The 144,179-nt window shown below is 37.4% G+C and overlaps 11 protein-coding genes, 2 long non-coding RNA genes, 1 other non-coding gene and 2 pseudogenes across 20 annotated transcripts; 9 read left to right on the forward strand and 7 right to left on the reverse strand.

Moving 5' to 3' along the window:
* The first annotated feature begins 4,866 nt into the window (after positions 1-4,866).
* On the forward strand, positions 4,867-12,453 carry LOC126628057 (mechanosensitive ion channel protein 10-like). The gene is made up of 5 exons (XM_050297644.1): positions 4,867-6,224; positions 8,976-9,099; positions 9,345-9,638; positions 11,141-11,343; positions 12,020-12,453. Exons 1-5 carry the CDS (start codon positions 5,023-5,025, stop codon positions 12,288-12,290), a joined length of 2,094 nt encoding a protein of 697 aa, XP_050153601.1. The 5' UTR covers positions 4,867-5,022; the 3' UTR covers positions 12,291-12,453.
* A 12,215-nt stretch (positions 12,454-24,668) lies between these two features.
* LOC126628062 (uncharacterized) lies at positions 24,669-27,269 on the forward strand. The gene is made up of 4 exons (XM_050297649.1): positions 24,669-24,846; positions 25,325-25,451; positions 25,555-25,627; positions 26,849-27,269. The coding sequence occupies exons 1-4, from the start codon at positions 24,819-24,821 to the stop codon at positions 27,116-27,118; spliced, it is 498 nt and encodes a 165-aa protein (XP_050153606.1). The 5' UTR covers positions 24,669-24,818; the 3' UTR covers positions 27,119-27,269.
* A 420-nt stretch (positions 27,270-27,689) lies between these two features.
* On the reverse strand, positions 27,690-30,331 carry LOC126628064 (uncharacterized). Its single transcript, XM_050297650.1, has 4 exons — positions 30,151-30,331; positions 29,568-29,637; positions 29,381-29,473; positions 27,690-27,982 (listed from the first exon to the last, which is right to left on the reverse strand). Exons 1-3 carry the CDS (start codon positions 30,286-30,288, stop codon positions 29,424-29,426), a joined length of 258 nt encoding a protein of 85 aa, XP_050153607.1. The 5' UTR covers positions 30,289-30,331; the 3' UTR covers positions 27,690-27,982; positions 29,381-29,423.
* A 9,621-nt stretch (positions 30,332-39,952) lies between these two features.
* Positions 39,953-40,780, reverse strand: LOC126628066 (uncharacterized). Its single transcript, XR_007625243.1, has 2 exons — positions 40,523-40,780; positions 39,953-40,278 (listed from the first exon to the last, which is right to left on the reverse strand). It is a non-coding gene; the product is annotated as an uncharacterized LOC126628066 (long non-coding RNA).
* On the forward strand, positions 40,104-41,231 carry LOC126628061 (probable glutathione S-transferase; annotated as a pseudogene).
* Positions 41,232-41,842: 611 nt separating this feature from the next.
* On the reverse strand, positions 41,843-41,945 carry LOC126630858 (U6 spliceosomal RNA). The gene has a single exon (XR_007626139.1). It is a non-coding gene; the product is annotated as a U6 spliceosomal RNA (small nuclear RNA).
* A 460-nt stretch (positions 41,946-42,405) lies between these two features.
* Positions 42,406-44,245, forward strand: LOC126628059 (UDP-glycosyltransferase 89A2-like). The gene has a single exon (XM_050297647.1). It carries the CDS (start codon positions 42,465-42,467, stop codon positions 43,881-43,883), a length of 1,419 nt encoding a protein of 472 aa, XP_050153604.1. The 5' UTR covers positions 42,406-42,464; the 3' UTR covers positions 43,884-44,245.
* Positions 44,246-53,720: 9,475 nt separating this feature from the next.
* Positions 53,721-58,482, forward strand: LOC126628058 (disease resistance protein RPV1-like). The gene is made up of 5 exons (XM_050297645.1): positions 53,721-54,394; positions 54,645-55,746; positions 55,835-56,272; positions 56,402-57,274; positions 57,574-58,482. Exons 1-5 carry the CDS (start codon positions 53,886-53,888, stop codon positions 58,297-58,299), a joined length of 3,648 nt encoding a protein of 1,215 aa, XP_050153602.1. The 5' UTR covers positions 53,721-53,885; the 3' UTR covers positions 58,300-58,482.
* Positions 58,483-58,806: 324 nt separating this feature from the next.
* Positions 58,807-64,735, forward strand: LOC126628063 (disease resistance protein RPV1-like; annotated as a pseudogene).
* A 9,174-nt stretch (positions 64,736-73,909) lies between these two features.
* LOC126628060 (F-box/kelch-repeat protein SKIP25-like) lies at positions 73,910-75,265 on the forward strand. The gene has a single exon (XM_050297648.1). It carries the CDS (start codon positions 73,984-73,986, stop codon positions 75,127-75,129), a length of 1,146 nt encoding a protein of 381 aa, XP_050153605.1. The 5' UTR covers positions 73,910-73,983; the 3' UTR covers positions 75,130-75,265.
* Positions 75,266-82,651: 7,386 nt separating this feature from the next.
* LOC126628065 (uncharacterized) lies at positions 82,652-84,966 on the reverse strand. The gene is made up of 3 exons (XR_007625242.1): positions 84,402-84,966; positions 83,507-83,566; positions 82,652-82,788 (listed from the first exon to the last, which is right to left on the reverse strand). It is a non-coding gene; the product is annotated as an uncharacterized LOC126628065 (long non-coding RNA).
* Positions 84,967-90,885: 5,919 nt separating this feature from the next.
* LOC126630057 (aspartic proteinase CDR1-like) lies at positions 90,886-130,439 on the reverse strand. The gene is made up of 3 exons (XM_050300225.1): positions 129,932-130,439; positions 129,197-129,868; positions 90,886-90,997 (listed from the first exon to the last, which is right to left on the reverse strand). Exons 1-3 carry the CDS (start codon positions 130,437-130,439, stop codon positions 90,942-90,944), a joined length of 1,236 nt encoding a protein of 411 aa, XP_050156182.1. The 3' UTR covers positions 90,886-90,941.
* On the forward strand, positions 109,402-118,252 carry LOC126628961 (protein TIC 40, chloroplastic-like). The gene is made up of 14 exons (XM_050298851.1): positions 109,402-109,724; positions 110,127-110,235; positions 110,390-110,447; positions 110,549-110,566; positions 110,856-111,186; positions 112,812-112,921; positions 113,004-113,067; positions 113,706-113,784; positions 114,456-114,496; positions 114,898-114,943; positions 115,640-115,734; positions 116,352-116,455; positions 116,895-116,942; positions 117,746-118,252. The coding sequence occupies exons 1-14, from the start codon at positions 109,538-109,540 to the stop codon at positions 117,803-117,805; spliced, it is 1,350 nt and encodes a 449-aa protein (XP_050154808.1). The 5' UTR covers positions 109,402-109,537; the 3' UTR covers positions 117,806-118,252.
* LOC126628960 (pentatricopeptide repeat-containing protein At5g01110) lies at positions 119,246-137,240 on the forward strand. 7 transcript variants are annotated; one of them, XM_050298847.1, is made up of 5 exons: positions 119,246-119,549; positions 119,957-122,494; positions 123,271-123,360; positions 123,527-124,799; positions 137,101-137,240. In XM_050298847.1, the coding sequence occupies exon 2, from the start codon at positions 120,208-120,210 to the stop codon at positions 122,473-122,475; it is 2,268 nt and encodes a 755-aa protein (XP_050154804.1). In that variant the 5' UTR covers positions 119,246-119,549; positions 119,957-120,207; the 3' UTR covers positions 122,476-122,494; positions 123,271-123,360; positions 123,527-124,799; positions 137,101-137,240. The 7 variants fall into 7 exon arrangements, with proteins under 7 accessions (XP_050154804.1, XP_050154802.1, XP_050154807.1 ...); XM_050298845.1 differs by having other exon boundaries at positions 124,748-124,799; positions 137,101-137,239; XM_050298850.1 differs by having other exon boundaries at positions 123,271-123,311; positions 124,748-124,799; positions 137,101-137,239.
* A 302-nt stretch (positions 137,241-137,542) lies between these two features.
* On the reverse strand, positions 137,543-138,916 carry LOC126630058 (aspartic proteinase CDR1-like). The gene has a single exon (XM_050300226.1). The coding sequence runs from the start codon at positions 138,914-138,916 to the stop codon at positions 137,543-137,545; it is 1,374 nt and encodes a 457-aa protein (XP_050156183.1).
* A 1,552-nt stretch (positions 138,917-140,468) lies between these two features.
* On the reverse strand, positions 140,469-141,830 carry LOC126630059 (aspartic proteinase CDR1-like). The gene has a single exon (XM_050300227.1). The coding sequence runs from the start codon at positions 141,828-141,830 to the stop codon at positions 140,469-140,471; it is 1,362 nt and encodes a 453-aa protein (XP_050156184.1).
* Positions 141,831-144,179: the final 2,349 nt, after the last annotated feature.

Here is a 144,179-nt window from a genome sequence, read left to right on the forward strand (position 1 = left end):
ATACAAAATATTCAAAATAAATACTCACAATATAAACAAACCATAAACATAATCAAAATAAATATGAATTGGATTTCAATTAAATTAAATATCTCATCTTGCATTCTACATATACAAAATAATGAAAATAAAAACTCACAATATAAACAAACCATCAATATAATCAAAATAAATATGAATTGAATTTCAATTAAATTAAATATATTCTACATATACAAAATATTCAAAATAAATACTCACAATATAAACAAACCATAAACATAATCAAAATAAATATGAATTGGATTTCAATTAAATTAAATATCTCATCTTGCATTCTACATATACAAAATAATGAAAATAAAAAATCACAATATAAACAAACCATCAATATAAACAAACCATCAATAAAAACAAACCAATAAAAACTCACAATATAAACAAACCATCAATAAAAACTCACAAAATAAATATGAATTGAATTTCAATTAATTAAATATATTCTACATATACAAAATATTCAAAATAAATACTCACAATATAAACAAAGGGAGGAGATGGAGTTGGAGCCGCCAGCAGGGGAGCAGCAAGGGAGGAGATAGAGTTGAGGGTTTGGGGGCAGCATCAACAAGGGAGGAGAGGAGTTGAGGGTTTGGGGGGATTGAGTTAGGGTTGGAGGATGAGAAAACAAAAGAAATTGGGGCTTTTGATTGTATAGAAGTCGGGTAGGAAGGCTGGGACTGGGGGGGGACACGGTGGGAATTTCTTTTTTCTTTTTTTTGTTAGGCCTGGCCCAAAACGACGCCGTTTTGGCCAGGTCATTTAAAAAAATTTCCTGGGCCAAAACGACGCCGTTTTACCCGTCTGTTTTGAAAAAAAAGAACCGCGCGCGAGCGCTGCTTCTTCTTCCTCTACTTGCCGAGTCTTCGTTCAGGCTTTTTGTCGAACAGTTGGCGTGCGAGTCCGACTCCGAAAACCCCAGCTCCAAGAGGTCGCATATGGGAGCTTCAAGGTTGTTTCCATGGTTTCCAAGGGGTCGTGCGACCCCGACGACCCCACTGTGGATCCGCCACTGCCAATGAAGGAATTGTTGATTTGGGTGAATTTTTCCATTTGGGTGAGTACATTGACAGTTGAAATTAATTTTGCAAACTGTGAAAACCATCGAAGGAATCGAATATGCGAAAATGTCCCTCACCTTTGCCCGACGAAATCTTCACTTTGCCCGATGAACTATAAACCCTAAACCCTAAATCCTAAAATATACCTTCACTCGACGAATACTTTCACTTTAATAGACAAACTTTTCCGTTGAGCAAAATTACCTCCACCGACGAACTTGCTTTCCATCGGGCAAAAGATGGTGTAATACTCGGCAATTTTGTCCCTTGGCGCGAAATCTTTTCCCGACAAAATGTGCTTTGCCCGTCAAATTTTTTCATTGCCTAAAGTCTTAAAAAAAACTCAAAACGGTGTGACGGTATTTTTTTATTTTGTCGAGTAAAGTTATTTTGCCAACAAAAAATTGTCCGTAAAGCAAACTTTCGTCGGACAAATAATAATTTCTAGTATGTAAGGCATGATCACAGACCCACAGTAAGGCACGGTCATAGCAAGACATGGTCACAGCAAGATAGCGGTATGGCAAGCAAGCACATGGCAAGGTAAACACGAAAATCCCCAAAAAAATTTAGGTCAAAAGCAGAGGCAAGGCAAAGGTAAAATAAGGCAAAGACAAGAAAAAAGCAAAACAAAAGTAAAGTTAAGGGCAAGGTAAGACAAATTAAGGCCAAAGCGATGAAAAATTCTAAATTTTCATTTTCGTGGCGAATAAATGTAACCTCATTGAACAAATTTTTTTAAATACAGGTAGTTTTGTTTTAATACAATGATATATTAACATTAAAATAGTAATAAAATAAATTAATATCATTAAATCGTTGTAATAAATGTATAATAAAAGTAACCTTACTACATATGAGTAATTATAACTCACAGGCCTCATCAATCATCATCACAAAGACGTCCTCACACGACATGCAATCGGTAGATTTGGTACGTCATAATCAAGCGCATCTGGCTCCATTCACACTCTTGAGACTTTGAGTTGGAAAACATAAATTTTGGCCTTATATAATAACTGAGATATGAAACCTCAAAGATGTTGTTGGAACTAATTACATGATATAATCGAATAAGTTATAGTAAAGAAATATTTGAAGTGTTGGTTTTTCATTCGATTTTCAAAAAGTTGTGGATAATAATGCTTATTTTTCTTCATCATCGAGAACATAATGGAGAAGTGACAAAAAGCACTGCCAACCTTCGACAGGACGACATAAATGTTTTTCGTCTTTTGAGGTGACGAGTGGCAACAAATCATTTTGTTGACTAATATTACACATTAGGAATCATCTAATCTAATAGTTCGTTAGTAAATCGAATGGGATTTGGTTCCATCTGGATCCAAATGGTAAGAATATTAAAGATTCTAATATTTTAGTCATTTATCGTACATAATACAGTTAGAAATTATTTAAATTTTATTATTTAAAATTAAACATAAATAGTAACTAACAAAAACTAATCGCACGATGTACGATTAACGATTAGAATGTGAAGACTCCTAGGATTTCCACAAAGAGGATCCTCATCCCTCCTAGGATTTCCACAAAGAGGATCCTCATCCCTCAACCATGAAAGGAAAAAGGGAGCTGCTTTAGAGTGAATTTCAATTCAGTAAATATTTTTTAATTTTGGTAACTAATTTTTAATAAAGTTTAAGTGTACCAAACAAAAAAACAACGATGCTAAATGTACTACATGTGTATACTAAATATCTGAACTTCACATTTGTATGTCGATTTGCAGTGGTCGATGGGGGCGGAGACTGGAGATGAGGTGGAACCGCCAAATTCTGCAGGCTACTACGTGCATTTGTTAACTTCAAACCACTTACAGCGTGAAAAGAGTTTTTAGTGTGAAAATGTGAGGACAAAGTCCCACATTGGTGAGGAACCAAACTATGTAAAAGTTTATAAGAGGCTAAGTTACTTCCCATATTTTTAATTGATTTTATGGTAGAACCCCAACTTTCTTCATGGTATCAGAGCAAGTTGGCTCACGTGTGAAACCCAACTGACACACGTGCTCCACGATCACTCCCTTTGTATTGTCCACGTGTTTGACTTGAAACTTCGCCACACGTAAGAGATGTGTGAGAATGTGAGGATATAGTCATACATTGATAAGAGATCAAACCATGCAAGAGGTTATAATTAGCGGTTGAGCGACTATTTGTCCTTAAATAAAAACAAAAAATAATATCATGAGGTTTTTAGGATTACGTACCTAAAACCCCCAACTTTTTTGTGTTATTCCAAATTGGTCTCAATTTTTTTAAACATTATAAACAAGTACCCAACTTATTAAATAGATCACATTCGTTAAGCCCCATTTAATTTTTCAAATATGGATTATATTCAAAACCCACTAACTGGGTATATCATGAACAATATTAATATTAGTTGCTTCAAAATCTAAATTTCAACGTAGATGATATAATATGGAATCTAATGATCAACCAGGTAATGAATTGAATTGAATTGAAAATGGACCCCAATTGAAATTACATAACGAGGACAATCTCTTAACAAAGAAAAGGATTAAGAATTTAGATAGGGTTTCAAGGAGTTTGTTTGTGCTCATGTGATTTTCTCATTTGTCGATTCTCGACTCGTAAAACTTACAGTTCTTTGGGGGAGGGGGGTGAAAATGGTGGTAGCTGCATCATGGCAATCCATACCATTTTAGCAACCTCCATGACCTTCTTCTCGATGTTGGCTGCTTGAGTTGTAGGGTTGAGTTAGTGGTTGTCCGTTGGATTTGGAGTTGATGGCATGGTGGAGTGGTGGGAACCGTTAGTTGGTGGAGGCTATGTTTATATGATTTTCTATTGATTTTGAAGACAAAATAAGCAAGTTAATTTAACATATTTTTTGAATAAAAAATCAACAGATTTTTAACTAGGGTTTAACGAATGTGACATTTTTAATAAGTTGAGTACTTGTTTGGAATGTTTAAAATTGATGAGATCAATTTGGAATGACACTAAAAAGAATGAGGTTTTACGTACTTAATCTTTATTTTATTTTATTATTATTTATCTTGAGGGTTGTTTCAAAAATTACCGTAAGGGATGCATGAGGAGTTTATTTTCAGGAGAAATATTTCAACTGTGTATGGACTACAGAGTGATACACCACATGTCATTATACAAGTGAAGGGGCACTTGAAAAATAAAATTTCCCTCTACTTATATGTATCCTGTATTCCGAGCACACTAAAATCTTTTTCTATTTTCAGCTTCCCTTCAAGTAATCCATGCAATATTTCATTCTATTAGCATCGTAAGAGGGCGAAATAGGACCGCCTATTTTTTAAACACCTCTAACAGCGATCAAATATAGTCGCCTTGAAGTTCCTCTAACGACTAGCTCGTCGTCGACTAATGTCCACCGCGCGCATCAGGTTATTAACCCATATACAATCAGGCGACAGGATCTAAACTTCGTCGTATTGGGTATTTTCCCAACAAAATTGTCTTCGTTGGCTAAAATTTTGTCGCAACCATAATTTTTTTGGGTAGTAATTTGATAATCCAATACATGTATATACACATATACATATACATATTATATACATATGACCTAAAACTTTTTCGTACATATCAAAGGTTGCGGATATGATTGTTGTGGTTTTAGACTGCCATGTATCCAATATGTTGGGCTATGGGTAGGTGTTCCCCACAAAATTAAAGTAATGATTCATAAGTAAAACGTGAGAATTGCAATCTTCATCTACAATCTAGAGTATTTAGTGGAGAATCAGAGAGAGAGAGAACAACAGCTAGCTTCCATTGATCAATGATGTTTTCTTCTTAAATCTTGTATCCTAGAGGGAACCCAACAGATTTCCACAGCCTTCCATCCAAGTATACTTTTGTTTTTTTTTTCTTTTCTATTTGAGAGTTGAAGGCAAGCCATGGAGGTCCAGAAGAGCAACACAGAGCATGTGATAGTCACCATAGACCAACCAAACCCTAAACTCAAACAGTCACCCCAAGCAGACTCTAATATTTCAATCCCACAACCCTTATCAAGTGCAAAAACCCTTAAACGCCTAAAATTCTCGAAGCCCCGGTCACGGTTTGAGGAGATTAAGTACCCTTTGCCACCACGAACAATTCTCGAATCGGAAGAACTCCAACACTTAAACCCATCCCAAGACAATAACTCGTCCACGGATGAAGATGACGATGAAGACTGGTACGAAAATGAAGAAGACGATGAAGATGGGGACGGCAAGCACGTAAAGCACCGAAAGAGAAGGAAGAGAAAGATAAACAAGCGAGCTGTAATTGAGTGGACTTTGTTTCTCATAATAATGACTTGCTTGGTATGCTCCCTAACCCTAGATGTTCTGAAAAATAAAGTGAAATGGGGTTTGGAGATATGGAAATGGTGTCTAATGGTCATGGTTTTGTTTTGTGGGCGTTTAGTCTCTGGTTGGGTTGTGGGGTTTCTTGTCTTTCTCATAGAGAGAAACTTCATGCTTAGAGAAAAGGTACTCTACTTTGTGTTTGGTTTGAGGAAGAGTTTCCAAAATTGTGCTTGGTTAGGCCTTGTTTTAGTTGCTTGGACGATCATGTTCCCTGACAAGCACAGCAAGGTCCTCAAGAAAGTCTTTCGTGCTCTTATCGCCGTGCTAATAGGAGCCACGATATGGCTGCTTAAGATTTTGTTTGTTAAAGTCTTGGCATCCTCGTTTCATGTAGCTACATTCTTTGATCGCATGAAAGAGAGTGTTTTCCACCACTATATTTTGGAAACCCTATCTGGGCCTCCACTAGACGAGGACGAAAGGGAGCTTCCACATCATCGTTTTCAGGCTTCGAAGTCGTTGCCCGCAAGGCTGAGAGACAAGTCTCATCCAGTTTCAAGGTCTTATAGGCGAGAAGGGTCGAGGAGGATTGACATGGACAAGCTTAGAAGGTTGAGCATGACGAGAAGGGCAACGGCGTGGAGCGTGAAGAGGCTTGTAAACTACGTTAAGTCTTCGGGGTTGTCCACGATTTCGAGAACCATGGATGATTTTGGAAATGCAGAGTCGGAGATTACAAGTGAATGGGAGGCCAGAAATAGTGGTCAAAGGATTTTTAAGAACGTTGCCAAGCCCGGTGCTAAGTAAGTTTTTCACTTTTCACTTTCCCTAGCTAATGTACTTTTACCTTCACTAAATAATTTGCATATTTAAAATAGCATGTGGTGGTGCATCCTCAATGAGTACTAGGTTAAGATATCATGATGCACGGCAGCCCTCTTTATTATTTTTATCACTTAATATATAATAAGTGCTTGAGACACTACTGATGGTTCATCATGCATTTGAAGTAATTATATATATACGGTCCCTTTCTTACTTTTGCTTATTTTTTCAATTTTGGACCATGAAATGAACATGCTTGATGCATAGTTATCTCCTTGATTAATTTTTTATATATGGTCCCTTCTAGCAGTTATCTCCTTGATTAATGGAATACTTTTCAAATATGAAACCCTCGAGTGTCACTTAACAGACCCATTGATAATGTTTTTATGCTTTACTATATATAAGGACATGTTTACTTACAAAAAAAATAAGAGATGAGCAGAAATGGGTATGAGATAAACAATCTTTGTATATTAACGGGATATACACACCTTCATTTTAATGGTATGCCATGCTCAGAACATATGGGACAGATCTATTTTTTGAACACATAAATAAGAATGATACATATTCTTTCAAATTCCATTTCTTACAAGTATACATGCCATAAAATTATTATGCATAGTTTTTCTATGCCTGGCCAACAAAAACAATAAATTTATTGTTTGTATACAAACAGTTTTCTTATTAGACGGTTTGAGATGTTGAATTGTCTTTTATAATTTGATTTCAAATTCTTTTCAGTGTTGAATGTTGATTAGACATAATATGTTCTATTTTGTGATATTATATTGGCGCCCTCAGAACACAGTCTATATACCAAACTAAAATCTTACCAAGACTCAAAAAGTGTCTCATCTTTTAAGTTTTTTTTTAGCCTATAAAAGTATGCATTAACTAGACTTGGTTTATGAGTACACTTGTTATATAATGATGATACAAAGAAATCTTAGAGCCTTCTAATTGAGAGCTTCTTACTTTTTTAATCAGTAAGTGTAGTGTGTTTGATTAAAATTTTTGCCCTTTTAATTTGTAGCCATAGCACAATTACTTCAATATACAGAAATAAAGGGATTTTGCTTGCAATATATTAGTTGTAGTGTTGTACATATAAGAAGGGCACTCACTATATTCATAATTCGGCATTTTAGCCAAAATGATTGTTTTAAAATTGGTATAACTCTTCATTTTGGTTCCTATGATTTAAAATCGATATAAGTAGTTCCTGAGATTGTCTATTATCAATCATTTTGATCATTCTGTGAACAATCTTTGGTAAATTAAGGGTGTTTTTGTCAAAATAACTCATTCACTTACACTGGTGTTTGTTTAATATAACATAAATGTTTCACAAAAGCACAAAAATGATTGACGATAGACAATTTCAATGATAATTTCTATTAATTTTAAATCTAAAAAACCAAAATTAAAAGTTATACCAATTTTAAAAACTATTTTTAGTAAAAACCTTTAACAATTCACGACTACCAAATGTCAATAGTGGTCATGGCATCTACCCTTATCATCTATTATCAATCATTTTGATCATTCTGTGAACAATCTTTGGTAAATTAAGGGTGTTTTTGTCAAAATAACTCATTCACTTACACTGGTGTTTGTTTAATATAACATAAATGTTTCACAAAAGCACAAAAATGATTGACGATAGACAATTTCAATGATAATTTCTATTAATTTTAAATCTAAAAAACCAAAATTAAAAGTTATACCAATTTTAAAAACTATTTTTAGTAAAAACCTTTAACAATTCACGACTACCAAATGTCAATAGTGGTCATGGCATCTACCCTTATCATTCTACGTACGTCCTTGAGCACAATAGCGATTTGTGAGTATAAATGGCACACAGCTGGCACACGTGGTCGTACGAGTTGCGTGGTGCACTGAAAGATGCACTACTTTTCTGTAAAACTGTAGCCTTATTTATTTATTGAATAATATTATTAAAAAATAAATATTTAAATAAATATTTAATAATAATTCAATCATCATAATTCATATTATTTGGTTTATAAAATTTAGTTTAGAAATTTAATTAAGTTGCATATTAGAACTCGTTAAAGGCCGATTCACATTATTATGCTGGATAAAAGATTTTTTTTTTTAAAAAACGATATTATCTACGCTAAAGGGGAGGGAGTGTGCTTAACTTCACAATGAGTTAGTAATAATATGGTTCAAACTTGCCTTTAGCGATAATCGAACCTAAGACCTCTTACTTACAAATGAAGGGAAATACCTGTACTAAATGACAGATAAAATAAATTAGATGTGTCTATTTATCTATCTCTTTGACTCTTCTTCCTAACATTATTCTTATTTATTTATTTATTTATTTAGTTTTTGTTAAATTTAAGCATGCTCAACGACGTACGTTGAGAAACCATACTAATATAGTATCGAGTTTGATGGTGTCTTAAAATAGTGAGGTATGGAACTCGAAACATGCCAAAAATCTGAATAATCTAAATTAACTAAGTTACAAGTCCTTACAATAGTCTTTTTGGCTTGACTGTTTTCAATTGTTATTATATCTACATGCTGAGCAATGAGCATGCATGAACTCATTGATATCATAATTTAGCTAACATTTTGGTTTTAATTAGATATTTTTTTATTATGTAGCCTTTCGATAATTGAGACCGACCAGGCCTCGATGAATACCATTCTCAAAGTTTTAATTTTTTTCTGGCGTCCTTATACAGATACATAGAAGAGGAAGATTTACTACGGTTCTTGAAGAGTGATGAAACTCACACCATATTTCCTCTCTTTGAAGGAGCAATTGAAACTGGGAAAATAACGAAGTCTTCCTTCAGAAATTGGGTGGTGAGTTTCAATATAATTTACAAATAGCAATTTCCTCGGTCAATATATAATGTTGTCGCCAGAAACTAAAGGAAAGAAACAACAAACATGGTACTAAATGAAATCAAAACAGCACACATTGAACTATATAGACGTACAAAGCTAATTAAATTGCAGTGTCTCTCCGTAACAAGATCAGTTTGTCTGTCTAAATAGCATTACTCGTTTTCTGATAATAATTTTAAATTGTTTGACTGGTTTTATAGGTGTATGCCTATATTGAGCGTAAAGCATTGGCTCACTCCTTGAATGATACCAAGACTGCTGTCCAACAACTTCACAAGTTGGCGAGTGCGGTCGTAACTGTAATTATAACCGTGGTGACCCTTTTGGTGATGGGTCTGGCCACAACTAAGGTGATCTTTGTTGTTACGTCTCAACTGCTGCTTGTGGGATTCATGTTCCAGAACATGTGCAAAACTATGTTCGAGTCCATCATCTTTGTGTTTGTGATGCACCCCTTCGATGTTGGTGATCGATGTGTGGTGGATGGCGTGCAGGTCAGACATATTTATATATTTTATTTTTTGGAATACCTTCTTTAGGAAATTATATTAACAACCCATTGTACAAACCTTTTTTCTTCATTCATCTCTTAGAAAAAAAACAAAATCGATTATCTTGCGGTCCCAATTTATAGGTACGTACATAGAGAAGGTTTTGAGGAGTAATTTTTTGTAAGGGTAATACTAGGGAGGTCAAATTTTTAAAGGAAAATTAACAAAAAGTCTAAAAAAAAATTAGTTTTAATGAAAAATGATAAATAAATGTGTAGTGAATAGTACCTAAAAAAGGTAAAAATAAATGTATAGTGAATACTACCAAATTTGCAAATTAAATGATGTGTCATCAATAAGAAATAAACATATTAATCAGCATTTAAGTAATAACTCAATCATCAACATCCACATCATTTGGTTTACAAAATTTAGGCTAACTGAAAAATTTGGCCGAAAAAGATGGAAACTTGTGGTGACCGAGGACTTTCTAGAGTGTAAATATAATATTGTGAATATGATATTAACTTACAAAGAGAAAAGGTGTTCTGAGTAGGGGATGGAAAGGAATACATATTTTCTAAGGTGTAAATAAAATAGAAAATACAATTTTATAAAATAAATAATAATCTGAAGAAAGAATGAAAATTTAGAGCACCATAAATAAATGAGGCTCAAAATTGAGCAAAAATTAGGATGATCTGTTGTCACAAGTCTTATAGGTGGTTTGGGAGTGAGGTGCTTAAAAAAAAACACCCATGAAAAAAAACTGTGAGAGTTTTAGGTGTTTGGTAAATTGAAAAAAAATGGCTTATTTTGAAAGTTGTTGTGAGAATAAGCTGAAATCAAAGAAAAAAGTTGAAGCTGCTATTTGCAGCTTTGGAAAACTGGCTTTTTTCAAAGCACACGGAACTACAGTGCTCCTTTAATGAAAAGACCCACTATTAGACTGCTTTTTTTTTTTTCCAAAAGCACTTTTACAAAAAAATTTACCAAACACTATGCTAATTTATTTCACAGTCACTTATTCTCACAATAGCTTTTTTTCAAATCACAGCAATACCAAACTAGCCCTTAATGTTGGAGATGAAAAAAGTATTGTACGTCAAATTATTTAGGGTAATGTTTAGGTGAGGTATTTTCAAATTTCAATGCATTTATGCCAAAAAAAAAATGGCCACAAAAAGATAGATGTCAAAAATTAGAAAATGCACTACATGATTACAAAGATATGTAAAAGAGAATTATAAATGACTCATTCATTTCAAAATCTCTCACACATGCCTCTTGATCAGCTCATGTAATGCCCTTCTAAGCCCTCCTATTTAACTTTTTATGATGTATTTCTCCATCGTTATGCCTTAGTTGAATTCATTAGAACCTTAGTGAAGAAAATAAAGTAACCCTATCAATACTAAACATTGCATAAGCATGGTTTTGGAATTGGCCTTGTTATTTCCTCTAGGATGATCTAAATTTAACGTTGAGTACTTATTTTTATGCAGATGATTGTAGAAGAGATGAACATTTTATCAACCGTTTTCTTAAGATACGACAATGAGAAAATATACTACCCAAATTCTGTGCTTCTTACAAAGCCCATTAGTAATTTCAGAAGGAGTCCAGATATGGCCGACACTGTTGATTTCACAATTGATGTCTCTACTCCAGTTGATGATGTTTCTGCACTCAAGAAGTCCATACAATCGTAAGCAACCCATCTCATCTACCTTGCATATTTATATTTCCATTTTTACAAGGTTACATGATCGAAATTATTAAGGTAATATATATATATATATATATATATATATATATATATATATATTTCACCCTGATTATAAAAGCTATATCTTGTGATACCATATTTCTATTTACGTGTATAATTGGGTGCTAATTAAGTCATAGGTCACCAATTTATTAGGTCGATATATATGGACTATAATATATGTACATGCTTGGTACGTAGTCCTTAATTGGTTAATCCTAGTAAAGTTGGAAGCGAATTTTCCAAGGAAATATGATTTTTTTTTTTTTTTTTTTGTGAGAACACCATATGTTTAAGTTTAATATATCGTTACCGTTGCATTATATGTATGTCACATGCTAAACCTTTTTCTGAAACTAAGGATAGATTAGTTGCAGTAAACAACAGTTATATAATAAGAATAGATTAGTAATTTTACACATTCAAATAATAGAAAGAAAAACAAAATCAACTCTTTTATATTCCATAATTTTCTCTCACATGCAACATGTAAAATTGTTAGTTTTTTACTATGAAAAGTCACAGGAAAACACTTTAAACTACAACATCATTACATATTCAAACATATGTTGAGGAATTAATTTTTGGTTACAAATGTTGCGTGGAATTTGTGCAGATACCTTGAGAGCAAGCCGAAGTATTGGAACCAAAAACACTCAATCCTAGTGAAGGAGATAGAGAATGTGGACAAGATGAAAATGACGCTATGTGTTCAACACACCATGAACCATCAAAATTATGGGGAAAAGAGTGCTCGAAGATCAGAGCTTGTGTTCGAGTTAAAGAAAATTTTCCAAAATCTTGGCATAAAGTACCATCTTCTTCCTCAAGAAGTAAACATGCCGCAATTCAACACAATCAACGGGAGGTTAACCATGGCTTCTTAATCACTACCATTTTCCATCAGGGCCATGGAAATTTACCTGCACTTCACTATGTTAGACATGTTTGTCCTTTGTATGCCTAACTTTAATGAATCATACATTGGAGATGCAACTAATGGGGTTTTCAAGCACTCGGAATTTTACTAAAAATTATTTGCAATTCTGACTTTTGTTTTTGCAACCCTCCTCCTATATACTTCTTTCATTTACAATCTTCCTCTTATTGGTCAGTATTCAACAAATTCAAACCTATTTTTTCCTGTTCCAAATTAGAACTTTCAGTTACATAGCACCATTAACTCTAACATTTGTATTATACTTATATGACATAAAATTAATAAACATTTGATATTCTCTTCTCACAACGATCCGTCGGTCCCTCAATTCATATATCATACCAAAATTCAAATTAATTTAACAACAACAAGATTTGTAAAATCTATCTTATTCTCTATTTTGTGTGAAAGTTGATACAAATCATGTTTCATTTGTTTGTTGTTAATTACTATGGAACTATTTAATTATAAAGAAAAGTCATTTTTTTGTAAGGAAAACTAACGAAAAGTCCAAAAAAACTTTTCTTTTAACGAAAAGCCTTTTTTAAAGATATAATCAAGGTATTAAATATCAATAATATCGGAAATATCGGTAGTCCGAAAACACGGAAACATCGATGAAAATATCAGGATAATATCGATATCAATAAAAATAATATGGAAACCACGGAAATTGTAAGAAAAATTTGGAAATTTTTATTGAAACTTTGCAGGATGGTTATTTAGTCAATTATCTATTAGTTTATCACAAAAAATTGGAAGGAAATGCATTGCATGATGGATTTACCATTATCAAGTTGATTATATAGCGAGCTGGCAAACATTGTGAGTGTAGAAAATATGTAGTAATTAATGAAAGAAGTTTAAACACACCATAATAATTTATATATAATGAATTAGTACAATATTTTACACTTTATACATTGCATGGTAAGATACATGAGTGACTTAGTACCACATAGAGTTCCTATGAGGTTCAAAATTTTCACTATCTTCATCATCTCTATGTGTAGAGTGAGTGTATTATGAAGAGTAGTTATCAAATGATAAATCCCCAAAATAGTTTTGCATGTAATTGTTAACATGCCACCCATATGGATCCGAGATTGGTTGACCTTGTCCATAAGCAAAATCATTTGAGATTGAGTCTCGGATTGTTTCCATGAGTCACTCGATTCCATCCCAACAGGAATCGCATATGAAGGGTAGGGAAATGGTTGGTTATGAGTATTGTTTGTACCATACTTGACCAATCCCGAAACTACTGAGCACCGGTCAACGTTATATCGTCAAGGACCCAGAAGAGCTTCCCTTCAACCAGGAGGCCAATCACAATGCGACACGTGTCGACATCAGAAGCCAATCACAGTTCGACATGTGTCAACATCAGAAGCCAATCACAACACGACACATGTCAATTTTAGAACAAAACTAGAAACTCTCTTCTATAAATAGGGATCATTCTCCCACAATAATCTTTAATGTCATTTTGTACTAAACTATTCACTAGAACTCACAAAATGAGAGCTTGAACCTATGTATTTGTGTAAACCCTTCACAATTAATGAGAACTCCTCTACTCCGTGAACGTAGCCGATCTGGGTGAACCACGTACATCTTGTGTTTGCTTCCCTGTCCCTATTCATTTACGTACTTATCTTCACTAGTGATCGAAGCAACCAAGCGAAGGTCACAAACCTGACACTTTCTGTTGTACCAAAGTCCTCGCTGATTTTGTGCATCAACATTTGGCGCCGTCTGTGGGAAACGAACCCACGACCACGTGGTCTAACAACTTTTATAACAAATATATATGAAGAAGGAGTTTTGGGCTACCACTTAGAAAGGAAATGCCTCATTCGTCAACTCCCTCGACCAGAGACTTGGGGGACTCCTACCATATGCTACTGCACCTTGATACTCGGAAGTCTCACGACCACTTAGTGACTTGGATTTTTCAAGTCTCCAAACGAGAAGTTTTCCTCACTCGGGAAATTAAGGGAGCACTACCTCAACCTACATGCTTCACTCACAAAGTTTTAACATACAAGCTTCAACAAAAGAAAAAATTCAAAGAACTTAGTGAAGAAGGCCTTGGTGTATTTAACACAATACGTTGAAATGAAGCAAATCTTGTTTATTGATATTTCTGATAAGTTACAAATATGTACATATACATGAATCAAAATAAACAAACAAGAGGGAGCCTTCACAAAGGTTGCTCAGGGGAAGTCTCAGCAGTCGGTAGAGCCCCAGAAAGAGAAAGCACTGGAGGGTGGTTATCCGGAGCCTCAGTACTGGACAGAACCCCAGAAGGAGGAGGCATCGGAGGTTGATCATTTGGAGCTTCATTACGCGGTACAGCCCCAGAAGACGCCGACAATAAATGCCTTTGGAACAAACCGACAAACCGCTGATGATCAAGTAAAACCTGACCATCAGATTCCTTCATCTGGTCAAGCTTCCTCTTCATGTTTGTAGCATAGTCATGTGCGAGCCGGTGCAACTGTTTATTCTCATGCTTGAGCCCTCTAATCTCCTGTTTGAGACTCATCACTTCAGCAGCCAATGATTCAACTTGGCGGGTTCTAGCAAATAGGCGTTGGGCCATATTAGACACAGAACCTGCACACTGAACACTAAGAGCCAGAGAATCCTTAACAGCCAACTCATCAGACCGTTTGGAAAGTAGTCTGTTATCTTTGGGAGTGAGAAGGTTCCTGGCCACCACCGCAGCAGTCATATCATTCTTCATCACAGAATCTCCAACGGTAAGAGGACCAGTAGGGGATATGAAGGATGGGCGCCATATGTTGTCTGGAGAAGGCGTGGCTGTCTCTTCTCCAAGGTTCAAGTCAAACGACGGTCGGAGGGGCCAAACATTTTCAAAGGTGTTTAAGAGGTAAGAGGTCAGACAAATCAAGATCTTAGAAGTGCAAGAAGGGAGCTTCTACTGGTGGAGATTCAAGTGTGCTGTGGCACTTAATGCCAACCTCTATAAAAATCTACACTTGACGGAGCTTCAGGAATCAAAGAGGCGTTTGCTTTCTTGGAAGCTGAGCTGCTCAGAGACCACGAGGGCCGATCTCAGAAATCGAAGAAGCACCTGCTTTTTCAGCCTCGTCAGCACCTGTCACATGCACACTCAGCTTTGCGGAAATTACGGGCAATCTGTCGAAGATTTCTGATGAAGTAGAAAGCACGTGAATCTTACTGTTCAATCACCATTTTCCACACGCACCATCAACTCCTCGGGTACCACTTATAACTTTGCCAAAGATCTCTGACAAAGTTTAGGCACGAGAATTTTGAAGTTCCAGCTACCCTACTATTACCCACAAGGGTAAACGAACAGCACCACTGCTTGACAACTGGAAAGTCCCTATGTGTGTCGACCTCCGTGTTCCGTGGCAAGACAGGCTAGCAAGAACGTCCAACCTTTACTCACATTCGAGAAAAGACTCTCAACATAATTACTTTCTCAAAAACCGAAGCGGCACCGATTTTCGAATCTCGAGAGCCAGATCCCTGACGGGATTGCTTGTTCGAAAACCGAAGAGGTACAGCTCTCAGAACTTCGAGAGCCAGATTTCCTTAGATAAAGCTTGTCTGTAATCTTCACACGCAACATCAGCTTTCCAGATACCACATACCACTTTTTCAAAATGCTCTGACAAAGTTAAAACACGTGAAGCTGGCAGCTCCCACTACATTGCTGTAACCAAGAAGGGTAAATGAATAGCATTACTACTTGTTATTGGGAAATCCCTATATACATCGACCTCCCTTCTCAACGGACAGGTAAACCTGCAAAAATGCTCAACCCTTTCTCGCATTCGAGAATGCACCCTCAACATAACCTCTCGAAATACTCAGCTTTATTTCCCCCCGATAATACCTCAGCAAATAAGCCACACCAAGAACAAGAGTATCTCATATCATCAGGGTCGAAAGCAAGAGTATCCCATATCATGCTTTCTCCCTGTCCTTGTCTTCGTCCTTGTCCACACCTGCAGGACAAAGAGAAAGAGAGCAGTAAGTCGGAACCTGAAATCAAACCTCCAATCTGGAACTAACTGCCTGAGACCTTTGCCTGGTTGCTTACTTAGCATTGCTCTCGAGAACTCATCCTCAACTACTGTCAAGGTCATGAATTCCACCGGCACATACCTCATGACAGTTGATCAGATATTGGCTCTTTACACTGAAGCTGCCAAGCATGGATGAGTCACTATGAAGGAATGTTCTGAAGGACCATTTAAATGCAAAGGTTGCACACCACTTCTACCATGCAAAAGATTGAAGCAGAAGGTTCAACGGTGAGCTGAAACTGATCACTACAGCACGACACCTTTCCATACCACATTCATTATTCCGTCAACAGCAAAAGTATCCTATATCATCAAGGTCGAACGTACTCTAGATTTGATGGACTTGTTTTGACCCTCAAATTCTTGAGTCGGCCTTTTACTCTGAAGGGAACCAGAAAACCCTCCAGCACAGTTCAAGAATAAGCATGTGGAAAGTTACTTCTTCAAAAGCAAAAGTATCTCATATCATCTCTTCTCCATTTGCTTCTCCTTATCCTGGCAGCTGAATGAGAGACAAGGAGAAGGAGAACAATCAACCGGAAGCCGAAGTCAAACCTCCGATCCTGGGTTGCTTGCTTGGAAATTTGACTGCTTACCTTGTCTGTCACCTCTTTCGGCAGATCTCCTAGCTCGGCGACTTGGGGGACTCCTACTATAGGGTTTGTATCGCACTTGACCAAGCCCGAAACTACAAGTAAGCTTCAAGTGAAATTGATACATTACCTTGTGTCGGCCTTTTACTCTGAAGGGAACCAGAAAACCCTCCAGCACAGTTCAAGAATAAGCATGTGGAAAGTTACTTCTTCAAAAGCAAAAGTATCTCATATCATCTCTTCTCCATTTGCTTCTCCTTATCCTGGCAGCTGAATGAGAGACAAGGAGAAAGAGAACAATCAACCGGAAGCCGAAGTCAAACCTCCGATCCTGGGTTGCTTGCTTGGAAGTTTGACTGCTTACCTTGTCTGTCACCTCTTTCGGCAGATCTCCTAGCTCGACGACTTGGGGGACTCCTACTATAGGGTTTGTATCGCACTTGACCAAGCCCGAAACTACAAGTAAGCTTCAAGTGAAATTGATACATTACCTTGTGCATCTTCATCGGTTAAAGATACCACCCATGGATGGAGGAAAAGTACTTCCAGAGAAGATGCCACATCTACATATGAGACAGATAAGGCACGTGAAAATGATACCACACTTCAGTACTTAGAAGTTTCGTGATTACTCAATGGCTTGGATATTGCAAGTCCCCAACCGATGAGCTTCCCTCACTCAGGAACTTAGGGGAGCACTGTTTGTACCATACTTGACCAATCCTGAAACTACTGAGCACCGGTCAACGTTATACCGTCAAGGACCCAGAAGAGCTTCCCTTCAACCAGGAGGCCAATCATAATGCGACACGTGTCGACATCAGAAGCCAATCACAGCTCGACACGTGTCAACATCAGAAGCCAATCACAACACGACACGTGTCAATGTTAGAACAAAACTAGAAACTCTCTTCTATAAATAGGGATCATTCTCCCACAATAATCTCTAATGTCATTTTGTACTAAACTATTCACTAGAACTCACAAAATGAGAGCTTGAACCTATGTATTTGTGTAAACCCTTCACAATTAATGAGAACTCCTCTACTTCATGGACGTAGCCGATCTGGGTGAACCACGTACATCTTGTGTTTGCTTCCCTGTCCCTATTCATTTACGTACTTATCTTCACTAGTGATCGAAGCAACCAAGCGAAGGTCACAAACCTGACATTTTCTGTTGTACCAAAGTCCTCGCTGATTTTGTGCATCAACAAGTATAACCATAGTTACTACTTCCCAATCAAACAGAGTCCGAAGTTATAGATAACGAGTCATCTTCTTGACTTGACAAAATCCCATTGCCTCTTTCTCTACGAGTATAGTCCTTCCCTATGGCACCAATTCCTGGTCGTGCCCGCCTACTGCCATGGTCCTCATCCTGTGTTGCATGTGTGAAGTTTGCCTCACCAGTGAAGGGGCTTATAAATCCGGGAGGTGGTTCAACATAGTTTCCATATCCACCATCACTACCTCCAGCTCCACTATATCCTTCATCATTCCTATCTCCGGTGTTAGGTGAGTCTCCTCCTGATCTTGTGCTAGAGCTATCATTAGTATCAGCACGATGTTGTGGTTGTTTAGGATTGGAAGAAGGTGGAATTCCAGTGTTTCTTGGTCTTGGGCGCAAAAGTTCTTCCAAAGAGTCAGCGCTGCTAGATCCAACCTCCTCCGCTAATACTCTTTCTACATTTATCCCTTCATTACATGCTTCTTCAGCAACTCTGGGAGCTGGGTTGCCTTCATCATCATCTAAATGAAGAGGTCTAATCCATTGATAAAGTTGGTTACCCTTTGTATCATCATCTTCAGCAACAATATCAAACACATCTAGTGGGTCACCACGGTCGACATGATCTATTTCTGCTTCCTTATCTCGAATTTGAAGCTTCATGTTGTAGTAGCAATAAACTAATTTTTCCAACCTACTATAAGCCAACCTATTTCTTTGCTTTGTGTGTATGAGTGCAAATGTGCTCCAATTTCTTTCACAAGTAGATGAGGAAGCTGTTTGTGATAATACTTTGATTGCTAACTTTCTCACAGTTGGTGCATCGGTCCCATACATGATCCACCGTTCAGCTACAATGAAAAACAATGTTGATAAGCCTAATAACTCCAACAAATTCTATTATAAACTTATCGTGAAATATGTTTACACTCACTAAGAGACATTTTTGTTCGAGCAGCAACTGATGTTGGTTCTCCAAAAGTTATTCTTGCATCTTTAAACCATGTTAGCTGAATTCAATAAATCGTGTTAGTTTAATCCACAAAGTAATTATTATAATTTAAGTAATTGTGTACCTCATTTCCAAATTGGCCAACTGTTGGTGATGCAGGGTCTAATTTAGAGTATACATTATGTACAGCACGTATAAGGGTACCATCATCTCCAACATCGGGTCTGTATTGGTATCGAGGATTCAAATAATATGCTGTTCAAAGAAATACATACTCTAATAAGAGAATTAATACTTATGCAACTAAAGAAATGAATTGCAAATTATGACTTAATTTATACCTGCTGCATGCAAATCGTGATATAATGTTTTATACCATCGGTCTTCAATTATCTTTATGACCCACCTTGCACCATGTTTTCTTTCCAATTCATCCTTCACTACACGCATCAACTCATATATTGCCCCTATAGTAGGATACACTTCTGTGTCAATGATCCGTAAAACTTTGTAAAGAGGTTCAAACACTTGGCACACATGTTCTGATTGAGTCCAAAAAGCATGATCAAGCACTATACTTTTCACCATACGACTTGCATTTGAGCGGCTGAAATTGTGGTTGGCCTAATCGTCACTAGTGAATAGTTGCTTCAACCCTGCTTTCTTCTTAAGTAGACTGTCTAATGTAATATAGTTGGTGGCGAATCGAGTGGTAGCTGGACGAATAATTTCTCCTTTGCAAAATTCACGCATCTTTGCCAACAACCAACCGTGATTGTAAATATAATTTGTGATCGTTCTAACTCTTTTTACCATAGTACCAACATTCTCTCTCTTCCCCATTGCCTCAAACATGAGATCAATACAATGTGCTGCACATGATGTCCAAAACACATTATGATGCTTCATTAACTTTTTTACAACTTTGACAAATGCAGAACTGTTGTCGGTCATGACTTGGACAACATTACTCCCACCTCCATGATTACATCCCTCAATAATTTGTAAATACACTTGTAGTTCTTTATATGGTCTGAAGCATCAACAGACTTCAAAAAAATTGTCTTTCCCTTGGAGTATACCATGAAGTTTGTGACAGACAATCTAGTCGGGCCGGTCCATCCATCACACATGATTGTGCAACCATTAGTTTTCCACTTTGACCTCAACTTGTTAACATATTCGCCAATGTCTTTATACTCCATATCCAAATATTTGTTTCTTATCTCATAGGGAGTGGGAGGTTGTACTCCAACACCGGCCTGTTGACATCCCACTACCATATTTTTGAAATGATGTGATGATGCTTTCTCAGCAGGGACATTTTCATAGATAAAGAACTTGCTAATTAGACACCTCATTCCCTCATTCACATTACCTCCAGTGAAATAACTCCAAACACTCTTTTGACGTGCTTTGGATGACTTATATAAACTTAGGGCTATTGGTGGTATTGGTTGTGATTCTCTAAGACTGCCTCCCTGTCTCATTTGTGCACCACCACTTGTCCCGGAACCTTGTGCTCTATTAGGAATTTTATGAAAGTGTTCTCTTTCCCATGTTGACTATTTGGAGGCACGTAATGCTTGTTTCAAACTGCGTTGTTCTTCAGGTCCTATATCATCATCACATTTGTCCTCATCGTCATCATCATCACTGTCAACCGCTTGGCCATAGACTTCTCCCCGTAGCCCAGCTCAAATATTTTCTATTCCATGTGTTATCTTTTCCTTTTGCTGTTTTTTATTTTTTAATAATGTGCTGATGAATGCCTTCACTTCTAGGGGGACATTATCGCATCGTTGGACATTTTTTGCTGGATCTAATCCACTAAGATGGTACTTAAATACAATTTATTAAATGTTGAACTAGTTGATTTTATCGTTAAAAGATTAAAAAAACCATCAATTTTTATTTTTTATTTTATATATATGTGGAAGATTTTCATATGTTTATGGGCTTTTGCCTATGGACTTCCCTCCCCGGTGTCATTTCGTAATAGAACATCTTCTGTTATGTCATTTTATTTTACTTTTTGCTCAAAATGTGTGTAAATATATTTGGCTTATCCTATCTTCTTGGTGACAAGGTAATTATGGTTTCTGTAGTAAAAAAATTAAGATTTAAACATTCGTGTTGTAATTCGTTAGTAAATTTGATCCAAAAGTATTTTTTCTATTAAATATAGAAGAAATGTACTTTGACGTGTGCACATTCTTCTTTCTTGTCTCTTTGCTCTCTCTCTCTCTGTCTCTCTCTCTCTATAATTTTGTATTTTCATTTTCTTTCCATTTTAGGATGCTGTATTTTGTATTATAGAGAAATACCTCAAGAAAGCCGAACATAAATCAGCACAGCTCTTCGCACATGGTTGTTCATCCAAATTTCTACCGCACCATAATCAGTTGCCTTATCTAACACCAAGTCACCTTCTTGCTAGTAACAATTAAAATCAACACGTTAGCGCACCACATTTATTCCATAACATGTACATTCTTCAATATAACAGGTCTGCACAAACAAATTAATCAAAAATATGTAAAGAGATTGAATTGATTAATTACTTTATTAACTTGGAAGAAGGCTTCTTGTTAGCCAATGAAACTCTTTAAACAACTCCAAAAGCACTTTCACCCAACTTTTTTCCTCAAAACAAAATCATCCTGCAAACCCACAAATGTCAACACAAAACCCGCTTCAGATTTTCAATAAAAATCTATAACTTTAAACAAAAATCAACCAAAGGTTTCACCTTTTTTTAAGTGGGTAGGAAGAGCTTCTGAATAAATAGTATGATCCAATCAACTCTAATTTGCAGAAGCAATGGCAATGGAAGACGAGGACAGAAGGTAGAAGCATAGCTCCAATTTATTTTTTTGTAATAATTTCTTTTGTAAAATATATTTGTTGCTTACATCCAAGAGCATGAGCTCATATATAATTGATCGCTCAACTAATACTTATTATTTAATCTACTAATACATTACTAATTGTGATCAAGATAATCACAGATTCATATCATTAGCTGCTTCTGTTGTCTGACCAAGCCTCTGCACCAAAGCCTAAACTCCAACAACATTCCTTTGCTTATAAATTCTTCGGTCCAACACTGCTTGTAGGGTGACTTCCTACACTAGACCTTCCTCTGTGATCACTAGCAGGGTGGTGGAAGGAGCAAATTACGGAATCCATGTACTGGTCCAGTTGACGCAATCTATGTGCTTGCTGATATGCAAGATATGCAAAATACAGCATCCCGAAATAGAAGAAAGTGAACAAATTACAGAGAGAGCAAAGAGAGAGGAAGAAGAAAATGCACACGTGAAAGTACATTTATACCTCTGCATTTAACATGCATTTGACTAACAACCACTTTTGACTAAATTTGATATAAGACTACACCACGAGGGTTTAAATCTTAATTTTTTTTTTACCACGAGCCCATCTTTCGATTAACTTATCTCCACGAGAATCGTTTATCCTATTAGGCCAACAAATTTTTATATTACATTCAACATCACTCATTAGTTGTGGCAAATCAAAACTTGGAATTACTGTATGCTTGACTTCTTGATTCAACTCAGCGCCGGAAAACAGTTTTATTTGTGCTTCCTTATTTTTTTTCATTGGTAAACTTATTTTTACTTTCATATAAAATATTTTATATGGGTAAATTACATAGTAGCCCCTCAGGTTTGAGATTTATTACAACCCCATACAATATCTTCAAAACATTTCACTTTCATACATCACGTATTATTTTATTTCAAAATAATATATCCGTTACATTTTCCATCCATTGATCCGTTAAGCGCTGACGTGATTGCCACATTTGTGCCACATGTCAACCAAATGTGTGCCACGTGGCAAATTTTATTTATTTATTTTTTTAAACTTGAATTTTCTAAATTTAAAAAGAAAAAAAAAACCAAAACCCATCCCATCTCCCCGTAAACCCTTCTTCCCCCACCACCACAAACCAAACCCAGATCCCTTAAAAAAAAAAAAAAAAAAAAAAAAAGAAACCCATCCCATCTCCTAGTAACCCTTCCCCCCTCCCCCCATCCCATCTCCCCGTAACCCTCCCCCCTGGGACCCAACTCACCCACAACCTGACCCCCACCCCATTTATCCCTTCTTTCATCTGTAACCCTACCCACCCTTTTCTACTCTCTACAACTCGCTTGCACTCACCTTTCTCTCCCATCCCAACCCTGCTCGTCGGCGAGTCGGTTAACTTCGACAACGAGGTATGTATTTAATTTTGTCCTTCAAATTTTGAATTTTTTCGATGCTTGGTTGGTGGTGGAGTTAGGTTTGCTAAAGGTGGGTGGGGTTGCAGATGAGAGAAAGGAGAAAGGGGGTGGGGGTGAAGAAGAGAAAGGGATCGTGGAAGGTGGGGGTGGAGTGGAGGTTTGCTGGGTTTTTTGATGGAAGGAGAGGTGAAGAGAGTGGAGGAGAGGGAGGTGGGTCGGGGGGGGGGGGTAAGATTTATGGGTTTGTTTGCGGGGGTGGGGGGTTGCGGGAGGTGGTTTTTAGTTTTGTTTTTTTTTTCTTTTTTGAAGAAGAAGATTCAGGTGGGTTTTTTTTTTTAATAAATTTTGTTTTTAATAAATTTTTTTTTTGGCTGAAAAATGTAATGATGTATTATATTGAAATAAAATAGTACGTGATGTATGAAAGTGAAATGTTTTAAAGATGTTATATGGGGTTGTAATAGACCTCAAACCTGAGGGCCTACTATGTAATTTAGGGTTGCGGGGGTGGGGGGTTGTGGGAGGTGGTTTTTAGTTTTATTTATTTATTTATTTTTAAGAAGATTCAGGTGGTTTTTTTTTTAATTAAAAAATTATTTTTTTTGCCACGTGATGTGCCATATTGGCAGCCACGTCAACACTTAACGGATCAATCGATGAAAAATGTAACGGATGTATTATATTGAAATAAAATAGTATGTGAGGTATAAAAGTGAAATGTTTTAAAGATGTTGTATGAGATTGTAATAGACCTCAAACATGAGGGGCTATTATGTAATTTACCTTATTTATATTGATATGTAATAGAAAATAATGAGAATGATAATGACAAAATAAAGGGTAAAGTGAATAGTACCATGATTGACTTTTTAGTGTAAAAATATGATTTTTCGTTAAAGTGAACAATACCGGAAACTTTTCGTTAAAGTTCTATTTTTTGAATGATACGTAGCACTTATTCATACAAAAAATTAATAGATGAAATTAAAAAAAATAATGGTTATGCAAGTTATTATATCTAATACTTAAAACACCCGTAACATAAAATTATTCTTTAGTATCGAAGCACAATAATTGTTAGTAATTAGATATCAAATTCGTGTAATACCTCCAACTTAAAAATACTTGGCAAGTTATCCATTTTTATTTGTTATATTTATTTTGTTGGGGCGGGCACTTGGCACGGTCCAAGTGTCTCAAACACAGTGGATCTTGTCTTAATGATTACGCTGCCTGAATAAGTCAATACAAAGCTCCGATGCCAAGGGATCACCACCTCCTCTTACTCTCTTATTCTCAACTTATCATCCAACCAACTCGCAAAAATCTCTGTACTGAGCTCACTACTGCGCCATGGGACAGATCCTCGACAGATTACAAGGTACAACTCTATTCCTTCGACATCGTGTTAATGTTTTCTTTCCAGTTCTGAGTTTTCCCTGTTTTCTGTTGGGTTTTATTTCTTTTTCTTCCTTTTCTGAATCTGTAGTTTTTGTTTAGATGCCTTCTCCAATCTCCATCCTTGAAAACTTGTAGGATCTGCAAATGATGTTGAACTGTGGATTCATGTGTTAGATGTTTTGGTGATCCAGCTGAAAGTTACCTTTTTGAATACCCATGTTTCCATTTATCTTGTTCTTGTACTGGATTTTATGTATCAATTTATAGTATGGTGTATGGATATCATCAGTTTGATATTTCTCTATGCGCATCGAAAAATAGAATTATTATCCATAAGTAAGTTTGTAGATATCCGTCGGCACAGACGGTCTGCCATTTTATGTTACAATTACCGGACATGAAGCAACCGTTAATTATATATATGTTTATAAGGTATCTGATAATTTTCTGGATTGCAGGTAAGCAATGGAGGCAAAAGCAAATAAGGAGGATTACAGATAAGGTGTTTGATCATTTTAAAAATGAGACAGGAAGGGCTAACTTGAATTTTGAGGATCTGTACATCGGTGTACTACTTGTGTACAAGTGAGGAGCTTTTCGTGCTAAACGTATTCCGATTGTCTTTTTAACTGATTGTTAAATCATGCTGCTAATTTTAGCTGATTGTTGTTTAATCTTCCTGTTCTAGTGATATCAATAAGCGTTTACCCGGCCCGCATTTTGATCCACCCTCCAAGGATCTAGTCAAAGCTATGATGCAGGTACTCTAGTTTTTTTCATCGGATACAATCAAACGGTTGAAATGAAATTTTTTAGAATCAAACCATTTACAAATAAGATAATATCTTTTGAAATTTCAATGGTATGTATCCAATTTAGCAGCGGATTTCATATACATCTGTTATGTTTCTTCAGTTAAGGTGCTGTGCTGCAAAAGTCAAGTTGTAGTTGTAGTCCCCAGTATTAGGCAAATAAGATTCGTGATCCAATTTTCGTTTTGGGTTATGGAAAGCTAGTTATCTGCACATATTCTTGTAAGTTTTTCAATCTTTTGAGCACAGTGAGTAGTTACTCTCACAAGCGATGTAGCTTTGATTCGTATCTTTGGGGTGTAAATTTCAATTCTAAACTTCTGACAGCTAGACCAATATACCATACTCTTTATCTTATGCATGGAAAATGAACTGAAACACGTTTAGGTTGCTGTGGTCAGAGAGAAGCAACTCTCGGTCCTTCTTTACGTAGTCTGGTTTAGCAGGATGTGACCAGTTTGTTTGAGGTTCTATATACGCAACCAATTTATTCTGCTCTGTGTAGACTCTAAGTTTCTTCATCTTCTGATTACCGAAGTTCAGTTTGTTCCGATTAAGCACTTATATGTTAGAAACTTTGAAGATAAGTTCGTTTGGCTGCAAAATTCATCTTGTTTCAGTAGGCCTGTTGGCCGAGGCACTGAAGAAAGTCTTCGCCTGGCTAGTTCTCTGAAAAGAGGGAACCTCTTTCATAAACTGTTTCTAATGCCTACTTATATGTAAAATTTCCATCGAGATATCTTGCCTGAAGGCATGAAATGATAAGAAGGTCGATTGTTGTTTGTGGCGTGCATGTCAGGTCGGATGTTATAAAATTTTGTGAGTTAAGTATTGTTCATGTCTCGTTAGCAATTCCCTAGTTCAGGAAATGTGATTGAAACATGGGTTTAATTTTGGATGGTGTTTGGACATTGATGGAAACTGTGTTTGTCGACTTTGGTTGTTTAAGTTTCTGCAGTTTGCTATACAAAGAAAAATTGTTGTTGCTGCTGTTTGTTAGGTAAGAATCCACTTTGAGAATCTGTCTAAGGTGTCTCTTTCAGAAAACCTATAAAAACCATTGGGAGACTCTGAGCTCGTTATTCTCTTTTAGAAAATGTTCAATCAACGACTTGCCTTGAGAGAAACTCGTTTGATTCGTTTAATAATGTTTACCCTTGATATTTGCAGGAGAACGATCTCAATCTTGACGGAGAAATTGACCGGGAAGAGTTTGCGAAGTTCATCAAGCAGTTGACAGCAGACACGTTCGTTGTAGTCAGTCAGGGACTGATCCTCACACTGGTTGCAGCACCAGCGGTGGCAATGGCGACAAAGAGAGCTACCGAGGGCGTACCAGGGGTCGGAAAGGTCGTGCAAAGGTTACCCAATTCAGTTTATGCATCCCTTATAACTCTTACTGTCCTGTTGTTTCAGCAAGCGCGCCAGGAGTGCGATTAGCCACAAGTTTGTTCTCAGTTCAATCCTTCTATGGTCTATTTAGGCAGACTTTACCGTATAGACAATCTGGGTGTGTGTGGTTTCCAATAATGTAAAAGGAGAATGGTGTTTGAACTTCTCATATATAAAGAGTAATCTTTTTGGAAGTTAACCGTTTTAGTTCGTCCTTGTAACTACCACAAAATTTCCTTAAGAACACTGCTTGACTCGTTACTTGTAAGGAGCCATTGCTCTGTACTCGCAACTTGTAATCCGATGCACGAGAAGAAAGATGTTTGCACGCGTGATTTGTGCGCGAGGAATGCCACTTTAAAGGGATGGATTGGTGCAAAAATCGTTTCCTTTCCTTAACCCCAAACTCTGCAATCCCTTGGCAGTTGGTGCTAGCCAACCAATGGATTGGTGTTTGGGAATATCTTGTTCCGACCAGATAACTCTTTACCGATTCGATGTTTGCTCAGTATATGTTCTCAAAGTGTCTCGTCTCAGTAGGAATAGGTTTCAGATTATGAAAAGCCAATTACCAAAGCCAATCATTCAAATCTGGACTCTTACCATACAAAATGATGCATTTTTGGCGAAACGATAGATAAATTATGGTTATCTAAAAAATATGAACGCAATGTACGAGCAAAATTACAGATGTACTAGAGAAAAAGAAAAGGAAAGGAAAATCTACGACATAACGCCCCTCTCCTAAAGTTGCCACAACTATTCTTCTACAAAATATCCATGGTAGAAACCGACATTTCAGAAATAAACAATGGGTAGCGTTGATGGGGTACCAAAAGCAAAGAAAAGAGTCCCGTAAACTGCAAAGCCAATAGGAGTCTGCAACAAGAAGCGGTTCACCCGTTCATTATCCTGTTTCACAACACCAATTAAAGTATCAAATCATTCATTATCAACAATTTCCCAAAAGGCTGTGTCCTTGCAAGAAAAGGTCAGTCCGACTGACAAAAGCCTGTGAACAACAAATTTTCGAGCTAAATCTTAGTTTTAGTCTTCTGATTCGTAAAGCTCAAAGGAGTATAATCTCTTCCCATTTAAAAAATTGTAAACTTTGATTAAATTTAAACCTATGAGAGGAATACAAGATTTGAACGGATACAAACATGGAGTGGACAACTATAAAGGTTAGTTATAGCTTTCATTCTAACAAATTTTATATTGGTTGAGTTGTTATTTAAAACATCGTAGCCAAATTTTACCTACATGTAGACGAAAATTTAATAGTTCAATAAACCAGTTGGACATCAAGACATACTCAAATCATAATGTTTACTCGATGCTGAGCTGATATCAGATACACACTTAAACCCCCTATCATTAACTTCTGGTAAGCATACTCCTCATGATTCTCTATGTTATATTGAGGACAGTTGTGTAACTATTGACTCTACCCAATTTCTCTTTTGTGAAAACGTACCATTTCTTGCAAGAGGCTTGTTCCTCAGTTAGTTAAGAGCGTTAACCCCATGCACCCATGGTTCTCAGTTCAATTCCCACCACCCCCAATATCTCTTGTAGCCTAAAGAAAAACATGACCGATTTTCCACAAACTTTGGCCAGGAACAAGTTTTCTAGGTTCCCATAATCCTTCTTTACTCATCAAAACGAACTGGATTTGAAATTAATATCAGCTTATAAAATATATATATATATATATATATATATCATTTACCCCTATTCAACCATATGGAAAATAAAAAAAAGAACAAAACTCACTCATAATTTAGCTTTCCCTTTGGGCTTCTGTGTTTCTGAGATTTGGAACATTCTCTCTAGTATTTTAGCTGATCGGAAAGCAGCTGTTTTCTGAGTCATATGTATTGGTTTATATTCGTTGAGGTAGAGTATATACCAATCTTTTTCTTTACTAATGTGTTTCTGGGTTGGCATTTTACCTACCAACAGTGTACTTGTTTTATTTTTAAAAATTGACAAGAATTGACACTTAACATGTAAAGACTACTTTGTTTACTGATACAATAACACAAAATTTTTAAAGTTTCTCCTATAATTCTCCTTAAACAGCAAAAAATTTATTTGGTGTAAGCAATAGATAAGAGAGAAAATAAAATGCATGGAAAAGCATATTGCAAACAGAGGCAGAAGTCAGTCAAAGGTAATAGAAAAAGGACTCTTTCGTTGACAGGATCATGGTAAGCACTCAAGCCATCATTAGCCTGATGAAAGATAATGATAGAAAGGAATCGTCTATCTTTATCGTTCAACTACAACACTTGGTAGGCATTTTACCTTAAGAGGCTGTCGAACTACAATCATCGCAAACAAAGTCATATCAAGAAGAATTCAGACTTCCTAGTCTTGCTTTAGCCAAATCAATTTGTTCTGCACAATAAACAATCAAGAAGAAAATCATTATGGCTGCTTAAAGTTTAAACGAATAGAGAAATACCACAAGATTTGATGCAAAACTTGTTACTTTGTTCAGATGCCGATGCTTTCTCGATTGTTGTACGAAAAAACAAGTTGCCATTCTTCTGATAGACACCCTGTGATCAAGAAAGAGCTATACTTACATCTCTGTAAACTAAAAAGGCACTCCAACCAAACAAGATGACGAGAAGCGCAATTGGCAGTTGAGCTTGTACTTAAATTGCTATTAGCGAAGATTAATTTAAGCCTAATTACTATTATCTGTTACTTGTAGCTAGAGTTTTCCATGAACAAAATCATAAAACTTTAAAATGTAAGTACCAATTTCGCAAAATTTAACATTTACGCAGACATGAGTTAGGCCAATTGGCCATTTGCACCCGGTTTCGAATCTTCTTCTCCGTAAATAAGAGTAGTTTAGAAAGAAAAAAATATCATCTTTTCGAAAAAGAAAAAAACAAACACATGCTCACAAAGGATAGAAATTTTTAGCACGGATGATAGGCAGGGCATAGAAATTGACAAAACTCTGTTATTTCATATCAAATTACAAGAACTAATTGACCAAATAAATAAAATAAATGATAAATTCTGGTTTTTCGTTTCGAAATAAATCATATATATATTACCCGGGAAGATGAAAGAGCACCGAGCTCTGCAATTGCGACCTCGTGGCTCCGTATCTGCTTCAAGAGACCGAGTTTGGGGTCCACTGCCGCGGAAGAGCTCGAATTTGCCTTAAACGACGACGGCGGAACGGCTGCCATCTCTGAGTCTCTTTTGTGTTTCTTCAGTCTACTCCGCCACTGGTCGGTAAATTATAAAAATAGAGAAGCTGGGAGAATTGGGCCAAGAAGTTTCTTGCTCTTTACAGTTTGCATAGATTTCGGCCAAGAAGCTTGGTTTGGGCTCAAAGACTTGACTGTAGTTTGGATCGTTTATTTATGGCTTTTAAAAAGGCCCATTCAATGGCTCCTAAAAATAGCGGTTAATCAACTGATAGAAGGGTGAATAGAGTTATGTATTCTAACCTTAGTATTACGGTCTAGTGATATTTCTCTTCACTTGTAAATGATAGATATTAAGTTAGATTCTCGCCAAAGGTAAGTTTGAACCATATTATTGCTAGCACATTATGAGGCTAAACCTACTCCTCTCCTTTAATGTAGATAATATCGTTTGTTAAAAAAAAATTAATAATAATAATACAAAAATCACCTCCTTGACCGTAATTATAATTGTGGCCAATTTTAAACTGACTCGATTAAAAGAGTTATGAAAAACAAAATTTACATATATGTGTGTGGGTCAGAATGGAAAGCAAATTTTTTTACATGCTTTTTTAGAGCCGACTCTATAACATTTTTTTATGATCCAAATCATTTATACTTTAATTTATCGTTGATATACCATACTTGCAAAATATTAGGCAAACTTAAAATTATTACCACATTCATTTGTTGTGAAGAAAATGAATAAATACAATTCTGCAAACAGTTAGATCGTAAAATACATTACGAAGTGAACCGTACAAATTGTGTTAAAAAAAAAAAAAAAACTAATGAAAATGACTTGAAAACTTTGAGTCTTAACGATAATGACAAAATAAAGGGCAAAGTGAATAATATCATAATTGATTTTTTAGTGTTAAAATATGGTTTTTCATTAAAGTGAATAGTACCATAAGCTTTTCGTTAAAATTCCCTAAAAAAAATCCTAACCCTGTATGTATAAATCCAGTTGCCTATTTTTTATGAAGGACATTTAGGGTGCGTTTGGTACGTGGGACGGGACGGGACGGAACGGGACGAGGCGTTCCGTCCCGCGTTTGGTGCGCCAAAAATGGGTGGAACGGGCTGTTCCACGGGACAGATTTTGGATGTTTTTGCGTCCCACCTACCCCCCTGGAACGGGTTTGTTCCACGTCTGTGGAACACAATGTTTTACCATTTTAAGACAAATATACCCCATGTCTTTTTCAAAAATTACACCTTCGTTCCGTCCCGTCCCGTCCCGTCCCGTCCCATCCCGTCCCGTCCCGTTCCGTCCCGTCTGCGTACCAAACGCACCCTTAATGAACCCATATTATTGGATTGTTTCAAAGGAAAACTAATAAAAATGACTTGAAAACTTTGAGTTTTAACGATAAGAACAAAATAAAGGGTAAAATGAATAGTACCATGATTGACTTATTAGTGTAAAAATATGATTTTTCGTTAAAGTGAACAATACTGAGAATTTTTCGTTAAAGTTCTGTTGTTTCAACCCAAAGTCTGACTTGATTGCCCATATTTCAAGGGGCATCTCTACCATAGCCGGCACCTTGGAGGCTTGGACCAAAACAAACGTCCCACACTTGAAACAAAACAGACAGAACCCTCTCTCCTTTGGTCACCTCACAGAACAGAACCCAATCATCATTTCATTTCACACAAAAACCCTATCACTTTTTCTCTCCCCTCACCTTCTCCCCCATATTATCTTATATATAAAGTCAAGGGTCCAATGAACAGTATTTTTTGGTGTTACAAGCTTCATAAAAAATAATTAGACAGAAATGCTCCTCAAATACAAAACTTCAAAAGCAACCCAAAATAATGCATCAAACGTGGCAAAGGTATAGACTTCGAAGCCCTTTGTGCACAAGGTAAATAATTTAGAATTTTCCTTTGAGGATTTTGTGTAACAAATTTTTTTCTTTTTGTAAATTGTGGAGGTTGAATTTTGTACCATGTGAATGTTGAATCTGAGCAAATCCATTTATTCTTAATTTTTTTTTTGTGTTTTGGAGAATGTTGTTTCCTTTTTTTTTTTTTTTTTGTGTGTGTGTTTTAGGTGGTGTTGCATAAGTTAGCCTACGATAAAGAGGAATTCTGATTAAGAGTGAGTTTTAAAAGAAAAACAAAAGAAAAAATGAACACAATGCAATCTCCTTTAATGAACTCTTAAACCCTAATTTCTCTCTCTCCTCTCTCTCTAAAATCCATTTTGCATTTTCTGAAAAGGATTCAATGGATATCGTCTCTTTGTGTAGGTGGTACTCGGAGAAGTTTGTCAAGGGCCAATGGGACAAGGAGGATTGCATTTCAGATTGGCAGAAATACAAGGCCTCCCTTTCTGTGCGTTTCCAATCTTTACCCTCCTAAATTTTCATCTAAATCACAATTTATACGATTATTTTGCTGACTCTATTTTTTGGTATTTGAGTTTTTATCTCTTGATTATTTTTCGCAGAGGTTGTATTAACTATCCTTTGACTGGAAATTTGGGATTTCTTCAGGTATAATGTTATCAAATTTTTTTTTTCTGATTCAGGTATAATGTCATCAAATTATTCTTCTTCTTTTTTTTTTTAATTTTCTGACTCAAGTATAATGACACGCCCCAACCCCGATATCCCCAAATATCAGGATGGGCACGTGCTGGCCGACACCCGAGGGTGACGAAGCCATTTTAAACATGCATACAAATAAAATGTGTAATTAGAAAGATTATGACAAAGTAGGAATGTGTTCAAAGCATACAACTAATCAAGAATAATATGAAGGAATTAAAATAAAATGTACGAATATAGGAACGGGACTACACTGAGAAGATTCGAGGATACCTATGTGGAAGTGCCCTGACGTCAGGATCGCATGCCTCGACTCTAACTCTTGAAGGGGCGCAAAAAACCAAAAGGTAAGTGGACCAAAGTTTATAATAATAATAATAAAATCATTTTCTTTCTTAACATACTAATCCCCTGTTTTGAAAACACATATATAATACTACATAGTAGGTTTTCTGAAAATCCTAGCATGCCATGTAAAACGTTCATAAAACATGTGTGTATAAACCAATATTTAGAAATGGTAGTATTGTCACCAGAAGGCAAATCCGTAAAAAATTTGTAAATCATATCAGTGATGTACTCAACTAGGGGTATCATAGTCGCCCGAAGGTAGTACCTGTCCATCACCTGAAGGTGAAGCTATACAACATTAGGTTACACTAGTGAAGAAATCATGGTCTATCACCCGAAGGTGAAGCTGTACAACTCTGGGTTACGCCAGAGAAGAGACATATAACATCACACACCTACACTAGCCCCCGGCTAGTGAAGCTGGGGGTATCATCATAATCACCTAAAGGCAGTACCTGTCCATCACCCAAAGGTGAAGTTATACGACATTGGGTTACACCAGTGAAGAAATCATGGTCCATCACCCGAAGGTGAAGCTGTACGACTCTAGGTTACACCAGAGAAGAGATATGTACATAAACATCCTTAATTGTGTCATATGACCATAGACGTCTACATACCCGTGTTGTGTGGATGCGCTATATTATAACCCACTAGATAAGTGCCGAAAGCATGACTTAAAATCTTATATCAAATCACCGGAGCTCAAAAGCTCAAACCTCGTCTCATAAATCCATAGTAAGTTATATTCGTAAATTCATTGAATCTCATATTCATAAACTCGTAAAATAAATCATATTCAAAATCCATAGAAATTCATATACACAAATCGAATAATTCATAACATTTAGTAAAACGTAAATTCGATAAATTATAAATATTATGTAAAAGAAATTTAAAGAAATCATAAATTCTTCCAAAAACATATTATAAAACATGCTCAAATCATGAAATATGAGATGCATGATAGGCTAATATTTTATAAAAACATATAAGTTAAGAAGGGGTCCATTCATAGTTATTCCGCTACCAGGGAGCCACTCGAACTAGGGAGGACGAGATCACTTCCACCGATGCACCTAAACGCACATAAAGACCACTTAGTAAAACTCTACTAAAATGGTCAAATTTGAAAAAATGGACAACAGATTTGGATTCGGCATGTCGAAAAACCTAAGGAGGGACCTCAGGTTCCCCCCCCCAACGCCTCCGCACGAGTCGCCACAGGGCGGCTGTGACGACTCATCCCTAATTTTCACTGTAATTTCCTTTCTGTTTGTGTAATTTGACATTTTTACCCTTTTTGGGGAAAAGTGTAATCTGACGTGGACTTTGTTTTCGATTGTTGTACTCGTCACTACGAACACGAGAGTGCGTGTTAGACTCAAATCGGATCTGTAACGAAAAAGTTACACTCCGTTAAAGTACGATAACCACAGGTACACACATGCGTACAAATTATCAGTGTTTGAAACACTGTAAGAAATCAGATTTCCTATCCCTAAAAAGTGGATCCGTGTCTCCCAATCAACAACAAATTAATTTTTCTTTCCACCAATCACTCCCCTCCATTCCTTTTTCCCGATTTCTCTCTTCACCACCCAATTAGATTTTTCCTTCTCTTACATAACCAATCAATGAGTTGCACACTCACACCAGTCACCAATCAATTTTCAAAATTCACTATCTCTCTCCTTGAAGGACTCCCTCTTCACTTGCATTATGCAACCTTCTCAAACACACACCAAACCTTACCATCGAGACCTAAAAACCACACCAATTGACTCTTCTTGAACCCTCGATCACAATCGTACCATTGGATCACGAGTTGACTGAGTTTTAGACATCGAACTCGGAAGGTCCGAACTCAATGGGTTTAAGTTCAACGAGTTTCAGATTGAGTCAAGGAGTTTTGAAGGTTGGGGAAGCTTTCCTACAACTCCCCGAGGCTCCTAGGACAAGTTTAAGGAAGCTTTGACGTGAAACAACCTGCTTTCGAGAAGTCCCCATTTTGGCCATACCTTTCGAGGCTTTTTCAGGCCACCTCCGTCTACCTTTTGGGCTTTTGAAAGGTATAAGTGATTCTACTCTTCATAAGCTTCATTTCCATATAAATTTTGTGAAAAATGGTTGAGAAATGAAGAAGATATGAAGGTTTGAATTTTTCCCTAGTTTTCGATGACTTTTTCCAGAATCCAGCGAGTTTGGACGGTGGCGACCTGCAAGGACCACCTGAGAAAACAAGGGAATATTCCGCCAACTTTGACGAAATATTCCAACGGCATCAGATAACGTTAACGTCTGTTAGCATTTTAACAGAATATTCTTAACGTCCGTTAGCCTTTGCCTGTGCGTGGTGGCACGTAAGGCCATGCCTTAGGCAGCACGTTCGGCCTCCGATTGACCTTCTGTCAATTTGTGTAGGTTGGTGACGTCAAGTAGATCAATTTCATATATTTAAACCTTAAGTTTGAGCAAACTATGAGAGATTTATTTAAGTTTCAGTATATGTGTTATTAATTAATTTTAAATAGTTATTTCACATATAGGGCCCAAAGACGTACGGGGTCAGGCAAGGCTCGGAGGCTACGACCCAACGACGTATTTTTGAGTGGGCAATATGTTTTTATATCTATACATAGTTATAGTTTCCATAAATGCGTGCTAGCATAGATGGGTTTATACTTGATTATCACATGTTTATATTACTGCAGCATTTGATATATCATGTCTTGGCATATTTATGGTTATTGCTGTTGTGCTTTGTTTACATACTGACGTAGTATGTTTTAAGGAAACTAAACTTGTTTTACAGCGAGGGGTTACTATCTTTGAAAGTAAAGGTTTTTACAAAAACGTTGTTTTGTTGACCCACTCAATTTTGTTTTTCGCCCCTCTAAGACCTAGATAGTTGTACTCTTTGTGGCACTTGAGAAATCTTCGGCAGTTTTGACATTAGCTCTGTTTAAAAGTATGAACTTATCCACTGTTGTGTAATAAGTGTACTTTAACTAGTTGACTACTCTTTTGTAGTCGTACTATCTATTATGCTCTGAATAATTGTAGTGGGTTCTTCCCACGACTGCGCACTATTTCACTGTTTAGTTAAATTAGTTATAGTTTGGTTTTAATTTAGTCATTTTTTCACATTACTTACCTTATGGTTACGTCACCTTCCGGTGATGGCCAACACGCTTCGACCTTCGGCGGTTGAGGTGTGTCAACGGCGGCTCGGAAGGCCACGCGCCGTCACATGTGGAGGTTTTCGACGAATGGAAACCCAATTTTCTGATTAACTTTAAAATTTACCAAATTTTACACGCAAGTAGAGCTCAATGAGATGAACAACTTTCATGCCTGAGTCGAATCCAATTCGATCGGGAAATACCTGAAATCTGACACGGTTCATCGGAAAACCCTAGAATAGGTGATCGTCAAATCGACGTCACCTAAACTCCGATGCCTCGAACCGTGAGTGGGTCTTGTTCCTGAGTTCGAGGAGAGACGAGTGAAGGTGGTAGTGAGCATCAGGAAAAGCCAGAACGATGAGAGTACCGCTGTGAGTGCCGGAGAAGACGAAGTTCGTTTGTCGTGAAATCCCGACCAAAAGCCGTCAAGTTTGGGTGGGAATGGAAGCTGGGACGACGCCGAGTTAATTGGTGGTTGTGGTTCCTTGTGATTCACTGGATAAACACCGTGAAAGGCGTCGGAAAACATTGGTGGTGGTGCTTTTCTTCTTTCTCCCTTCCCTCATTTCTTTCTTTTCTCATTGGTTCACTGTTTTTCCCCCTCTTTCCCAATTGGTCCGCACCCCTTCATTTTTCTCATTTCCCCTTTCTCTCCTTCTTCCATCTTTCTCCTTTCCCTCATTTCTCCTCTTATCCTTCCATCATGGCCACGTGGCACCATCTTACTGCTTCAGCAAATCTGGAGCCTTCTAGATGATGGTCAAATGACCATTTCACTCCTAACTTTGCTCGCCTATAACTTCTTTGTTATAACTCCAAATTACATTCCGTTTGCGCTCATCACGAGTTTGTAATGATGAGTACTACAAGGACACGCCAAGGAAACGAGTCTTACATGACACAACACAACGATAAACAAAAGTCAACATTTTTTGCTTTGAATGGCATTTTCGTAATTTCATGATTTAAAATTATAAAAAAAACCATAAAATTTGGGAACGGGTTGTTACATATAATGTCATCAAATTCTGGACAAGGTGCATCCAGACATCAGTTTGGTAAAGGTAAAGATTTGCCTAATCCTATTGGTACATAATCATATGAGAAAATAATGATTTGAACATGTTAATTAGCTAAGAATTAGTTTACATTGGAGAGCATATATGATTTTGGAATGTGTTGGTGTAGCTAGGGACAATTATATCTGTGAATAGATGTTGGGTTGGAAGGTCTACTCATAAAGAAGAACAAATATAAGGGTAGAGTGAAACTGAAAAGCAGTCAAGCTCAAAATGTGATTTGCTAAAGATCAAGATTGACCCTTTGTTTTAAAATTTTCATACTTCTCATTCTTATGTACCCTTATGTATCGGTAACATGTATTCGACTTTAGAACTTTATCCAAAATCATTTGGTGGGTGTTTGGAATTTTGGAATTAGATTTTCAATTGGTTTTGTGAATTCTTAACTTTCAATCTCATTTGTGTATAATTAGTTGGTTTTGTTTTGAAATTGTTCACTGATTGCATATTGTTAATTTGATACATTATGTTTGTGTTAGCTCCAATTTCTTGCTTAAAGAAAACCACTTGGTTGGTTTTAAGTTTTTAGTACTTTTCGTTGTTTTGTTTGCATAAAAACATGTTTTACAAGTTTGGGGACTGATCTGAAATCATATGGTGGATTTTTGTAATCCCAGTTGGAGAAGACTCTTTTTGCTCTAAAGTTTGTTAATTGATAGAGATTGCAAGTATAACATGGTGTTGTGTTGGATTTTGGTTGGTTTAGGTTGCAGAAGATAGGGGGCTTTGGATATAAAAAAGGTGGTGACAGACACCAGGGGTGACTTCTCATCATTTGCAATTGGTTGCATGGGGTGTTTTCTATTTATACCAAAGTTAGAGAAAGAGTTCAACTTTGGTATGTATTTGAAAATCAGTTTTTTTTTTAGTCTAATTCTGTGGTATATATCTTCTGCAAATTTAGAGAACTTTGTGATTATAAGCATTTTCATCATTCAAGGGAGTCAGAATGATGATTCTTTGCACTACAACTTAGTCATGTTAGGCTTTTATTATCATTGAGCCAAAACGAATGGTGATATAGGTTTTGCAACTTATCATGTCAGACTAATAATTTTTCCATCAAATTCTCATATTTTTTTTTTGGTTTACGAACATTAATTGTTTGATCCATGGTATATTGTGTTCAATGATAACATGTTAACAGTAGTTTTAAACAACATGATCTTACCCCATTTCGAAAGCAAATTAAAGAAATAATGATGGACATGCATGTTAAAAAAATTATGAATTTAAAGAGGTGAAACCCATCTCACAAATGCTACCTGTTTAGTTTAACACAATTTTCCTCTGCTTGGTTGCTCATAAAATGTTGGGAAACAAGGGAACTCAATTTGAGTGCTATTGTTATGATGGATGCTTATTTTGACGAGCTTATTAAGTCTTGGATAATTTATGATTTAAGATCTTCAATTTTAGTATTTAAAGAGTAATATGTGGTTTTTTTTTTTTTTGGTGCTGCGGTTAAAGAAGAGTGCAAGGAAATTGATCATGGTATTTAAGTTTTAACAAAATTGGGTAAATGGTGGCAATTAATAGTACTTTGAAGATGGATTTTTGATTTTTTAGTTTTGACTCTTTATTGTGCATTTTTTATTCAGTCTTTGGCAAGCCATCATACATGATAAACAAAAGTAATTGGGTTTTAGTAAATATTGATTTTGTAAAATTCGTTGTTTAAATTTCTAGGTTCTGATGAATTCTAATTTAGAGTCGGTGACAGCCAATCGACTCACCACCAACTTTAGATCAAGATTCAAGTATGCCTTAAATGTGAGTCATGTTTTTCATTCTATTTTGTTGATTTTGTCATCACAATTTATTAGAAAGTTGGGATATTGGTTAATTTTTAGACTTGGATTTTAACTTTTTATTTGTATTTCTGGAAAATTGCAGAAAGCTTGCATTAAGATTTAGCTCTTCGATCCAAAGGACCTTAGGATTGAAGGCTGAATTATTGTAAGTCTGTCTTCCATCACAAGTTTACCCATATTCTTCTGTCCAATCATTTCTTGACACTATATTAGTAATCCCAATTATTATAGGGATTAACAGATTAAGATCTATTTAGATTCTATATATACATTTTATAGAGTGAATTAAGTTAGGTATTCTGGAACTTAGGTATTGTATATATATATCAAACACAAGCTTTCATATGTTTCCAATATAATCTTCTATACAATTTTTAATCCCGCAGCAATGCGCAAACATCGATTTCTAATTTTTCCTAATTTCACAACGGTGATGTTTTTCTAACTTGTCTTCTATCAAGTCCTATAAAATTTATATTTTAAGAAAATTGATAACCACGGACTTTGTTTTTGCTTCCCTACACAACTTTGTTGTTTAATCATGTCTCTTGTCTTTGTTTCATTTGTCAAATCCAATAGCTAAAATACAGAAGAGTGTCGGAGAAACGGAAAAATAGTGCGTGGCTGTCATTTCTGAAAATTAGAGAGAAACATGTAACAGATTCAGAGAGCAATTCATATTTGACAATATAGAAGAAGGCTTCAATAATAATTACAACAAACACTAGGGAGACCATAACAAAATTCCACACTGAAAGTTAAGCATAAAAGGCCTGCTTGCCTAGCACAAGAGAGCTCAAACTATTAACAAAAATGGCAGAAGTGAAGCTCTTCAGGATATGGTCAAGCCCTTTTTTCTCTGAGAATAGTTTGGGCGCTGCAACTCAAAGGCGTCCCTTATGAAACAATCCACGAAGATATTTCGAACAAAAGCCCTAAGCCCTTACTTCTTCAGTCTAACCCTATTCGTCAAAAAGTTCCAGTGCTCCTGCACAATGGAAACGCAGTTGTTGAATCACTCATAATTCTTGAATATGTCGACGAAACTTGGAAGGAGAATTCCTTACTGCCAGAATATCCTCTTGAGTGAGCCACTGCACGCTTTTGGGCTGGATATGGCGATGAGAAGGTAATCTAAACTAGCCTTTCATAATCAGATAGTTTCTTGCACAATAAGTAAAAGTATCGACTGAAAGTACATCAGATAACTAAACTGAACCATCATTACTTACCTGAAAAATAAGGAAAGAAAACTGCAATCTTAGTAAGAAGATGTGCTGTCTGATCAGTTCGCAAATTTCCACAGTAAACTGCAGGATATTTGGCTACATTTTTTCATTTAGTGGTGTATTATGCGTATGACATTACTCTACTTGCTCATGCTTGAAGCAAATTAAAAGAAAATTGTAGTTAATAGCATAATCTAGTTTCGATATGTGATTATTCGGGTTGGTTTGTGATTTCTATGAAAGGTTTTGCCATCTATTGGGGAATCCTTTATGAAGGGAAAGAGCAAGAGGAAGCTATTGTAAAAGCCAAGGAGAACATGAAGTACTTGGAAGAAGAGCTAAAGGGAAAGAAATTCTTTGGCGGAGAGAAACTTGGATTTGTGGATATTGCACTTGGATGGCTCGCACACTAAGTGAGTGTGTTTGAAGACGTAGCAGAAATGAAAATGGTGACCGAAGAAGAGTTTCCATTGTTATCAGCATGGGCGACAACTTTTGCAGATGTTCCTATAATCAAAGATAATTGCCCGTCTAGAGACAAACTTATTGCCATGTTTCAGGCTAGCCGCGAAAGTCATCTTTCGAAAATGTACCAAGTTGATTAAATGATCTGGTTTGTGATCATTTCATGAATTGGTTAAATAAGTCCTGTCAAAGTTAAGAATTACACAGAGATGATCATGGATTTTGGAAAATTAAGTAATGTCTGGTTTTTACGTAGCTACACTTCAAAGTTGAAGCAAGTTCATTCTTTCTTAGTTTGTGCTCAGTTATGGCCAGATTTCTGTTTCTTCCTTCAATGCACGTTAACGAAAAATGCAGAGAAATTATTGTTTGTTGAGATTAATTTCTTTAAAATAAGTGTAACTATAATACATACATTATCTGCAATTGTAATGTATACGCTATCTTCGTTACCATATGCGTTGAGAAATACTAAGGGACACAGTAAACTATATGCTTAATAATCTTTAGCGGAACACAGTAACAAAGTCGTTTTTCTCAGACAGTTAGTAGGCAAACCTGGAATACGAGCCGTCAAAGATGCTTGCTTGCTTACTTCCCAACCTCTAAAACTCAAATCTGCATTCCATTTGACGCCAAAATGGTGAGAAAACAAAGAACAAACAAAGAAAAGAAGCTTCTGAATCCAATTCAATTTCACGGAAAAAGCGCCAAAATGGTGAGAAAACAAAGAACAAAAAAAGAAAAGAAGCTTCTGAATCCAATTCAATTTCACGGAAAAAGTGCAAAAAAGAAAACAAAGAACAAAAAAAGAAAAGAAGCTTCTGAATCCAATTCAATTTCACGGAAAAAGAGCAAAAAAATTTGGACCATTTCTCGATTTATGCGTGTCATCCTTGCGCAGGGGCCATGCTAATCTTCTCTGTATCGTTCCAATTTTATCGGATGTCCCCGAAGGGACAAGCCTTGTTGCCTAGCTTCTCTATATAAAGAAGTGATAAACAGCATTCACCGCCGATGTGGGACAAGCGCATCCCTCTTTTCAGCAGTCAAGTTGCTTGTTTCTTCAGATAGGGTCCGTTGGACCTCTCTTTGTGGATCAAGGGGCCATGGATGGATGTTGGAATGAGTGTTTTAGCACCCATCATGATTAACCTTTCAACCATGAAAACTGGGAGTTAGAGGGATCCAGCAATTTGAATCTGCGCACAAATCCGAAACCAAATTGAACCGAAATTAAATCGAACAAAACAAGTAGAAAGAAAATTGAACCAAACATTAATCTAAATCTACCTTTTAATTTTGACAAAAAAACAAACTGATTGAGCCAAGGCACAAGTGTTATCCCTCAAGATTAATGTGTTGCTACGTCTAAAGCTGAAAGTCAAACATCTATATGTCACTTTGACTTGTTCAGTCAACTGTCTAGTTCTTCTATAACTAACAAATCCTCACCATTCTTCTTCTACTATACATTGCGATGGCCGATGGCGGTGAGATTTTTGTGGTTTCAGGAGCTGGGCGTGGCCATCTCCAACCCTGCGCGGAGCTCTGCAACCACCTTATCTCCCGAAATTACCATACTACCCTCGTCATTCCCTCCTCCTCCTCCTCTTTCACCCAAAACCCCCTCGCCAAAATCCTCCAACTCACAGCCTCCCCGGGCCCACCCAATCCAGGACCCGACCCGCTCCGCTACCAAGCGACACAAGACCTCCACGACCACCTCGCCAGCCTTTCCGATATTCCCGACGCGCCCCTCCCTGTCTGCGCCATCGTCGACTTTCAAATGGGTTGGACCAAGGAGGTCTTCTGGAGATTCCAAGTGCCGGTCATCGGATTCTTCACCTTTGGCGCGTCCGCCGCCTCCATGGAGTGGGGCGCTTGGAAAGTCGGCGTCGGTGATATCCGACCCGACGAGCTCCGACCAATTCCCGGCCTGCCCGACCACATGGCTCTCTCGGTTGCCGATCTTAAACGAAGGCCAGCCGGTCCTCCACGTGGCGTCCCGAACCTGCCTCGGGGCGGTGGAGGAGGAGGAAAAGGAAGAAGTGGTGGTGGTGGTCCGCCTAAACCGGGAGACCGACCTCCCTGGGTCCCAGAAATAGAAGGCTCCATGGCTCTGATGTTCAACACGTGTGACTTCATCGACCGTGCGTTCATCGACTACATGAAAGATCAGATGGGGATGCCCGTATGGGGTGTGGGCCCACTATTGCCGGAAACGTACTGGAACCGGAACCGGAACCCGAACCGTCCGGTCGAAGAAAACCAGCGCCAATCGAACTACACTGAAGACGACGTCGTTCAGTGGCTGGACTCAAAGCCACGCGGGTCCGTCTTGTACGTGGCCTTCGGCAGCGAAGTGGGTCCCAATGCGGAGGAGTATCCCCAACTGGCGAGTGCGCTGGAAGAGTCGACCCGGCCATTCATCTGGGTCATCCAAACGGGGGTGGGTGGCGGGTACAACCCGGACGGGCTGGAGAGCAGAGTGGGGGAGAGGGGTTTGATCATATGCGGATGGGCACCGCAGCTGCTGATACTGAGCCACCAGTCAACAGGCGGGTTCTTGTCGCACTGCGGGTGGAACTCCACCGTGGAAGCCGTCTGCCGTGGGGTCCCCATTTTGGGGTGGCCCATTCGGGGGGACCAGTATTGCAATGCCAAGCTGGTGCAAAAGCATCTCAAGGTAGGTTATGGAGTTTGTGAAAGTTTTGAAGAATTGGTTAAGAAAGAAGATATATTGAAAGGGATTGAGAGGCTGATGGGCGATGAAGATATGAAGAGGCGGGCCTTGGAGACAGGGCGGAAGTTTGAGGGCGGGTTTCCGGCCAGCTCCGCGGCTGCATTGGATGATTTTGTGGATTTCATTAGGCCAAAAACCAGCTCACAAGTTTAGAATTGATAGGTTTAATGTCAAGTGTGTAGTGTTTTAATTTGATGCTCTGTGGCTGCATTGCCTTAGCCTTTTTTGGGCGAAGCAAGACATCATGCATTATGCATATATATAGTTTGTGAAACCTCAAAAAATATGATGAGCTCCGTTCATTTGTAAGAGTGAAAATTTCTTGCGTACAACGGGTGTGAAAATTTCTCCGGCAATAAGACAGGCATATATCATGTCGTTCCGATCAAGTGACTAGTTAATAGTTAGAGTAACGTTTTATATACAATCGTTGTGTACAAGAATTGCTCCGAGAAAGTGGCACAAGATGAAGGAAAGCAATAAAAAAGCAAGTTCATGATGTTTTAATAGATAAACTTGGTCTGTATCTGATTCTGCGGGTATTGTATTTGTATTAAAACAAGAGTGTATTCATTTTTGGTTAATGGAAAATTGTATCCCAATGAATCCTCTGTTTTCTCTCTTTGGTGTCTGTGTTTCTTTTATGATCCTCTCAAATATTTCGGCTTGTTTAATCAGATGGTTAGATTAAAGTTGCAATTATATATCGTATTGCCACTCAGCACTATGGTTTAATGGTATTCCTCTTCACTTGTAAGTAAGAGGTCTTAGGTTCGAATTTTGTGGATAGCGAATTCGATACCAAATTAGGCTGTCTATTGTGTGGCTTAGCCGAACTCCCCATTCCCTTAGTGTAAAAATATCAATGTACTAAAAAAAAAAAACTTAATAGATTAATTGCATTTATTGTTCTTGTTGGTTGTAGTTGTTGATTGAATGTTGGTTTCTTCAGAATAGGAATGTTAAGGGTGTAGCATGGTTGAGAGGCAGGTAAATGTTCTAGCATTGAATTCATTTCGTTATTGCTACTGTTATTTGAAAGAAGTTGGAATTGTTGTGTGGAAGCACACCCACAAGTCCCACACGTACGAGGTCAGTATTGACGATAGTCCTCCCACTTTAGCCATCGGGAGAAACGGGTATGAGATTTTACTAAATGACCTTGGCAATATGTGTGTGGTACCATTACTTATAAAAGCAATACATAGCTCTTCCTCTAGCGAATGTGGAACTCAAATGTGACTCTAATCTAAGCCACCAAACCCCAACAGGAACTTCTCCCCGTTAACTCTAGCCATATTTCATTCAACAATAGCGCAATATATTCCACGCAATATTTTAAAAAGCAAACGTGAACTCCCCCAATCCAAAACCTAATTAGATCAACTATATACGGACCATTATGTATACTAATACCATAAAAAGAGGTAGGTAAATTAATTTTGTTAAAAATTCAAAAAGCAGATACTTTAACTTTGTAAAAATTCAAAGATAGGTACATTATTTTCATATAAAATAAACAGTAGGTAAGTTATTTTCATAGTAGGTAAATTATATTTATATAAGAGTAAATTGTAGCAATGGTCCCTGAACTTTACTCAAATTGGAGCAATGGTCCATCAACTAAAAAATCATTACCATTGGCCCCTCAACTTATCAAAATGTGTAGCTATAGTCATTTTCATTAATTTCTTCAAAATTTTGTCAAAATATGTTATGTTGGAATAACCATTTATTTAATTAGGGTCCCTCAACTCATCAAAGTGTGTAATTATGGTCATTTTCGTCAACTACGTAAAAAATTTTGTCAAAACGAGTTATGTTTGAAGGACCATAGCTACAATTGAGATAAAGTTAAGGGACCATTTCTCCAGTTGAATTAAAATTGAGGGACCAAAGGTAATAGATTTTTAGTTGAGGGACCATAGCTGCATGTTTTAATGAGTTGAAGGACCAATGGTAATGGATTTTTAGTTGAAGGACCATTGCTCCAATTTGAGTAAAGTTCAGGGACCATAGCTACAATTTACTCTTCATATAATTATACAGTAGGTAAATTACTTTTATAAGATTAAACAATAGATATTGTTGAAATTAAACACTAAATTAGGTATATTCAAATTGAAATATATTGTTGAAATTTAAAATATTTCCAAATCAATTCCTATATCTAGAACCAGATTTTATGGCTACAATACCTTGCCAAATTCAATGCACGTGATCAATTAAAACGTAATTACAATACCTTTCCATACTGGCTTAGATGAGGGTATATTTAGGAATCCAAAAAATATAAAACTTGTAAGTTTATGAGTATGAGTTATGGAAGGTATCAGTTCTTGTGTTTAAGATTGATATGGAAAAGTCTTGGTCAAAAGCCTTAAGTTATTTGGTTTCCTTGTGGAATAAGTTTTGTGAGATTCTGAATAATCCTTGTGGGATTAGAACTCGGTAATAGAACATGTTTGGGATTGATATGTTGTATCAATTGTGATGTTTGAATCCTAAGTCTATTCTGATAGGGAATGACAATAGGAGTGCTATAAAAGCTTATGCCACTGTTCTTGCAATATACGGTTATATAGAGTTCCAAGTCCTATTGTCTGGAAGAACCATTGAGATTTGTAAAAGAGGAGAAGGCACTAAGCTGTGAAGTCGCAATGGCTTCTTCATCTGGTTCCAATTCTGCAGGTAAGTTCTCGAGCTTTTCTCGTGTTTTTGTTCATCTATTGGTTTAGTGGAGTTGTGATTTAATTGGTTGTATCCATGTTCTTTAGATTGATGAACTGTTAGAGTTTATTCTTACATGTGGTATCAGAGCCTAGAATTCTAACCATTAAGTTCAATTCTTCATGAAAATCATTGAATCTGGGAACGAGTTGCACTGTCTGGGTTTTCGAACTAAGCCTTAGGACTCTTAAGAAATATATGAACTCAAAACGATGTCGTTTTTTTTTTTTTTGTATAATACTTTAAAAAAATATATATTCACCGATTGCAAAATCTGGGTTTTACGCTTTCGATGGTGTTCTTCGAAGTCTGGGTTTTCATCACTCATTCAAATCTTAATTTTGAGTCAATATTGATGCCATGATTCATACGATTCATCAAAGGGTATGAATTATGATCTAATTCACACCTGAGGTTTCAATTTTTAAATTTGTTTTGCATACTGTCATGCTAAAAGGAAAACTTGAAATTGTTATGTTTTTTTCTGATTACCTTGGATGCCGATGCAGTTTTGAGTTGAATGGTTGCATAGATCGTTACAAATTGCTTCCACTGGTATAACTAATGAGAAATCAACCAAATAAGTTTTGTCTTATTGTTTTATGTTGTACAATCGGTGCTAACCAATTCTGCATAAGTATGACAAATAGTATTGCAGTTAGAACAATTAATGTTGTTTGTGGATATCATTGCAATTGTTTACTCTATGTATATCCTTAAATTCAAGGATATGTATATAACTAAATTGATTCAATGAGCTAAAATTTTAGTGGTGAAAAAGATGGAAATCAGGGATCTTTAAAAGGGTTCATAGTTTTGATTTCATTAATCAATTCTGCGGAACCATTGAACAAAGATCATGTTACCTGCATATTGAGATTATATTATCATTATGGCCCTTCATATTGACGTTAACTCGTTCATTGTTCTATTATTTCTCTTGTTTTATTGAAATCTGATGAGAATTGTCTTTTTCCGGGAATTGGTGCCAACGAGATTCTGGCTGATAACTTTGGTGATGATTTTGGATCGGCGTGTCTATAATAATGGCAATTCACTTCGATAATCTGCAATGGTACGAGGTCCATGGGAATTTGGAGTGATGGCAATCCACATGGTTGGGTCTCGAGCATTGATGGATAATTTGTTTCATTTATTTGGAGCCGAGGAATTGCAATCGGGTTGACGAATATGGATCCAATGATGCATTCAGGTCAAGCTATGAATTTTGAGAATTAGCTTGTGTCATCCATATACAAGGATGATAAACAAATTAGCTTATGTGAGACGTTGTCTATATTTTTGTACAACACAAATTGACATTGCCGAATGCATATTGATTTAACTTATGAATTCATAAGGAAGCCTGTGCTTATTGTATTGTGAAAATCATGGAGTTTAAGATGCATGCTTATTGTATATGTATATTTGTGATTTCATTTATGATGCATGTTTCCGCTGTTATGTTTTGGTTGAAATCACAAATAGGGAGGAAGAAATAGTGGTCTTGATTATCTCGTTTTAATCAAGACATATTGTTGTGATATATATCTAGGCATTATCAAATTTGGTTGATTTTGCTCGATGGATATTGAACTAGTTAGGATCAAATTGAATACAAAAATATTGTGTTTGCTATTCTGATTTTGATCATTATTGAAACTGGTGATTTTGGGTTTATGTGAGATAAGTTTTTCCAAATGGATTGTGACTATCTTTTGATACATAGACTGTTTGCATAATGGTTTAGGTATTTATGACTAAACTGAGATTATGCAATTGGGGAGGAATCGGGAACCAATTGGTTCATATCTCCGGTTTCTTTATCGGTTGTGCAGTACATTCTACTTATGCTTAAGTGGGAGAATCATATGTTCGAATGTAAGCATAAGGCTAAGAGTATTTAGGCCGACCATAATAATTCATTTGGATGCTTAAAAACCAGTTTATGGTTTTATTGAAGCAATTGGTTGAATTATTTGTGTTACTTAATTTGTTTAAGTAATGAGAAGGATCCTATGATGTTAGCATTCAAAAGGAAACAAATTTGGTTTCCATATGGATTCTGATTAGTCATTCATTGTATTGGAATGATTTTTAGTTAATATAGTTGCTATTAACTTGTACTTAACTTGGTTGTGTTAAGTATGGCCTAGATAAGTGGGAGTGTACTATTTAAGGGCTTGAAGATAGTTGCTTTTGTTCAGTTAGAACATGGCAACGATGAGCTTGAAGATTCCCAGAACTAAAGTAGTCTAGTTGGCTTAGTTATGCTTATCTAGTTGGTAGTTTATTTTGGTGTTCAATTTTTCCAATTATGTGATTAATTGTTCCAGAAGACAAGTTTATCTAATAATAGTTGAGATTGCTAAGAAGATCATTTTGGATTTTGCTGGAGCATTCTTTATAAACTGTTATTATACTATTGAGTTTGATAAATGTGTTCTGATAATTAGTATTCTGTTATGAAGTTGGCTAATATCAGTGGGAATAATGTTTTGGTATTACTCTAAAATTGTTTCACATGAATGTATAGATCAGATATGCTGTGATTGTTGGATCGATTCTGTGTTGTACAGATTAGATTCTTGAATTCCATATTTTGAAATGTATTTTGGTGTGTGATTGTGAGCTTGTTGATTTTGGACTTGGTGATCATTTCTATAAATCTTAAAAGACTGGTTTTGCATGTTCATACTCAAGTGGGAGAATGTAAGTTTATGAGTATGAGTTATGGAAGGTATCAGTTCTTGTGTTTAAGATTGATATGGAAAAGTCTTGGTCAAAAGCCTTAAGTTATTTGGTTTCCTTGTGGAATAAGTTTTGTGAGATTCTGAATAATCCTTGTGGGATTAGAACTCGGTAATAGAACATGTTTGGGATTGATATGTTGTATCAATTGTGATGTTTGAATCCTAAGTCTATTCTGATAGGGAATGACAATAGGAGTGCTATAAAAGCTTATGCCACTGCTCTTGCAATATACGGTTATATAGAGTTCCAAGTCCTATTGTCTGGAAGAACCATTGAGATTTGTAAAAGAGGAGAAGGCACTAAGCTGTGAAGTCGCAATGGCTTCTTCATCTGGTTCCAATTCTGCAGGTAAGTTCTCGAGCTTTTCTCGTGTTTTTGTTCATCTATTGGTTTAGTGGAGTTGTGATTTAATTGGTTGTATCCATGTTCTTTAGATTGATGAATTGTTAGAGTTTATTCTTACAAAACTGACACACACTTAATTTGGTAAGTTGCTTAGTTGGATTTTAATTATTGGGTTTTATTCAAATAAATATGATATGACGGGTTATAGGCTAAAATAAAAAATGTGCACTTCAAACTTTCTATAGTTAAAAACGAAAATACACTTGTGATGAGTGCAAAATGAGATTTTTGTAATACCAATAATAGTTCTCTTCATAATAAACTAATAGAAACTAAGTTAGAAACATAAAATTAGCATGAATTTAAAATAAATAAATAAATCTGCCCAAAACGACGTTGTTTTGGATTTGGGTTAAAAAAAAAAAAAATCAAATGCCCAGCTCACCTAAGTGCCTGAGGCGATAGCCTAGGCGTTTAGGCTAGTCTATAGCCCACTCCCGCTGCTCAAATGCGTCTTCTTTATAGTTCCACCCTAAAAACCATCTAAACAAGTCTTAAAACTAATTTTTTAAAACACTGATTTTATCTTTATTATTTAGTAATAGGAGAAATTAGGTTCTCATCATTCATTTTACTACTCCATTGATTAAAATCTTATTTTTTTTCAATTTTTGATCAAGATCATTGGGTATTAATAACATCATTAATTATTTCAATAATAAAATATTTTTTTTATTTCTAAATATATTCATTTAATGTTAAAAATGTTACAATTAGTATATTTATATTTATGATTAAAATTTTTATCATATATTTAGTTTTAATTTGTACCCATTTTTAATTTGTAATTTTTTTTAACTTGTACCAAATTCTTTTCAGTTTTAATTTGTACCTATATATTAATTTCTTTTTGTGCCCATATTTTTTAAAGTTTTTTTGTATTTGTACCCATATATTTTTTTGTATTTGTACTTTTTATTTTGCTAAATGTACCCATGCTAATTATATGTACCCATTCATGTAAAACTTTTTAATCTTAAAATGTACTCATTCTTAAATATACCAATTTGTTATATGTAAAAAGTACCTTTTTTTTATATAAAATCTATTCAATTTTTTTCTAATCCATTTTTAAACTTATATGGGTACATTCTTTTTTCTTTGATTTTAAAATGTATCCATGTCAAGTTTAATTGAAGAAATTTACTGATGTTATTAAGCCTAAATATCTTTCTTTTTTTTTTGTGATTTTGAAGAATGTATCCATGTTTTGATACATTAAATTTTTTGGTTAATTTTGATGAATGTATCCATGTTTATATACACACACACACACAATAGTATATTTATATTTTAATATTTTTAATCCCACAAATTATGGTTTTTTTATTTAAAATCTCATTTATATAAACAACTAAAATTTCTAATTTTTAATTTAAAAAATATAGTAATGTACATAGAAATAAATTATCACATTAATTTCAAGGACCTCGATCAAAAATTAAAAACCAACAAGGTTTCAATCAAAGAATATTCATAACTAATGATCGCATCCAAAGTCTCCTTTAGTAATATCTATGTGTACGTAGACACACCATAAACTAGGGGTGGCAGTTTTTGACATAACAGTACAACAACGACATTAGCGAATTTGCATTGACCAAGAGGGTTCAACTTTTCTCCCACATGGTATATGAAGTTTGATTCCCTATATATTGGGTCACGTTTCGAATGGATTGTTCCTGCCTTCTAGTCTTTGCAAAACACTCAATCCCTCTACCAAAAGAATCCTAGGCACAATCACCTTTACGGTGGGGTTGGGTTCGGTTGGCAAACCGTGTTAAATTTATTGTGCCATTAACTAGCCACATATGCATAATGACTGAAAAATCAGTTACAGCTAGCTAACCGTCTTTTTACATTTGCCAAAAAATCGGTTCGTCCAATATTATTGGCTGGTTTAGTTGGTAAATAGCACAAGCAGTGACCTGTAATAACATTACTATTAAAAAAACCTACAAAAACATCAGTCCAAGACCACACACCGCTTGTGCAGAAGAACAAACTACAAAGAAAAAAAGTAATGCTAAAAAGAATTTGTAAACTAAATAATGTGATTATTGAAAATTAGGATAAAGTATCTAAAACCCCTCAACCTTTTAGTGTTATTCCAAATTGGTCTCAACATTTTTAAACATTCCAAACAAGTATCCAACCTATAAAAAAATGTCACATCTGTTAAGCCCCAGTTAAAAATCTGTTAAATAACTAGGCTTACTTTGCCTCCAAATTAAAAAAAAAATCATGGAAGAATAGCCTTGACCAACTAACGGTTACCACCACCCTCATCATGCCATCACCTTCGAACCCAACGCAAAACCACCAACTCCACCCTACAACTCAAGCCACCAACATCGATAAGGTCATGAAGGTTGTTGAAATGGTATGAACTACCATGACGCGGCCAACACTATGTTCATTGCCCACAAAGAAGAACCAGAAGCTTTACGAGCCGAGAATCAACGAATGAGGAAATCACATGAAACATAAATTTATTGAAATCTTATTTGAATTCTTAACCCTCTTCTTTGCTAAGAGATTGCCCTCCTGATGTATTTCATTTTGGGTCCATTTTCGATTCAATTCAATACGTGTTTGATCATTGAGTTCCATATTATGTTTGAAATTTAGATAATCTATGTTTGAAATTTATATTTTGAAGCAACTAATGGTAATATTGTCCCTGAAATACTCATTTGGTGGATTTTGAATATAATCTACGTTTAAAAAAATTAACCGGAGCTTAATGGATGTAACATTTTTAATAGGTTGAGTACTTGTTTAGAATGTTTTAAAATGTTGAGACTAATTTGGAATGACACTAAAAGATTGAGGGTCTTTAGGTACTTAATCCTAAAAATTAGAATGAAAATCAAATCATAACTTAATAAGCCAACACCAATTTGTATGGCAGGGCCGTCAGCTAGCGCGGTGGCAAGAGAAGTGTTGGTTCGTTGAAAAGAAGATAAAAACTGAGAGAGCAATGCTGCGAGAAGTAGTGCAAAAGTAGAAAAACATGCAAAAAATACAAAAAGTATCTAAATATATATACTGGTCGGTAGTGTATACCTCTCGCTAGTATACAAAACCCAACATTAAAGTCATACCATTAATAGTCGGTTTGGCATAATGCCAACCGATTGTGAAAGTATGCCAATACTCTACCATATCAATATGAATCGACCGATCAGTTCGGTCGGTACGTCGCAAAATTTTGCTACCCCTACTTTTATCACAATTAGAAGACCACTACACAATAATAAAAATATTTTTGGAAAATTAAAAACAATTCATTAGCATTAAAACTAAATATAATCAAAACAAACTCTAAAACAACAGTTTAAAAAAAAAAAAAAAACAGGGAAATTAAACAGTCAAAAAAGGATGAAGGAAAATTAGACCTGTAGGCTTGTACCGCTAAAAGGCTAGGGAAACAGTAACATGTCGGAAAAAAGTCTGTGAGACTGGAAATCGGATTTTCATTTTACTAATACACCCTCACTGTATTAGACTGTTTTCTCTTTGCATTCCTTAGAGTAAATTGTACAAATGGTCCCTCAACTTTAATCAAATTGGAGCAATGGTCATTCAACTAAAAATCCATTACCTTTGGTCCCTCAACTTATCAAAACGTGCATCTATGGTCCCTCAACTAAAAATTCATTACCATTGGTCCCTGAACTTTAATTCAAGTGGAGAAATGGTCATTTAACTTTAACCCAATTGTAGCAATGATCCTTCCAATATAACTCGTTTTGACAAATTTTTTGACATAGTTGACGAAAAGAACCATAATTATACACTTTGATGAGTTAAGGGACCCTAATTATATAAATGGTCATTCCAACATAGCTTATTTTGACAAAATTTTGACAAAATTGATGAAAAGGACTATAGCTACACATTTTGATAAGTTGAGGGACCAATGGTAATGGATTTTTAGTTGAGGGACTATTGTTCCAATTTGATTAAAATTGAGGGACCATTTGTACAATTTACTCCATTCCTTAACGTGTGTATTTTTGTGGACTTTCAAATTCCTCTTCAATGTGTATCACATCTAAGTGTGGAAATTGGAATCATAAAAGTGTTTGGTAGCTGGTGGGGCAATGGACTTTACCACCACTCTGGTCATTATAGTCCATCCATCCGCATCCTTCTTACTTTTTACTGTTGGGACATCTCCGTTGCACATAATATCTTCTCTCTTAGAAACTCTGCAAAATAATGTAGAGGTCTTCATCTCTTCATTTGCAAATAGTATCAATGGCTGGTGCTTCAAGCTCCATGCAGCTGCACGACACTTCTTCACGCTCTTACCGATGTACTTATCATGCGTTCTTGAGTTTCAGAGGGGCAGATACGCGTAAGAGCTTTACTGATCACCTCTACCGGGCTTTGGAGCTGGCAGGAATCCACACCTTTAGAGACGATGATGAAATCAAGAGAGGAGAAGATATAGCAGCAGAGTTACATAATGCTATAAATGAGTCAAAAGTATCGATAATTGTCTTCTCCAAGGACTATGCTTCATCGCGGTGGTGCTTGGACGAACTTGTTAAGATCATGGAACGTAGAAGAAGTGATGATGGACACTTTGTTTTGCCGGTTTTCTATGATGTGGATCCGTCCCATGTGAGGAAGCAGACTGCGAGTTTCGAAGAATCATTTTGTAGACATGAAGAGCGCTTCAAGGAGGAGATGGACAAGGTGGAGGGGTGGAGAAGAGCACTTAAAGATGTTGCAGATCTGGCAGGGATGGTTTTGGAAAATAGGTAATTAAGTTTTTTTCCTGAAAAACTTCAATTTGAATGTTTTAGCTTTTGATTAATTTTGACATGGATGTTTAAAAAGATTCATTTGTTTAATACCCTATATTCAATTTGCATTAGCAGGAGTTTACCATATATATTCTTTCCAACGGATGATACATCATCAAATTGATTCACTCTGATCCATCAGGAAAAATTAATAAAAAGGATCTAATTGTGCTCTCTATACTCTGATCTGATTTATAATTTATAGGTACGAGTCGCAGTTTATCCAAGATATTGTTAAAGAGATCGGAAGTAAATTGGATCCCAAAGCATTGAACGTTGCACCGTATGCTGTTGGCATAGACGATCGTGTACGAGGCATAAACATGTGGTTACAAGACGGATCAAATGATGTTGGTATAGCTGTGATATGTGGAATGGGTGGAATTGGCAAGACCACCATTGCCAGAGCTGCCTATAACCTCAATTATGCAAGATTCCAAGGTAGCAGCTTTCTTGCAGATATTAGAGCAAATTCAGAACAGCCATATGGTCTCGTTCGCTTGCAAAGGAAACTTCTTTCGGACATCCAAAAAGGGAAAGCAGATAAAATATACGACATAAATGAAGGGATAATGAAGATCAAACATGCTGTCTGTAACAAGAGAGTTCTTATTGTTCTTGACGATGTGAATGACTTGGATCAATTTAACGCAATTCTTGGAATGCGGGAATGGTTTTATCCAGGAAGTAAAATAATCGTAACAACCAGGCACGAGCATTTGTTGAAGGCACATGAAGATTATGCAATGTTCGAGGTTGAAGAATTGAATGAGGATGAATCGCTTGAGCTTTTCAGTTGGCATGCATTTGGACAAGCCCATCCTATTGAAGGTTACATGGAACTTTCAAGACCAGCAGTGCAACACTGTGAAGGGCTACCATTAGCTCTTCAAGTTTTGGGATCCTCTCTATCTGGGAAAGCAGTAGATGTATGGAAAAGTGCTTTACAGAAGTTATGCGAAATTCCTGATGACAAAGTTCACAAAGTTCTTCGAGTAAGCTATGATTCTCTACAAGATGATAATGACAAAAATGTATTCCTCTATGTAGCCGGTTTCTTCATTGGAAAGGAGAAGGATTTTGCAATTACAGTACTGGACAACCTTGATTTTTACACGAGGATTGGAATTCAAAATCTGGTGGACAGATGTCTAGTAAAAATCAATAATGAAGACAACAGGCTGGCCATGCATCACCTACTTAGAGACATGGGAAGGGGAATTATTCGTGAAGAATCACCTCAAGATCCCGGAAAGCGTAGGATAGTGTGGCATAAAGATTCCTTTAATATTTTGAGAAAAAGAACGGTAAGAAAAACATGACGTTCGCTTGTATGTGTATTAAGAGTTATGTTGCGTGTCTGGTTACTTATAGAATGTTGCGATTTGTTTGCAGGGTACGGCAACTGTTAAGGGCCTCATGCTCAACCTGCCTGTGTTGATGGAAGATGAGTCTTTGAAGCCATTATTTGGTAAAAGTAACAAAAAACGATGCAATGTTGAAGATTATGAAGGAAATTTTGCAAGACGTCGTCGGCTTGATTTCTTTTCTTGGAAATCAATTGCAAGTAACTTTTCTTCAACAAACTCAACTCCCGCATCAAATGATTTGAAGTTCAGAACTGACGCATTTACAATGATGAACAATCTTGAACTGCTCCTGCTCAATAATGTAAGCATCTGTGGAGGCTTTGAAGATTTTCCAAAATATTTGACATGGTTGTCTTGGAGAGGGTTTCCTTTAAAATCGATACCAGCCAATTTTTGTTTGGAAAATCTAGTTGTTCTTGACTTGCGGAATAGCAGCCTGCAACATGTTTGGAAGGGAACCAGGGTACTATACTACTACTCTCTCTCTCTCTCTCTCTCTCTCACACACACACACACACACACAAATTAACACACACACAAATTAATGAAATCAATTATATTCATGGAAACTAATTGCATCTCTCCTTTACAGTTTCTTGGCAGAATGAAAGTTCTTAATCTCAGTCATTCACACAGCCTTTTGACAACCCCTGACATGTCGGGACTTCCTAACCTTGAGAGATTAATTCTTAAAGATTGTATAAGTTTGGTTGAGGTTGATGAGTCTATAGGAGACTTGGAGAAACTTCTTGTTTTGAATCTAAGAGACTGCAAAAATCTCAGTAAGATTCCAAGTTTGAGTAGGTCAGGATCTCTTCAAGTTCTCATTCTTTCTGGTTGCTCAAAGCTCGGTAATGCAACGGAGCAGGTCTACTCAGGAGCTAGTGTTATGAAGAAATTCAATCTGTTATCAGCTAACTTATGGCAATCATTAACGTCGTGGGTATTACCAAGAAAAAATCTTGCATTGACCAGTTTCTCATTCAAAAGTATACCACATTCTTTAGGAAGATTAAGTCTTGCCAACTGCAATCTATCAGAGATTTCTAGTGATCTTGGTGTCCTATCGGCGTTGAAGCATTTGGATCTATCTGCAAACCCAATTCCAAACCTACCGGAAAACATGAACGGTCTTCACATGCTCCAAGAACTGCTGGTAGAGGGTTGCACAAAGCTCCAAATGCTTCCGGAGCTTCCACCAAAATTAAAGACATTGGAAGCAGGTCGGTGTACATCATTGAAAAGAATAACAAATTTACCAAACGCTTTCGAATCATTGAGTAAAAATTTTGAGGAATGTGAGAAGTTAGATGAAATTCAAAGCTTGTTCGAAATAAAACCGTTGAGAAACGTTGACATAGAAATGATCAAAGATGTGGGCCTGTTTAACTTGGAATCCACTGAAAGCACCGAGGTCGAAATGATCAACTACCTGACATATACAACCAAGAAGTGTTGCCTTCAGGTTCTCTCTCTCTCTCTGTGTCTCTCTCCGTCTCTCTCTTTCTGTCATATATTGTTGTTATGGACTATGGTTATAATTTCTATGGCTCAGAGGCTTAGTTGTTCAAATGATTATGATAGGAGAGATTATCATCCTTAGATAAATGCGTTATTTTGAATATATATGTAGATATATCGATCACGTAAGAAAAACAAAATTCGAATCTGACTCTGGGGTGTAATGATTGAGCGATTTTATCCAAGTTTGAATATCTAACTGCTAGCTTGTAGTTATTTGAAGTTGTCATCTCCGTGAAACAGGTACTGAAAGAATGCGGCATATTTAGCATTTTCATTCATGGGAGCAAAATTCCAGATTGGTTCAGCTACAGGAGCATGGGTAACTCGTTGTTGTCGATTATCGTACCTTCACATCTTAATATCAAGGTCCGAGGCTTAAATGCATGCGTTGTATACACACGACTCCCTGATCGTAAGGGTGGTGTACATGTTGCCAGTGAACACTTTCTCAAAGTGAGTAATGAGACCAAGGGTCGTATGTGGACCTATTCCCCTGTCGCAATGGGTCTTCCAAAAGAGAACGAAGACATGCTATGGCTAAGTCATTGGGTGTTTGGAAGTGATGAACTGGAGAGTGGGGACGAAATACGGGTTTCTGTGAAGTGCGGTTTGTGGATAAAAGAGTTTGGAATCGAACTTGCGTACGAGGACGAAGATAAGGGTGAGGGTGTTCGATCAAATAATGAAGAAGATACAACACTTCCTTGGAGCCAAAGTAACGTTGTTGCTGGAGACGTGACAGTGTCGGATTCAATGTACGAAATGTGGAGAGGCAAATACTTTCTTTGTAATCATAGGTTAAGAGCCCATCAAGCTCAATTCAGAAGGAGACAAGAGAACCCAGCTTTTGGTGATTTTTCATACAAGCCAGGGGACTCCTTTTATTTGAATGGTTTCTTATTCAAGCACGAGGTTGACATTGCTGAGTACCAACTGCAGTATTTTAGAAAAGCATTGACTAATTAAGCTATCCAATTTAGGTGTTGCTTATGTAATTTACATTACGTAGGCATTGATATGTAATTAGGTTTCATTCTCTATAATCTGTCTTCTAATTGTCGTGCCTTGAATCTACTACGATTGAGATGAAATAAAATGTAGAGAGAAATTTATATTAACAAGTTAATGACATCGGTCTGTTTTGGACTATATTATTTTTTTTATTGGCTTTTCGTCAACAATTAATCTTCCTTCCCAGAAGCTTATTCGATTACCAAGGCCAGTTTGCAGGCTAGCCGGATAATCTTACCTTTTTCCAGTACAACAGCATATGTTGATAAGGGATTCAAATTATATACATTCTCTGATATCAAGTTCAATGGAATTCTTGTGAGTTGGCAGCATCTTTGATATTCAACATGTCATGGAGATCATATAATGATATCAAATTGTTGACTTTCCATACAAGAATGCCTTCTACGCAGCGGCAATAACCAGGTAACTAGCTACTCTCTCTCTCTCTCTCTCTCATATTTTGTTTTAAATTGTCATTTCTGCAAAGTGCAGATATTACAGAACATACGAGTAATTTATCGTTTGCAAACTTATAGGTTAGCTATAGTAGCTCTTTACCTTCATGTTTAGCTACTAGCTTGTGCACTTTCGACACAACAAGCTTCTTTTGAGTACAAGAGTGCAAAGATGATGGTTTTAGCATATGACATGAGTGCCTAGCTCCAATAAGACATCATTGATGTAGGAACTTTATATTTGGTCCTGTTATTTGTTACATGTCGGAACTTCTACACACAACTGTTTCCCATATACACATCTGTCGAGTTTTGAAATATTGGCCGATTTCCTCATATATATAGTGTATCTTAGTATTTGGTAATACATCTGTGTAATAATTCATGGGCTCGTTTGGTACTCTTGATTGGAAGAATGGATAACCCGCTAAACTAAAGGTATGTTAAAGGGAGAAACTATAAAATTATAACCGCCTAGGAGAATAAAAGATGGATTACTCGATGAAATAAACGTATCCGTTCCAGTCGTTTTTAAAAGTGGTGGGATTAGAAGGGATGAATTTCCTTAATAGCTAATCCTATCCTAATCCCTCCAAATGAAAATTCATTCATTTTCACGTTCAATATACATTGAAATTTGAGACTTCTCCATTCCAACTCAATCATGTTTACCAAACTAGTCCTATGTCCATATATGACGGGATCTAGATATGTAATAAACTAGGGGCGGTAGGTTTTGACATGACATGAACCTAACACGAGATTGACGGGTTATCAGGTTTGAGTTAACAAACAAGGTTTTAGTTCATCAGGTATGGATTTTATATATTCCTCGAGGTACCTATCTAGCTACTTACTAGAGTTTTTTTAGCCTCTTAAAGATTGTAGGGTTTCTACTTAGTATTAAGATATGATGGTATTCTTCTTCATTTGTAAGTGAGATGTCATAAATTTGAATGTCATGAATAGTGAGTTCTACCAATTTATTCTTCACACCTTAGTCGTAAATATATTAGCGTTTGCGTTTAAGCCACACAAAAAAGGACAAATGCAGTGGACATGAGGAAACCTTAAATGTATACGGCCAACCTTGTGAAATGAACAACATGTAATTTAAATTGTAGGACTTTCAGTCTTTGGAAAACAATTGATGCCTTTGCAATTGAAAAACAACAAAATACATGTTGCCAAAAGAAAAAAGAAAGTCAAAGTCAATGATAAATTGGCTTCAGACGAGACAGCAAAGTTTGTGCTAATTTTTAAAATTTTGTTTTTATTTATTTGGTTGAAAGTTCAAACACATAGGATGACAGAAATTTCCTACCTCCTTACCTATCAATTTCTTATTTTATTCTGTTGGGACATTTCATTGTGAAATATTAGCTAGAAAACTGCAAAATGTAAGCTCTTCATCATTCATTGCTAGGTCAATGGCTGCTGCTATAACCCTTATGCGGCTGCATGATGGTTCTTCATGCTTTTACCGGTGTAGCTATCATGCATTCTTGAGTTTCAGAGGTGAAGATACCCGCAAGGGATTTTCCGATCACCTCTACCGAGCTTTGGAGCTGGCAGGAATCCACACCTTTAGAGATGATGATGAAATTGAGAGAGGAGAGAATATTGCAGCAGAGTTGCACAGAGCAATAAACGAGTCAAAAGTATCAATAATCGTCTTCTCCGAGAACTATGCAACCTCTAGGTGGTGCTTGGATGAACTCGCAAAGATCATGGAACGAAGAAGAAGTGATGATGGACATTTTGTTATGCCGGTTTTCTATGATGTGGATCCATCCCATGTCAGGAAACAGACTGGGAGCTTCGGAGAAGCATTTTGCAGACACGAAGAGCGTTTCAAGGAGGATATGGATAAGGTGGAGGAGTGGAGAAGAGCACTTAGAGATGTTGCGGATCTGGCAGGGATGGTTTTGGAAGATAGGTAATTACTTTCCGAAAGTATAAGATTTTTCTTGAATTTAAATTGACATGTTTTAAAGTCTTATAATTATGACATAATGATCAGCACACTCAATTTGTACTAGCAGGAGGTTCTCATACTGATAATATTTCATCAAATTATTGCAACAATGATCTTATTGTTCTTTTTGTACTTTGATGTGATCAATAATTCATAGGTACGAATCGCAGTTTATCCAAGATATTGTTAAAGAGATTGGAAATAAATTAGACCCCAAAGCATTGAACGTTGCCCCATATGCTGTTGGTATAGACGATCGTGTGCGAGGCATAAACATGTGGTTAGAAGACGGATCAAATGATGTTGGTGTAGCTGTGATATATGGGATGGGTGGAATTGGCAAGACCACCATTGCCAAAGCTGCTTATAACCTCAACCATGCAAGATTTGAAAGTAGCAGTTTTCTTGCAGATATTAGAGAAACTTCAGAACAACCCAATGGTTTCGTTCGCTTGCAAAGGAAACTTCTTTCGGATATCCAAAAGGGGAAAGCAAATAAAATATACAGCACAAATGAAGGAATAATCAAGATCAAACATGCTGTATGTTACAAAAGAGTTCTTATTGTTCTTGACGATGTGAACAATTTGGATCAATTTAACGCAATTCTTGGAATCAGGGAATGGTTTTATCCAGGAAGTAAAATCATCATAACAACGAGACACGAAAATTTGTTAAGGGCACATGAAGATCATGCAATGTTCAAGGTTGAGGAATTGAATGAGTATGAATCACTTGAGCTTTTCAGTTGGCATACCGTCGGACAATCCCATCCAATTGAAGGTTACATAGAACTTTCGAGATCTGTTGTAAAACATTGTGGAGGGCTTCCGTTAGCTCTTCAAGTTCTCGGGTCTTCCTTGTCTGGGAAAGAAGTAGATGTATGGCAAAGTGCATTACAAAAGTTATACGAAATTCCAAATGGCAAAGTTCAAAAAGTTCTTCAAATAAGCTATGATTCTCTACAAGATGATCATGACAAAAATTTATTCCTCCACATAGCCTGTTTCATCATTGGAAAGGAGAAGAATTTTGCAATTACAGTACTGGACAGCCTTGATTTTTACACGAGGATTGGAATTCAAAATCTGCTAGACAGATGTCTCGTAAAAATCGACAATGAAGACAACAGGTTGGGCATGCATCACTTGCTTAGAGACATGGGAAGGGGAATTATTCGGGAAGAATCACCTCAAGATCCCGGAAAACGTAGTAGAGTGTGGCATAAAGATGCCTTTAACATTTTGAGAAAAAGAACTGTAAGAAAAAAAAAAAGTTCAGTTTTAGGTACATTTGCAATTGTGTTGTGTGCCATGCTACTAATGGAATGGTCTGATTTGTTTGCAGGGTACAGAAAAGGTTTAGGGCCTCATGCTCGACCTGCCCGTGTTGATGGAAGATGAGTCTTATAAGACATTATTTGGTAAAAGTAACAGAAAACGATGCCATGTTGAGGATTATGAAGGAAATGCTTCAAGACGTCGTCGGATTGATTACTTTTCTTGGAAATCAATTGCATTGAGCTTTTCCTCAACAAATTTAGCTCAACGTTCTACATCAAATGAGATGGACTTCAAAACAGAGGCATTTACAGGGATGAATAATCTTCAGCTTCTCCTGCTCAATAATGTCCAAATCAATGGAGACTTTGAAGATTTTCCAAAAAATTTGACATGGTTGTCTTGGCGAGGATTTCCTTTAAAATCAATACCAGCCAATTTTTTCTTGGAATATCTAGTTGTTCTTGACTTGCGGAATAGCAGCCTGGAACTTGCTTGGAAGGGAACCAGGGTACAATACTCTCTCTCTCTCTCTCTCTCTCTCTCTCTCTGAGCCACACAGACACAAAAACACACGCACACACCCACACAGATTGTACACATACGGGTAATGTTAGGCAAACTAAATGATGTGTCATAAATAGGAATGAACACGTTTATCAACGTTTAAGTAATAATCCAATCCACTTCATGTCATTTAGTTTACAAAATTTTGTCTACAAATTTAGTCTCCGTGCATTACCCGTACACGTACTAATGGAAAATACTATACTCATGAACCTTAATTTGCATCTCTCTTTTATAGTTTCTTGGATGGATGAAAATTCTCAATCTCAGTCATTCGCACGGCCTTAAAACAACCCCTGACATGTCGGGACTCCCTAACCTTGAGAGACTAATTCTTAAAGATTGCATAAATTTGGTCGAGCTCGATGAGTCAGTTGGAGACTTAGAGAAACTTGTTTTATTGAATCTAAGGGACTGCAAAAATCTCATGAAGATTCCAGCAAGTGTTAGTAGGTTGGGATCTCTTCAGGACCTCATTCTTTCCGGTTGCTCAAAGCTTGGTCTCCATTCCAACACGAAAGCAACAACTGAGGAACACTCCTCATCTATTGCTACAAAGAAATTCAACCTGTTATCAGCTAAATTATGGCAATCTATCGTGTCGTGGATATTACCAAGGAAAAATCTTGAATTGACCGGTTTCTCATTTAAAAGTTTACCACATTCTTTAGGAAGCTTAAGTCTTGCCAACTGCAATTTATCAGAAATTCCTAGTGATCTTGGTTTCTTATCGGCGTTGAAGCATTTGGATCTATCTGCAAACCCAATTCTGAACCTACCACAAAACATGAAGGATCTTATTATGCTCCAAACTCTGCTGCTAGAAGGTTGCACAAAGCTTCAAACACTTCCAGAGCTCCCCTTAAGTTTAACAAGATTGGAAGCGAATCATTGTACATCATTGAAAAGAATAACAAATTTACCAAACATTTTCAGGTCATTGTGTAAAAGTTTTTGGTATTGTAAGAAATTAGTTGAAGCTCAAGGATTGTTCGAGATAAAACTGTTGAGCAGTGTTGACATAGATCTGATAAGAAACATGGGCTTGTTCAACTTGGAATCCACCGAAAGATCTGAGGCCGAAATGATCAACTACTTGACAAATACAACCAAGAAGTGTCCCCTCCAGGTTCATTTTCCCTTTCTATACATTATTTATAGTATATTCGTACATATATTGATTTAAAAAAAAAATCAAAATTCAATATGACACTGGAGTTTAACGATTGAACAGCTTAAAAATCAACTGCTAGCTTGTAATTGTTTGAATAAATTCTCTCTATGAAACAGGGATTAAAGGAATGCGGCATATTTAGCATTCACATTTGTGGGAGCGAGATTCCAAATTGGTTCAGCTACAGGAGCATGGGTAATTCCGTGTTGTCAGTCATTATACCTTCAGGTGTTAATCTCAAGATCCGAGGCCTAAACGCATGTGTTTTATACGCACGACAACCGGATCATAGGGGTGGTGTACAGGTTGCCAGTGAACAGTTTCTTAAAGTGAGTAATGAGACCAAGGATCGTATGTGGACCTATTCCCCCGTCACAATGGGCATTCCCAAAGAGAACGAAGACATGTTGTGGCTAAGCCGTTGGACTTTCAGAGACAATGAACTGGAGGGTGGGGAAGAAATCCGCGTTTCAGTGAAGTGTGGTTTGTGGACAAAGGAGTTTGGAATCGAACTTGTGTATGAGGACGAGAATAAGGGTAAGGATGTTGCATCAAATAGTGAAGATATACTTCCTTGGAGCCAAAGTAATGTAGTTGCTGGAGACGTGGCAGTATCAACATCAATGTATGAAATGTGGAGAGGCAAGTACATTCTTTGTAATCATAGGTATCGAACTCATCAAGCTCAATTCAGAAGGAGGCAGGAGAACCCAGCTCATGGCGATTTTTCGTATAGACTGCCTAGTTCCTTTCATTTGAATGATTTCTTATTTAAGCACGAGGTTGATATTGCTGAAAGCAGGATAATAAAGTATCTTAAAAGAGCAGTGACAATGTAAAACCTATATATGTAATACAATCTAGGTATCGACGTTTGTGGTTCTTTTCAAGTTAAAGTTAGAGATAATACAAGAGGTTGGCTTAAACATAATAAGTTATGTATTTATTTCCCGCTTTCCTGCCTTTTTTGTTTCATTGTATTTGCATCCCCGTTTACTCCCTCCCTCTTCTCCCTCGGCAAAACATTCAAATGAAGGTCGGCGACCGTGCTGGAGTACAGCACACTGGAGGCTGCCCTTCGTCTGAGTCTGGTTTGGACTTTACAAAGCCAGCAGAAAAGAGAGATAAGAGAAGATGGGACTATGTTCTACCTACTTTGCCATTCCTCTAAAACTAATAATATGATATGTTGTCTAATGTGTACTGAGAGGAACATGTATAATAGGCAATTAGTAAAAAGAAACAAAACACTAAGAGTTAATCTCCTCCGAGAGCAAATATTACAAATCACTGTCTAGAACATCAATATTTTTTTTTTTAATACAAGGGGGATCAGCCCCCTACGTTTATTAAACTATTAAAGAAGAAAAAGGTAGCACAAAGACGGGACACAAAAAGCCAAACCCCACAAGAGAAACAATGCCAACAAAGTCATGAAAAATGATAGCTAGGAAATCCTAAAAGAATTTCCTAGAATAAGCTGCAGACGCAAGGGAAGGGACATGATCCCACCAATGATAGCCAAAATGATCAATGCCATAATTAGCTAAGGAATCATCAACCTAATTGCGCTCTAAAAAACTATGAGAAAAATGAGAACACACTTTAGCTAAGATAGCTAGACATCTAACCAACAAACCCTAAGACGACATGGCACCAAAGAACTTGAAGAAGAAAGAAAATGAACAGCCAATGACGAGTCACATTCAATCCATGTCACATTCAATCCATAAACACGACCAACCTTGAGACTAAGCTTGAGTTACCACTTCAACCACACCAGAGAGTTCAGCTTCTAAAGCAGAAGCTAAATAGTAAAAAGCTAGCAAAACAACCCAAAGTAAAGCTAGCAGAGTTTCGAAAAATACACCAAAACTCGCTAAACTAGGATAACCATGAGCAGCACCGCCAATATTAACTTTAACCTAATTGATTACGGGAGGATGTCACAAAATCTCAACAATGTGAGGAGCCCGAGGAGGATGCCCACAAACACCAAGAGGATCCCACCTCTTGATATATATAGGCTCTCAATGAACTCTCAAGCCTTGGGTTCCCCTTATCTGGCATTTAATGTGCCACTTGTGTAGACTGGCGTACTAACACCTCTTCACCTATTAACTGAGTTTTCGGTAGCAAAGTGACAAATGGTTAGTTGAATTGGCATGCCTTTTTAGAGTGATGCATGTCGAGCGACTTGCTCGACCTTGGTTATCCAACCTTACCTCTTGGAGCAGCAACCCTGACACGCTCCGATCCCAGTATCCTCCAAATCACCAGGATGGGCACGTGCTGGCCAACATTCGAGGGTGACGAAAGCCAATCTACCATGCTTCTGCTAAAAGCATGTACAAGATGCCTGCAATTTGTGTCGAAAAGAAACAAATGTAAATAAAAATATGTAACGTAAATATTAAAAATATGAGAATGCATGAACATATTCAGAGCATACAACTAATTAAGATTATAAGCGGAAGGAATATTATACAAAAGTGGGATTATAAAGAAAGGGGTCCAACACTGAGAGGAGGACTCGAAGCTACTGATACGGATATGCCTCAACACCAGGATCGAGGCGTGTCAAACTCGACCACCTTTAAGGCCTATCCTAGGCCCCTGTTGTGAAATCTCGTTCCCGGATTTCACTATTTAAAATTACATATCTCATATGTAGTATTCATATTCATAGTTTTGACATGTTTATATTTACAGCGTATAAAATTTTATTGGATAAGTAAAAGGATGAAATTGCCCCTATTGTGTTAAACGAGATTCTTTGTGGACGTACTTGATATTTTCATAATTTTTCAGATTTCTTAGCATATCTGGAGAGTACGTGTTGATATGAACACGTGGGCGTAAATTGGAGTTATAACGAATGAGTTATTAACAAACAAAGACAAGGGCAAAATGTCCTTTAATTATTAAATTTGGAAGGCTCCAGATTTGTTGGAGCATGAATGGCTGGGATCAAGGAAGAAAATATCGGTAATATCGGAAATATAGGTAGTCCGAAAACACGGAAATATCGATGGAAATATCGGGATAATATCGATATCGATAAAAATTACATGGAAACCACGGAAATTGTAAGAAAAACTTGGAAATTTTTATTGAAACTTTGCAGGATGTTTATTTAGTCAATTATCTATTAGTTTATCACAAAAAATTGGAAGGAAATGCATTGCATGATGGATTTAACATTATCAAGTTGATTATATAGCGAGCTGACAAACATTGTGTGTGTAGAAAATATGTAGTAATTAATGAAAGAGGTCTAAACACACCATAATCATTTATATATAATGAATTAGTACAATATTTTACACTTTGTACATTGCATTTTTGGTTCTTCTCTGACAGAATTTGGTCTTCACGTGGAGAAGAAGATAAAGTAAGCAGATTTTTTGGTTCTTCTCTGACAGAATATTTGGTTCTTCTGTGCAAAGTCACTTCCAATTCTTTCATACAAAACCGTGTGCCACACACACACACCCTCAAAGTTTTTTTCTTTTTCTCTCGGATAACACACACACACACATAACCATACACACACACACACACACATAACCATAACCATACACACACACACACACACACACATAACCATACACACACACACACACACACACACACACAACCATGGTTTCATACAAAACCGTGTGCCACACACACACACACACACATCCTCAATCCTTCATTCACACACACACACACACACACACACACACACAACCATGGTTTCATACAAAACCGTGTGCCAAAACCGTGTGCCACACACACACACACACACATCCTCAATCCTTCATTCTCTCTCGAATCGTCTCGATCCTTCCTTCTCTCTCTTCTCTCTCTGAGTCTTCTCCCTTCCTGTAATTGTTCTCAGTCTTCTCCCTTCCCCCTTCTCCAGTTCTTCCACACACACACACAGACATCATCTCTCGAATCTCGATCCATCTCTCGATCCTCCTCGTCCGCGTCTCCCTCTGCTCCTCCCATCTCACCCGCCCTAAACCCAGCCGTCGACACCACTCCATAACCGCCTTCTAAAGCACCTTGTTCCATGGAGAAGCCCTGTCGTTAGTCCCAGTCGTCGAGTCGTAACTGTCGCGTCATCGCAAATCAACGGTTGTGGAGAAACTGAGTGGAGGCAGCGGACACCGGACGATGGACCGAAATTCATCGTAGTCGTCGGTGAGGAGCACGACGTTGTCCCAGCCGTCTTGGATTCGTGAGGAAGACGACGTTCCCAGGCTCCTACTACCATATTCTTCTCGGCTTGTAATTTAATTTTTGTACAGATTTCGAATTTTCTGCATGTTGCACCATTTTTGTACTGAATTCGATTTTAGGGATTTAGGAATTAGGGATTCAGTTCATTTGCTTTGAATTCGAATTTGGGGATTTAGGGATTCAGTTCATTTGCTTTGAAATCGAATTTGGGGATTTAGGGATTCGGTTAATTTGCTTCGGCGTTCTTCTCCGATTTGAACAATGCCAAAATATCGTGATAGTTTCGAAAATATCGCGATATTATTGATATTATCAATAATATCGTGATATTTTGACGAAAACAATTTGGATAGTTAAAAAAATATCGGACCCCTAAAAAAACGATAATATCGGCGATATTTCACCGATATTATCGATATTTTCTTCACTGGCTGGGATGAAGCCACATGTGAGGCTGTGATGGAGAAAAAAGGAAAGGAGATGAGGGGAGAGGGCTCAGCCAATCAGAACGGGGAGAGGAAAGAAATTGACCAGTTAGAAAAGAGAAATGAGGGGAAATGAGAGAAGAGGAAAATGGGAAAACCGTGTAGTCGCTGACCCAACCCGATGGCATTCACGGTGTTTCATGGCGAATTGAGGCAAATAGCCACTTGGAAACAACTCCCTAGCCTTCCTTATTCCATTTCCACCCAAAATTAGAAGGAATTTAGTGGTAGTTTTGGGGAAAAACGGAAGGTGGTGCGTGTGGGTTTACAATGACGATTCGCAAATCGTGAAGCTAACTCAGCCAATTACCACCACCAATAGGCTCCCCTCAACCTCAGGAACAAGGCCCAAGCATTGGATGAGGCGTCAGAGTTTGTCTTGGTGATGAATCAAAGCTTACCCTTTTCGGGGTTTCCGACTTTTCGAGGAATTTTTCAACCACTTCCCGACCGAACTAGGCTTCGGCCCAAGTATGAAAAATGTTCCTCTCCTTTAGTTCTACATTTTTACAAAATTTGGTGAATTTTAGTGTTGGTCGGAATTTGGGGTTTCCGTTCGTCGGAAACTGCCACCCGCAGCGGTGCGTGCGGTGGCGCGTGACCAGTGGGCCGATGCTGCCTTTTTAAGTTAAATTTGATGTTCTTATTTCAAATTTGATAACCATTTGATATAGTTTGATAGTTTGAACCTAGTATGGAATATTACACCACTTGACCATTTATGATTCGATGATTTGACCGTTGGATCGTCACCAAACCTTAACACGTTATAGTACGTAATATTTGAGTGCCATAAGAATTGATGGATTGGAAATCCAACATATGAATCTTCCTAAATTGAATTTCTAAGTTTGTAAAACCAAACGTTGATAGCAACCTAATTCTAGCAATTAGCGGAGATTCGATCGTTGGATTGTTCAGAAATTTTAGAATATTATTCTAGAAGATAAATGAGACCCTTGGGAAGTTACAGATAGGAAATCCATGGCGGATGTTCCAGATTGACTTGTATAGGGTTGTGGACCCCACCTTTGACAGAGACTTGACTTTTGGTCAATAGGCTCTTAAATATTAAAATATGTATTACTAGAGACTATGTAGGGCTTAGTGGGTCTATATTGGTTAGTGGATTATCCCAGATATATATACGTATAAGTTTACGTGTATGGGATGTCATATTGTGATATATATGTGTTTATTTATCTTCTTAATAATGTGAATGATAAATGTTATGACAATGTGATCCTAGAATCCTATTAGATGTATTCTGTAGAACTTATATGCTTGTGTGAGATATTAGTTGGTGACCATGAGAAGTTGATGGTGAAGATGACTACATTGTAACTCATAGGGGTTGAGGTATAGGTAGGTTGTGTGTTGAATTTATTGCACCATGTAGCAATCGTACTTGGATAGTCCTGCTTGGTATATCCGCGATAGGTGATCACAGCCTACACGATTAGACTATGCTTATGGTTCTGCTTGGTATATCCGAGATGGAGGGCCATACGCATTCTAAGAGTGATCATGCTTGGTATATCCGCGATGGGGGACTGTTAGGGGTGATCATACTTGGTATATCCGTGATGGGTGATCACTACCTACGATATTAGACTATGCATATGGTTTTGCTTGGTATATCCGCAATGGGAGACCATACACATTCTAGGAGTGATCATGCTTGGTATATTTGTGATGGGTGATCACTACCTACAGTTTGGATGTGGTCATGCTTGGTATATCCACAATAGGAGATCACTACCTAAAGTTAGGATGTGGTCCTGCTTGGTATATCCGCGATGGGGGACCATATGTATTCAGGGGTGATCATGCTTGGTATATCCGTGATGGGTGATCACTGCCTGCATGATGAGATTATGCCTATGGTTCTGCTTGGTATATCCGCGATGGGGGACCATACGCATTCTAGGGGTGATGAGGATTAGTTGTACTTGGTACATTTGAAATAGGCGACCATAGTTTAGTTAGATTCCGTTGAGTGGTCTGGAATCCCTACTCTTACTTACTTCGATAAAGTTAGTCCGGCCCTTAGATTCGAGTGAATAGGAATTGTTCACAGTAGACATTGTGTTTGTAAATTGGATTTATCATGTTATTACTTGGAATCCAAGTAGGGAATTATGTTGAATTCCTTTATTAAATTTCGTGAATTGATATGTAAACGACATTGGAGTGATTGTGGAATGATGTTGGATATGATTGTTATTATTACGATCAGATTAGTTGACCAATGTGGCTAGAGAATAATATTGTGTTTCATTGGTTCTTTGATATGTTACATGCTATGGATTGCGATATTAAGTTGAAACATAGTGATTTATGATGGATGAATTGGAAATCTTGATTGTTATGTGGGTTGTTATGTAGCCATGAGTATAGTAATTTCGTGCTTGTCAAGTTCTAATGATTGATTTAGGAATGTTATGCCTTTCCATTAGGGTACGTAAGCAATTTAACGAGGATGTTAAATGCAGCCATAAAGTATACGAAAATTTCTACCCAATTCGAATCTTGAATTATGCTTTGTACATATCCCGGAGGTGGGGTTTGTTGGATATATGGATACTTGGTGACGTCACATGTCAATCCTGGACGTATGTTGAGATCAGGGTATGACACTTGCTTTCGATTGCGAGTCGCCACATGGCTCAATCGATGTCTGAGTAGACCTGCTCCTGAAGCCTCGTCAAATTGGGATGGTAGACGATCGATCTTAGGGCTCGGAACGCCTTTCTTTATACCTTTTGGGCCTTAGGCTCTATAACATTCTTTGGTCTTTAATCTCACTTTGGGCTTTTTGTGGCCTCTTTCTCGGTTTACACCATTTTGTGGGCCTAGAAGTGCCCAACATTAAAACATCTTCATTTTGGATAAGTAAACATTGTGTTGACAATCAGTGACACCTTTAGTTTGGATAAGTAAACGACACTGGAGCCGTAGAACCAGACGATTCAGAAACACCTTCAGTTTGGACAAGTAAACAATACTGCTTCTGGTTGGTTGGTTATCTAACCAAGTCTCGGTCGGCAAAGAGTTCTTGATTCTTTCACCTAAAGAAGTCACTTCATTAGCCTTAGTGAAGTGAGGTGTTCTAGGATCAGTTACTTTGAAGTGTACTTAATAGTTCGTCTTTTGGATGGTCGAACCAAGTTCATTATAAAGACAGTCACCTCATTTGGGTACATTTGCCCCTACAGCCTAATACCGATTCAACGCACTTATATTCTCACGAATATAGTTGAAGTGGTCAAACCCTAGTGCACAAGATCCTGAACTTCACGATAAATTAAGCAACCTTATTTTCAGGTTCTAGAACCCTAGGCTGAGAGGTATTCATTCCTCAATCGTAATCTAACAACGCATTCGATACAATTGCCACAATTATTCTACTTGTCCGACTAAGCTCAGTGACGAGTTGGCATGCCCGTATTCACAAGAATGATGTAAGTAACTTATAATTACCCGGCTTGCGTGCCACATAAATTTTGTAATTTTTAGAGTTAATATGATTTTTATTGTTGGCACATGACACCACCGTTACACTACACACAACTTTGTACATTTATTTTACATTATTTTAAGGCCTTATTTTAACTTTGTTCATTTATCATGCTTTGTACTTCTGCAGTCCGATTTTTAGTCGGCATCATTCTTCTCTTTTTAACTAAAATCCATTCGAAACTTTCCAAAAATCCCCGGAAACTACTTAAAGCCCCTGATTTAGCACACTGGGTGACGCAATTGTTTATTGTAAAAAACTCGGAAAATCTTAATGCGGTTGTCGTATTTACTATTCGGCTTCGCTCAGCAAAAGTCGGACTTTGGCCCTTTTGTCTCACAAAAGAGAACAAGATGACCAATCTTCGTTTTATTTTACAAGTTGCTTCAGCAACTTGCCGGTTTCGAATTTAGGTAAGGGCTTTAGGTTCATGAATCTACTTCGTGTTTAATAATTATATGCCTCGGTTGAAGCCTAGGATTAGTTGTTTTTTTTTTTTTTTTTGGGAAACAGCTTAGGATTAGTTTAGCTTGGACAATAAATACATTAGAAGATGAAGAAGTTACAAAGAAAATTCATCTTTCTCAATCCTACTATTTTTGCGTAGGGATTTGAAGGAAATATGCAAGTTGACATCAATATTTTTATTCAATATTTATTGAAGTTAGTGATTTGTCCAAGTCAAGCTAATCGTATACATTAAATGATGCCCTAGGGTTTTAGTTTTGATTCTAATAATCTATGTACTTATCTATTCGAATATTTAAAAACTAAACACTTAATTGTAAATAAAATTATATTTAGTGCTTAGCTTAACTTGACAAGAGAAATTTTAATATGATGATTATTGTTTGTTCAAAAAAAATTACACGAGAGTTTTGCCAAAACAAAATTCCAACATCAACAATGAAGTTGTATATAACAATCAGTAAAGAAAATATACTTTGCATAACAAGTTAACAACTCGCTAAAAAGGGTATGTCTTCAAAGTCCGTGATACTGCGTAGTCCTGCTTTTTATCAATTAAATTGGCAAGTAAGGAGAAAAAAAATTCAATTCAATTCTACCCGTTCATTTTTCATATTACTGAATAGTTTGAACTAATGAAGAAACATAAAAAAAATTCAAAAACTATACTAGTTATAATGTGAATTCTGGCTTCTTGATACAACTCACTAGTATAGCCCTATACTAGTGATAACATGAATTGTGTTAAAATAACGCTAGAATTATAATTTTATGAATTTGAGAATAAATTGTGTTGGTACATGTTAATCATAATTGGACATCGAACTCGTCATTAATAAGAGTCGACGCAAGACTAACTTATAAATGAAAATGAATACTACTAAACTATAAAAAAGAATTTAAATGAGCAAACAAGTTGAGATAAGCCACATATTCATTATTATCATTATTATTATTTAGAAAATTGGCACATTCATTATAGATATTTTCATTTGGTGTCACAATTTTCTTATCTTATAAATCTTAATTAAAAAAAAATGTTAACTAGATCATATTTTTGTACCGTATTCATGGTATGACAAGTGACGTGGACATGATAAATTAATCAAACGAATTCATCTTATTAACTAATGATTGTCTGAATCATATGCCATGTTATATAATACATCAAGATGGTATAAATTTGTGGTCTCCCAGATTGTACTCAAATTTGAAATACAATAAAATACATGCATATTAATTGCTGTCTTTATGTTGGCTATCGATGCAATCCAAAGCACCAAAACTCCACATATCAATTTGCACACATGGAGCCACTTAATACTTAACACAGAAGATGAAATGAACCCACGTGAGGATAAAAAGGCACAAGCTTTCCATACACCCAAGCCCGTCTAAAAACCACCATACTATCTATACTAGAGAGAGAAAAAAAGTGCTTCTCGCATCTCTCATCTCACACTAAACAATAAGGCCATGGATCAAGACATACCAAAACCAAAACGCAACAAAAACACACAGAACTCTTCCAACGAGTGTTTGTTGTTGCCAGGCTTACCCAACCACCTTGCACAGCTCTGCCTTACAAGGATCCAACCTTCAACTCTCTACTTTGTTTGCCGTTCATGGCGGCGCCTCATTTACTCTCCTTCATTCCCTCCTTTCTACGCTCTCTATGCCATTCTCTCCCCTCCACCTCCCCACAACTGCAATTCATCAATTGAGTTCTACTCACTAGATCCCCTATCAAACAATTGGACATCTCTCCCTCCACCTCCTTCAGACCCTCCTCTTCACCTCCTCCGCCGCCACCCTTCCTTCCTCTCCCGAAAAATCCCCATCCAATCACTATCCGTCTCTGGCAGTCTTGTCCTCGTCGCAGCCACTAATTACAATTTCACTCCAGCACTGCCTCGTCCTCTCGTCTTCCGACCATTGTCCAACCAATGGTCATTTGGCCCTCCGCTAGCAGAGCCTCGCCGGTGGTGTGCGACGGGGACAGTAGGGGGAAAAGTCTACGTTGCAAGTGGGATTGGATCAAATTACAGAGGCGACGTGGCGAGGTCTATGGAGGAGTGGGACATGAATAAGAAGAAGGAGGCATCTTCATCATGGGTTAAGAAGGCGGGGTTGAAAGATGGGAGGTTTAGTAGGGAGGCTGTGGAAGCAATTGGGTATAGAGGGAAGCTTTGGATGGTGAATGTGAAGGGCAATGCAAGAAAAGAAGGAGCTGTTTATGACGTGGAAAATGACACATGGCAAGACATGCCTCAAGGCATGATTGGTGGTTGGAATGGGCCTGCTGCTGCATCCATCAATGACGACGACGACGATGATCATGATCATGATGTGATGTATGTGGTGGATGAGAGTACAGGCGTGCTGAGCAAGTATGATGATGAGAACGACTGCTGGGAAATGGTGGTGGAGTCGGATGTGTTAAGAGAGGCTGAACAAGTTTGTGCAGGGAGAGGGAGAGTTTGTGTGGTTTGTGCGAACGAGAAAAGGATTGCGGTGGTGGATGTGGTGGCGCCGCAGCCGAGGATTTGGGTGGTGGAGCCGCCGCCGATGCTGCAAGTTGTGGCGGTACACATTTTGCCTAGGATGTGTAGGTCAGAGTAACTGTCTGATCTTCTGAAATAGTTTAGTGTGGCTTGGATAAGAGTAATGCTTTAAATCATATTTTGCAAAAGGAAAAATTAGTATCCGATGTCTAGTTAATATTGTTTATTGACTAAGATTTTATTAGTTTTCAAATTTTGATTGAAGTCTCTAGTATTAATATGATAATGAATTTACATATGTTTATTACATAATTTTTTAAAATAAAAATTAGTAATTGATTTAGGGTTTTAATACTCAAACCTCTATTAAACTTCTAATTAATTTTCAATTCAAACATTTCCAAAATAAATAAAAAAAATTAGAATAAGTTTGTACCCATTAGTTTTTTATAAAAAGGTTCTCAATTTTTTAATCTTAAATGTACCCATTCATATAATTTTCAATTTTTTTAATCTTAAATGTACCCATTCATATAATTTTCAATTTTTTTAATCTTAAATGTATCCATTCTTAAATGTACAAATTTGTTATATGTAAAATGTATCATTTTTTAATATAAAATGAACCAATTTTTCAATATAAAATCCATTCAAAAAATTTTAATCAATTTTTAAATTTATATGGGTACATTCTTTTTCGTAAATTTTGAGAATGTATCCATTTCAAGTTTAATCGAAGAAATTTACTAATATTATTAAGTCTAATATCTTTTTTTCTCCTGTGGTTTTGAAGAATGTACCCATGTTTTGTTTTGGTACAATATTTTTTTTTTTGTTAATTTTGAATGTACCTATATTTACATATATATATATATATATATATATATATATATATTGAGGGAATATTTACATACACACACACAATATAATAGAGAGAATACTTTATATTTTATTATTTTTAATCTCACAAATTATGGATTTTATTTAAAATCTCATGAATATAAACAAATACAAATTTCAATTTTTAATTTTTAATTTAAAAACTATAGTAACTTACATTATTACATTAATGTCAGGGACTTTGATTAAAAACTAAAAATTGACAAGGTTTCAATCAAAGAATATTAATAGCTAGGGACTGCATTCAAAGTGTCTCTTTGCAATCATACAACACGGTTATTGATAATTAGATTATTACTTTAAAGTAGATTAACATGCATATTTTTATTGGTAACACATTACATGATCTAAAAATATGATCTAAAAAATTAGTCTATCTAAATTACTCATTGGATAATTAGTGGTGGTGGTTTGTCCAATTTTTTTTGGGAACTTTAACGAAAAGCACCCGGTACTGTTCACTTTAACGAAAAACCACATTTTTACACTAAAAAGTCAATCCTGGTACTATTCACTTTACCCTTTATTTTGTCCTTATCATTAAAACTCAAAGTTTTCAAGCCATTTTCATTAGTTTTCCTTTTTTTTTTCTTTCTTTCTTCCTAGGGTGAGTGTACAGGAAGAACTGCTCTCTGTCACTTGCCTTATTGTAAATAAATTGTGAAATATATAGTTTACAAAGAATTGAAATGTCTGTTTGAAAAGAACAAAGAATTTCAGCGGCTGCTTACTAACAGCTTTATTATCTTCTTTTCTCAAGTTTGTTTATCTAAGGAATATTTTAATATAATCTAAACTGCACAGTGTAACATTTAAAATTGAGTGTCCAAAGAAAAAAGAAAACACATCGTTGTATTTAACTTGACTATTTTAACTTCAAATTTCTTCTTATTTGGTCAAAACTTCAAATTTCTCTAAAAAAAATTGTGATTTAAAGAGTAGATTTGTTTTAAAAGAAATTATGATATTTCAATTTGAGGTTCAAATGTCACTATACTTGTGGAGTAAAAAATAATTTGAAAAAATCTAGAGATAACACGTTGACTTTTATCCATAAGTAATGAGAATGCTTTCATTAAATTGGCGAGACACACATCTGTTCCATGTGTAGTACAACCACCAAGAAGACCTGAACTGCTGACTACGGCTTTTCTAAGCTCCACTACCCATAACAGGGAGATAAATCAAGGGAATTGAAGATATAATTAAGGGGTGTGCCTATCCACACACTCATTTTTACTTCACACACACCTCTTGTTAATTTCTGTTTGTTGATCTTCTTCAATTCATCTGATTTGACGGCCAAGAATTAGAAGGATGTGTGAGAAGTAAAAAGGGGTGTGTGGATATCACACCCCATAATTAATAACTAATTCCTATCTTTAAGCTTTCATTGAAGACCAACTCAATCGAGCAACGAATTACAGTCAAATCCAATCAAGGATTATACGAGATAATTCCGAGATATTATTAATTAAGTAATATCTTTGGGATAATTCTCTCCTCCATCCAACGGATGACACACCTTGACCAACTAGATGCCTACACATGGTGTGAGATCCCTCCCCCCATGACTGACCCTAACTCCTACAAATACTCATTCTTCATGAATTTCTAGTAAGCTTTTGCTATGCAATTAAGCCATAAACTATCTCTTTTCAGAGAAACTGACTTAGGCATTGGAGATCCATTGGCCGAACCCCCTGCTTCCTTGGGTGTGTGGCTTTGGACTTTGTTCAAAGGTGCTTAATTGTTTTGTAGGTACAATTGTTCCACAAATTGGTGCTTTTATTGAGAGCTTCATTTAACTTTCAAAAAAGCTTTAGCAATTTCTTTCGGGAATTTCCCCCTCTTTGAATTTTTCTAGTGCTCATCCGAACTTTTTAATATCTTGATTTGTGTGCCTTAGAGAAATGAAAACATAGTTGGAAGTTCTGAAACCACGACAAATGGCATTTCCTACGTGTATGGGTTTGCACCTAACAACAAAAGTCACCCCGTTTCTCATGACGGAACACAAAGAATACTTGATCAATGCACCAAATCTCCCTCTTACGTGGAAGATCCAATGTTGTGATTATTCCAGATGTTTAAAGTTCCGACTCGGTGTGCAATTTCGCATAAATACAGAAAGCCATGTTAAGGGTGCCCAAATCCCATTTTTCGTATTTCGATTCGAAATGATCTTTTCACGAAAGTTGTTCATCTGATCGAGAACTATATGTTTTCCAAATCACTGTAGTAACAGCAGCCTTGTTGCAGCCCAGCTTGGAGCAACAACCAAGCCCTCGACGCGTATGCATAGCTCGCAGTAATAGCACAAGCCCATAACGCACAAACCCAACTCATAGTAGTAGCACACCCCAATGCGCGCAAGCCAACTCGTAAAAGCAGTGTAGCCCAACATGCGCAAACCTAAGAGTAAGCCCAGGCCAAGTTGCACGAGCCGAGAACCAAATCTAGAGACCCATCTCGTGCTACCTAATGCATTGCAGCAGCCCAAGGCGCACTGCCTTCAGCGTATCAGTCGCGCAAACCTACGCCATTAACTTGTAGTAGGCCGACTCATTCCAACGCTAGCACCAATGCGCTTGTAGTATCCCACATCGGTGGGATGAGGGTTGGTCCCTGGCCTTATATGTACATGCCCTTCTCTTCCTAGCATGACGCGTTTTGAGTAGTGAGGTTCTCTTGCCTAGGAACAAATCTATGAGGGTGTGGCCCCAAGCGGACAATATCGTGCTACGACGGAGTTGGGATGTGACAATTTGGTATCAGAGCCAGACTCACCATCCGTTCGGATGTGCTGAAGAGGACGTCGGTCTCCCTAAGGGGGTGGATTGTAGTATCCCACATCAGTGGGGTGAGGGTTGGTCCCTGGCCTTATATGTACATGCCCCTCTCTTCCTAGCATGACGCGTTTTGGGTAGTGAGGTTTTCTTGCCCAGGAATAAATTCGTGAGGGCGTTGCCCAAAGCAAACAATATTGTGCTACGATGGAGTTGGGATATGACAGCGTTCGACTTAACCAGCTCCAGTTAACCAATCTTGGTTCAGGCCGGATTGACCAGTCCACTAGCGAACCAAAAATTGAACCAACGACGAATTTGAGTGATTATTCTAACTTGTTTTTGGCAAATCTGACCATATTTCTAGCAAATCTAATCTGTTTCCTGACTATTCTAACTTGTCCTTGCTCAAATTTCGGGCCAGTTGTCCACTACTTGCTAAGATGCCTATCAACCGAGCTCATCCACTCTGAATAGTGATATAAACCTATCCGGACATATCACAGACTTAACAAGCGCCCTCGCATATGGTGGCCCCATGAATTGTTGAGGAGATAGGTGAAATTTGAAAGGGTAAAAGGTTCCAAAAAAAATGTAGACAACCATTCAAGGTCTAAGTTCATGGTCTACAAGAAGATTAGATAATACTTCAGTCAACTAAGTGACATCACTTTATTGAGAACTATCCAGAATATTCAAATGAGTATTTGTACTAATCGGAATATTTGAATGAGGATTTAGATTACCCGAAATTTTCAAAGGAGGAATTGGACTAACCATAATATTTGAATGAGGAGTTAAGCATTGTTTCTTATAGTATAGTCCCATTACGTAATTGTATAATGAGCACGTTCTAAAAAACGCCACATGCTAGTCTTGGGATGATGTGCCTTAATGCCTAGCGCCTAGGCAGAGCGTAGCCACACTAAGTGAATTTAAGTAATTTATTATATATAGTATACATAAATTGTATAAAATATTTATTATATAACATATAATATAAGAATTGATAGATTTTCCTTTAATATTTTGGTCAATTATATTATGGGATAAAAGTTCAAGTGACTACGAGATCATAAGATTTACAGAATGTTTTTTTTTAAACTCATATAAATTTATAGTGAATTTTAAGAGGAATAACGGTGTCAAGCATGTGGTTTATAAAAACATTGCTGAAGAAGGACACGTAGAAGAGCGCAACTTAATTGGACAATAACTAAAATAACAAGTGGTGTAATTTGATTAGATATCAATTGAAAAAACAACAAAAAAATGGTGAAAGTTAAGAAATCATGTGGGTGGGAATGAGTGAGAAACTCTCTCTTTTTCTTCCTAATCTCCTCCTAGTTTTCGAATTATAAAATAAAACTTTGATTTCTCTGGTTTCAAAAACAAAATTGGTCAATTATGTATTCTCTAGTTTCAAAAACAGAAATAAAACTTTAATTTTGAATTATAAAATCAGATTGAAAAAATAAATATGGCGCACACATCGCAGTAGCAGCGACAACATCCCTCATTCAAGCATATTTTCAAACCCTTTTCCATGTACGTTTAGAGAGGTGGATTCCTCAAATTTCCTAGGAATTTCAGATGATCAGAGGCCCCTCTTTGCTCTAGTGAAGATTCGCCCATGCTCACGTAGCAGACCACTTGGTGATACAACTCCTCGAGCACATCGAAACGCAACGCAATCATGACGAGGTGTTTTGAAGCAGGACAAGAGCGTATGAAGCTCTCTCTCCCAAGGCGTCCCAACAAGTAGCTACGCAACCAACAATCAGGCAGCGTGCACTCCACCTTGGCCCCTACGAAACCATTTTCAGCTTCTGCTTACTAACAACTTTATTCTCTTATTTTTTAAGTTTGTTTGTCTGAGGGATATTTTAATATAATCTGAACGGTATAGAGTGACATTTGAAATTAAGTGCGAGAAGAAAACACACTATTTTATCTAACTTGTTAGGTTATCTTCCTATTTGACCAAAACTTCAAATTTCTTTAAAAAAAAAGAGTAGAATTGTTCAAAGAAATTATGATATTTCAATATGAGGTTCAAATGTTACCATATTACCTAGAAAGGTGCATCGTGCATGTGAAGAAGAAATCATCAATCAACAAATTTATTGATAAAATAGTCAACATGAAGACAAAATCAGTAAGATAGGAGATGAGGCCACATTCAGAAAAAGGTCAAATGCATGAAAGTTAGTGAGGTGTAAAGGTTTAAAGGCATCTCTTTCTTTGTCCGCAATAAATTTGACGAAGGCCTGTAAAGTGATCAAAAGCGATGTTCCCTTCTCGAATGCATACTATACAAGTTATTACCACTAAAAGCAACAACCACTCCAACAACATCTACCTTTACAAATTTAATATTTTTGACTTGATAAAGCTCTGTGAAACCTAGTCAGTCGGATACCTGTTTGGTCTTTGTTCATAGTATTGACACAGCCAGCTCTGGAAGATCACATGAAATAACTATAATCCATGTGAATACAAACAATATACGCATGATTAGTTATGTGATATAATGGATTAATTAGACTGATTTACGTGGAACCAAGTATATTTTGTGGTTGGGCCACCTTGTAAGTGTGGGCTGATCACGTCCCGATCTCGACATACGTCCAAGATCGACGTGCGATAGTGATTGTAGGGGGTGCAAAGAAATACAAATAATATACAAAATGGCATACTAAAACTGAAATTAACAACATTTACAAGGTGGTGGCATCTCAGTCACAAATATACAACTGTACAACAAAGCTAACGCATGTATGCTCCCAAAAGAAAGTCGCAAAGAAATATAAGGAAAGGTACAAGGGTAACCTAATCGCTCCAATCGATGAACTTTGACTGCTACCCCCAATCCTTGTATCTACTCAGACCTATGTCCTACACAATCGCCCATACATTGCGAGAATAGTGCACTGGGCAAAACAACAACCCGGATAAGCTGTGAAGCTCATGCGAGTGATAATAATCTGACGTATGTGATAATCATAAAACTAGTCCACCGATCATAGTTTATTAATGACAAATATAAATCAATTCTTTATAAAAACATAATCAAAATAAAAAATAAACCACTGAAAATCTCAAAGGAGTCACACAGGCATCCATTGGCCTTTCTAAATCAACCACAAAGGCTGTCTCGCCCCAATCCCGACTTATGTCCAAGATCGACACGTGACGTCCTCAAGTAACCATAAACCCAACAGATCCCGCCTTCGGGATATGTATGAAGCATAACTCAAGAATCGAATCGCATACTAATTTTTCGCATACTAATTTTTCGTATACTTTATGGCTGCATCTAACCTCATCGTTAGACTACCTACGTAACCTTAACAGGGATCAAGCCATTCGTAGTTCACCATTCATCAAACTCTAAAACTTTTCGTAAAATACTTCTAGCAGAACTCATAAAGTCCCACATTACACATCAACCTTACGCCAAACAACAAATATCACCTTATCATGCATGCCGGTATGCCATTCTCACACAAATGCTTTCCAATTTATCCATTATATAAATCACTATGTTTCACATAATACCGCAATTCATAGTATGTAACATATCAAAGAACAAACGAAGCACAATATTATTCTCAAATCGCAATGATGAACTAATCTAATCATAATAATATCAATCATACCCAACGTCATACCACGATCACGTCAATCAATCAATTCCATAAATCAAAGACGCTCGATATTAATATCTAAATACATTAATCAATCAATGAAATAACATATAACTTCCCGAATGTAATTAAGGAACTCTATGTAATTCCCTACTTGGATTTTAAGTAATAAACATGGTAATTCTAATTTATCTTCACAAGGTCTATGTCACGCCCCGGACCCGGGGTCGGTAGTAAAAACTTGAACCCGAATCCGAAACGCGAACTAAAAACTAAATAATTAAAGTAAAACTGAAACGGGTTGGAAAATAAAATTCTTCTTATTTAAAATAATTCAATAATTCTTTACAAGGCTAAAATAAAGAAATACAAAATTCCATCCTCACACTTAATCCGATCTCATCCCGTCTACCCTCTTAGATTGTTTAGTTCGTAAACCTGCATATCAATAGAGGGGTGAGCTTTAACAGCTCAGTAGGGACATAACCTTATTACAGTACATTGACAATATTAAATTAAGTGTCATAAAATCATGTAATCAAGTACCAAATCATTATCATCAACAATGCATGAGTGCGATACAATACTCTTCATCTCTACCCGTTAATTCATGTAATAAAACACGCGGACCTGCACGTCCCATACCGTGCATTTTACCTCTGCAGTGGTGGTTCGAATGTTTTAATATACAAATTAACCCCATGTAACTCAATCATCCCAATTTCCCCTTTTGTTAGTCATCTTGCTCAAACTCTTCGTCGCCAGTCCCGAATTACCCTTAAATAATCTGTGCACTGTGGGCTCACCTGAGACCTGGTACCTGCTAAGAATTTGGCTCAACTACACAAAAGATTCTTTCCAACTACCCTCATTTCCAGTTCCTTTCTCAACACTGAACTTCCAACTATTCTCATACATGAGTAATGCACAAATAATCTCATTTCATCGTTCACATGTACCACAACATATTCTCAGCGAATAGCATTTCACCAATAATTCCATAACCAATAACAAGTAAACACGCAAGAGCAGTATTTGTCCAATTAATAAACCATATCACATTAATCAACCAACAAGATCAATAACAATAATAATATAATGCTTCACAAAATTTAATAAAGCCAATCTCCGTAAAGGTCTGCCGTATTTCCCCTACCTGGATTCCAAAGCATTGCTCCGAGATATTAACACAAGAAACCACAACTGTGATAAGCTCCTATTCACAAGTATAAGAAAATCACTATATGCAAGACAAGAACTTTAATCCCAGTCAAAGCACTTGAGATTACTAACTTAACAACACCTATTTCAAATGCCCTTTTGGTTGATCTAAAATAATAACATGGTCATAACAGAACGTTTGAATGAGTACAACTTGCAGAACAAGGGACATGTGAAATACAAATATAAATATGCATGCTGTCTTTTTGGTGTATAAGCTGGGAACATAACTTTAGCCAATAATTAAATAAAGTCTTTCATATGATTAATGAATAAGTATATTAAACCACATATATAAGAAAATTACCAAATGCATGACATGAACTCTAATCCTAATTAATGTATTTAAGTTTATCGATTCCGCAATACTAATTCACAAGTTATTATATGTTGATCAACTCCAAACACATGCTTTACTTGATACAGTTGAAACTATACCTATGAATATATGCAGATAGTTCCATGCTGAGAAAGCTAGCTTGGTTTACTCAGACTTGTGCAAAGTTATATGCATGAATACCAGCATATACATATATAGTTTCTCTCAAACCAATAAGAAAGATATATGTTCGAATTAATATGCCTAAGCCCTCTTTTATATAACAACCTCTAATAAAGGTAAGAGATCATATTTAGCATGTGATAAATATGTATAGGTTCAGTCCTATCACTTTTGTGTAGGTAAGATGATCTCCAATTGTAAAGTCTGATAGCCAAACGTCTATGCAGATATACATACATATATAATACAACCAACATAGATGAAACACGACTGAGTTCTACAATATATAGAGCTATGGAAAGACTAAAGAAAATATGAGAATCATTACCCATATTTATCCTGCTACAGATTTGACACCGCCGATTAAGAAGCACCTCAGCTTCTGGTTTCTTACTCCCTTCTCTTTCTTTCTCTCTCTCTCTCTCTCTCTCTCTCTCTCTCTCTCTCTCTCTCTCTCTCTCTCTCTCTATATATATATATATATATAAATATATACACGCACAGCATATGTATGTGTATATACACACACACACACACACACATGTAAACACTATATGAGCTCCAGAGCATGCAGTGCATGCTAGCTTGAGTTCGAAAACAATGGAGTTGATCTCCTATTTATAGGTTACTAAACGGAAACCACAAAGCCCCTTATTGGTTGAAGTTGGCGGCTGACCACAGCTGTTAAGCTAGCTGTAGGCACTGAGGAGAAAGAAGATAGCAACTAATTCAGGTGAGTACACGTGGTCTTAAGTCATAGACCGCCAGAAGAGATGGCAATCTCATTCAAAATATTTGTGTTGGCTTCTAAGTGGCCAGGTGGGTCAGTCAAAACAAACTAATTATATATACATACGTATATGTACATATGTATACACATTAAATACGAGATCTTACAGTCTATTGTTGGTAATTCCCATTCACTCGAATCTAGGGTTCAAGTCTAACTTATGGAAATGAGCAAGAGTAGGGATTCCGGACCACTCAACGGAATCTAAACTAAATTATGATCGCCTATCGATATGTACCAAGTACAACTAATCATCATCACCTCTAAAATGCGTATGGTCCTCCATCGCAGATATACTAAGCAGAACCATAGGCATAATCTCTTCGTGTAGGCAGTGATCACCCATCGCGGATATACCAAGCATGATCACCCCTGAATACATATGGTCCCCCATCGCGGATATACCAAGCAGAACCATATGCATAATTTAATAACATAGGCAGTGATCACCTATCGCGGATATACCAAGCATGATCATCCCTAACAGTCCCTCATCGCGGATATACCAAGCAGGACTATATTCTGTAGCTCTAGGTAGTGATTACCCATCGCGGATATACCAAGCATGATCACTCCCAGAATGCGTATGGTCCCCTATCACGGATATACCAAGCAGGACCATCTAAGTACCACTGCTACCTAGTGCAATCAGTTTAGCACACCATCTACCCATACCTCAACCCCTATGAGTTACAACCAAGGTATAAAATATCGATGATATCGGAAATATCAGGATATTATCGATATCGATAAAAAATGAATAAAAACCACAAAAATTATAAGAAAAACTTGGAAAATTTTATTGAAACTTTGCAAGATGTTTATTTAGTCATTTATCTATTAGTTTATCACAAAAAATTGGAAGGAAATGCATTGCATGATGGATTTAACTTATTTAAGTTGATTATATAGCAAGCTGGCAAACATTGTGAGTGTAGAAAATATGTAGTAATTAATGAAAGAAGTTTAAACACACCATAATCATTTATATATAATGAATTAGTACAATATTTTACACTTTATACAATGCATGGTAAGATACATGAGTGACTTAGTACCACATAGAGTTCCTATGAGGTTCAAAATTTTCACTATCGTCATCATCTCTATGTGTAGAGTAAGTGTATTGTGAAGAGTAGTTATCAAATGATAAATCCCCAAAATAGTTTTGCATGTAATTGTTAACATGCCACCCATATGGATCCGAGATTGCTTGACGTTGTCTATAAGCAAAATCATTTGAAGATTGAGTCTCAGATTCTTTCCATGAGTCGCTCGATTCCATCCCAACAGGAATGAGATATGAAGGGTAGGGAAATGGTTGGTTATGAGTATAACAATAGTTACTACTTCCCAATCCAACAGAGTCCAAAGTTATAGATAACGAGTCATCTTCTTGACTTGACAAAATCCCTTTGCCTCTTTCTCTACGAGTATAGTCCTTCTTTATGGCACCAATTCCTGGTCCTGCCCATCTATTGCCATGGTCCTCATCCTGTGTTGCATGCGTGAAGTTTGCCTCACCAGTAAAGGGGCTCATAAATCCGGGAGGTGGTCCAACATAGTTTCCATATCCACCCCTACCTCCAGCTTCACTATATCCTTCACCACTACCTCCAGCTCCACCTCCGGTGGTAGGTGAGTCTCCTGATCTTGTAGTAAAGCTATCATTAGTATCAGCATGATCTTGTGGTTGTGTAGGATTGGAAGAAGGTGGAATTCCAGTGTTTCTTGGTCTTGGGCGTAAAAGTTCTTCCAAAGAGTCAGTGCTGCTAGATCCCACATCATCCTCTAATAATCTTTCTACATTTATCTTTGAAAGAATATCACCTGAGGCACATGGTTTTGAATCTTGATGCATGAAACCACCATTAATTTTGTCTTGTAAAAAATTGTACAATTTCTAAAAGCTGTAAAAGTTGAATTATTTAGGTGTTTTTTTTTCTCACACCGTCACACACCACCGACACACACACACACCACTGACACACACACACACACACGCACACACAGAGATCACACACGCCACCACACACGCACAACACACGCATACACAGACGTCAGTCGTCTCTGGATCATTCTCTCTTCTCCCTCTCCTTTCTCCCACAAACACACACACAGAGATCTCACAGATCTGTCGAAGTCTCGATCCTTCTCTCTTCTCAATTCTCTCACACACACGCACAGAGACCTCAGTCTCTCGATCCTTCTCCCACATGGCCTTCTCTTCCTCCCTCGCCTTCCTCCTCGTCCGCGTCTTCCGCCTCGTCGACGCCGTCTCCATCTCCCGTGACCTCTACCCCCATCGGCGTCCTCTACGCCCTTCGTAGTACTCCGTCAACAGCATCATCATCACCATCTAATCCTCGTCTCTCTCTTCCTTTCTCTCGGTGCAGCTAGGACTGTGGAACCTAGGAACTCTCCGGCGAGTTCTCTTGATCCTTCTTCGGTTAGGTAAGCCCTCAATTCATCTTGCATGTTGTGTGATGTGGTTGAGAATCGAGATATACTAAGTTTTATCTAGTTTTTTTAACAAGGTTTTAGAAGGAGATCGACCTGGGGGAAGGCACACCCAGCTCCGGCAAGGCCGTGAGGGTCGAGGAACTTTCCGAACACCTCCGACCGTTTCACGGCAAACGGAAGTTATAAAAACATTCCTCTCATCTTGTATTTCATTTTTATACTTAGATCGGAGTCTAAGGTGCTCTTTTACAGTCGGCCGGAGCTGTAGAAGCTCCGACGTTCTTCTCCGATTCGCACCAGCTCAAAATTTCACGATATTATTGGTTATATCATGATATTATCGATAATATTGATAATATCGCGATATTTTAACGAAAAATCATTGGATAAGTGTTAAAATATCCCTCTCTCACAAAACCGATATTATCGGCGACATATCGCCGATAATATCCGCATTTCAGACCTTGGTTACAACGTAGTTACCTACACCATTAACTTCTCATGGCCACCAACAAATATGTCACACAAGTAAGTTCTACAACATACTTCTAATAAAAATCTAGGCTCACATTATCATAATAATAGTTATACACATCATTCACTTTGCTAAAAAGATAATTAAACACACATATATCACAACCATCATCAGTACACAAGCTAACTCATGTTTAATAGACATAGGTCTATGGCTAAATATATAAAAATCACATTTAAATAGAAATCACACTTATAAAACCAATTCATATTCACAACGGATACTAATATAAGAATTTAAAGTAATAACCCTATCCCATATATTCAAGTCACTCTCTAACCAATGTAGGCCCACTAGACTTCACTTAGTCTTCCGTAGTACTAATTTTAGTATCTAGAACGTTTTGAGGCATGTTGACCAAAAGTCAACTCTCGGTCAACGGTAGGGTCCATAACTCTACGTAATTTGATCTGGAAGATCCGCACATCGGATTTTGAATCCGTAACTTCCTAAGGTCCACATTATGCTTCTAAGACAACATACTAAATTTTGGTGACGATCCAACGGTCGGATCGTCGATTCATTTAATGTCCAAGTGACGGTCTTTATCGAAACTATAGTCATACGACGAGATTTTGTCAATCGAACGTCACATATGGATTCAAGGTATCCAAATTAGTCTAGGAAGGGCAGGTGGGGTCTCGGTCCACGCGCTGCCACACATGGCGGCCTGCCGCCCCATCTCGCCGGAAAATTCAACTAACTCCAAAAATTACCAAAATTTACAAAAATGTAGATCTCAGTGAGTAGAGAAAACTTTATACTTATGGCCAAATCTAATTTTTTTCGGGAAAAGCCTCAATTTCACTCAAACCTGCCGGAAACCCTAGAATAGGTGTTCTTCGATTCTCCTTCCTCGATGTTCCAATGCCCTTACCACTGGTTGGGTCTTGTTTCTGGGACCAAGGGAAGTTGATTAAGGGTGGTGGTTACTGTTGAAACTCACCAGATCGACGAATTGCCTCTAAAACCTGTCGGTGTCACCATGCCTAAATACCACGAATTTACCCCAATTTTCGTCCACTCTTGGGTGAAAATGAAGGAGAAGAAGTATGGTGGTGATTGCAGGTGAATGTGGGGTGAATTTCGCCTGAAGGTAAATATAATATTTGCTAAGTATTATTAGGTTACAAAAATTATTTAGAAGACATTTCTGTCAAAGCATTTATGTCAATTTCACGGTTACTCGCAAGGAATTTAAATTAATTTGGCCAATTCCTTGATGATGAGAATCATCATTCCTGTAGCAGTGTTATTGAGAGAAGGACTGATGAATTCCTTGCTAATTTATTGGGTGCTAAGTATTATTGGATCGAGAACATGGTTTGTGTTAGTTTTACATACATAAAATAAATGGGTAAATGGTTACCCATTTATAACCGAGGTTAATACCCATAACCGCCCATTTAAATTTTGCGGGTAAACGGTTATACCCATAACTGGTTATTTATTTAAACGGTTACCCATAACCGTAACCGTTTAATTTAAATAGGCGGGTAACCGCGGTTACCCATAACCAATGGATATTTGCCCATCCCTAATCATCATCGTCCAACACTAGCAATTTTCATCCAAAGTGGTGTTGGCCCGTTGGGTCCTTTATGGGCCACTTGTGCACTTCTAGCCAACTTATGATTTGAAGTAAGCCTATTGAACTTGGGCCATGTGGACTGGCAACTTCCGAGGAGGAAATGTTGAATCTTTTGGATCTATGTTTAATTAGTGCTCGTTTAGAAGTGGTTTTAAAATAATACTAGCGATAGTATTACCCCTGCACACCGCGTGTTTCCTGCAAGAACTACATATTTGGTGCTTCTTCTCAAAACCACTTTTTGAAACCCAAACTGAATTTCACCAAAAATGTTTTCGGTCATTTTAAAAGCACCTCCAACTGGCCCTTATGTTTTAGGGATGAAGTATTAGCTTTAGACTCTATTTAGTAACTCAACTTTATATATTATACTCATTTGTAATTAACCACAATTGTAGCGATCAATTATGTGATTACATTAAACTGGCCTCTAATGATTATCAATGCACATCCTATAACATTTTTTGTTCCTTTCTTTTCTCTGTCATTCACCTTACTTCGTAACCTTAAATTAATCTGATGGTAGATTCATCAATATCTTTATATATCCATGTTACATCCTAACAAAATAATAATCTCAATTACAAATAAAAGAAAAAAGGGTTTACACGTGAAACCCTTCCACCTTCTTCCCTTACCCTTCTCTCTTTGTCTCTGTCTTTCTCTCTCTCCGCTTCATCCTCTTTCTCCCTCCCCTTCCCTTCATGTTAGCAGCAGTGCAAATGGAATCTGTGTTTACAATGAGAGTTTATTTAGAAATTATTAATTGCAGATTTTATAGAAGAAATATTTGAAATAGAACTTGTAGCCCATGATGATCTAAGGAAAGCACATAACCTTCAATTCGTTTCTAAAAATGAGCATCTAGATGGTGAAGAGTTTGAAAAAAATGATGGAAGAACGATACATGAGTGGTGTTTGCCCCCTAAATTCGCCATGGGCCTCGCGAGCATGCCAAGAATTTACTCAAACAAGAAACTGGTGGGTGCGGGCGTGCCATTACTAGATGCTGCTAGTAGACGGTGTTTGTACCATACTTGACCAATCCCGAAACTACTGAGCGCCAGTCAACGTTATACCGTCAAGGACCCAGAAGAGTTTCCCTCCAACCAGGAGGCCAATCACAGTGCGACACGTGTCGACATCAGAAGCCAATCATAGCGCGACACGTGTCAACATCAGAAGCCAATCACAACACGACACGTGTCAATGTCAGAATGAAACTAGAAACTCTCTTCTATAAATAGAGATCATTCTCTCACAATATTTCATGATGTCATTTGTATTAAATCATTCACTAGTACTCACTAAATGAGAGCTTGAACCTATGTACATGTGTAAACCCTTCACAATTAATGAGAACTCCTTTACTCCGTGAACGTAGCCAATCTAGGTGAACCACGTACATCTTGTGTTTGCTTTCCTGTCCCTATCCATTTACTTACTTATCCACACTAGTGACCGGAGCAATCTAGCGAAGGTCACAAACTTAACACTTTCTGTTGTACCAAAGTCCTCGCTGATTTTGTGCATCAACATTTGGCGCTGTCTGTGGGAACGACACTTATTCCCACTCTCTTCAGCTTTGTTAAGCTGGTTTCCACCATTTGTACACTCTCTTTTGACCAGGCATCCCTTTCCAACATGGGGAGCGAAGGAAGCCACAACACGCAGAATGACACCCCTCTTGCACTTGGTGCGAGGCAATGAAAGAAGGAAGGAAAGAGGGTTGCTTTTCAAGCTAAAGTCGATGAGCTAGAAGCTCAGAACAACAAAATAGCAATGAAGAATGAAGTTCTCCAGGAGTAGTATGAGAAGCTCTTTGAGATGCTCCACGAAACTAGGCGTACTCAAACACGCGAGCTCGTTTCCCCTGTGGACATCAACCATCATCTGGGTGCCCCCCAACACGGAGGGTTGCCTTCCTTCGACATGGGTATCCCTAATGAGAAGCGAGCTAATCATCAAAACATTGATCAACATGAGACTTCTCTCAACCCAGCTGTTTTGACCCGAAGTAGGAGAAGTGGAGGAAGACACCTCCTTACAGAAGGAGTGGAAGGATCGAAAGCCGTCTTTCGCGACTGTCGAGATTTCCTAAAGCAACGTCGAGACAATCCCATCCATGTAAGCTCGAAGATCAATGACCCAAGGGTCTCTGAAAGACTCGGTCCCCTCTCATGTCCTAAGCCGGCTACCAATTTGGGGAAGGGGTAACAAGTCCTAGAGAAACACGAAGGTATAGGGGACTCAGAGATGTTCCGACAGACATACCTTAGAAGTCAGTACGGCGAGTCCAGGGAAAAATCACATGCTCTTGATCAAACCTTCATACTTCCAAGATGAGATGGAGATTTACGAAAGAAAGTTCCAGTGGTACATGACTCCACTCAGGACCCTCTTGTCCTACAACTTCTTTAGGAAGTAAACAAGTTGAAGGCCAAACGACAAGCTGAGATACCTGATTGGAACCAACCTAGGCTTGGCCCTCTTACAAGGAGGATCCACGACACCCCTTCCAAGCAAAGACAAAGCAAAAGCTTGGCTTGTAACTCTATACTGGAAATGAGGACCCGATTGAACACATTAACCTTTTTGAGTCTACCATGGCATACCAGATGCATACCGACGAAGAGCGATGTCTTCTCTTCCCCTCTACCCTCTCTGGTGGAGCTCTAAACTGGTATTGCCGTCTTCCACCTGAGACGGTAGACTTATTTGAGGAATTGAGGAAACTGTTTATTTCTCAACACATTTTCAAGACCGATCGCTTACCCTCTGCGGATGACTTGTACACTATTCACTAGAAGCCAGACGAGTCATTACGTATGTATACTGGTCGCTTCAGCCATAAGTATTCCCGTTATGCCAAGGCAGACGACAAGACTGCCTTCAAAGCCTTCACGGCAGGCTACGTGACTATTTCTTCAAGTACATGATCAATGCCAACACTTGGAAGACTTACTCTGAGGTGATGGCACATGCTTACAACCATGCCTCCATTGAGGCAATGACATATTAAGGGAAACCCCCAACAGCCACCCCTTCTCTATCCATTTACATACTTATCCACACTAGTGACCGGAGCAATCTAGCGAAGGTCACAAACTTAACATTTTCTGTTGTACCAAAGTCCTCACCGATTTTGTGCATCAATAGATAGCTTTCCTCTTCCTCTCATAGATAGACTTATAGACTTTACGGCAGGGTGTGAACTCCTGAGCTTCATGGATGCTTACTCAACATACAACCAAATCCTCATGAACCCTCCGGACCAAGAACACACAGCCTTCACTACTGACAGGGGACTATATTGCTATAAAGTCCTGCCCTTCGACCTACAGAATGGAGGAGCGACTTATCAGAGACTGGTTAATTTAATGTTCGCCGAACATATTAGGAAGAGCATTGAAGTTTACGTTGATGATATGTTAGTCAAGAGCAAACATGCTGACTAACACATCACCAACCTATCTGAAACTTTCACCATTTTGAAGAGGTATCGAATGAGGTTGAACCCCAACAAATGTGCATTCGGCGTAGGCTCTGGCAAATTCTTAGGCTTCATGATAAGCCAACAAGGCATTGAGGCTAATCCCGAGAAAATCAAGGCAATCCTCGATATGAAGGAACCGGTAACTTCAAAAGACATCCAGAGCCTTACTAGCAAGGTGGCAACCTTAACTAGGTTCATCTATAAGGCCACAAACAAATGTGCTCCTATCTTAAAAGCACTTAAGGGAAGTAAGAAGTACATTACATGGACTGATGAATGTGATAAGGCATTCAAGAACCTTAAAGACTACATGAGTAAAGCCGATTTGCTCCCCAAACTTGAGGTTGGTGGCACCCTTATTATCTATATGTCGGTATCGGCTTCAGCAGTAAGTTCCGTTCTCATTCGAAATGATAGTAATGTCGAACGACATGTTTACTACGCTAGCAAGGCCTTACAAGTTGCGGAGACACGATACTCCAACATTGAGAAATTGGCTCTAGCATTGGTCATGTCTGCTCGAAAACTTCGCCCTTACTTCCAAGCACACTCCATCATCGTGCTTACTAATCATCATCTTCGACAGATACTCCAAAGTCCTGACACTTATGGGCGAATGATTAAATGGGCGATAGCATTGGGTGAGTTTGACATCTCCTACCAACCAAAGCCAGCTGAGAAGGGCCAAGCAGTAGCAGACTTCATCGCCGACTTCACATATCCTGTTGACATTATTTCTACACCTAAAGAAGTGGTTTCATTACCATCGGAAGCTTATAGAATATAACCAACAGCCCCAGCAAGGAGTCTATATGTTGATGGCTCGTCCAACTAACAGGGTTATGGAGTAGGACTAGTCCTTACAACCCCTGACAAAGTGGCGATGGAGTGTGTTCTTCATTTCAAATTCAAGGTGTCAAACAATGAGGCCGAATATGAAGCCCTCCTAGCAGGCTTACGTTTGGCTAAACACCTTGGAGTTGAACGAATTGATATCTTCAGTGACTCCTAATTGGTGGTTAACCAGGTCACCAACAATTTTGACGCTAATGATAGCTCTATGGCAGCATATCTGGCATAAACACAATTGTTGCTCAAGCACTTCCACTACCAGATCAGCTAAATTCCTCGAGTAGCAAACAGTCATGCAGATGCTTTGGCTCACCTCGCCTCAGCGGTGGAAGACAAGATTGGGAGAAAAATTCAAGTCGAATTGTTGGCAGCACCAAGCACTATGGCTGTGGAAGTGTGCAACTTACAACAGAGGGATAGTTGGATTACCCCGATTTATAGATTCCTTGCTCATGGCACCCTTCCAAATGACAAAGTCTAAGCTAAGCAGATTTGATACAAGGCTACCTGTTACTTGATCATTAATGACCAACTCTACAAGCGGGGTTTTAACCTACCATACCTAAGATGCCTTATGCCTGTAGAGGCAGAAACTGTCTTTCGGGAAATACATGAAGGAGTTTGCGGAGATCATGCTGGATCTCGATCCTTAACACATAAGGCTTTTCGTCAAGGATATTACTAGCCAACACTCCACCAAGATGTCATCAGAATATCCCGCTCACGTGATAAGTGTCAACGCTACGCAACTATTACTCACTCCCCTCCCGAGCCACTCACTCCTATGATCAGCCCTTGGCCCTTGGCCCAATGGGGACTTGATTTGATCAGCCCAATGCCTGCAGGGAAGGCAAGGTCCGCTATGCAATCGTTGCAGTTGATTACTTCACAAAGTGGGTCGAAGTAGAACCCTTGGCAACCATTATTGAGGCAAAAATAAAAGACTTTATATGGAAGAACATCCTTTGCAGATTCGACATTCCCAATGGGATAGTCATTGACAACGGGTGACAGTTCGACAACAATAAGTTCAGGATATTCTGCTATAAGTTCAACATCAACTTATGTTTTGCCTCCCCAGCTCATCCCTAGTCTAATGGACAAGTTGAAGCCATCAACAAAATAATCAAGCGAACTTTGAAAACCAGCATGGACAAGGCTAAAGGTTGTTGGCTAGAATTTGTACCCCAAGTTCTTTGGTCATACCGCACTTCATATCGGACATCAACAGGAGAAACCCCATTCTCACTTGCCTTTGGTACAGACGCAGTTGTCCTAGTTGAGCTTGAGCAAACAACGTTTCGAGTCTAAAACTACGTGCAAAGCGAAAATGACAAACAACTTACCATCAACTTAGATCTAGTCGAGGAACACAGAAACCAGGCTCACTTGAGGAATGTCGCTTACAAGCAGCGCATCTCCAACTACTATGATTCCAGGGTCAAACCTCATTCTTTCAAAGTGGGGGACTGGGTATTGAAGAAAAGATTACTCTGTGACAAAGTCCCGAGTGAATGAACACTTAGTCCAAACTAGGACGGACCGTTTGAAGTTGTTGGCATCAGTCGCCCTGGCTCCTACAAGCTTAGAAGCTCCGATGGCATGACCCTTGGCCATCCATGGAATGCTGATCACTTGAAGTACTATTACAAGTAAACTCACATTGTACAAGTGTTAAGCTTTAGCCGTTCGGCATCCTATGTAATGAAAACTATTTGACATGAATTCAATAAAGAGGTGATTTAGACAAATCGGTCCTAATCCTCTTACATTCCTAGCAATGAAACACTCGGGTTCAAAGCTTCAACATGAATGCTTCCAACAAGAAATCAAGTCTAAGTATATGTCAACAAGACTATAACTAGTACATCTAAGTTATGGCTTATATCTAAACAAAAGATTTGCTCAAACATAGCTAGACATTCATCAATGATAGTGCAAATACTTGGTAATTAACAACAAACTAGTACATCCAGAGTACATGGCACAAGCCACACAAACAACAAACTAGTATATCCAGAGTACATGGCACATGTCACACAAACAACAACCTGGTACATCTAGAGTACATGGCACAAGCCACACAAACAACAAACTAGTACATCCAGAGTACATAGCACATGCCACACAAACAACAAACTTGTACATCCAGAGTACATGCAGAAAAAGAGGGCACTACAAGTCATCCTCATCTGAGGCTGAACCCCTAACAATATCACTCTGCGTTTCAACCCCATCGCCATCACCACCTTCCTCAGCATCTCCAGGACCATCCTCACTCTCCTGAGACTGCTTACTGATACTAGCCTCATTATCAGAGTCATCATCACTACTAGGATCAACTGCGAGGACGAAGGCTTTACCCTTTTGTCGGTACTCATCCATCTCATCATGGTACTTTCAGATAATGCTTCCATTGTCGTAACGCTCAAGGATGGCCATCCATTTCCTTTTCTCAAAATTAGCCGCTCGGATGCAGTAAGGTCTAAAAGCATCGTGAAAGGCCTGGGAACCTAAGAACTCCTGCACAGCAGCATCCCTCTCAGTTGGGATACTCCTATTCAGCCTAGAAACCTTAACCAAGGCATTATCCAACTCCCTTTTAACCTTAGAAACCCCAAGGATGGTTGTCTCCAACTGTTCCTTAGTCGCTTCCAATTATTTCTTGAGCCTCACGTTCTCACCATTCTGCCTCTTCAAACTCTCAAAGTTTTCATCCTTAAGGCGGATGACATCAGCCAAAGCTTTACTTGTTTTTCTAGCGTTATTCACAAACTGCTTATTCTCTTTAAACTTTGCCTTGTACCACTCGACTTCTCATAATCTGTCATCGTACTCGGTCATGACCTACATGACAAGATAATTATCACTACCAAGAAAAAAAGGGGAAAAAGCAAAGAAATGATAAAGTAACACTTACATAAGAAGATAGCCTCATCATCTGGTCACGATCTGATTCGTTCTCATCTAGCGGCTCACCAAGCTCATCAACAGTGGATCGATGTCTTGCTAAGCAATTATTGACATACATAAAACTGCTTGGCTGCATGGCAATCTTCAAGTCCTTCCAATGAATGCTACCAACCTCTTCCTTGTACTTTCTCTTATGGCTACAGCTAGGGCCACTTTCTTGGTCAGTAGACTCCATGGTTGGAGGAAATATGGGATTGATGGTAGGAAGATGAGGCAACAGTCGTCTCTCATCCCCTGTAACTATGGCAGCAGCACACCTGATGGCTTCAACTTCAACCTTCTTTGAAGTAGCAATCTTGAGGACCTCCTCTTGCGACTTAGGTTTAAGGGTTGGCTTCACCCGGTGCTTACGAGCTCCCTTGTGAAACAAAATGTCGTCTACGGGAACTAACATGGGTGCTTTCACTTTCTTGGCGTTAGTCTCCCCTTTCTTGCCCACTTTCTCCACTGATCAGGAAAAATCAAAGTAAGGATTGCAACTTTGTAAAAGAAAGAGAGGGCGAAATGAAAGACATAACTTACTTGCTCGTCTCTGGCACTCCGACACTAGGGGCTGGAAATCGTACTTTCAAAATAAGGGTCGTAGTTTACCCAAATGTATATCCTCTTTGGGCACCCTCAACACCTTCTCTATGTCAGCTAGCTCCCGTCTAGACAGCTTGATGGTCCCTCGCATCACTGCACGAAGAAAAAAATGTTAGAAGCAAGAGAAAATCACAACAAATAGCAAATAATGCAAACCATGGTTACATTACAACCTACAGTCTGGAAGTGAGTAGGAACACGTCACTCAGGCGTGACACCTTTAGCATACTCCCAATCATTATAAAGAAAGCACCAACGGTTTTTCCAAGTGCAGTACGCCTTTTTCTTACCAAAGACAATACGCTATCTCTCACTACAACATGCAGACTCGGTATACCCAGTGCATGTTTTCATGGGGCGCATCTTATAGCAGTAGCACCATTGATGAAAGGAAGGCTCACCTAACCTACATTCCATCCAAATAATATAAAACTCGATCAAGATATCCCAAAAACCAGGGTAGAGTTGCCCAGGCGCATATCCAATGAAAGACAGCATCCGTTGCAACCACGGGTGCAAAGACAGCTTCACCCTTAAAGTCAATAATATATGGGTATAGAACATAACATGACCCTTAGGTGGTTCAGAGGACAATTCTTCATGATGCACCAAACGCATTCCTACACTACGGGGAATACTACATAACTATCTTAGGGCCTCAAGCTGCTTTTCGCTATCAAACAAGTTTTGCACTAAATGGTCTGCTGTGAACTCAGAGCGAAATATAGGTATGGCGTCACAAACAACCCCCTCACCCATTGACATGAAGGAGGAAGAACCAATATTGGCTAAGGCTTGGCAATTGCGAAGATCACCCAATCTTGAATTTTTTGTACAAGACTCCAACAAAGGCCTTGAAGACTCCAACATTGCAAGCTCAAACCTAGAGTTAGAGTTAGGGAAGCCCCCATCACTAGGACTTCCAAACTCTGACATCTACAACAAACAAAAACAAACTCTATCACCACATGAAAGATCGAAACATAAGGAAGTTCCTATGGCGTGGAGAAAAGCTCAATTAGTTCATTATGTTCTCAACCAAATACATGAACACTTAAACAATTCAACAAGAATGAAAGCATGTGATCTAGTGGAGAAGACTACCAACCTGAAGATGGTGCAAAGCAATGCCGGAATCCCTCTCAACTATAAGAGCACTCTATCTCCAAAAATCACTACAAAATGAACAAATGAAGACAATGAAAAAAGTGGAAACTTCTCATTCTTATAGGGTTCAACATGGCCAAAGAAATTCAAAATTCAAAATTTAAACCATGAGAAAACCCCACATGGAAAGTCTTCAAACTTCCACACAAGCTAGGGAGTTTTCAAATTTCAAACTTGCAGTACCTGCTCTCCCCCTCAAAAAAATGAGGGGGGGAGATGAGGTGAACACATTAGCTTCATCAATTTATGGTGCCAACAAGAGCTTCATCAATGAAGGGTAACCACAATTCTCAAAAGCTTCACACACTCTTGATCAAGACAGTATGAAGCAAAACCAATTTATGGTGCCAACAAGAGCTTCATCAAAGGAGTTCAACCACAATTCTTAAAAGCTTCACACACTCTTGATCAAGACAGTGTGAAGCAAAACCAATTTATGGTGCCAACAAAAGCTTCATCAATGGAGGGCAACCACAATTCTCAAAAGCTTCACACACTCTTGATCAAGATAGTGTGAAGCAAAACCAATTTATGGTGCCAACAAGAGCTTCATCAAAGGAGTTCAACCATAACTCTCAAAAGCTTCACACAATCTTGATCAAGACAGTATGAAACAAAACCAATTTATGGTGCCAACAAAAGCTTTATCAATGAAGGGCAACTACAATTCTCAAAAGCTTCACACACTCTTAATCAAGACAGTGTGAAGCAAAACCAATTTATGGTGCCAATAAGAGCTTTATCAATGGAGGGCAACCACAACTCTCAAAAGCTTCACACACTCTTGATCAAGACAGTGTGAAGCAAAACCAATTTATGGTGCTAACAAAAGCTTCATCAATGGAGGACAACTACAAATTCTTAAAAGCTTCACATTATCTTGATCAAGATAGTGTGAAGCAAAATCAATTCATGGTACCCAAAAAAATGCATTAACACAAAAGCTTGACCCACAAAAGCTTCACCTACAAAAGCTTGACCCACAAAAGCTTGACCCACAAAAGCTTCACCTACAAAAACTTCACCCACAAAAGCTTGACCCACAAAAGCTTCACCCACAAAAGATTCACCTACAAAAGCTTGACCCACAAAAGTTTGACCCACAAAAGCTTCACCCACAAAAGCTTCACATATAAAGCTTCAACACAAAAGCTTCACCTACAAAAGCTTCACACTATCTTGATCAAGATAGTGTGAAGCAAAATCAATTCATGGTGCCCAACAAAGCTTCAACCTCAAAGTTTCATCTACAAAGCTTCAACACCAAAGCTTCACCTACAAAGCTTTAAAATATATATATATATATATATCGGAAATTCAAAAATTCAAAAATTCGAAAATTCGAAAAAAAAAATCGAAAACAAAATGCCTAGGCCTGCTCTTCTTTGGGTTTAACAACTTTCATAACAAATATATATGAAGAAGAAGTTTTGGGCTACCACTTAGAAAGGAAATGCCTCATTCGTCAACTCCCTCAACCGGAGACTTGGGGGACTCCTACCATATGCTATTGCACCTTGATACTCGGAAGTCTCACGACCACTCAGTGACTTGGATTTTTCAAGTCTCCAAACGAGAAGTTTTCCTAACTAGGCAAATTAAGGGAGCACTACCTCAACCTACATGCTTCACTCACAAAGTTTCAACATACAAGCTTCAACAAAAGGAAAAATTCAAAGAACTTAGTGAAGAAGACCTTGGTGTATTTAACACAATACGTTGAAATGAAGCAAAGCTTGTTTATTGATATCTCCGATAAGTTACAAATATGTACATATACATGAATCAAAATAAACAAACAAGAGAGAGCCTTCACAAAGGTTACTCAGGAGAAGTCTCAGTAGTCGGCAAAGCCCCAAAAAGAAGAGGCACCAAAGGGTGATTATTCGAAGCCTCAGTACTAGGCAGAACCCCAGAAGGAGGAGGCACCAAAGGTTGATCATTTGGAGCTTCATTACGGGGTAGAACCCCAGAAGACGAAGGCAATAAATGCCTTTGGAACAAACCCACAAACCTCTGATGATCAAGTAACATTTGACCATCAGATTCCTGCAACTGGTCGAGCTTCCTCTTCATGTTTGTAGCATAGTCATGTGCGAGCCTGTGCAACTGTTTATTCTCATGTTTGAGCCTTCTGATCTCCTGTTTGAGACTTATCACTTCAACCGCCAATGATTCAACTTGGCAGGTTTGAACAAATAGGCGTTGGGCCATATTAGACACTGAACCTGCACATTGAACACTTAGAGTCATAGAATCCTTAACAGCCAACTCATCAGACCATTTGGAAAGTAGTCTGTTATCTTTGGGAGTGAGAAGGTTCCTGGCCACCACCGCAACGGTCATATCATTCTTCATCACAGAGTCCTCAATGGTAAGATGACCAATAGGGGATAAGAAGGATGGGCGCCATATGTTGTCTTGAGAAGGCATGGCTGCCTCTTCACCATAGTTCAAGTCAAAACGATGGTCAGATGGGCCAGACATTCTCAGAAATGATGAAGGAGAAATGAGGTGCAATAAATCTCTGAAGAAAGGGGAAAATTCCTACAAGCAATAACTCTCTGAATGTACTCCTTACACACAATTGGTGGCCTTATAAAAGAAAGGGCAACAGGCTGTTGGTTCAAAAATCGAAGAGGCACCACTTTCCGGATTTCGAAGAGGCACCACTTTCCACACGCAACATCAGCTCCTCGGGTACCACAGATAACTTTGCCAAAGATCTCTGACAAAGTTTAGACACATAAATTTTAAAGGTCCAGCTACCCTGCTATTACCCACAAGGGTAAAGGAACATCATCATTGCTTGATAACTAAAAAGTCCCAATGTGTGTTAACCTCTGTGCTCTGTGGCAAGACAGACTGGCAAAAATGCCTAACCTTTACTCACATTTAAGAAAACACTTCCAACAAGATTGCTTGCTCAAAAATCGAAAAGGCACAGCTCTCTGAATCTCGAGAGCCAGACTCCCAACAGGATTACGTGCTCAAAAATCAAAGAGGTATCTCCCTCTGAATCTCAAGAGCCAGACTCCCAACAGGATTACTTTCTCAAAAATCGAAGAGACATTGCTCTCCAAATCTCAAAAGTCAAACTCCCAACAAGATTGATTTCTCAAAAATCGAAGAGGCACAGCTCTCCGAATCTCGAGAGCCAGACTCCCAACAGGATTACGTGCTCAAAAATCGAAGAGGCACCGCCTTCCGAATCTCGAGAGTCAGACTCCCAACAGGATTACTTTCTCAAAAATCGAAGAGACACTGCTCTCCGAATCTCAAGAGTCAAACTTCTAACAGGATTGCTTTCTTAAAAATTGAAGAGGCACCGTTCTCTAAATCTCGAAAGCCAGATCCCCGACATGATTGCTTGTTCGAAAATCGAAGAGGCACCGCTCTTTGAACTTCGAGAGCCAGATTTCCTTGGCTAAATCTTGTTTGCAATCTTCACACGCAACATCAACTTTCGAGATACCACAGACCACTTTTTCAAAGTGCTCTAACAAAGTTAAAACACGTGAAGCTTGTAGCTCCTACTACATTGTTATGACCAAGAAGGGTAAAGGAATAGCACTACTACTTGTTGTTAGGGAGACTCTTATATATGTCGACCTCCATCCTCCACAGCCAGGCAGACCTGTAAATAAAAAAAATGCTCAATTTCTTCACATCCGAGAAGGCACTCTCAGCAAAGTCTCTCGAAATAATCAACTTCATTTCCTCTTGATAAAACCTCTGCAAACAAGCCACACCAGAGCAAGAGTATCTCATATCATCAGGGTTAAAAGCAAAAGTATCTCATATCATGCTTTTTCCCTGTCTTTTCCTTTGGCCTTGCTCTTACCTGCAAGACAAGGAGAAAGAGAGCAATCCAATCAGTCAACACTTGAAATCAAGCTTCCAGTCAAGAACTGACTGCCTAGAACCCTTTTCCTGATTACTTACCTGGCATTACTCTCAAGTACTCATCTTTAACGTCTTATGCTTCCAGAGAATATACCATATCTGCCTGAGAAACAGATAGGGCAAGTGTGAAAGATACAAGGAAGCATGTGGAGACAAGTGTAACAGAATGCGTGCCGATGCATCCACTACTTTGTCAACAGCAAAAGTATCCCATATCATCAGGGTCGAACGTACTCTAGATTTGATGAACTTGTTTTGACCCTCAAATTCTTGAGTCGGCCTTATACTCTAAAGGAAACCAGAAAACCCTCCAGCCCAGTTCAAGAATAAGCCTGTGGAAAGTTACTTCTTCAAAAGCAAAAGTATCTCATATAATCTTTTCTCCATTTGGTTCTCATTATCCTTGTTGCTGTTTACAACACAAGGAGAATGAGAACAATCAACCAAAAGCCGAAGTCGAACCTCCAATCCAGGTTGTTTGCTTGGAAGTCTGATTGTTTACCTTGTCTGTTACCTCCTTCGACAAATCTCTTAGCTCGGCGACTTGGGGTACTCCTATTATAGGGTTTGTATCGCACTTGACCAAGCCCGAAACTACAAGTAAGCTTCAAGTGAAATTGATACATTACCTTGTGCATCTTCATCGGTTAAAGATACCACCCCTGGATGGAGGAAAAGTACTTCCAAAGAAGATGCCACATCTACATATGAGACAGATAAGGCAAGTGAAAATGATACCACACTTCGGTACTTAGAAGTTTCGTGATTACTCAAAGGCTTGGATCTTGCAAGTCCCCAACCGAGGAGCTTCCCTCACTCAGGAACTTAGGGGAGAACTGTTTGTACCATACTTGACCAATCCTGAAATTACTGAGCACCGGTCAACGTTATACCGTCAAGGACCCATAAGAGTTTCTCTCCAACCAGGAGGCCAATCACAGCGCGACACGTGTCGACATCAGAAGCCAATCATAGCGCAACACGTGTCAACATTAGAAGCCAATCACAACACGACACATGTCAATGTCAAAATGAAACTAGAAACTCTCTTCTATAAATAGAGATCATTCTCTCACAATATTTCCTAATGTCATTTGTACTAAATCATTCACTAGTGCTCACTAAAGGAGAGCTTGAACCTATGTACTTATGTAAACCCTTCACAATTAATGAGAACTCCTCTACTCCGTGGATGTAGCCAATCTGGGTGAACCACGTACATCTTGTGTTCGCTTCCCTGTCCCTACCCATTTACTTACTTATCCACACTAGTGATCGGAGCAATCTAGCGAAGGTCACAAACTTAACACTTTCTATTGTACCAAAATCCTCGCTGATTTTGTGCATCAACAGACGGGATTTGAATGATTGAGATTGCGCCTGAGTTTGACTTCTAACCAAGAGATTGCACCATTGAGTGTGAATGGCTCAAATCAAGGTTCTTTCTTTGCTTTAAATATATGGACTTTACTTATGTTGTTTCATGTTACTTAATTTAATTTAATGTTGTTTGATGGCTTAGGAAGTTATAGAAAAAAAATAGAATTTAAAAATTTTGTAAAAAAAAATTAAAAATAACGGTCAGTTGATGTCAGCTAACTAGCCGTTGCAATTTGAATTGTGGCCCAGCTTGGGGCTGGCTGGTTGGCCTTTTGGCCCTTTTCTGTCCAATGGGTCCCACGAGCTCTTTGGCCTAGCCCTCAGTTGGAGATGGTTTTTGGGCTATTTTTGGCCCTCTAGCCCTTTGGATCTTTCGGTTGGAGATGGTCTAACACAAACAGCCCATTCGGGTAACTAGAAAAAGCAACCCAGTTTTTTATTTTTTTTAATGACTTTTTTGAAATAAAAAAGAAAGCCCATTCGGGAAAAAAGGCAAAAAGAGAGAAAGCAAAAAAAAAAAAAAAAAAAAAGAAGAAAGAAAGAAGAAAGGAGAAAGGAGAAAAAGTAACGAAAAGAAAGTGAAGGAACCCACTTTGGGCAAACGAGGAAACAACAAAAATAAGCCTTATTCGGGCACACTGGGTGAAGACCCTTAATTGTCCAGATTTTATTTCTCTTAACACTCAAACCTTTTTCTCTTTTTAAAGTTGAGTGCAGAAAAATCAAAACCAACATTTAAATTGGCCATACCATACCATGTAGTTTAGGAGCTGTCGAAGGAGGCCATTCATGTATCACCCCAAGCCCTGTCATTTTTGAAATCTCGGCATGGACGACATACTTGTGTTGGCGGGGGAAAGTGTAAGAGCTCTCTTCTTCTTCGGGCTTCACATGAGATGCAAGTTTAAGCCCCCCGAGTGTTTGTGTTTTGCCTTTACTAGCCATAAGCTCCATTTTAGCCGTTATTGGTTTCGACAAGTCGGCTTGTTCTCCTACAACAAATCCATTTTCATAGATTTTTCATTGATTGGGGCCATTGTTTGGCTTTTATCAATGTGTATGATTTGTTCTTCCTTGGTTATAGTTTGTTTTGTATAGGGGATTTGACACATTTGATCTATCAACTTTCTCATATTTTCTCTGAAAGTTATGTAGCTTTCCACCATCCTTTCAAAACACTTGGTCACCTCTTCACTATATTTGATGCTTACCACATGGAGTTTAGACAATTTCTCCTCTAATTTGCCCACATCCTTATAGTAAAGCTCTTCATCCGAATGATCATTAGTTGGCATCTCATATATTGGCTCTATGTACTCATTGGTAGCACTTTGATACTCAAAGCCATTTGTTGACCTATCATAGTTTCCATGAATGTGATTGTCATCAAAAGAATAATAACTTTCACCATGGCCATAAGTTGGCCAATCTTCAAGATTATTATTGTTTAGTTGGTAGTCATTAATTGGCCAACAATCACATTCCATGGGACTTGAGTACTCTCCAGCCACGTACTCATAGGTTGGCTTCATGTGATTTTTGTCATAGCCATAGTTTGGGCAATTTTCAACACCGTCATCCTCTTCATACTCCGAAATGTAATGGTCGAAAGCATGTTGAGAAAAAAAATGAACATAAGGATTGTTCATGATCTAACTCCATATAAGTGTCCCACTGATGTCAATATGTTCGCCCCTTAAATTTGTCATTGGCTTCGCGAGCATGCCGGGAATTTACTTGAACAAGAAATTGGTGGGTGTTGGTGTGCCACTACTAGATGCCGTTAGTAGACCGGATCTGAATGATTGAGATTACGCTTGAGTTCGACTTCTAACCAAGAGATTGCACCATTGAGTGGGAGTGGCTCAAATCAAGGTTCTTTCTTTGCCTTAAAGATAAGGACTTTACTTATGTAGAGAAATGTAACAACATGTAAATGACAAGGTTGATGGAAATGTGAATGGCAGAGGAAAGTAAATGATTGGTATTGTAGATTGCTTGTAAATTCAATGATTGGAAATGAGATGTACAGAAATGCAATTATTTAAAATACAAAGCATTATAAGTACAAAGGGATGCCAAATGCAAGGTTCAAGCTTGTTCCCGACGGATTGGGCAAGTTGCTCTAGTCTTGTGGCAATTTCTGGTGGTTTGGGGAATTGCTTTGAAGGTTGTAAATAAAAATACAAAGGAGATCGATACTACCAAGTGAGCAATAGAGCTAAAAACAAGGAAAGTAAAGGGTGTTTGGCTAAAAGTAAATGTCTACAACGGAATTGAGGAGTTGATTTGAGTAGAGTTGCTTAATTGATTGGTTGAGTGTCCATAATACTTGTGCCTCTACTTCTTTATATAAAGATCTGAAAGAGCCCATTTGCTGAAAACATTGAACTTGCCCAATAGAACTCCACTGCTAGCTTGCATATGAGATAATATTAAAAGAGGCCAACTCACATTTCCACCACATGTTTCCATCATATGCAATAAATTAATAATTAAAAGAAGCAAGCTGGCTTCTTTCACCACATGTCCTCTGCCAAAATGTCCACATGTTGCCTTCCAATCCACTTGCAATGGGAAAGCGTGCAATTGTCTTGATTAAATAAAGCTATTAGCACACCTCTACCACCCAAACAAAAGGGAAAAGCAATATTTTAATGTCAAACCATCCCACTTGATATAGCCAAATATCTTCCAAGTTAGCCCTCTTGTACAATAATCCTCCAAATGCCATATTTTGACTTTAGGCCCAAATAAGTAAAATTGTGCATATTTTAGGTGCAAACAAGTGGTTCTAGCTATGTAACCTATGCTAAGGATAATTATGAGAACAAAAGGTCAATTAACGGAAATGTTCTGCCTACTGTTAAGGATCCAATCATCTGGAAAGTGAAATGCATGATGCATGTATGACATTGAATGTTATGTTATATATTTTCTCTGGGTAGAAAATTTAGATGAAGAGGGAGGGTGAGAGAGGGGATGGAGGGGAGAGAGATGGTATGGGAAGAAGGCGAAACTGTTTCACGCGCGAATGTTTTTTCTTTTATTTTTAATCGACATTATTATTTTATTAGGGTGTAGCAAGGATAATATATGGTTATTAATTAATTCACTGTCAGATTAATCTAAGCGTTTTAAATCAAAGAGGACCTCACAAGTCCTCAAATGAGGTCCTTAGGTGAGCATTAATCCAGATTAAAACTGCACTTGATACAGATAATTGCTCTCATAAGGTCCTCATTTTGAGGATTTGTGAGGTCATTTTCATATGAACATTCATATTAGTCCTATGGAAGATTAAGCTATCAATTTAAATAATTATTGTTGCACCTATACACAATAATTCTAAGAATTCATTGAATTAAAAAAATTCAAAATTCTGTATGGAAAAAAAGTTCACGTGTTCAAGAAGAAGGCGATCCTTAATGATCGAGACCACACAATCTCAATTTTTTGGTGCCTTGTAATTAACTGGGTTTGAATATTATTGACAAGAGATTGGATGAAATTGGATGTTTAAAGTGATTGGAGTTTTATACAATTTGATTTTGCAAAAATAAGGGATTCGGTATGACGTGAAACCTTCTTCTCTCTTCTTATCTTTTTGTTTTATCAATTAGTATTTTGTTTCTATGTAACAAGAATTATTTATATCTATTTTAAGATGATGACTTAAGACAGGCTTGGCAATTTCTGACACGACCTGTTAACTCGACACGAAACGACACAAAATTAACAGGTTACCAGGTCAACATGATAACAAATCGGGTCGTTATCGAGTAACCCGATACACGATAAGCAAATTATTAATTTAATAATTTTATACCACTAAATTAATAATTATATATAATATAAGTATATTAAACTAAATTTAGAAAATTTGGAAAAGGAGGTAATATATTTTTATATGGTATAGTACTATTGTTTTATTTATTTTCATAATTATTTTGGTAAACTTCTCATAATTTGAATGGTTTATAATGTTTGGTTTTTCTATACTTAGTTTATACATAAGAGAGTTCTGATGCGGAAAACCTTACCAAAAACATCATCAACATAAGTCTTGAAGGCAATCAGGCCAAAGTTCCAATACAATTTCCCCCATGATGATCAGTGAAAATTGAAGGAATTTATAAAAGAAATAACATGCAAGCTTAGATTTTCATTGGAAAGGTTTTAACTTCTGAGAAAGGTTTCGCAACCTTGAAAGAAAAACTCCTTCATTTTGCATATCCTTGCACATTTGATATTTTGTAGTAGACTAGTAGTGTATTCGTGTTTTTTTATTAGGCTCTTATTTTGGAGTGTAAATGTAGTACTTAATGACAAATGTGTTTTTATGTTTTGAAGTAATATTTATGTGGCAATGTGGTACGTGCAAATTTAAGGAAAAAAAATATTTTTCTTAAAGGGTCATACCGAGTCGGGTCATTTTACCTGTTGGGTAAAGTGACCCGACTTGTTAAGGACCCGTTAAGATAACGAGTGTGACACGACACGATATGTTAAGATAACGGGTGTGACACGACACGATATGTTAAGATAACATGTGTTACACGAAAACGATACGAAACACGGCAAACACAACCCGTTTGCCGAGCTCGAGCCTAACTTTAGAAGAGCAACTCTATTAAGTCTGACATGAATTTAAAAAAAAAGGGACACTTTGGATGCAGTCCCTAACTACCAATGTTCTTTGATTGAAACCTTTGTGCTTTTTAGTTTTTTATCGAAGCCCATGATATTAATGTAATGATGTATTTATATGCAGGTTATTATATTTTTATATTAAAAATGAAATTTGTAGTTATTTATATTAATGAAATTTTAAATTAAACCTATAATTTATGAGATTAAAAATATTAAAGATGAATTATACTCTTTAATAAATTGTGTGTGTGTGTATACACGAGTACGTTCATAAAAATTAACCAAAAAATTATTGTACCAAAACATGAGTAAGTTATTCAAAGACACAAAAAAGAAGATATTAGACTTAATAACATATTAAACTAGACATGGATACATTCTCAATTCAACGAAATAGAATGTACTCATATAAGTTTTAAAAATGGATATGAGAAAAGATTGAATGAATTTTATATAAAAAAATGGGTACATTTTATATTAAAAAAGGGTACATTTTTCATATAACAAATTGATATATTTAAGAAAGAGTACATATAAGATTAAAAATTTGAATTTTTTTTAGAAAAATTTAATAGGTACAAATTTATTCTAATTTTATTTTTTAGTTTTTGAAAATGTTTGAATTGAAAATTAATTAGGAGTATAATAAGGGTGTAAGTATTAAAACTCTAAATCAGTTACTAATTTTTATTATAAAAATTATGTAACTTACATCTAATTCATTAATATATTAATAGTAAGGATTTGATCAAAATTTAAAAATTGATAAGGTCTTAATTAATCAATATTAGAAACTAAAGACTAGATGCTATATTTTTTTATAAAAAAAAAAACTGTTATTTAAGTAGATAAATATTGTCACTTGTTTTTTTTATTTTTTATTTTTTATTTTTTATTTATTTATTTTTTTTTTAAATTGAAAAAAAAAGGAAGAGATATACGCTTGGGCTCAGGTTCTTCTCTTCTTCAGTTACACAAGAAAACCGTACCAAAGCTTTGGGTTTTATGCTTTATACTGGTTCTGGGTTGGTACAATTGCAGTGCCCTTTTCCTTGATTGTTTCGTAGCAAATCATGACGTCTCTGTCTCTTCCTCACTCGCTTCCTCGCTCGCCGCCGCTCCTCCATTCAAACCAACCAAGAATTCTCGCTCCCTCATTCAATCGATTCCCTCTCTTTCGATGCTCCGCCAATCTCAGAAACTCCAAAAAGCACCAAAATTCCAGAGCCACTGGTCGCTTCACTGCCCCTCGCCTCCCAGGTTCTAATTTTACTGATTCCATTTACTGTTGACTGACTCAAGTAAGAAATTTTTAGAAATTTGTTTACCTGTTATGGTTCTATGTTGAATTGTGAGTCTGAAATGATGCATCCGGGACAGGAAATATGTTCATTGGTGTTGTATGAGTTGGATTTCTAAGTTTGAAAGTGGCTTGAACACTACTATTCTTACCCTACATTGTGTATCTATCAGACTATAATGATAGCTCTTGAGGGTGGGAAAAACAAAGAAGCTAGCTTTTAAGGATGTTGTTTTATTTTTCTTCTAAAGTGCTAATGTATCTTACTGATTCTATGATGCCATATTTCCTATGATCTCTCGGTTGTGCAAGTTTTCAATTTAGTTGTACTGACACGGGTTATTTTTATGATACCGTTGCAGCAAAGTTAGAAGTGGAACGATTTGCGAGCATTTCTTCTTCGAGTACCCAAGAAACATCTTCAGTTGGTGTCAACCCACAAATCTCAGTACCTCCCCCACCCTCCTATGTGTAAGGATTTGTTTTCTTCACTTTCTCTGTTATTAATTTATTTTATAACTAATCATGTATTTTATGAGCTTTTTGGGCTGCTTCTTCTTTCGTCCTTGTGCCCAAACGCTCATGACCATTTCATCTTACACCTTTTTGACCTTTTATGTTCTAGAGGGTCGCCTCTGTTTTGGATTGGAGTTGGTGTTGGGCTTTCAGCACTATTTTCATGGGTGAGAACATGGATTATTGCATGCTTTTTGCTTGATAAAATGAACTTTTATTAGACCATTTCACCTTTGCTGTGTGTTTGACAAGTTATATTTAATGACAGGTAGCTACAAGATTAAAGGTGCGTCTTTTCATTCTACAATTTATGGGTCTTATTTTTTTTCGTTTTCAATTACTGGATTTTAATATCGCAGGGTGTGTATAAAAAGACAATATTTGAGTTGAGTGCTCTTAACATGTTTAATATTTGTGAAAGAACTTTTTTCAAATTACCATCCTCAAATGTGTATGCGAGTACATATGTTAAAAAGGATAAGTGTTTGTTTATTGTCTGACACAAAATCTAGCCTCACACTCTTTTGATATGTGAGTTTTGTTTTAATTTAAACTTGTCTTCAATATTCTTTCAGAATTATGCTATGCAACAAGCTTTTAAGACTTTGATGGGTCAAATGAATCCACAAGATAGCCAGTTCAACAATGCTGGATTTTCTCCGGGGTCACCTTTTCCGTTTCCATCGGCTCCAGGATCAGGGCCTTTTGGCTCACCTTTTCCACCTACTTCCCAACATTCGACAGTAGATGTATCTGCAACCAGAGTAGATGCAGCACCATCCGCACCAGCAGCACCATCCTCCGCACCAGCAGCACAAGCCACACCTACCACGCCGACCACACCAGCCACCCCCGCCACTGATGTCAAAAGTGACTCAGAACTAAATAAAAAGTCAAACAGATTTGGTAAGCCCATACCATACTCTCATTTATATTGCACAGAGAATTTTTATGGTTCAATTTTCTCAATCTGAAATTTATATTTAATCTACAAAGAAAATTGTCTCTGACCTAGAATATTTTATGTTATTAATAATCCTTATGGCCTTCAATGTATGTATCTTGTTTTTCCATTGCTTCTTTTTCTTTAACTTTATCTTGGGATCCTAATACATGATCTAAATTCCCTTTTCAATGTTCCAATATATTGGTTATAGTAAATTTAAGTTGCTCAAATAGCCATGAAAGTAAAACAGGGAATTCACTTCTATAGTGGCTGGGACTTTATAAAAAAATTCTAAATAGATGTGGGCATTCTAAAGTATCATTTATTGATGGCTGCAAGAACGAGTGAAGATCGGTGTGGGCTATCTATATCTGAGGTATCATGTCATATACTGATTTTTGTTAGACATCTTGTTAGGAGCGTTGAAATCTTTTGTTTTGGGCAATACATTTAATCATTCCTCAGGAATTATCATACTTATAAAGATATATATCTGGGAGATTTCTTCAATAGTTCAACAAAGTAGTCACAAATGCAAGTGGCCCTTTACCACAGTGGTGGAAAGGTTGTTGTGCCCTTGCATTACGGCGTGAGTTAGAATCCCGTCGGGTCCTAATCTAACATCTAATCTAACCAAATCTATCATTTGACCAAAAAAACAAAGTAGTCAAATTTGGAAAGAAAGGTAAGTTGCTAATGGTATGGGCAGCACAACACTTGGTCCATCTGTTAAAGGCACAATTTTCACTGTTGGGGCTCTGGTAGTGGACGTTTGGATCACTGAACTGCATTGCATGGTGGACCAGTGGGATCCCCTTTTGATTCTCCTCACAAGGGATTCCTATTGAGTCCGATCCCTATTAATAAAGGAATTCAATCTATATATTCTCCTCACAAGCGATCATTATAATAAGAGGACTACATATATATGTATGTATGTATGTATGTATGTATATATATATATATATATATATAAATATATTAATTTATATATAAAAAAAGATACATAGATAACTTAGATGAATAGTTATATTTCTTCTACTAATCTAAGGCGTGCAAGGCTTATCATTGTAATATGTTAGTAGTTGTGTTATTTTTAGTTTATATGAATCCATGCTATGATGGTTCTGTCACACAGCTAGTAGTAATAAATAGAGGCCATTTGATTCTAACGGAGCTGATCTGATTTAAAGGCAGATTGCTGTTTATGGGTGGTTTGATGTCAAAAAGTATGATTGACAAACTATCAAGGCTAAATATGTGATTGCCGTGATGTTGAACTCACAAAATCTTTTTCACAATGATCTTGTGGGCTTGAATTGCAACGGAAGCCTTAGATCTGTCAGAGGCAGTTACCTGCATACAACTGTGGGGGCTGGTCATATGACCTGTCTTATATTGACACGTAGGATTATTGTCAATACCTTAATCGTTTACTGTAGTGAATGGATTGAAAATTTCTATAACAAATGAAGGCCATCAATTCTTCGTCTGATTTTTTGACAAGATACTCTTATTTGGACATTGAAATGTTTTCTTATGAAGGTTTCCTGTTAGAGATTCTAAATTTATGTTCTACTGACAGCTTTTGTAGATGTCACTCCAGAAGAAACAGAGCAAAAGAGTCCTTTCGAAAGTAGCTTAAAAGATGTTTCTGAAGCAAGTTCATCTAAGGGTACCCAGAATGATGTGGAAGTGAGTATCTACTGTCAGTGTTACTCAAGATGTTGTGTTTTTAGTAAATCTTCAAATTTAACTATTTCCAAACTCCATGAAGGTTTCTCAAAATGGAGCTGCTTTTAAGCAGGGGGCAGGTTCTTTCACCGGTTCCCAATCTACTGGTATGTAAAGAGTCATGTGAGACTTTTGCAGTCTCTCAGGATTCCAGCGAATGCTTTGCTTTAGATTTGATATCAAATATTTTTGGTAGCTTAGTTGTGATAAAGGCCATCTTTATCTAAAGACTTTTGAACTGCTTATGCTAAATTTCGCCTGCTCCACTTGGGATAATGGTTCTAGAGTTCTAGTTGTGTAAAGACTCGTGCATGGATCTGATCAAGGATTGGGCTGGCCTGCCCTAAAAGCAAGGCCCAACCCTGGGAAATTAGGGCAGCCCCTTAAAAAAGAAAAGACCTAGAATGAGGCACTACCTTTATACATTTGATTGACTAATGTTGACACCAAAACTTGTTTTATATGGATAAATTGAAAAATAAATTGCTAATAAATCATCTCTCCGAAACTACTGCTTGAAAATGTGCCATTTGAATTAAATAGTCGCATAGGTCTGTTAAGGTAGTGCTTACTTAAATAGTGTATGCCAGCTGAGAGGATTACACGACTATGCCGTAAATGGATATGAAATAATCCTGATTGCATTACTGTGTAATCCTAATCAGTATGTCTTTAAGTGGCTATGATTTTCATTTTTGGAATCTAATCAGACAGTTTAAGTATGTTTTTATTTATTAATGGATAGGAAAAGAAAATCCTGCAATATCAGTGGAAGCCTTGGAGAAAATGTTGGAAGATCCGACAGTGCAGAAGATGGTTTATCCGTAATATACCTTCTTATCTTATGTGCTTACTACTTGTGAAAAATGATCTTGTTGTAGTGTCTTATCATGGTTGAATCTAGTTAATTAGCTACGTATCACTTGCATACCTTTGTGAATTTCTGGAGAGTCAATGGTATTTTGATTGGGTTGGAATAAGATTTTATCAAATTCTCTGCGTATGCAATTTAAATCCAGCTTGAACTGTTTACTTTTGGGGTATTAAATTCATTTGGACAAGGATAATTTTTCAAGCTTGTTAAAGGTAACCTCGTCATTTGGATGAGGATAACTTATTGACTATTTCAAGCTGAAAGTGTTTGGTCTGTTGTTCAGGAATACCAATTTTCAGTCAAAATTTTGACATTTTATAGGAAGATGGTTATCCTTTGGCTAATCCCTCACCTTTTAGTTCCATTATTAAATATCTTGTTCATTCCTTTCATTCATTTCTTGGAATGTTTATGTGATTATAAAAGCTGATCTCAGAGTTTCCTTCTAAGTGTATATCATATGTTGTAATAAGCTTCCAGTTGTCGTACTCTTTGTTTAACATTTTTTAATTTTATTCTGTCTCATGAATGTGACTTAACATCAACTTACTCCTCTAGAGGAACTATAACATGTTTTTCTTGCTATTGGAATGAAAATTAATTTTATTTATACCCTTGTAGCTATTTACCAGAGGAGATGAGGAATCCTACCACTTTCAAATGTAAGTCCATCTTTCAGTAACACGGCTTTTCCTTAAGATCCTGGGTTATCAGTTATAGCCTTGATATGGCTTATAACCATAAATAATGTTTTCAATTTGATAATTATTTGTTCACACCTGATAAGACTAATTGCGGCCATCTGCCTGTTTGAAGCAATGTCTATGTTGTCCTGTGTCATAGCTGATCTTACTGCATAATATCTGGTCTTTTTTCATATTACGTAGAACCTTTTCCTTATTTTTATTTTTAAAACTCTTTTTTGTTGTGACCATGTGTTCTTTCATGGTGGAGGGTTGTTTTCTCCATTCCATTTCTTTTTTGTTGGCCTAGAATTCATTTTTTGTCTCTTAATCTGTAGCTTTTGATCATTAGTCTTATTATGATGGTCATCATTTGATAGGGATGCTACAAAATCCAGAGTATCGCAAACAGCTAGAGGACATGCTGTAAGTTCTTCTTTTTCTTGGCTCTATCTACATTTGATATTGCTGGTAGCTTTTTATTCTCGTGTTTGTACTTAGATTCTGAGCATTTTTGCTTCATAAATTGATGTGGCAAAACAATATTTTTAGTCTCTGAAGTTTGACCCAAATTTTGATTTTCTTCTCATTTTCTCAATCCCGGCATTTTGTTAAAGGTGGATTAATGTTTTCTTTAACAGAGGACAAAATTTATGGAACAAAATCGTTCTCCCATCTGCTACAGCTGTACTAACTTGCCTGAAGACAATTTATGCCATAAGTTGCATGTGCATTGCCTGTTCTGACATCCTGTAATACTTTAAGTTCTCATGATGCTGAAACCGTATCAAGTCGGCATTCCTGTAACAAACTTTGACCATAGTTGACATACCATTGCTTCAATATAAAAGAAACCTGATTTAGTCAGTGATCTCAATTGCATGTATATCTGAACGACCATGCTTGTTAGTCAGTCATGTTAAAGGATGTATTGTTCATCAGAATTTTGAACCCTTGTGTCTGTGGAATTAATACTTGAGAACCAGTGTCCACTAAACTTTACGAAAAACATTTTGTTACCAGAGAAGGCTGCAGCAGTGTGATGCTTATGCTAAACAAGATATTCTAATCTTTATCCAATTTAATTTCTCTTATCTTTTTTATGCTTGATGTTTGTTTCAGAAATAATATGGGCGGAAGCAGTGAATGGGACAATCGTATGATGGATTCATTGAAAAATTTTGATCTTAGCAGTCCTGAGGTTAAGCAGCAGTTTGGTAAGTGTGAAGTACCAAGTCTTGTTGGATTTCAGTCTATTCTGATTAAATTTTAAACGCTTCAGCGAATGGCATTCATTTACAATTTTTATCTTCCGGCTACTTCATTTTCCTGATTAAATTTGATAATTCCATAAATCTGGAAGTTAGATCAGTTTCCATCATGGCAGAATGATGTGCTAGTGACTAGGTGGATTGGATAATTTTAGTATAGACCAAGTTTAAGATTGAGTAATTTACATCATTCTTGATCTTTTATTGTTTGTTCCATTATTATTCTTTTATTTTTCCTTTTGAAACGTTCTCAGTTGTCAATTGTGTATGCTTTATTTGGCTTTCGACTGATGTAAAACTTATTTGTTCGTTTTTCAAGCTGTTCTTCACTTTCAACACTATTCTTTCCTTGATAAGTTGATATTTATAAAATTTTCCTGCCCTCATTGGCTTCAAAACAATTTCCTTCTCATTTAACAAGAAAGTATCTGGCTAAAAAAAACATCAAAGTAGACTTATTTTTCTCCCATGGAGCGGTGAGTCTAGGTATAAAAGCTCAAGGAGAACAGATAAATTTATGCGGCATGTATTTTCCTTAATTCTTCTCTGTTTATATTTTGCAGACCAAATTGGGCTTTCACCTGAGGAAGTAATTTCAAAAATAATGGCCAATCCTGAAGTTGCTATGGCATTTCAAAACCCAAGAGTTCAAGCAGCAATCATGGATGTATGTATTTCCAATGTACTTGGATAGTGGATTTAATTTAGAATGTCTCTTTTCACCCCACGTTTCTGTTTACCCACGTACTTTGTTCTTTTGTAAAACTATGTTCAAGAACAATGTTTAACAACACTACTTTTTTTTGCAAAATATGAAGATAAAAGATAATAGAATTATAGTGTTACTGGCCGCTGGTAGCCTCACTCTGAGGAAGGTCAGTCCGACTGGCCTCCCACTATGGGGTGGAGTCCTAACTGGTATCATGGTCAAAGTTAAGAAATAGACTATATGGGAATAATAAGGGTGGGAAGAGTAAATTAATACTTTTAAAGTTGGTAGAGGTGGAGAAACCTGGTGGGTGGGCAACTGGGAATGATGGGAGGTAATAGCATCACTCTTATGTGGTACATACCAATTCTCTTAAATTATTATGTTTCTTTTGCAGTGTTCACAGAACCCACTGAGCATTGCAAAATATCAAAACGATAAGGAGGTATGTTAGAACTATTTTACTTTCAATAATGATTTCTGATTTGCCTAATTATGTGGTTTCTAGTTGTGTTTATTTATTACCTTTTTAACATATAATTTATCCTATCGGTAACTCACTATATGATTATTATTGAGTTTTTTTCTTCTCTTCTTCAAAATGATTGTTTTAACACTCTAATTCATCTGTTTCTTATTTAGCTAGCATGAGAGTAACAATAAATTACTTTATTGTATTGGAGATGATGGCTACGGCTTGTAAAGTTCTGATTTGTATTCTTGCTTCCTTCTCATAACTTTAACTGGATAATATCTTTCTAATGGAATGTAATTCAGAGCTTTTGGATAACTCGTAGAAGTACTTTATTAAGACCTTTATTTAGATGAATAAATTCCTTCCAAGAGACATCATACGAGCACATACTGTTGGTTAATTTGTGAGATCCAAATTCAATAGGCAATATTTCAGTAAGTCGTATAAAACATTAGCAAAACCTGCCAAAGTATGCATACAGTGATCTAACAGCTGACGCGGAACAGTACAATTACTTAATATTACAATGGGATATTTTGACTTGGATCAAGCGATATTATTGGTTATCTGTTTTTGTTGAGGATCGTTGGAAATGGTTTTCTCCCAGCATGCCTCAAGTTTACTTAAGTTTGATTGATCATGTTTTGGGATACACAATGTACTTTAAAGGGCATTATGTGGTTTTACCAGGTTGGGATGTGGCATTGATTGCTGTTATGAGTATACTACGTATTTAATATAATATGACATTTTGCTGTGTTCTGTTGTCTCAGGTTATGGATGTTTTCAATAAGATATCAGAACTCTTCCCTGGGGTGTCTGGTTCGCCTTAATTTCTGTTCATGGATGCTAGTTTCTCTAGTTAAACATGCTCACTAAGTAAGGGAATTAGAGCTTTACCAGTCCTGCGAAACTGAACATGCTTGTCGTTCTCATGCCCATGCATAGCACGATAGGCTCATTTTGCTGCCCTGTTTGGAGATGAGTTGACACCCTTGTAGCGTAGTGGACGAACTAAAAGCTTCATGTCCCTTAATGTGAAAACGAAATGTATATTGGTGTCCGAGACCATCTGTCTAGCAGACTTTTTGTAATGTTGGTGTTGGTAGCTTTGTTCAGAACTTTATGTAGGGAAGTGTGACCAATTCGGAATAGAAAATGGTAGGTTTTACAAGGTTTATGACTGTACAACATGTGATGTTATGTTTAAGGATGATATTCTCAATGGATTCTATTGACCGTACGTAGGAAAATTTGAATAAAAGATGCATTCGTCTTAATGCAAGTGATATCGAGGTAGCAAGAATCAAACGCATGACCTCGGTTGCTAAAATGAAAAGTCTCCTTGCATGAAGGGGCTTTTGGCAAGGTTGATCTTTAGAGGTTGGCTTAGAGAACAGACAGTTTCGATTATCAAGCAACGTTGTAATTTAGATAAAAAAAAACATGGAAGAAGATTCAAATGAGAAGGTTGCTAGCATCCGTATATTGTATTTTGTTTGATTTCCAATATAGTTTTGCCGGGTTGTTGGAAATCTGGAAATAACGGAATCCACCACGTTAAAATCTTAGCCATCCAAGTATCATAAACATACATCAACCCTAAACGAAGCTTCATGAAAAAGAAAATTGTAGTCCATTCATAAATTCCAACAAGATTTCATCAGCACAACTCAACCCAAGTCAACAATACAACTCCAACTCAACCCAATTGAACAATGTCAACAAGTATTCATAAACCTACATTAACCCTATACTTTCACAAATTACATCAACACGCATACATAATTAACTATGAACACTAAATTAATTTGACAAATTGAACACAAATAGTAACTTTACTTAGACGGGTTCTTGCCGTTGATCAAGTCAAATCAACAATCCCAAAATTTCAAAGTCGCTTTGGAGGAATGAATGTCATCGATTTGGAAGAAGAAAGTGGGTCGTCGATCCTCAAATCAAGTAGCAAACGGATTACGGAGCTAGTTTTATGTTTTACAAATTTCGAACAAAGTACATTGCCATCAATTTCGAAGATGTAGTGTGGAAGATGATCTTGAAGACATACCCACATGTTTTTTTATTTTATTTACCCACATGTTTTTTTATTTTATTTTAAATAAACGATATTATCTAAACTAATAGAGATATGATGAGCTTATATTGCAGTTCAAATTTACCTTTGACGAAAATCGATTATACCACTTCTTACAATTAAAAAGGAAAATTTAAACGGTAGTACTTGGTGCCTAAGCCTACGCCTACCCTGTGTCGTTTTAAGTAAAAACCCCTCTGCACTCTCCATCTGTCGACCTCTCTCTCTGGAATTCTCTCCCTCCTCTCTTTCAACGTCATAACCACCGGAACCCGCCATTCACAGCCACCAGAATCCTCCCATTCCTCTCGACCTCCCATCTGAACTCATGCTTTTCTTCTTCCACTGAAGGTTTCTATCGAAGCTCGAACTCTTGAAGTCGTCATCCACTCCTTGATAGCCCATCGTTCGCTGCTCTCAGTTCCTATCGCCGCTGTTGGACTTGGTCCGTCCGAACACCGAGGCAATCTTCAGATTTCATGGTTATTTTTCTTCTACTTTCCGTGATTCTTAAAATTTTAGGAACAAGATTTTGCCGGAATATCTTGCAACTGACAAAGTGCCATTACTGTAAATTTTGCTGAAATATCTTAAAATTTTAGGAACAAGCATGGAAATTTTGATTAAATAATTGTACCCTTAGACTTTTTTTAATCTGGATTATCATTTTTGTTATGAATTAATCATCTGTTCGAATTCTTTCTGCCCATATTCGGAGATTCTCGTTCCAATCCAATGCCTGTTGAAGTGTTTTCTATTACCTTTAGATTATGCAGTTTCGATATTCATTATACCTGCTATTCTCATTTTTCCTTTGTTATATCGCGAAAAAGTATTTTCGTTCTCTTGTTTTGTTTCGATATTGATGACTGCTTTTTGCTTTTTTCAGGATCAACCTGCTAGAAATGAGCATTTAATTCAATGAGACCAGACCATACTTAAAAGTTTCGGTATACGGTCAGTCTATTTAAGGTCCAAGTTTTCAGTTTCCGGTTCATCTTTATGGCCTACAAACTGTTTGGCACTGGTTCTTGGTTTGGGACCTAACCCCGTCAAACTGGAATGAACTTTTAATCGGTAGACAGGCCCTTTCAACCCCCAAGCATCCCTCATCCTTTTGAATTCTAAGTTCATTCCTCAATGGCTATAACTATAGTTTCAAATATGCAAACCCAACGGCTAATTTTGAGAAATGTAGCTCCCAGAACCCTCACAACCTTCACAAAACCAACCAAGTACTCACTCTTTCACTCTCATAGACCTCATTCTTTTGCTTATTGTCCACCAAATGACCTGGAACTTGGTCTTAAAAGTATGCAATCCCAAGAACTCTGTAGTAGTACAAGCCAAGAACCGTTTTCGTCAGCTTCTCTATCAGATTCTCTTTTGGTGGAAAAGATTTTATTAGGTTTGAAGCAAGGTACCCTCACGTCCTTGCGCAGTTTTCGGTTAAACCCATTTCTTATTGTTGAAGTTCTTTCTCGCTGCCGTGAAAATTTGCAACTGGGTCTGAAGTTTGTTGATTTGATTCTGTTAAATAGCCATAATTTTAAACATTCGTCAGAATCTCTGAGTGCAATGATTCACATGTTGGTGCGTGGTCGAAGGGTGTCGGATGCACAACCTCTGATTCTTAGAATGGTTAGAAAGAGTGGCATTTCGCGTGTTGGAGTGGCAGACTCTTTGGTTTCAACTTATAGCAGTTGCGGCTCAAGTTCTTTGATCTTTGATCTGTTTGTTAGAACGTATGTGCAGGCTAAGAAGTTGAGAGAAGGATTTGAGGCGTTTCAGGTGTTTAGAAGAAAGGGATTTTGTGTTTCGATAAATGCTTGCAATAGTCTTCTTGGTGGGCTTGTGAAGGTCGGGTGGTTTGATTTGGCATGGGTGGTCTACGGGGAAGTTGTTAGCAGTGGGATTCAGTTAAACGTTTATACACTAAATATAATGGTTAATGCCTTATGCAAAGCTCGCAAAATTGAGAGCGTTAAATTCTTCTTATCGGATATGGAAGAGAAGGGGGTGTTTTCAGATATTGTGACATATAATACACTAATCAATGCATATTGTCGCGAAGGGCTTCTAGAAGAAGCTTTTCAGTTAAAGAACTCTATGTCTTCTAAGGGGTTGAAACCTGAGCTTTTCACGTACAATGCTATCATGAATGGTTTATGTAAAGTAGGAAATTATGCAAGAGCAAAGGAACTGTTGGATGAAATGTTGCAAGGTGGATTGAATCCTGATACTACTACTTATAATACAATGCTTTTTGAGAGCTGTAGAAAAGGTGATATTTTAGAGGCTGAGGAAATTTTCCATGAAATGTCACTGAGAGGTGTTGTTCCTGATATAGTTAGTTTCAGTTCACTTATTGGGGTTTTTTCGAGGAACAAAAATATTGATCGTGCGTTACTATATTTTCGAGATATGAAAAGGGCAGGCTTGGTTCCAGATAATGTGATCTACACCATTCTTATAGATGGATATTGTAGAAAGGGAATGATGTTAGAGGCTTTGAAGCTGCGTGATGAAATGCTTGAGCAAGGTTGCACTATTGATGTGGTAACGTTCAATACAATTTTAAATGGACTGTGTCGAGAGAAAATGCTTTCTGATGCAGATGAGCTTTTCAATGAAATGTTGGAAAGGGGTGTCATTCCTGATTTTTATACTTTCACAACGCTCATTCATGGCTATTGCAAGCACGGGAATATGACTAAATCTCTCAATCTGTTTGATGCAATGACTAATGGAAATATTAAGCCTGATATTGTCACATACAACACATTGTTTGATGGCTTCTGCAAACTAGGTGAAATGGATAAAGCTAAGGAGTTATGGGGTGACATGGTTTCAAGAAGGATATTACCCAATCACATTTCATATGGCATCCTAATCAATGGATTTTGTAGCTTGGGGAACGTGCATGAGGCGTTTAGGTTGTGGGACCAGATGATTGAAGAAGGCATCAAACCCACTCTAGTTACTTGTAACACTGTCATTAAAGGTTATTGCCGCTCTGGTGACACAACAAAGGCAGATGAGTTCTTAGGCAAAATGATTTCAAAAGGAGTTGTTCCTGACAGTATTACTTACAACACTTTGATTAACGGATATGTAAAAGAAGAGAATCTGAACAAAGCATTTTCCTCAGTTCAGGAGATGGAAAAGCAAGGGATACTGTCGGATCAGTTTACATACAATATAATTCTAAATGGGTTCTGTAGGCAAGGTAGAATGCACGAAGCCGAGCTAGTATTGCGGAAGATGATTGAGAGAGGTGTAAAACCTGATAGATCCACTTATACGTCATTGATAAATGGACATGTGACCCAGGACAATTTGAAGGAGGCATTTCGGTTCCATGATGAGATGCTTCAAAGGGGATTTGTGCCAGATGATGAATTCTAGTTTGCTCTTGCAGCTGAAGGTTGGATATTCTCTTAAATCTCGTTGCGCTCTTCATTTTAATTAGCTACCTCTAAAATGTTGTGACCTAATGATCTTATGTTTATATTTTACATAAAGGGACTTGAATTCATTACTTTACATACCTTGTCTTGTATTTTGTTATTATGAAGTGAGATTACGATTTCTTAAATAATGGATATACAGCTCTATTCTGTCATACACCATATTGAATGTAGTGAGATGATGCTTACTCATCTTATATTTGTTTTCATCATCTTTTAAATAGCCATTATAGGATTTTTATGCTTTTCTACGTTTAGTACTTCAGCTGCAATTACATGAGGGAATTTATTTATGAGAGGATTTCACTTTTGGATGGGATTTATAGTGAATATATCCTGTGAGTCATCATCATATATTACTCTGTCGTAAATCGATATGAAATAATCAAAATTAAAATACCAAGCAATTCTAGTCACTATGATTTGAAGTACCTATCGATTAATTATGTATCCTACTCTCCTGCTTTAACCTCATTGAGTATAGAGTCTGACTGATTCATAACTATGTTTTTTTTTTTTTTTCTTTTTTTACTTCTCAATTTTGCATTTTTAGAGTTTGTTCAGACAGTTTTTAAGTATGTTTTTATTAATTAATTAATGGACAGGAAAAGAAAATTACTTTGTATCAGTGGCAGATTTGGATAATTAATATCAACATACTTCTTTCGAAGAACTTAATCACATGTTTTTCATGCTATTATAAAGAAGATTAATTCTATTCGTTTCCTTGTAGATATTTACTTGAGGAGATGAAGAAACCTTCTTCCTTCAAATGTAAGTCCATGTTTCAGTAGTACGTACAGTGATGGCTAGAAGACATATTGTAAGTTCCTTTTCTTCTTCTGCTGTATTTACATTAGCTATTGTTGGAGCTTTCTGTTCTCACTTATTTAGTTAAAAATTGCGAGCATTTTGTGCTTTTTACTTTGCAAAGCATAAATACCGTTGGTCTCTGAAGTTCGAAAATTTGATTTGTCATCATCAATTAGGCTTGGTCCAGTCGTCTTTCACTTCCCGGTGGTGAAAAGTTTGAAGTGGAGGGAAAATTTCCCATCACCATAAAAGAAAGAAAAAGTAGAGCAAAAGTGTCCCCTTATCTGCTACAGCTGCAATTGCTTTATGAAAGGTGCCAACTTGGCCCGTAATAGAGTTAATTGCTTATAATCAAGTGTAGTTGGAAGCAAAATATAGCCTTCAATCTTTAGATTTCGTGGAAATGAAAAGGGCGGAAAGTCATGCATTTACATCTGTAGCATGTTATATTCTTCATCCTATCTTTTAGTGTCTATAGTGAATTTTCGAACTTCAGCAGGTAGTATATGTGACTCTTGCATGTACCCAGAATTACATTTGCTTTACTCATATACAGGCATTTTGATATGAACTGTTTATTTAAACCCAAATTTACTACTTAAACTACCTTTACAAACCGAATCCAATATGTAAATTTATCTTTACACCCCATTTAAAAATATGTGGAGATTGAGGAGCGACTGTTAGCTATGAATGGCAAAGGTCATACTAGCTCACGGGGTCTAGTCCTTATTTCAGGGCGTACCCTTTTTTTGGTTGTCTAGGACAACTCTATTCTCATTGGCAAGAATTTCAATCACAAGATTTTGTGATGAAGAAACAAGTAACTAAATGTTTAATTCTGTTGTCTTTAAAATTTCTTCAATTGCACTAGAAGCTTTCTTGGAATTCTTTGCCTCCTTGTAATACTTGTCAGTCATTACAGCTATTATAAGGCATTAAATACTTTCTTCACGGTGGACATTTTTACCTGCACTACACATTTCAAAATACTTGCTGTACATTTCTTCTAAATCCAGTAAAGAGTTCTTCAATCCACCATTCTCTATTTGTGCTTCTGAAAGAAACTTTTTCAAGGGTTTGACGAGCCCATTGCTCTCCAGGAATGGAGGCACAAAGTGGAGGGTTTGATTTTTGGATGTGGGTTTATACATAAATTTGGTTTTAGTTTTAATAAAATCCTGTCTTTAACGGTAATTGTACAATAGGACAGAAAAGATGATTCACATTTATGGTTTAAGTTGGGTGTAGACTGTAGAATGAGATGACATGGGTTCAAATAAATTGGTTGCAGGGTTTACATGATTTTCCTAGAACAATATTCGCTTTCTGCAATTTCAGTTTCTTTTTTATGCTCTCCTTTTGTGTCATAAACAGTATGAATGGCTTTCCCACAGATTCCAGGAATGGAGCCAGATTCAGTCCGGTGAGATCAGAGAGTTGAAGCAGGTTAGATGACCACTCTAGCATATTCGAGAACCTCTGTTGCAGGGAAGACTGGAGAGGCTGGACTCACTGCCCAGTGCTGTAAGGTTATAATTTGTGAACTCCAAGCTCATCTCGCTCTTTTGGATGACTAACGAGCCATCTCAAAAAAACAGAGACTAATTACACTGAGTGATGATTTTTGAGGAATACCAAAAGCAAAAGAAAAATTGCACATCTGAAAAATAAGGTGTGACTGGCCTGATGAAGCCAGTACGAAGCCAGTACGAATGTGCCCTCATCAGTCATCAGTCATCACAGTGTGCTGCAAAAATGGCACCCTGCAATAATTTGGGAGGAGAGGCCGGGGGAGCCATCTACAGGCTTTTGTAATGTTGGTATCGGCAGCTGTTTTCGGAATTTGACGTGACAGGTTGTGAAAAATTCCTAATATCGATCGGTTTTACAAATCCATTGAGAACAAAAATTGTGAATCTTCAAATTCCTTTACTATTTATTTTCATCAATTCTCTTGTAAATTAGAACGATGCTACAAAAAAATTCCATTATATATGATCACTGTTATTATTATTCTTTGGCATCAGGTACCATGGCAAACAAATATGGAAAACAAAACCATGCCAATTTTTTACCCGGTACCGCAATCGGTTGCCTTGAAGGACAACGTCCTTTCTTGGAGGTCAAATCCTACCAAGAAGTTCATTTGTGCCACATTCCCATAGATCCCGACATCGTTGGTCGGGGAAAATGCAAGACACACAACATCTTCCCTAAACCTAACGAAAGTGTTGACGGATTTTAACTTCATGTCTGCACCACGGAAATGGACTGTAACAATGGGAGCGTCGATTTCCGGTTTAGTCTTGTAACAGAGCCGTAGAATGCCGGTTGGATCTTTCGTCACCTCCAGATGAATTGCCTTTCTAATTGCCGTTTCGAAACTTTGATAAAGCTTTGTAGGCGAAGTTGTTATAGTAGTCCCGGAGTCTATGATCATGTTGCCCTTAAAACTTTGAGGACTGGAAACTTGAAGCTTAAGATAGTCGTCTCAGACGCTGATGCCTTGTAGCTCAAGGTAGTAATAGGTTTGCGAACCATTCGACAGGAAAGGAGTTGAGACCACATCACGGCCTGAAACCTTACCACCAAAATACATCTTGCTTGGGATTTCATTTTGACTACTTTGCTTAGAGTGCAAGTTTGAATGAAATTGTAGTTGGTAACTCGACCAAGCAGTAAGAGAAAGATTTCCTACAAACCACATTTCCGATTTGGGATATAAGCGACACAGCTCCGCTTCCAAGTCCGACTATACCTGTCTCAGTCCCGCTGAAGATTCCTCCGTTGTCGTGTCCACATCCAAATATGGTGTTGGGGATTGATACGGCGGCCTTGCCTGCAGTTCTGGAAGCCAATGTAACAGTGTCCACGGACAGATTTCCAGAGGTGTAGGAATTGTCCCCATACGTTTAATTGTAATAGCAAAACTTGTCGTTTGAGCAAGTGCCTTCACTTAGCAAATGGCATTGTTTGGACAAACAAGAAGGGGGCACATATGTTGAAGAAGAAATGGGATCAAAGATGGGGATTTTTTGCTTGAAACAGTCCTTACACGGCTTGCATTGCGTCCACGTAAGATGGCTGCCGGTGTCCACAATGCCGATCAAAGTTTTGGGCGGTGTCCCAATCGATATGTTCACCAAATACTCTCCTGCAACATAGATTAAACGGGCTTCCTATTGGACTAGTAGCGCGTAGTCCTGAACCTTTTCTGCCGAAATGATTGGTCACACGGTGATGCGAGCGTTGCAAGGCGTTGCTTAAGCGTTGCCAATGAGACCCCACCGGATTGTATGACGGAGATGATGGCGAATCGCGGTGGATCAGTTCGAGGCTAAAGCCGATTCCGTGGTGATGGTCATCATCTTCTGTGAGTGAGAGAAATGGGAGGAAAATAATGGCAAATGCAATGGTGAAAAGTGAGTGAATAGCTCCATGAGAAAGATGAAGACAACACTTCGAACATATGACAAAACAGTCTCTGCAATGGTATTTTATATAATTAGTGGCGAACCAGAATATCATATAACGGATCATTTTCTAAATGAGTCTCAAAAGAATAAAATTATCAGAGCACATCTAGCAGCATTTGGTTATTAATTAAAGGAAAAATTAGTATCCGGTCCCTAGTTTTTACTGTTCATTGATTAACACCTTATTAGTTCTCAAATTTTAATTCAAGTCCCTAGCATTAATGTGATAATGAATTTACATGTTTATTATATAATTTTTTTAATATAAAAATTAGTAATTAATTTAGGGTTTAATACTCACACCTCTATTAAACTTCTAATTAATTTTCAATTCAAACATTTCCAAAACAAAAAAAAAAAATTAAATTAAGTTTGTACCTATTAGTTTTTTTTTATATATAAAAAGATTCTCAATTTTTTAATCTTAAATGTACCCATTCATATAATTTTTCAATTTTTTTAATCTTAAATGTACCCATTCTCAAATATATCAATTTGTTATATGTAAAATGTACCCTTTTTTAATATAAAATCCATTCAAATTTTTTAATTCATGTTTAAACTTATATGGGTACATTCTTTTTCGTTGATTTGAGAATGTATTCATGTTTTGGTACAATAACTTTTTTTGTTAATTTTGGTTAATGTACCCATACATATATGTATATACACACACACAATATAATAGAGAGAATAATTTATATTTTATTATTTTTAATCCCATAATTATGGGTTTTATTTAAAATCTCATTAATATAAACAATTACAAATTTCAATTTTTAATTTTTAATTAAAAAAATATAGTAACTTACATTATTACATTAATATCAGGGACCTCAATCAAAAACTAAAAACTAACAAGGTTTCAATCAAAGGATATTGATAGCTAGGGACCGCATCCAAAGTATCCCTTAATTAAATCATGGTTGGACCTGTGAGAGTCAAAACTGTTTCTAGAAAGTGGAATGGTTTGACTATATTTTCTTATGAGTAAGTAGCATCAAATTTAATGCTTTGTGGGAATTATTATTTGGATTTATAGTTTGTTTCCTCTTTCGTCTAATTCCTCGGTTTGAGTTGTTTCTACCAGAAATTATGGGATGGTATTTCATTGAATTTCACAAATAATTAGATTAGGTACATAAGTTTTAGTGATCAAGAAATTGATCTAGAGTAAATTTGCACAATGAAGCAAATTATAGTATACCCTTATACTGCTACCACAAACAGTGTAATACCTCTACAAAACGTCATCAATACAAATCTAGTGCAAAAACAAGATAAATGCAACAAACTTAAAACACAATAGACACACCACATTTGAGTTTTAAACGTACGTGTTGTCGTCCTTTTCTATTTGGTGGCACAAAATTCCAGCAAACCTTCTTTCTTTGCACAAAAGATAAGATCCAGCAAACCACCTATTTTCTTGGTTGGTCTGTCTCAATGGCAGCTCAATTGATATATATATATATATGTTCTAAATTAATTGCGCTTTTGAAAAGGTTTTTTTTTTGTCGAAATGTTTTAAGTAAAACGATAGCAGTGTTATTAGAATGTTAAAGAAAAATATAAACTTAATAAAGGACATTATGTATTAAATTTTATTGGATTCTCGCACTAAAACATGGTCAACTTAGCTAATTTAATATAGCCGTTATATTGATGGATCTGTGGCATCACAAGCACGAGAAGCAGCTAAGAAATACAACCAAGGAACTACGGAGAGTACTTGTGGCTGTCGGGTTGAAACGTTTGGTTCAAACCAACGGAAGGAACTACGAAGAGCATTGGTCAACCGTTGTGACCGAGTTAGAGATCAAGGTTGTAGAAGGGAGATTTTGGTGATTGAGTTCAATACTGAGACCAAATATAAAAAAATAAAAAAATAAAAAATAAAAAAACAAGAGATATATCTTTATCATTAGGGGTGTGATATCCACACACCTCATTTTACTTCTCACACACCTTTTTAATTTTCGGCCGTCGGATCGGATGAATTGAAGAAGATCAAAGGACATAAATCATCAAGGAGTGTGTGAGAAGTAAAATGGGGTGTGTGGATAGCACACCCCTATCATTAACTGAAAAATAAAATAGTTCTAGTGAAACTGCAGTTAGCTAATCTTCAACTTTTGAATTTAAATGAAAATGGTGAGCTAACAAAGAGAATTAAAAATGGAAAATAGAATATAAAAAAAAATTATTTATCACAAAGCAACAACAATGAGAAGCCTAAAGTACATTATTACTGCTGCTTGGTGCAGTCAGTTGGCTTGAAGGAAACAGTCCCCTCCTTAGTATCATATCCGACCAAGAAGTTCATCTGTGACAGGTTCCCGAAGATTGAAACACTTGGAGAAGCACTGAAAACAAAGCACACAGCCTCCTCACTGACCCTAATAAAGGTGTTAGTCGGAGGCAACTTCAAATCACCACCGCTGAAATGCACGGTGATGGTTGGTGGATTGAAATCATCAGAACTGGATTCACTAATCTTGTAGCAACGATTCAAAGGAACTCCGGGGAGTTGCACACGTTCCAAACTACCAACGGCTTTATCAACTTCTGCTTCCAAATCCGAGTATACCAATGGTGGAAGTAAGGTCAATGTGGTGCCAGAATCGATAATAATGTTACCTTCACCTGAGGAGAAAGCTGATGAGGAAGAAGAAGGAATTCTTGTGTTACCAACACTAATACCTTCCAAGGTCAAGAAGTAGAAGGTTTTAGGATCTTGGCCCTGGACTATAGGAGTGGACACAACTCCAGTGCCTGTAACGACAGCGTTGCTACCAAAATTTAACTTGCTTGTGGTTTCGGAACCCAATGGGACCAAGCAATGGGAGAATTTTCCATCAATAGAAGAACCCAATTGGGTAATTAGGGACTCTGAGCCACCTCCAAGGCCTACTATGCCGGACGCGCTACCTCTACCAGCGGAAAATTTATTGTCAAACCCACATCCAATTAGGGTTTTGGGGAATGCTATATTTCTGCCAGTGGTGGATTCTAGGGTTAGGGTTTCTCTGGCAAAATCTCCATGGCTGTATGATTGGTCTCCATAGGTGACTTCGTACTGGCAGTTACTTGAACTCTCACTAGAGCAAGTACCATTTAGAGAGTTACATTGGCTTGAAGAGCAAGAAAGGGCTTTGTAGGTTGAGGATTTTTCGGGTTCAAAAAGAGGATCTTTTTGTTTGTAACAACTTACGCAAGGGTTGCATTGGGTCCAAATTAGATCACTACCTGTGTCAGCAACTCCTTTGATTGGAAAGGGCGGTGTTCCGATAGATAACTCCAAGAGGTACTCGCCATTATCGCTGATGATAGTGGCCTCAGGTTGGTTAGGACCAGCCTGCTGAGAGAGTGAAGCTGTTGGGTTGAAGTGATTGATTCGGTTAATGGAACGCCGAAAGGCGTTGCGCAGACGCTCAGCTGGGGTTAGTGAAGGGTTGTAGAAGGGTGATTTTGGTGAGTCACGGTGAATGAGGTCCACACTGAAGCCACCATTGAGAGCTGAGACCAAAGAGAAACTAGAGGCACAAAGAATAAAAAGCAATGTTGTTGTTGACAATGAAACCAAGGCGAGAGAATGATAAGCTGCCATGGCTAGAAAAGATTAGTATGTGAGGAAGACATTGGGATTATGGTGTGTATTTATAGGTAGAGAGGAGCCTAAATTATGTGATTTGTTGGAGCAAATATGTTTTTATTTAAATATTTAAATATATTTATGTTTTTTTTTACTACCAATATTATATACACAACGTTTTGCTTTATTACCAATATTGAAAGTCAATTGATTTTAGCTTAAGGAGTTATGCAATCAAACCGTTTTGTTTTTATTTCTTGTTTGAATTTGAATTACGTTTTGATTTGATCTGCATCAACTGGTAAAGTTTGCACCGCGTATTTTTTCATTTCAAAGTCTATAACTGAAATTTCTTAAAGCAATTTAAGAAGTAAATTAATGTGATGTTAATAACTCCTTTTGATTGCAACCGACCATTTTGCACCCCATAAACTCTCTTTATATCTTACGGTTTTACACCCCCCCCCAAACATCTATTTCTTTATATATATATATATATATATATATATATATATATATATATCACTAGGGTTACACAACCAGAGTATTAACAGTTGTGTATCCTTATCGCCTTAATAATGAATGAGTCCTATCATGATTAAACATCTTTGCATTCAATCCTTATCAGAATTGCTTTAAGTTAGCTGCATGAAATAAGACTCCATAACCCTTACGAAGTTGAGACCAACTATACTATCTACGTCAAAGTTAACTTGAAAACCAAGCTAACTGTTATTCAAGTAATATTAACTAACACTCATTGTCATTCACAAGAACTTTACATTCTCCCACTTGAATGTCAATGAGAAATCTCAACTCATAAGGATTCATGGTGATCACTGAGCCTTCAAAATTTGCAACCAACTTTTCTTGACAATGGGTCACTAAAAATTTAATGTCGAACCAAAGCAAACAAAAACCAAATTGGTATGTTCTTTTGCACTCCATGATTACAAGTACATAAAACTTAAAGCACAATGTTGTCATCAAAGTCATGATATCAAGAGCCATTAACCAAAACAACAGCTCACAACATAAGAACAAAAGCTATCAGAATAAAATATGAATGAGAATATCATAGCATATTAGATGCTGTCTGCAGATTGAATAAAACTACTAAGGTTCTGAAGAACAACCATACATATATAAGCATACCTATCACAGTCAATTGAGTGCTTACTCCCACTCATTAGCTGCTTCAAAGGTCTCTTTAACACCCATGTTGAAAACATGGTTCTTGAATACTCCCAATGGTAGGGCTTTAGTCATGGGATCGGCCACCATAAGAGTTGTGCTTATATGCTGAATGTTGATGGTCCCTTTCTTAACTTCATCCCTCACCTTCAAATACTTCATGTCCATCAGCCTGTTTGCCAAAGATCTCTTATTGTTTTTAGAGAAAAAAACAGCTGCTTTATTGTCACAAAATAGCTTCAATGGTGTGTCAATGTTGTCCACAATTTCCAATCCTTTTATCATATTCCTCAGCCATATTGCCTGTTTGGTTGCCGTGTAGTAGCCAATGAATTCAGCTTCCATAGTTGACGATGCTATCAACTTTTGCTTGGCACTTTTCCACGATATCGCACCACCAGCAAGTAGGAATAAATAACCATTAGTAGATTTCCTATCATCGATACATCATGCCAAATCTGAATCAGTGTAAGCTACCAATTCTAATTCATCGATTTGACCATAAACAAGCATGAAATCCCTGGTTCTTTTGAGATATCGCAGCACTTTCTTGGCTGCAGTCCAATGAGTTGCCCTAGGATTTGACTGAAATCTTCCCGGTACACTTACTGTAAATGCTAAATCCGGCCTCGTGCATACTTGAGCATACATCAAACTGCCCACAAGTGATGCATAAGGTTTGGTCTTCATGCTATCCTTTTCCAGATCATTACTGAACTTATCACCCTTCCCAATTGGTAATTCACTGCTGGAGCAATTTTCCATGTTAAACCTCTTGGTTATTTTGTCAACATACAGTCTATGAGAAAGTCCAAGAGCTTTCTTGCTTCTGTCTCTAATAATCTCAATTCCCATAATGAACTTGGCTTCTCCCAGGTCCTTCATATCAAAATTGTTGGCTAGCATCTCTTTGGTTGATTGCAGAAGAGTTAAATCTGAGCTAGCAATTAAAATATAATCAACGTATAAAACTAGGAATACAACTTTGGAACCACTTATCTTGAGGTACACGCATTCATCCATCTTATTTTCCCGAAAGCCAAATGATGACATGAAATGATCAAACTTTTTGTTCCATTGCCGAGAGGCTTGTTTCAATCCATAGATGGATTTATTTAATTTGCAAATCATAGATTCCTTCCCCCTTTCAACAAATCCTGGTGGATGATGCATATAAATGTCTTCCTCAAGATCGCCATTGAGAAAAGCGGTCTTGACATCCATTTGATGCAGTTCTAGGTCAAAATGATCAGTTAGGGCTAGAATCACTCGCATTGAATCTTTTGTAGACACGGGAGAGAACATTTCATTGTAATCAATTCCTTCCCTTTGAGTGAAACCGTTGGCCACCAACCTTGCCTTATGTTTGTCAATGTTGCCTTGTGAGTTTCTTTTGGTCTTGAATACCCACTTGCAACCTACTGTTTTTGTAACACCTGCAGGTTTTGGCACAATACTCCAAACTTTGTTTTTCAGCATTGAATCAATCTCTTCCTCCATTGCTTGGTGCCATAGGGATGCTCTCATACTTGTGATGGCTTGGTGGTATGTTGCAGGGTCATCTTCATCTCCTAGGCTGAATTCTGCTTCATTTAAATATACAAAATCTGGAAACACATTAATTTTCCTAGTTCTTTGGGACTTTCTGACATTTCCAGCAGCCAGTACTTCAGTTGGCACTTCATTTTCTTCAATGGGAATGTCATGTGATTGCACATCTATTTCTTCATCGATGGCACTATTTTCAGTGACATCATTTAAAGCTGGTTCTTGAGCGAATGTAGTCGCAGTCGGTGCTTCAGTATTCATTTCAAGTGGAGCTATCACGGTTGGGAGAAATGTCACTGTTGGGATTTGCATTATGGCTTCTGGCTGATCATGTAAAGAACTATTATCGTTGCTCATTTCTTCGAACTCAAAAGGCTGTGAATTAGTGGCAGATGAACTCAACTCCTTAGATTCTTCTATAAACTTTGCATTGTGAGTTTCCATTATTCGAGACTGACCATGAGGAAGGTAAAATTTAAACCCTTTCGATTTTTCCGAGTAACCAATAAACCTGCAACTTGTTGTTCTTGAATCAAGCTTCTTCTCATTTGGATTATAAAAACGTGCCTCAGCTTTGCAACCCCATATGTGAAAATGATTGAAGCTTGGTTTTCTTCCAGTCCAAGCTTTAAAAGGCACTATTGTTACTGACTTACTCGGCACTCTATTGATTATGTAGTTAGCAGTTTTCAAGGCTTCCCCCCACATAAACATAGGTAATCTTGATTGTGCAAACATTGACCGAATCATGTCTTTTAGGGTCATATTCCTCCTATCGGCCACCCCATTCTGTTGTGGAGTCCCTGGGGTTGTGTATTGAGCAACTATGCCATTGTCTTGAAGGTATGTAGCAAAGGGTCCTTTGTGCTGTCCAGTTTCAGTGTACCTGCCAAAATACTCACCACCTCTATCGGATCTTACTATTTTAATGTGTTTTTCCAATTGTTTTTCAACCTCTAACTTAAAGATTTTAAAACAATCCAACGCTTCAGATTTTTCAGAAATCAAATAAACAAAAGCAAAGCGTGAAAAGTCATCAATGAAAGTGATGAAATATGTCTTTCCACATATAGTTTTGTTTGGAAAAGGTCCACAAATGTCAGTGTGAATGATTTCAAGTGTTGACTGCGTGTTGAACCCATTTTCCTTGTGTTAGTAAGTTTCCCTTTAAAACAATCTGTGCAGATTTTGAAATCGTCAAAATTTAATTGGGGCAACAAGTTTTGTTTGCTCAAAGTGATGATTCTTTCCTTTGAAATGTGCCCCAACCTCTTGTGCCAAAGCATAGAGGATTTTTCAGAAGTGAGCAGCCTTTTAGAACCAACACTTTGAACATTAAAACACTCATGCACATATGAACATTCCATTTGCCACATATCAGTTTGTAAATGAGCAACACCAAGCAAGGAATTCATATTATTTTATTCGAAAAACCTTACACTTTCATTGTCCGCAACAAAAGAAATACCTAACTTAACTAATTTGGACACAGAAATTAGACTCCTTCTCATTGAAGGTACATAAAGCACTGGACATAATTCCAAAATAAAACCAGATGACATAACTAATTTGACACTACCAATGGACTCGACAGCAACCTTGCTCCCATTCCCAACATAAACATTGTAGACTTCATTGTTTACTTCCTTTGTTTTTTAGAAGCCCTGCAAAGAATTAGTTATGTGAATTGAACATCCAGTGTCAAACCACCAACTTTGAGGAGGAATAAAAATTAAATTAGACTCTACACAGACAAAAACATTTATTATTTTACCTTTCTTTGTAAGCCAATTTTTGAAACCGACGCAATTCCTTCTTAAATGACCTGTTTCTTTACAAAAATAGCATTCCTTTTCCTTTTCTATCTCAGTGTTCACTAGTTTGAGTTTGACAGATCCTTTAGAAGTGTTAGCATTTTTAAAAGAAGAAGAAATTACATTATTCTTCTTCTTACCAGCAGTAAAAGTTGAACCAACATTGAATGACTTGGACCCTTTCTCCATTTGCACCAGGTTCACTTCACCAGTTTTGTCAACCTTAAGTCGTTCCTCCTCTTGCACACACATTAAGATCAGTTCATTTATACCTCATTTGTCTTTCTGTGTGTTGTATGAGACCTTCAGCTGACCATACTTAGCAGGTAATGAGTTTAAAGCCATATGAACCAAGAATTGATCAGTCATAGGTAGCTCTAAGTCTTTCAGCTTCAGAGAGAGATCGACCATCCTGAGAATGTGCTCCCTCACACTCCATGTGCCATCAAACTTCATGGAGGTAAGCTGAGTGAGGAATGTGCTTGTCTCTGCCTTTTCTGATTCTTTGAATTTTTCTCCAACAACAGCTAAGAATTCCTTGGCATTGTCAAGCTTTGGAATCCCTCCCTTGACAGTTTGTGCCATGGCTTTTGTCATAATCATTAGGGACATTCTGTTGGCTCTTTCCCATTTTTCAAATTTTGATTTCTGATCAGGCATGCTCTCATCTGTTAAGGTTGCAGGTTTGTCTTTTCTCAATGCCAAGTCAAGGTCCATTAGTCCCAAAACTATCTGTACATCCTCTTTCCACTTCTTGAAGTTGGAACCAGTAAGGGTTTCAATGTTGTTGAAGTTAAGGGAGGTCATATGTGGAGCTACAAAATACAAAATTTCCTTGATGCCAGTATATTCAATCTGCACCTTAACAGTTAATGAGGAAAACTTTCACATAATGTTTTCCCTCAACAAGCATATGAACACATCAACATCTTTAGACAGATGTTGTTCATATTAATTTTGCATAGTTGGATAAAACTTGTAAACTACAACCACAACAACTGGGCACTAGGGTTACAATACAATTACATCATGCAGAATATAAAGCATATCAGAAACTAATTACAAAAACACCTACTTGTGTTTGATGCCATAATTGCAACGCAAGTCAGTCTTCTACTCCCACTACTCAATAGCTCCCTTACTGTATGAATAGGTTTCGGTATCTCTAGGGTTTTTCACGTATGGGAGCAGGGACTATAACTTCATATATATATATATATATATATCACTAGGGTTACACAACCAGCCTATTAACAGTTGTGTATCCTTATCGCCTTAATAATGAATGAGTCCTATCATGATTAAACATCTTTGCATTCAATCCTTATCAGAATTGCTTTAAGTTAGCTGCATGAAATAAGACTCCATAACCCTTACGAAGTTGAGACCAACTATACTATCTGCGTCACAGTTAACTTGAAAACCAAGCTAACTGTTATTCAAGTAATATTAACTAACACTCATTGTCATTCACAAGAACTTTACAGAAACAAGTAACTAAATGTTTAATTCTGTTATCTTTAAAATTTCTTCAATTGCACTAGAAGCTTTCTTGGAATTCTTTGCCTCCTTGTAATAGTTGTCAGTCATTACAGCTATTCTAAGGCATTAAATACTTTCTTCACGGTGGACATTTGTACCTGCACTACACATCTCAAAATACGTGCAGTACATTTCTTCTAAATCCAGTAAAGAGTTCTTCAATCCCCCATTCTCTATTTGTGCTTCTGAAAGAAACTTTTTCAAGGGTTTGACGAGCCCATTGCTCTCCAGGAATGGAGGCACGAAGTGGAGGGTTTGATTATTGGATGTGGGTTTATACATAAATTTGGTTTTAGTTTTAATAAAATCCTGTCTTTAACGGTAATTATACAATAGGACTGAAAAGACGATTCACATTTATGGTTTAAGTTGGGTGTAGACTGTAGAGTGAGATGACATGGGTTCAAATAAAGTTGGTTGCAGGGTTTACATGATTTTCCTAGAACAATATTCGCTTTCTGCAATTTCAGTTTCTTTTTTATGCTCTCCTTTTGTGTCATAAACAGTATGAATGGCTTTCCCACAGATTCCAGGAATGGAGACAGATTCAGTCCGGTGAGATCAGAGAGTTGAAGCAGGTTGGATGACCACTCTAGCATATTCGAGAACCTCTGTTGCAGGGAAGACTGGAGAGGCTGGACTCACTGCCCAGTGCTGTAAGGTTATAATTTGTGAACTCCAAGCTCATCTCGCTCTTTTAGATGACTAACGAGCCATCTCGAAAAAACACAGATGACTAACGAGCCATCTACAGGCTTTTGTAATGTTGGTATCGGCAGCTGTTTTCGGAATTTGATGTACGGGTTGTGAAAATTTCTAAGTAATATCGATCGGTTTTACAAATCCATTGAGAACAAAAATTGTGAATCTTCAATTTTTCTACTATTTATTTTCATCAATTCTCTTGTAAATTAGAACAATGCTACAAAAATTCCATTATATATGATCACTGTTATTATTATTCTTTGGCATCCGGTACCATGGCAAATAAATATGGAAAACAAAATCCATGGCAATTTTTTACCCCGTACCGCAATTGGTTGCCTTGAAGGACAACGTCCTTTCTTGGAGGTCAAATCCTACCAAGAAGTTCATTTGTGCCACATTCCCATAGATCCCCACATCGTTGGTCGGGGAAAATGCAAGACACACAACATCTTCCCTAACCCTAACGAAAGTGTTGACGGACTTTAACTTCACGTCTGCACCACGGAAATGGACGGTAACAATGGGAGCGTCGATTTCCGGTTTAGTCTTGTAGCAGAGCCGTAGAATGCCGGTTGGATCTTTCGTCACCTCCAGATGAATTGCCTTTCTAATTGCCGTTTCGAAACTTTGATAAAGCTTTGTAGGCAAAGTTGTTATAGTAGTCCCGGAGTCTATGATCATGTTGCCCTTAAAACTTTGACGACTGGAAACTTGAAGCTTTAGATAGTCGTCTCCGACGCTGATGCCTTGTAGCTCAAGGTAGTAATAGGTTTGCGAACCGTTCGACAGGAAAGGAGTTGAGACCACATCACGGCCTGAAACTTTACCACCAAAGTACATCTTGCTTGGGATTTCACTTTGACTACTTTGCTTAGAGTGCAAATTTGAATGAAATTGTAGTTCGTAACTCGGCACCAAGCAGTAAGAGAAAGATTTCCTACCAACCACATTTCCGATTTGGGATATAAGCGACACAGCTCCGCTTCCAAGTCCGACTATGCCTGTCTCAGTCCCGCTGAAGATTCCTCCGTTGTCGTGTCCACATCCAAATATGGTGTTGGGGATTGATACGGCGGCCTTGCCTGCGGTTCTGGAAGCCAATGTAACAGTGTCCACGGACAGATTTCCAGAGGTGTAGGAATTGTCCCCATACGTATAATTGTAATAGCAAAATTTATCGTTTGAGCAAGTTCCTTCAATTAGCAAATGGCACTGTTTGGACAAACAAGAAAGGGGCTCATATGTTGAAGAAGAATTGGGATCAAAGATGGGGATTTTTTGCTTGAAACAGTCCTTACACGGCTTGCATTGCGTCCACGTAAGATCGCTGCCGGTGTCCACAATGCCGATCAAAGTTTTGGGCGGTATCCCAATCGATATGTTCACCAAATACTCTCCCGCAACATAGATTAAACGGGCTTCCGCTATAGGACTCGAAGCGCGTAGTCCTGAACCTTTTCTGCCAAAATCGTTGGTCACACGGTGATGCGAGCGTTGCAAGGCGTTGCTTACGCGTTGCCAATGAGACTCCGCCGGATTGTACAATGGAGATGATGGTGAATCGCGGTGGATCAGTTCGAGGCTAAAGCCGATTCCGTGGTGATGGTCATCATCTTCTGTGAGCGAGAGAAATGGGAGGAAAATAATGGCAAATGCAATGGTGAAAAGTGAGTGAATAGCTCCCATGAGTAAGATGAAGACAACACTTTGAACATATAACAAAACAGTCTCTGCGATGGTATTATATATAATTAGTGGCGGAACCAGAATCTCATATAACGGATTCTTTTCTAAATGAGAGTCTCAAAAGAATAAAAATATCAGAGCACATCTGGTAGGATTTGGTTATTAATTAAATCATGGTTAGACCTGAGAGAGTCAAAACTGTTTCTAGAAAGTGGAATGGTTTGACTATATTTAATGCTTTGTGGGTATTATTATTTGGATTTATAGTTTGTTTCCACTTATGTCTAATTCCTCGGTTTGAGTTGTTTCTACCAGAAATTATGGGGTGGTATTTCTTTGAATTTCACAAATAATTAGAGGTTGTTAATTAGGTACATAAGCTCTAGTGATCAAGAAATTGATCTAGAGTAAATTTGCACAATGAAACAAATTATAGTAAATTCTTATACGGCTACCACAAACACTGTCATACTCCTACAAAACGTCATCAATACAAATCTGTTACTAAAACAAGATAAACGCAACAAACTTAAAACACGATAAACGCATCACGTTTGAGTTTTAAACGTACGTGCAAATGACATACGTGCTGGTGTCCTTTTCTATTTGGTGGCACAAAATTCCAGGAAACCTTCTTTGCACAAAAGATAAGATCCAGCAAACCTTCTATTTTCTTGGTTGGTCTGTCTCAATGGCAGCTCAATATATATATGTTCTAAATTAATTGCGCTTTTGAAAAGGTTTTTTTTGTCGAAATGTTTTAAGTAAAACGATAGCAGTGTTATTAGAATGTTAAAGAAAAATATAAACTTAATAAAGGACATTATGTATTAAATTTTATTGGATTCTCGTACTAAAACATGGTCAACTTAGCTAATTTAATATAGCCATTATATTGATGGATCTGTGGCATCACAAGCACGAGAAGCAGCTAAGAAATACAACCAAAGGAACTACGGAGAGTACTTGTGGCTGTCGGGTTGAAACGTTTGGTTCAAACCAACGGAAGGAACTACGAAGAGCATTGGTCAACCGTTGTGACCGAGTTAGAGATCAAGGTTGTAGAAGGGAGATTTTGGTGATTGAGTTCAATACTGAGACCAAATATAAAAATAAATTATAAAAAAACAATAAAAAATAATAAAAAACGAATGATCGGATTAATGGGTAATGGTAAAAGTCAATGCTTTCGTAAAAAGTGCAACTGCATAAGTTTCTTGTAGGCAAGATTTTTAAATACTATTGCAAATGTTGAAGATTTATTTAGTTAATTAGAAACCCTAGAAACGTCTCTAATCAAATAAATCTTTATCATTAACTGGAAAATAAAATAGTTCAAGTGAAACTGCAGTTAGCTAATCTTCAACTTTTGAATTTAAATGAAAATGGTGAGCTAGCAAAGAGAATTAAAAATGGAAAGTAGAAGAATATAAAAAAACAAATTATTATTCGATTAATTATTTATCACAAAGCAACAACAATGAGAAGCCTAAAAGTACATTAAATAGAAAATCACCAAATATAAAACACAGATTACAAGCAATAGGGACTATTACTGCTGCTTGGTGCAGTCAGTTGGCTTGAAGGAAACAGTCCCCTCCTTAGTATCATATCCGACCAAGAAGTTCATCTGTGATAGGTTCCCAAAGATTGAAACACCTGGCGAAGCACTGAAAGCAAAGCACACAGCCTCCTCACTGACCCTAATAAAGGTGTTAGTCGGAGGCAACTTCAAATCGCCACCGCTGAAATGCACGGTGATGGTTGGTGGATTGAAATCATCAGAACTGGATTCACTAATCTTGTAGCAAAGATTCAAAGGAACGCCGGGGAGTCGCACACGTTCCAAACTACCAACAGCTTTATCAACCTCTGCTTCCAAATCCGAGTACACCGATGGTGGAAGTAAGGTCAATGTGGTGCCAGAATCGATAATAATGTTGCCTTCACCTGAGGAGAAAGCTGATGAATTAGAAGGAATTCTTGTGTTACCAACACTTATACCTTCCAAGGTCAAGAAGTAGAAGGTTTTAGGATCTTGGCCCTGGACTATAGGAGTGGACACAACTCCAGCGCCTGTAACGACAGCGTTGCTACCAAAATTCAACTTGCTTGTGGTTTCGGAACCCAATGGGACCAAGCAATGGGAGAATTTTCCACCAATAGAAGAACCCAATTGGGTAATTAGGGACTCTGAGCCACCTCCAAGGCCTACTATGCCGGATGCGCTACCTCTACCAGCGGTAAATTTATTGTCAAACCCACATCCAATTAGGGTTTTGGGGAATGATATATTTCTGCCAGTGGTGGATTCTAGGGTTAGGGTTTCTCTGGCAAAATCTCCATAGCTGTATGATTGGTCTCCATAGGTGACTTCGTACTGGCAGTTGCTAGAACTCTCACTTGAGCAAGTACCATTTAGAGAATTACATTGGCTTGAAGAGCAAGAAAGGGCTTTGTAGGTTGAGGATTTTTCGGGTTCAAAAAGAGGATCTTTTTGTTTGTAACAACTTACGCAAGGGTTGCATTGGGTCCAAATTAGATCACTACCTGTGTCAGCAATTCCTTTGATTGGAAAGGGCGGTGTTCCGATAGATAACTCCAAGAGGTACTCACCATTATCGCTGATGATAGTGGCCTCAGGTTGGTTAGGACCAGCCTGCTGAGAGAGTGAAGAAGCTGTTGGGTTGAAGTGATTGATTCGGTTAATGGAACGCCGAAAGGCGTGGCGCAGACGCTCAGCTGGGGTTAGTGAAGGGTTGTAGAAGGGAGATTTTGGTGAGTCACGGTGAATGAGGTCCACACTGAAGCCACCATTGAGAGCTGAGACCAAAGAGAAACTAGAGGCCCAAAGAATAAAAAGCAATGTAGTTGTTGACAATGAAACGAAGGCGAGAGAATGATAAGCTGCCATGGCTAGAAAAGATTAGTATGTGAGGAAGACATTGGGATTATGGTGTGTATTTATAGGTAGAGAGGAGCCTAAATTATGTGATTCAAAGAGGAAATCTGGGATTTGCTCTTACGACAACCATGAATTTGATATCCAATTGTATGATAATTTGTTGCCTAGATTGACGTTTGTTTCCTTTTTCTTGGATTCTCAGTGATTCTTCCACCAACATATAAATATAGCAAGATTCTCTCTCCTTCAAATCTCCTTCTGCTTCGGTCCCTTCTTATTTGAAGGTGTTTACTTTTTTGTAGAAATAAAGAAAAAGAGGAAAGTGAAAGAGTAGGAGAATCAAGACGCGGAGATATGGAAGGATAGGAATTCTAATCCTATATAAATTTTCAAGTTGACTTATCAAATGATTAATTAACGAGTAGGGGATTTTGCATGGATTTGTCCCAAGATTACGGTTTGCTTCGTGATGAGTCAATGCGTGTGTGAGTTTCTCTTTATTATATTACTGGTAATTAGTCTGATTTTGAAGATTGGGAGGATTGATTAGATACCTTTATTTTATTTTTGAGTGCTACTAGACCCATCTCAGTATCTTATTTTCTCACGCACATGATAATCCCACCCACCATAGAAAATTAAAAAAGTAAAACGTTATTCCCCCCTCCCCCACCCACCATTATTCCCACAATAACCATAATATATTTTTAAATAACTCTAATATATCTTTAAATAATATTATAAATAAATAAAATAGAAAAAAAATGAAAGACCTAAGACCTAGACATTCATCATCTCCTTCACACCTAACGCCACCCTGCAGAGACCCTATGTGGATGCAAATTTCTTCCTCCTTAATCTTGGAAAAAATTGCACCTACAAAACAATTAACACCTTAGGGTCAAGGCCAAGAGCTTCACGAGCCCACGATGAATGGGGGGGCTTTGGCCGAAGAACCTCCGATGCCAAAGTTAGAATTTAGAGAGAAAAGTGTTTAGAGATTATTGGGAATTTTGCAAGTGTGTTAGAATGATCTTTTGGTGAAAATGAGAGACTATTTATAGGGATAGGCCGGTCCTCTTTGGAGAAGGAGTGGCCGACCATTAGGCAGGGTTTTTGGGTTTAATTTTGGTTTAATTAGCCAATTAACTGGCTAATTAAACATAAGGGGAATGTTTTGGTGGTTATAGAATATTTAGAATAAATAGATAATTAGGTCATGTAATAATTAGCTAATTGATTTAGCTAAAAAAAGGAAATTAGGTAAAAGATATATGGGGTGAAATAAATTTTAGGAATTACCTTGTAGAAGGATTTGATGAGATGAATTTTTGAATTGTTACCTTTTTCGGACCTTTTTTTACTTCGTTGAGGGATGAAAGCCCGCTGCTCGCAGTAGGAATCCCGTTATGCCTCAAGGGTATTTTTGTCCTCTTTCGTCCAAAAATCCACGTGTCACCTAATGAATATTTTTGGCTCCACAAATGCCCCTACACCTGTTGGGCTGCTCACAGAAAAGGGCAACAGGTGTAGAGATTTTCTTGCTTTAGGAAACTTTGAATTGCTTCTTATTTTGGTGATGATTCTCTCTTTTAATAGAAAATTAGATCCTTCTAAGAAAAGAAAATAAATCCCTCTCAAAGTTTATTTAAGTCCACCTTAAGTGGATTATTAAATCAACTTTTTGAGAGAAACTTATTTCACCCTACAAGCGAGAGAAAGCTTAGAGGATATTTATTCCCCTTCCTCTAGCCATCTTCTACATCTTGCCCGTGCAAAGGATCGTCTTTCGTTGCTTGCTTCGTCCTCTCGTTGCTTCTAGGTAAGAAAAAAATTACTTTTCCTGATTTTTTTTTATACCTCGGGGCTTGAAATTGTCTTGATAAAGATCGAGGAGATTTGACAAAGGACCTAGGGAGGCTGCGGCACTGTTGCTGTGGGTTGGTGCTGCAGTCTGGGCCTTTGTGCTTGGGCTGTGAGGAAGGAGAAAGTGTGGGGGCGCCTGCCCCCTGTCAGCTGAGCTAGGCCGCAAGGCCCTTAGACCGAGAAGAATGATGAGGGAGCCAGCGCGGGCTAGGCTCCCTGCTTTGCCATTTTTTTTTTTGGTTGGGCACGTGCCCTAGGAAAGAGCTAAAGGGCTTTATGCCCTTTTGGGTTTTTGCGGCTAGGCTTTAAGCCTTTTTTTTTTTTTTTTGCCGAGAGCTGCTTTTTTTTTTTTTTTTTTTTTTGGAAAACAACTCTCTAACAAATCCCACTTGTGTTTTTTGTAGAATTTCAAGCATGTCTTCCTCGAGCCACAAGAATGATGATGGTGTGCTGCCGTTGTACCGTCAAGACGGGTCTTTGAGCAAGGTTGGC

The sequence above is a fragment of the Malus sylvestris genome, chromosome 7 (genome assembly GCF_916048215.2).
Source record: "Malus sylvestris chromosome 7, drMalSylv7.2, whole genome shotgun sequence".
Lineage (NCBI taxonomy): Eukaryota > Viridiplantae > Streptophyta > Magnoliopsida > Rosales > Rosaceae > Malus > Malus sylvestris.

What these genes read in the sequence shown, in the direction of transcription:
- LOC126628057 (XM_050297644.1), top strand. Translation starts at nt 5,023, where the DNA reads ATGGAGGTCCAGAAGAGCAACACAGAGCATGTGATAGTCACCATAGAC. An exon ending in CTTCCTTCAGAAATTGGGTG is followed by an intron (nt 9,100 to 9,344) that starts GTGAGTTTCAAT and finishes CTGGTTTTATAG; the next exon opens with GTGTATGCCTATATTGAGCG. An exon ending in CTCAAGAAGTCCATACAATC is followed by an intron (nt 11,344 to 12,019) that starts GTAAGCAACCCA and finishes GAATTTGTGCAG; the next exon opens with ATACCTTGAGAGCAAGCCGA.
- LOC126628062 (XM_050297649.1), top strand. Translation starts at nt 24,819, where the DNA reads ATGGGACAGATCCTCGACAGATTACAAG. An exon ending in GATCCTCGACAGATTACAAG is followed by an intron (nt 24,847 to 25,324) that starts GTACAACTCTAT and finishes TCTGGATTGCAG; the next exon opens with GTAAGCAATGGAGGCAAAAG. An exon ending in TAGTCAAAGCTATGATGCAG is followed by an intron (nt 25,628 to 26,848) that starts GTACTCTAGTTT and finishes TGATATTTGCAG; the next exon opens with GAGAACGATCTCAATCTTGA.
- LOC126630057 (XM_050300225.1), bottom strand. Translation starts at nt 130,439, where the DNA reads ATGGCAGCTTATCATTCTCTCGCCTTGGTTTCATTGTCAACAACAACA. An exon ending in TCTAAATGGTACTTGCTCTA is followed by an intron (nt 129,869 to 129,931) that starts GTGAGAGTTCAA and finishes ACAGCCATGGAG; the next exon opens with ATTTTGCCAGAGAAACCCTA. An exon ending in GGCTGTGTGCTTTGTTTTCA is followed by an intron (nt 90,998 to 129,196) that starts GTGCTTCTCCAA and finishes TCCCACAGACAG; the next exon opens with CGCCAAATGTTGATGCACAA.
- LOC126628060 (XM_050297648.1), top strand. Translation starts at nt 73,984, where the DNA reads ATGGATCAAGACATACCAAAACCAAAACGCAACAAAAACACACAGAAC.
- LOC126628059 (XM_050297647.1), top strand. Translation starts at nt 42,465, where the DNA reads ATGGCCGATGGCGGTGAGATTTTTGTGGTTTCAGGAGCTGGGCGTGGC.
- LOC126630059 (XM_050300227.1), bottom strand. Translation starts at nt 141,830, where the DNA reads ATGGCAGCTTATCATTCTCTCGCCTTCGTTTCATTGTCAACAACTACA.
- LOC126628064 (XM_050297650.1), bottom strand. Translation starts at nt 30,288, where the DNA reads ATGGCAGCCGTTCCGCCGTCGTCGTTTAAGGCAAATTCGAGCTCTTCC. An exon ending in GTGCTCTTTCATCTTCCCGG is followed by an intron (nt 29,638 to 30,150) that starts GTAATATATATA and finishes TCTTGATCACAG; the next exon opens with GGTGTCTATCAGAAGAATGG. An exon ending in AGCATCGGCATCTGAACAAA is followed by an intron (nt 29,474 to 29,567) that starts GTAACAAGTTTT and finishes TTTATTGTGCAG; the next exon opens with AACAAATTGATTTGGCTAAA.
- LOC126628961 (XM_050298851.1), top strand. Translation starts at nt 109,538, where the DNA reads ATGACGTCTCTGTCTCTTCCTCACTCGCTTCCTCGCTCGCCGCCGCTC. An exon ending in TAAAAAGTCAAACAGATTTG is followed by an intron (nt 111,187 to 112,811) that starts GTAAGCCCATAC and finishes TTCTACTGACAG; the next exon opens with CTTTTGTAGATGTCACTCCA. An exon ending in TTCAAGCAGCAATCATGGAT is followed by an intron (nt 116,456 to 116,894) that starts GTATGTATTTCC and finishes TTTCTTTTGCAG; the next exon opens with TGTTCACAGAACCCACTGAG.
- LOC126628058 (XM_050297645.1), top strand. Translation starts at nt 53,886, where the DNA reads ATGGCTGGTGCTTCAAGCTCCATGCAGCTGCACGACACTTCTTCACGC. An exon ending in ATATTTTGAGAAAAAGAACG is followed by an intron (nt 55,747 to 55,834) that starts GTAAGAAAAACA and finishes ATTTGTTTGCAG; the next exon opens with GGTACGGCAACTGTTAAGGG. An exon ending in CCAAGAAGTGTTGCCTTCAG is followed by an intron (nt 57,275 to 57,573) that starts GTTCTCTCTCTC and finishes TCCGTGAAACAG; the next exon opens with GTACTGAAAGAATGCGGCAT.
- LOC126630058 (XM_050300226.1), bottom strand. Translation starts at nt 138,916, where the DNA reads ATGGGAGCTATTCACTCACTTTTCACCATTGCATTTGCCATTATTTTC.
- LOC126628960 (XM_050298847.1), top strand. Translation starts at nt 120,208, where the DNA reads ATGGCTATAACTATAGTTTCAAATATGCAAACCCAACGGCTAATTTTG.